Source organism: Scyliorhinus canicula, chromosome 10, assembly GCF_902713615.1.
Source record: "Scyliorhinus canicula chromosome 10, sScyCan1.1, whole genome shotgun sequence".
Taxonomy (NCBI): domain Eukaryota; kingdom Metazoa; phylum Chordata; class Chondrichthyes; order Carcharhiniformes; family Scyliorhinidae; genus Scyliorhinus; species Scyliorhinus canicula.
The window spans coordinates 7,802,798-7,946,976 of record NC_052155.1 but is presented as its reverse complement, the minus strand read 5'-3'; the positions used below and the strand labels follow the sequence as shown (position 1 = coordinate 7,946,976).

General features: G+C 49.1%; 1 protein-coding gene across 1 annotated transcript; it reads left to right on the top strand.

Moving 5' to 3' along the window:
* Nucleotides 1-45,166: 45,166 nt before the first annotated feature.
* Nucleotides 45,167-132,590, top strand: LOC119972214 (cadherin-2-like). The gene is made up of 15 exons (XM_038808581.1): nt 45,167-45,230; nt 58,478-58,707; nt 75,677-75,847; nt 76,564-76,719; nt 77,640-77,784; nt 80,909-81,081; nt 86,430-86,567; nt 92,240-92,425; nt 96,646-96,899; nt 103,963-104,105; nt 107,487-107,720; nt 109,967-110,200; nt 113,413-113,552; nt 113,676-113,840; nt 130,957-132,590. Exons 2-15 carry the CDS (start codon nt 58,627-58,629, stop codon nt 131,164-131,166), a joined length of 2,430 nt encoding a protein of 809 aa, XP_038664509.1. The 5' UTR covers nt 45,167-45,230; nt 58,478-58,626; the 3' UTR covers nt 131,167-132,590.
* Nucleotides 132,591-144,179: the final 11,589 nt, after the last annotated feature.

Genomic DNA, 144,179 nt, shown 5'->3' with positions numbered 1-144,179 from the left:
ACGGTGACTGTGGGTCTAAGTGATGCTAACTTAAACTAGAGACCTAAGCCTTGTCCGAACCAGTTGATTCTCTCAGCACGTGGTGTGAGTCCGTGCTGGGCTGGATGAGTTCTTGTTACACTGAGAGGCAGCACCCAGAATGAGCGGGAACCGTGGTGCCCTCTGCCTTTTTATAGTGTGTGTATTCTAACTGGTGATTGGCTGCGGTATTTGTACATGTTGATTGGTCCCTGTGTATGTCTGCACCCTGTGTATGTCTGCACCATGATATGTTGGTATATATTATGTCGCACACCTCGGGTGAGGGGGCGAGCTAGAGAAGGCCGGGCCTTCATCAATAACTTCAGCCACCTCGGGCAATATAAACCTGTACCCCACTGTTTGACGTTCCAATCGGTCCGGTTTGTGCGTTTGAAATTTAATAATTCCTACTAATTAATCAAATCTGCAGCCTGGTGATTACAGGCGGCTTCATAAAATGAAACTGCCTTGACACCAATATGGCGCAGAATACGGCCAACAGGGAGAACTGTGCATGGCCCAAAACGCCTTTGCATCGATCGGGAGGTACAGCCTTTCCACATTGATGCTCCGTGGGGGCGTGTAATAGCGAATTGAGGTCCGGATGCTGCTGAGTAGCTTGGACCTTCAAATTAGGAAAATTAATTAGCAGTGGCAGGGAGATTATTCAACTAGATCACGCTATTGAGCGATGTGGAGCACATTAGACAAAGCTATTAAACCAGCAAAAGCTTCATTAGAGAACACATTTTATAAATCTTCAGTGGGGCAATTAAATAACTCTGAAGGATCTTTTCCGTTTTCCCCTCCTGTCACGTGTTTTTTTTTCTCTCGCTACTTTTTCACATTTCTTGTCCACTGGGTGTGAGAGTCGAGTGCTCATTGATGCCAACAGTGTGTAAACTCCTGACTGACTCGATGATAGCAGTTGTTAAGTTAATGATGGGCCGCGTGCTGTGATATTTTGTATATTACTATTTGAAGATTTATTTTTTCTCTGTTGAAGCTCTCGCAGCAGAGGAGAATGTTCTTGGTGTGATGTGATAACTTTCTCCGCGGTTCCTTTATGCAACTTGCACAGGACTTCCACAGATCTGTTCAGCAACATGGGACAGCCTGAAGTGTTTCCAGGCCACTTATTTACTTTATTTAACATCCAAATTGAGCACAGCAAGCTCCCATAGACGGTGTCATTAGGTAAATGACCAAACAATCCTGTTTTTTTAAAAGCGATTTTTAAAAAAATGTTTAGAGTACACAATTCATTTTTTCCAATTAAGGGGCAATTTAGCGTGGCCAATTCACCTACTCTGCACATCTTTTGAGTTGTGGGGGCGAAACCCACGCAAACACTGGGAGAATGTGCAAACTCCACACGGACAGTGACCCAGAGCCGGGATCGAACCTGGGACCTCAGCGCCGTGAGGCGACAGGGCTAACCCGCTGTGCCACTGTGCTGCCCTTTTAAAGCGATGTTGATCGAGAGTTAAATAATTGCCAGGGTTGAGATGCAGACCACTCAACGTCTTGTTGGATGGCAGACCATGCTCAAGGGGTTGAATGACCCTGTTTGCTGGCAAACCTTTTGTGAAGTTTATTTTTTGGGTTTGGTACCGGTTCTGTAAGGTTTGCAAGTTTTTGAGTCTCCACTCTTGACTGTCCTCTCTAAGGTTGCCAACTCCTGGTTAGATGTATTGTCACTCCACCTCGTGTCCCCCACCGCCCTGCCACTCCTCCATTAGATTGCCAACATCCCTTTATCCCTGTATCGCACTAGTGTCTTCCCACTGTGATGAGTTTAGGAAATTGTTATATATTGAATTTTGTTGATGTAATGCTATTAAGAACCCTGGGGGGTTCAAATACATACAGGCAGGTTGTCTGCTAAAGCTGTGATTAAGGGGTCATAAAGGAGAGTAAATCATTGATTTTAACTATTTACTTTTTAAAAAAAGAAACAAATGTCTAATGGAACACTGTAGACATTGGAGGATCCCTGGGGTGTAGATAGCTAAGCAGGTCATGGCTTATCTTCGTGGGAGAAGACTGGAGAATGCCGTACACTTGAGATGCATGTGATGTAATTAATGGGAGGAGCCAGGTCCGTCTGTAGTTTTGGCAGTTTTGCCATAGGATTTTTGTCTTGACAAGATGAGGATTTTCAGGTTGTTCCTGAAAGGGTCTCTCTCCAAGGGTCTGCATAGTGACGCAAGTAACCTTGGATTGTTAACTGGCATTTGAATATTGAGTTGCTTAATTGGAATATATAGTGGCAGGTGTAGATATGGAGTTAGTTTTTTTCCACTTTTTTAAAACTTAATTATAAATCTATTAATGTGATTGATTCTGTGTTTAAATACCAGTTTGGCCAGTGTGTCCCTCCTGTGGTTTAATAGTCTTCCCTCTGTCTTACAAATTGCAAATCGTTGGGATTCACGTACGGGAGTCCTAACACCCACATTCGTGAAGAACGTGCATTTATAAAGCACCTTTCTCTAAGGTGCTTCATGGGAGTGATGATCAAACAAAATTCAACACTGAGCCATGAGAGAAACATAAGAACTAGGAGCAGGAGTCGGCCATCTGGCCCCTCGAGCCTGCTCCGCCATTCAATGAGATCATGGCTGATCTTTTGTGGACTCAGCTCCACTTCCCGGCCCGAACACCATAACCCTTAATCCCTTTATTCTTCAAAAAACTATCTATCTTTACCTTAAAAACATGTAATGGAGGAGCCTCAACTGCTTCACTGGGCAAGGAATTCCATAGATTCACAACCTTTTGGGTGAAGAAGTTCCTCCTAAACTCAGTCCTAAATCTACTTTCCCTTATTTTGAGGCTGTGCCCCCTAGTTCTGCTTTCACCCGCCAGTGGAAACAACCTGCCCGCATCTATCCTATCTATTCCCTTCATAATTTTATATGTTTCTATAAGATCCCCCCCCTCATCCTTCTAAATTCCAACGAGTACAGTCCCAGTCTACTCAACCTCTCCTCGTAATCCAACCCCTTCAGCTCTAGGATTAACCTAGTGAATCTCCTCTGCACACCCTCCAGTGCCAGTATGTCCTTTCTCAAGTAAGGAGACCAAAACTGAACACAATACTCCAGGTATGGCCTCACTAACACCTTATACAATTGCAGCATAACCTCCCTAGTCTTAAACTTCATCCCTCTAGCAATGAAGGACAAAATTCAATTTGCCGCCTTAGTCATAGAAGGCTGAGGGTAGCAGGAGGTGTTTTTCTGAATGGAAGGTTGAGACTAGTGGTGTTCCACAGGGATCTGTGCTTGGGCCTCTGTTGTTTGTGGTGTACATAAACGATTTGGAGGAAAATGTAGCCAGTCTGATTAGTAAGTCCGTGGTTGACACAGAGATTGGTGGAGTGGCAGATACATCAGGACATAGGTTGGAGTGGCAGATAGTGTTGAGGATTGTCAGAAGATACAGCAGGACATAGATAGGTTGGAGACTTGGGCAGAGAAATGGCAAATGGAGTTTAATCCGGACAAATGTGAGGTAATGCATTTTGATAGGTCTAACATAGAGGGGAAATATACCGTAAATGGCAAAACTCTTAGGAATATAGAAAGTCAGAGAGATCTGGGCGTGCAGGTCCACAGATCTTTGAAGGTGGCAACACAAGTGGACAAAGTGGTCAAGAAAGGACACGGAATGCTTACCTTCATTGGACGGTGCATAGAGTGTAAAAACTAGCAAGTTATGCTACAGTTGTATAGAACTTTGGTAAGGCCGCACTTGGAATATTGTGCTCAATTCTGGTCGCCACACTACCAGAAGGAAGTGGAGGCTTTGGAGAGGGTGCAGAGGCAGTTTACCAGGGTGTTGCCTGGTCTGAAGGGTGTTAGCTATGTGGGGAGGCGCATGGAGTTGGGACTGTTTTCATTAGAAAGATGGAGGTTGAGGGGTGACCTGAGTTTTACAGATTATGAGGGGCATGGGTAGAGTGGATGGGCAGGCACTCTTTCCCAGGGTGGAGGGGTCAGTCACCAGCGGGCATAGGTTTTAAGGTCAGTGGGGCAGAGTTTAGAGGAGATGTGCGAGGCAGGTTTTTTACGCAGAGGGTGGTGAGTTTCTGGAACGTGTTGCCTGGGGAGGTGTGGCAGCAGATACATTAACGGCGTTCAAAAGGCACCCTGACAAACACATGGATCGGATGGGTATAGAGGGATATGGCATAAGGAAGTGCTGAGGGTTTTGGCAAAGGTTGATATATGACTGGTACAGGCTTGGAGGGCCAAAGGGCCTGTTCCTGTGCTGTATTGTTCTTTGTCTATATCGAGACAAGTGACCGTGTAATGTGTTACAGATCACAGTCCAAGTTGCTGTGGCAACACACACTTTTCCATACATGCCGCAGTCTGGAGCTTGTGGATAGTGATAGTCGAGGCTCCAACAATCTGTCCGTCACCAGGCTGGCCAGGAATTTCTCCTCCTCTTGCCGCCTGTCATTGCTGCGCGTTGGAAGGATTTGCAGGTTGATACGCGCCCTGTTTGGCGCAGTATGAACTTCACCATGGGAGTCCTGGGGTGGGACTTGAACCTAGAGCTTCTGGCTCAGGAGGCGGGGTCAGGTTGCACCACATCACAAGACATCCTATTCGGACAGGTGCAGGTAGGGTCTAAGGGAGAGTCTTCAAGGAGGGGAGAATGGTGCAGGTTTTGGTGGGAATTCTAGAGCTTGAGGCCCAGGCAGCCAAAGACGCGGCTGCTGATGGTGGAGTGGTTAAAATGGCAGGTGCAGAAGAGGCCAGAATTGGAGGAGTGTGAATAGGAGTGTGGGTAGGAGTGTGCTGTAGAACTGGAGGGCGATGGTGAACACTTTTCATTGGCCAATTGAAATGATTGGAGGGCGATGGTGAACACTTTTTATTGGCCAATTGAAATGATTCTCAAACAGTAAAACAGTGCTTCCCCTGTCTCCAATTGTCTTTTACACCCAACAAGTGAAATTGTTCAAAGAAAATAAAACCGCTCGGAGAATCATTTAATGTCCTGACTGGACTTTCCTCCAGCGATGGCCCTGGGGATGAGCCCATGAGGATTGTGGGAGGGGGGGTGGTGGTGATAGTGACCTTACAGAACACCCCAGTAACTCTGATAACAAAAGCAGCTTTATATTGCCTTCCACTGGTGTAGTTAAGGGGCATTGTTTGTGTGTGTGTTTTTTTTTGTCCCGGATATAACTGAAGGGCAATTCTGTGGAAGGCTGCAAGTCCAGCCGAGCCTGGATAAATCTGCTCTGTAGGTAGCCTGTCTTGTTTATTATTACCAGCGGCTAGACTAAATTGGAAATGTTCAAGTTGCTAATCGACTGTGTAAACTGGGAACATTGTGTTGAATAGGTCCATGCCCATAGCTGTGTGTGTGTGTGTGTGTATCTATATACAATGGGTGTCCATCTATATATAATTTTATATGTACCACATGAAGTTTCTGCGTGTACACATCATGCATACACGCATACATACACTCACACGTACACTCATACATGCACAGACACACAGACACGCACAGACAGACACATGCGCACGCACGCACTCACGGTAGCACAAGTGGCTAGCACTGTGGCTTCACAGCGCCAGGGTCCCAGGTTCGATTCCCCACTGGGTCACTGTTTGTGCGGAGTCTGTGTGGGTTTCCTCCCACAGTCCAAAGACTTGCACGTTAGGTGGATTGGCCATTCTAAATTGCCCTTAGTAACCAAAAAGGTTAGGAGGGGTTATTGGGTTATGGGGATAGGGTGGAAGTGAGGGCTTAAGTGGGTTGGTGCAGACTCGGGCACTTGTTAAATAAGTTAAAAGCCCATGGTGTTAAGGGTAAGATCCTGGCATGGATAGAGGATTGGCTGACTGGCAGAAGGCAGAGAGTGGGGATAAAGGGGTCTTTTTCATGATGGCAGTCAGTGACTAGTGGTGTGCCTCAGGGGTCTGTGCTGGGACCACAACTTTTTACAATATACATTAATGATCTGGAAGTAGGTACTGAAGGCACTGTTGCTAAGTTTGCAGCTGATGCAAAGATCTGTAGAGGGACAGTATTGAGGAAGCAAGGGGGCTACAGAAGGACTTGGACAGGCTTGGAGAGTGGGCAATGACGTGGCAAATGAAATACAATGTGGAAAAGTGTGAGGTGATGCACTTTGGAAGGAGGAATTTAGGGATAGACTATTTTCTAAATGCGGAATTGCTTTGGAAAGCCAAAGCACAGAGGTATTTGGGAGTCCTTGTTCACGATTCTCTTAAGGTTAACGTGCAGGTTCAGTCAGCAGCTAGGAAGGCAAATGCAATGTTAGCATTCATGTCAAGAGGACTAGAATACAAGACCAGGGATGTACTTCCGAGGCTGTATCAGGCTCTGGTCAGACCCCATTTGGAGTATTGTGAGCAGTTTTGGGGCCCCATATCTAAGGAAGGATGTGCTGGCCTTGGAAAGGGTCCAGAGGAGGTTCACAAGAATGATCCCTGGAATGAAGAACATGCTGTATGAGGAACGGTTGAGGACTCTGGGTCTGTACTCATTGGAGTTTAGAAGGATGAGAGGGGATCTTATTGAAACGTACAAGATACTGCGAGGCCTGGATCGAGTGGATGTGGAGAGGATGTTTCCACTTGTAGGAAAAACTAGAACCAGAGGACACCATCTCAGATTAAAACGACGATCCCTTAAAACAGCTATGAGGAGGATTTTTTCAGCCAGAGGGTGATGAATCTGTGGAACCCCTTGCCGCAGAAGGCTGTGGAGGCCAATTCGCCAAGTGTCTTTAAGACAAAGATAAATAGGTTCTTGATTAATAAGGGGATCAGGGGTTATGGGAGAAGGCAGGAGAATGGGGATGAGAAAATATGATTGAATGGCGGAGCAGACTCGATGGGCCGAGTGGCCTAATTCTGCTCCTGTGTCTTGTGGGCTGACTGGCCTCCTTCTGCACTGTGTTCTATACACACAAACATACGTATGTACGTGTGTGTATATATGTATATGCTGTCTGAGACGGATACTCCACATCAGCCGGGAGGACAGTCCGTAAAGGAGCCAAGAGCATCGAGGACCTAATTGAAGGGACATCATTCTTCAAGGACCCGCCAACGACAAGAGTAGGCCTGGAAAAGGAGCACCAATAACCTCGAGTCCAAGGATCGATCCCACCTCCCGAAAACACTTGCCAAAGTGTGCGGTCGGAGTTCTGGCTCTCTGAGCGGGCTCATCAGCCACATAAGAACTCCTAACCAGTAACGCAGAGTTGCTTAGGTGGACAATGAAATGCATTAGTGAGTGATCGCCGTAGAAGATATATAGGTGCACGCGCACACACTATATCTATCTGTCCCACTTCAAACACTGCGGTGCCATGTGTGCAAGTGGGACTTTCTGATCCAATCCATTGTCTTGTATAAAAGGTTTTATAGTTGCCGTCTTTCCTGAAGTATTTTCCTTCCTTCGTTTAGTTGGGCTTTTGTGGGCAAATGGGCGAGGAGTAAGAATTCACTTGTGTTTCTCATGTAGTGATCCTTTTTCATCTGGGAGCCTCTTTAGTGGCACATGTTTTCTCTTTCATGGTAGCGATGTAATTCTTAACAGATTAAGTGGGAAAATGTGTCTCTATGGGAGTCATTGCAGATTGATTTTCTACCATTCGGCTGAGACTGGTAATAGGATTGCAGTGAAGAGGGTGGGGAAGAGCAGTTCTAAGGCTGTGCTTTAAAGAGTCGATCTCCGATTTAGTGTGTGTCGCTCGCACAGGAAACCACTCTGAATGTAAAGGTTCTGAAAGTGTTGTTTGTATGAGATTTATCTCCGTTTCGTTCTGCCGTGCTTTCGCACATGATTAACATGTCCCCTGTTTGAAATAGGTGCCGACAGAGCTGGATGTGGCAACTATGACCCCTGATTCGAGGTGTTAATGTGCGAGATTGTAAAAGTGCTTTGTTTTGTCCTGATTTTCAAGATTTGGTCTCCTTGCATAGGGTGGGGATATACTTGCTGTAATAGGAAGTGGAACAAAGAACAAAGAAAAGTACAGCACAGGAACAGGCCGTTCGGCCCTCCAAGCCTGCGCCGACCATGCTGCCCGTCCAAACTAAAATCTTCTACACTTCCGGGGTCCGTATCCCTCTATTCCCATCCTATTTATGTCTTTGTCAAGATGCCCCTTAAATGTCACTATCGTCCCTGCTTCCACCACCTCCTCCGGCAGCGAGTTCCAGGCACCCACTACCCTCTGTGTTTTAAAAAAAAACTTGCCTCGTAAATCTCCTCTAAACCTTGCCCCTCGCACCTTAAACCTGTGCCCCCGAGTAATTGACCCCTCTACCCTGGGGAAAAGCCTCTGACTATCCACTCTGTTTAGGCCCCTCATAATTTTGTAGACCTCTATCAGGTCGCCCCTCAACCTCCGTCGTTCCAGTGAGAACAAACCGAGTTTATTCAACGGCTCCTCACAGCTAATGCCCTCCATACCAGGCAACATCCTGGTAAATCTCTTCTGCACCCTCTCTAAAGCCTCCACATCCTTCTGGTAGTGTGGTGACTAGAATTGGACACTATACTCCAAGTGTGGCCTAACTAAGGTTCTATGCAGCTGCAACATGACTTGCCAATTCTTATACTCAATGCCCCGGCCAATGAAGGCAAGCATGCCATATGCCTTCTTGACTACCTTCTCCACCTGTGTTGCCCCTTTCAGTGACCTGTGGACCTGCACACCAAGATCTCTCTGACTGTCATACTCTTGAGGGTTCTACCATTCACTGTATATTCCCTACCTGCATTAGACCTTCCAAAATGCATTACCTCACATTGGTCTGGATTAAATTCCATCTACCAATTCTCTGCCCAAGTCTCCAAACGATCTAAATCCTGCTGTGTCCTCTGACAGTCCTCATCGCTATCCGCAATTCCACCAACCTTTTGTGTCATCTGCAAACTTACTAATCAGACCAGTTACGTTTTCCTCCAAATCATTTATATATACTACGAACAGCAAAGGTCCCAGCACTGATCCCTGCGGAACACCACTAGTCACAGCCCTCCAATCAGAAAAGCACCCTTCCATTGCTACTCTCTGTCTTCTATGACCTAGCCAGTTTTGTATCCATCTTGCCAGCTCATCTCTGATCCTGTGTGACTTCACCTTTTGTACCAGTCTGCCATCCTTCACAAAACCATCCTGCCTCTCGCTAATACGTCCACTTGCTTCTAAATGGGAGTAGATCCTGTCTCGAGGAATTCTCTCCAGTAATTTCCCTACCACTGATGTAAGGCTCACTGGCCTGTAGTTGCCAGGATTATCCGTGCTACACTTCTTAAACAATGGAACAACATTGGCTATTCTCCAGTTCTCCGGGACATCACCTGAAGACAGTGAGGATCCGAAGATGTCTGTCATGGCCTCAGCAATTTCCTCTCGGGCCTCCTTCAGTATTCTGGGGTAGATCCCATCAGGCCCTGGGGACTTATCCACCGTAATATTTTTCAAGACGGCCAACACCTTGGGTGCGATTCTCAGCTCCCCACGCCGGGTGGGAGAATCGCGGGAGGGCCGGGCGACTCGCGTGGCGCCCCCCGCGATTCTCCCACCCCCTTCTCGGAAGAATCACCGCTCGCCGGTTTTCCCGGCGACCGGCGATTCTTCGGCCCGGATGGGCCTAGCGGCCTGCCGTTCCCGACCGGTTCACGACGGCGGCAACCACACCTGGTCGCTGCCGTCATGAACATGGGCGCCAAAAGCTGGTTTGAAGCTTGTGGGGGGCGGAGAGGGGAGTGAGCATTACGGCCATGCTCGGGAGGGGACTGGCCCACGATCGGTGCCCACCGATTGTCGGGCCGGCATCTCAAAGCGACGCACTCTTTCCCCTCCGCCGCCCCGCAAGATCAAGCCGCCGCGTCTTGCGGGGCAGCGGAGGGAAAGATGGCAACCGCGCATGCGCGGGTTCGAGCCGTCGTGACGTCAGCCGCGCATGCGCGGGTTGGAGCCGGCCTAACTGTGCATGTGTGGCTGACGTCACATAGGCGCCGCCGTCGCGTCATTCTCGGAGCGCCGCCTTGACGCAATCGTCAAGGCCCGGCGGCCGAGATTTACGGAGCACCGCTCCTAGCCCCCCGGGTGGGGGTGAATTGGGTGCGAGGAGCGGCCTCCGAGAAACTCAGCCAAGTTCACGACGGCCTTCCCGATTTATCGCGGGAGCGGAGAATTTTGCCCCTTGTCTTTTTGGATCTCAATGTGACCCAGGCTATCTACAAACCCTTATCCAGACCAATTCCTTCTCTTTGGTGAATACTGGAACAAAGACAAACCCCTGGGATTCCAGGATTCTCTTATGGGGAAACTGGGCCTATATCTCCAGAGAGTCAAGAATGAGAGGTGGTCTCTGAAACATTTTTACAGAGCTTGACAGGGTAGTTGTGGGATAAAGTTTTGTTCCTGGCTGGTGTCTCGAGCCAGGGGACGCAGTCTCAAGACTATGGGCAGCTGAGTGAAGAAATAATTCCCCTTTTTAAAAAAAAAAAAATTTTTTTTTTTTTTTTTTTAAGAGTACCCAATTATTTTTTTCCAATTAAGGGCAATTTAGCGTGGCCAATCCACCTACTCTGCACATAGAACATACAGTGCAGAAGGAGGTCATTTGGCCCATTGAGTCTGCACCGACCCACTTAAGCCCTCACTTCCCCCCTATCCCCGTTACCCAATAACTCCATCTAACCTTTTTGGTCACTAAGGGCAATTTATCATGACCAATCCACCTAACCTGCACGTCATTGGACAGTGGGAGGAAACCGGAGCACCCGGAGGAAACCCACGCAGACACTGGGAGAACGTGCAGACTTCGCACAGACAGTGACCCAAGCCGGGAATCGAACCTGGGACCCTAGCGCTGTGAAGCAACAGTGCTAGCCACTTGTGCTACCGTGCTTGATGGCCCAAATGGCCTACTCCTGCTCCTATGTTCTTGGAGTACCCAATTCTGTTTTTAAATCCAATTAAGGGGCTATTTAACGTGGCCAAGTCACCTATCTTGCACAGATTTATGGGTTGTGGGGGGCGTGACCCACGCAGACACTGGGAGAATGTGCAAACTCTCACACGGACAGTGTCCCAGGGCCGGGATCGGACTGGGGTCCTCGGCGCGTGAGGCAGCAGTGCTAACCACTGCGCTGCCGTGCTGCCCTATGTTCTTCAAAGCTAGCTGTGCCCCCCCCCCCCCCCCCCCGATGCGCTAACAATTGCACACAAACACAAAACGGTACAAAAGGGGCTTTATTACCGTGAGATGTTATTCCCTCAACTGCAGCTGTAAAATGGCAGCTCATGGATATTTATACTGCTCCCTCTGGGCGGAGCTAGCCGGCAGGGGCTTACACTCCTCGTCTGGTGCACCAAATCCCTTTTTGTAGGGATGGAAATCTGCTATCCGTGCCTGGCCTGGCTTGCATGTGACTCCCAGACCCACAATAACGTGAGTTTGACTCTTATATACTGCTCTCTGCATTGACCTAACCACAAATCGCTCCAAAATGGCTACCAAATGTTATTGTTAGGGGCGGGTGATGAGTGCTGGCCTTCTCTTTTGAATAGTTAACAAAACTGCTCTCTCTCTTTTTGCAGCTTTCTCAAAAGTTATTTGGCTATCGGCACGGGCTGTGAAGAGAGTGGAGTGTTGTCCAGACATTGTACCGTCTTGTGTAGCTCTTTGTTAATACGATGTTGAGTTTTGACCTGGGTAGATGGACGACAGTGCGTACACATTTTATTTGCAGAGGAATATTGCAATTGTTCTGCTTGCTTGTGACCCGGTTGAGTGTCCAATATCGTGGTTAAACATTCAATCTTCCTGACGAGGAGTTTTTGGAGGGGTGGGGGGTGGTGGTGGGGGGAGGGGGAGGAGAGAGAGGGGGTTGGGAGGGAGGTGAAGGAGAGGGAGGGAGAAGATATTTGGTGGCAGCGAGCTCACTGAGGTGAAAGGGTAAAGCAAGCCAACGATGGTGGAATGATTTTGGTTGCTGTGGCAACGTGGCCTACTTGTGCTCTAAGCCATGCAATGGCTGCAGTTAATCAGTTGTGGAACTTCTGTTTTTTCTGTGGCCTTGATTGCCAGCAATTGTCGCTAGCCCATCATCGAACAGTGGGCTCCATGAGCACAGCACTAAATCTTTTTTTTCCAGAGGAGATTGCTTCCTCCAGAGGTGGGTTTGGTTAGGACTACACTCAGTAACATTCTGGATTAAAAAATTTTTTTTTTAAGAGTACCCAATGATTGTTTTTTCCAGTTAAGGGGCTATTTAGTGCGGCCAATGCACCTACCCTGCAAACTTCCCACGGACAGTGACCCAGAGCTGGGATCCAACACGGGTCTTCAGCGCTGTAGGCAACAGTGCCACCCATTTAAAAAAAAATAATCTTTATTATTTTCACAAGTAGGCTTACATTAACTTGCATGCAGTTACTGTGAAAATCCCCTAGTCGCCACACTCCGGCGCCTGTTGGGGTGCACAGAGGGAGAATTCAGGCTGCCCAATTCGCTTAAAAAGCTCGTCTTTTGGAACTTGTGGGAGGAAACTGGAGCTCCCGCAGGAAACACACGCAGACACAGGGAGAACATGGGGCAGCATGGTAGCATGGTGGTTAGCATCAATGCTTCACCGCTCCAGGGTCCCAGGTTCGGTTCCTGGCTGGGTCACTGTCTGTGCGGAGTCTGCACGTCCTCCCCGTGTGTGCGTGGGTTTCCTCCGGGTGCTCCGGTTTCCTCCCACAGTCCAAAGATGTGCGGGTTAGGTGGATTGGCCATGCTAAATTGCCCGTAGTGTAAGGTTAATGGGGGATTGTTGGGTTACGGGTATACAGGTTATGTGGGTTTAAGTAGGGTGATCATTGCTCGGCACAACATCGAGGGCCGAAGGGCCTGTTCTGTGCTGTACTGTTCTATGTTCTAACGTGCAGATTCCGCACAACTGTGACCTAAGCAGGGAATTGAACCTGGGATCCTGGAGCTCTGGAGCAACAGTACTAACCTCCGTGCCAGACCCAAGAATTCTGGTTTTAATTGCACTGATGGTAGCACAGTGGTTAGCACAGTTGCTTCATAGCTTCAGGGTCCTGGGTTCGTTTCCCGGGTCACTGCCTGTGCGGAGTCTGCACGTTCGCCCCGTGTCTGCATGGGTTTCCTCCGGGTGCTCCGGTTTCCTCCCACAGCGCAAAGACGTGCAGGTTAGGTGGATTGGCCATGCTAAATTGCCCCTTTCTGTCCAAAAAGGTGGGGTGGGGTTGTTGGGTTACGGGGATAGGGTGTAGGTGTGGGCTGGGTAGGGTTCTCTTTCCTAGAGCCGGTGCAGACTTGATGGGCCGAATAGCCTCCTTCTGCACTGTAGGTTCTATAACTTGCATAGAATATACAGTTTTGAATCAGGCCATTTGACACAACTTGTTTACACTGGTGTTTATGCTCAACGCGAGCCGCCGTCTCTCACCTCTTGTCTTGCTCCATCTACTTCTATTCCTTTTGCCAAGTTTATTCAATTCTCCCAATTCTCCCTACACTTATCTAATCGTCTGCCTCCCCTGCACCCAGTGAGGGTGAGTTCCGCATTCTAATGTGGAAACACAAAAGGCTAGATTGTTTAATGGGCAGGTACAGTTTGAACTGAAGGGAAGCCAGGCGTTCTGTTAAGCATGCGTTTTGTGTAAAATGTGGGGGGAGGAATTCCAGTCATTGTTTACCATGTAGCTGAGTCTTGGGCTAATACAGCTGCCACTTTGCACCTCCTGCACCCCCCCACCCCCCCACCGTCTCCTCAGTGCTGCTACCCCAGTGTGCTTTTGAAGTGGTGTTTGGTGTCAGTGGTTTAATGAGGTTACCTAAAGCCTGGATTGTGGAAATGCCACCCCATTGTTAGTGGACATTTCCAAACAATTGTCTGTGCATAACAACCCGTATCAGTTTCAACACCGTAATTACACTGTGGCCATTTAAATTTTTCGCCCAAGTATGTTGTTATTGTGGCAGCTTGTTATATAGTGATCCGTGCGATGCCGTTGGCTGGGTCGCCAACGACGTTGCAGAAACGCCATCGGACAGCACTCCACATCGGAAATGCAGGCAAAGGCTTGGTGAAGGAGGTAGGATTTAAGAGTGTTATGGAGGAGGAGGGCGAGAGGGAGAGTGACGGGGAAGATTGGGGAATGAGTCCAGAACTTCAGGTAGCTGAAGGCACGGATGCCAATGGTGAGGTGGTTAAAATAGGGGAGCGAGCGATGGGTCAGAACTGGAGGAATGCAGAGATCTCGTAAAGGTGGTAGGGCTGGAGGAACTTGGAGCGCGCCGGGTCGCGTGTGAAGCAGTTTCTTCGGGTGTTAATGCGGAATGATGGGTAGCTTTACACCAAGGCTCATGTGTTTTTTTTGCCATGATCAGTGAACGCGGTTATGGGGGATCAGGCAGGGGAGTGGGCCGAGATAGGAAGCCTCTTTGTGTGGATCGATACGAATGGCTGAATGGCCGCCTCCTGCACTGTAGGGGGGAGGGGGGGGGGAGGCCTGTTTTTAAAGAACAAGAGTACGCCATTCGGCCCCTCTGGCCTGTCCCGAATTCACGTCATCTACCTGCCTTGGATCGGAAAGCCTGTGTGGCACTGCGGGAATGCTGCACTGTCAGGTGTACCACCTTTCGGAGAGAGGTTTAAGCCCAGGCAGGCAGAAGAGGAGCAGCAGGAAACCGCAGCTCTGAGGTGAATGACTGTATAACTGTTTTGTAACGTTGATGAAGGGATAACTAACTATAGGCCGTGACAGTGGGAACCCTGCCCCAGGAGAGGGGGGGGGGGGGGGGGGGGGGGGGGGTTTGAACCCACTACCTGCTGACTCGAGGCATGAGTGAGACGCATTGTGTGACTGGAGTAGACAGATAAACGGGATGCTTTGACCCCTGGTGGGATTAGATCTCTGCTTCCCTTTGGAATATCATTTCTAAGTTGATTTAAAACAAAAATTGATTTCTGTGATGTGGCTGGGCCAGCATTTATTGCCCGTCCCTAACTACCCCTTTGGGAACCGCTACCTCGAGCCACTGCAATCCTTGTGGTGTAGGTACACCCATAGTGCTGTCAGAGTTCCAGGATTTCGACCTGGCGACAGTGAAGGAACGGCCGATATGTTTCCGAGGCAGGATCTCAGGAAGTTTTGAATTTTTCTTGCAGAGAATATTAGAAATAACGAGCAAGTATAGGAGTGATGATCAAATAGATTTGAAAGTGAATAGAGTGTAACCCCCTTCTTCCGCCTGCTGAACTCTTCAAGTGCGCTCCTACAAATGACTGTATTTATATTGGTGAATCACTCTCTCTTCTACTTGCCTCTCCCTGCTGCTGTGTAAACCGTGGCTTTGATTTATCTGGCAGAGTGGATTCATATCATCTGAAACTCCGCTGCCCCATTTCTTAATTGACAACCAAGTCCATTTAGTCATCACCCCCGTGCTCTCTGTTCCCAGGTGCTTCCTGGCCTGGAAATGTCTCAGTAACATTCGTTTTGTTGTTCCCCAGCCCCTCCATGACGTGACTTCCCCCTATTTCTGCGATAACCCCCCCCCCACACTCACCCCTCGTCTCTGAGATCTCTGCGCTCCTTCAATTTGAACTCTTTTGAGCATCGCTGACTTCCATCACTCCCGCCATTGCCAACCAGGCCTTCAGCTGCCTGGGCCTGAAACCCTAAAATTACCACTTCACAGTGCCAGTGTCCCAGGTTCGATTCCCCGCTGGGTCACTGTCAGTGTGGAGTCTGCACGTGCTCCCCGTGTCTGCGTGGGTTTCCTCCGGGTGCTCCGGTTTCCTCCCACAGTCCACGTGCAGGTTAGGTGGATTGGCCATGCTAAATTGCCCTTGGTGTCCAAAGAAAGGTTAGGAGGGGTTATTGGGTTACGGGGATAGGGTGGGAGTGAGGGCTTAAGTGGGTCGGTGCAGACTGGATGGGCCGAATGGCCTCCTCCTGCACTGTATGTTCTATGTGCATAAGAACAGGAGGAGGCCATTACAGCCTGTCATGCCTACGCCACCATTCAATATGATCGTGGCTAATTGGACGATTCAATCAATGCCTTTTTACATTCAATATCCCCGTAATCTGCAACGTCATTGTTAATCAGAAATCACAGAATGTCTACAGTGCAGAAGGAGGCCATGCAGCCCATCCAGTCTGCACCGCCCCTCTGAAAGAGCCCCCTACCTCGGCCCATACCCTCACCCTATCCCAGTGACTCCACCTAACCTTTGGACAGTGTAAAAAAAATTCTCCTCCTCTCGGTCCTCAGTGGCTTCTCTCTTATTTTGGAATTGTCCCCTGAATCTAGACTGCCCGACCATCCTGCATCTACCCTGTCTCTTCCTTTTCTGAAGTATTTAGTAGGTGAATGTTGTGCCTGTTTGTGGCTCGATGGAAAGCGGGCTTTGTTTAACTCCCATGTGACAAATTGCCACGAGTGATGACACAAGTTTGTTTTTATTTGGTGGGGTAGGAGAGGAACTTTTCGGAAGGGGCTCTCTCCCATGTGGTTTTTGTTCAGTTTTGAAACTGCCATCTCTTCTCTGAGCCTCTCCAATCTATTCCTTGGAGCTTATTGTGCAGCTGGAGGAAGTATTTCAAACTCCAATGGAATGTTCGACAGCGAACAAATAGCCCTGATAAGAAAATGACTGAGCGTTTCTATCTGTCTTCAATGCCATTTAACAGGAGGAGAAATAAGTACCGCTGGGGATGTGTTCACCATATCCTACTGGCTGCGCTGTCCTTCTTGGAATTTAGTATTCAATATGATTTAAATGTCTGCATTTTTGGGGGGGGGGGGGAAATCCACTAGCAGTTTCAAGTGTAAGGTTTAATTTTGACATCTTGCGCCACACCAGTGCCAGGCAATGACCATCGCCGACAAGAGGGAATCTAATCAATGCCCCTTGACATTTAGTGGCATTACCATCGCTGCCTCCCCCACTTATCAGCATCCTGAGGCGCTACCTTTGACCAGAAACTGAACCTGAAAGGCTGTGAATTCTCTGGTGAGTAACTCTCCTCCTGACCCCCCAAATCCTGTCCCACCATCTGCAAGGCACAAGTCAGGAGTGCGATGGAATATTCTCCACTTGCCTGGATGAGTGCAGCTCCAACAACACTCGAGAAGCTCGACACCATCCAGGACAAAGCAGCCCCGCTTGATTGCTCCCCATTCCACAAACATTCAAATCCTTCACCACCCACGAACAGTGGCAGCCGCGTGTACCATCTACAAGATGCATTTCAGCAACTCCCCAAGGCTCCTTAATCAGCACGTTCCAAACCCAAGTTCGCCACCATCTAGAAGGACAAGAAGCAGATACCTGGGAACCCCACCACCTGGAGGTTCCCCTCTAAGTCACTCACTATCCTGATTTGGAAATATGTCGGCAGTTCCTTCACTGCGGCTGGGTCAAAATCCAGGAACTCCCTCTCTAACAGCACTGTGGGTGCACCTGGACTACACCAGTTTCAAGAAGGTAGCTCACCCCCACCTGAAAATCTCCACATCTCTCTCTCTCTCTCGTCCTTTTAAGATGCTCCTTTTAAACCCTGCTACCTTTTTTTTTAATAAACAATTTTATTGAGGTAGTTTTTGGCTTTGTAAACAGTTACAGGACATCAACAGAAAGAAAGCAAAAAAGGCAAAAATGTGCTAACATCCATGTACTTTCAATACTTCAATTGTACCATACTGCACAAGCCCGCTCCTCTCCCACCGGTACTACCCGCTATTTTTTCCCTCCTACTCTACTAAAACCTGCTACCTTGACCAAGCTTTATCCCCCCCTGCCTGCCTTTGTATCTCCTGAGCTGGCTGTGTTGAAAATTGTTTGAGAATACACCTGCAGTAGCTCACTGGAAAGTAAGTATAGGAGTGACAGTGTTTAGGAGACGTGGTCTCCAGGAAGATGTCCACAATCAAAGTTGATGAGGATATATCAGTGATTGTTGGACACGTCGGGTTAAAATTGGGTGGAAGTGGCTGTTTTTTTTTTAAAAAAGACAAAAGCTCGGTGATTCTTTCAGTAACGCCAAGTTTGCTCGGCGTGGACGTCTCTCTGTGGGGCATTTTGCTTTGTTTCGCTTGCAGCTCGATTTGACGATTGATTTGCCGCTCACGTGGTGTGGGATTAGACTGCCTTTTATATCATGTGTCCTGGTTTACACGCGGGCAGCTGTCTTTGTTTGCTCTTGCCTCCCCCCACCCCAGTTTGGAGTTTGGTCGACCACTCGAATGGGGGCGGGGTGGGGGTGGACGTCAGCAGGAGAAGGGGAGGGATGGGGTGGGGGGGGTGGTGGAGAAAGAGAGAGCTAGAATCTGGCTGCCACCACTTGGTATGAATGGGGTTGGAATGCTAACAAAGGGGGCCGCATACTGTGCAGCCTCTTTGTGAAGATCCAGTGAAGGATTTCGCGATGTGAATAACCTTCGACCCCACCCCCCACCCCCACATCACTGTATGCAAAGTGGCAGACTGAAAGCGACATTGTTTTTCAACCCACCGACCCACTCAAGCCCAGCATTGAGGGATTCCTATTTTTAAAAGGAAAGCGTGCAAGATTCCGACTGTTCCGTCCGAGCGCGCTTCTTTCCATGTGATCTTAACGCCGTGGTGGTGTTACTATGCCGGGGGGGGGGGGGGGTGGGGGGGGTGGGGGGGGTGATGACCGGCGTAGCAAAAGCGTCCCAGACCCCAGAAAAAAAAACCCCGCTTCTGGATTAAGGGTTTCTGTTTGTGCGTTCGGATTCCTCCCTTCCTCAGTGACGCTTGTGCAGAACAAAGCCGGCAATAGGAATGGAACATGCCGGAACCACGCAGCAGATTTGGGTCCAATCCCCTTGCCAACAGCACTGGGGCAGCACAGAACCATGCGGGCTGCAGCCATTTAGAAGAAGAAGAAGAAAAAATACAGCTCGCCATCACCTTCTTGGGGGGGGGGGGGGATGGGCAATAGAAAGGTGCCGGCCTAGCCAGAGAGGCCCATGAATGAATTCAGGAAAAATCCATGAACAGAAGTTTTGGGTGCAATGTCTTCAATAATGTCTTGAATTAAATTCATTTAAAAAAAAAAAAAATTGTCCCAGGGTATGGCCCAAGAGTGACGTCGGACTAAATCTGACCCACGAGAGACTGGGACATTAATCTTGTGGGTTTTAAGGAACGTAGTAAAGGTGTGGGAGGTTGAGGGAGTGAATTCTGGAGGCGAGGGCCCAGGTAGCTGAAGGCTAACAATAGGGCGATAGGAATTGGAGGGGTGGTCAGGGACACAATTGGAAGGTTGTGGGAATGGAAGTGTTTGCAGAAACAGGGAGGACTGAGGCACCGGAATGGGAGCAGGCCATTCCCTGCCCTGGCTCTCCGCAGCGTGGGGAAAATATGGATTGTCTCCAGTAGTTCGCCATTTTGATAGAATCACTCTGAGAGAAGGAGGCCATTCAGCACATTGTGCCTCTGCTGGCTCTTGGGTAGAACATCCAAATTAGTCGGTCTGCTCGGAGACCCGGCAAGACGGAACAAGGGGCCTCACGGTAGCATGGTGGTTAGCATCAATGCTTCACAGCTCCAGTGGTCCCAGGTTCGATTCCCGGCTGGGTCACTGTCTGTGCGGAGTCTGCATGTCCTCCCCGTGTGTGCGTGGGTTTCCTCCGGGTGCTCCGGTTTCCTCCCACAGTCCAAAGATGTGCAGGTTAGGTGGATTGGCCATGATAAATTGCCCGTAGTATAAGGTTAATGGGGGGATTGTTGGGTTACGGGTATACGGGTTACGTGGGTTTAAGTAGGGTGATCATTGCTCGGCACAACATCGAGGGCCGAAGGGCCTGTTCTGTGCTGTACTGTTCTATGTTCTATGTTCTAATTTCCTCCCTCCTTGTATTTATCCAGTTCCCCGTTGAAAGTTCCTGTTGAATCTGCTTCCACCGCCCTTTCAGGCAGTGCCTTCCAGATCACAACAACTCCTCACTGTGCTCGGATTATGGGAATGTTGTCCCATCTTCCCCCTTGAGAGGGGCCCAGTGCAAAATTAAATCAAATGACCTGTCATTCCTATTGGTGATTTGGCATTAACTGCCACAACCTTATTTAACAACGGGTTACCTTTGACAAAGGGTCACCTGGACTCGAAACGTTGGCTCTTTTCTCTCCCTACAGATGCTGCCAGACCTGCTGAGATTTTCCAGCATCCGCAGTAATTTGCTTTCATAGAACCTTATTTAACTTGTCTCTTTACGTTTGACCTGTATCTTGTACTTTTTCAGGTAAAAGATCTGAAGTCCCATTTTCAAAAGTGTCCTTATTCTCTTCTCTGGTTTATAGCTTCGCTCAAGTGTCATTAATATCTGCCTCATAAGAGCGCTGGGCGCTCACCTGTCAAGTATGCATTGAGGGACATGGGGATAGTGTAGGAAGGTGGGCCTTAATTGGGTGATCAGTCAGATCCTATTGAATGGCGGGATTGTGGGGGGGGGGAAAGCTGATCCGTTCGCCAAACCTTGACAGGAGGGCAGAGGAATCTCAGGTCAGCAGGGTTTGTTTTTGAAAGTCTGACCTTTGCCCCCGCTGTGTCGATGTGGTATTGCTGTTGGGAGACAGCTGTTACAAGGCTGCCGCAAAGAAAATGTTTTTTGTTGCAAAGTGGCTGGACGCTTCTGTATCATAGCTCGTGATAGCACTCAGTTGGGTGCTTGTGCTGTCGCTGGAGGGGGAAGGGGAGGGAGGGAGGAGGAAGGGGAGGGAGGGAGGAGGAAGGGGAGGGAGGAGGAAGGGGAGGGAGGGAGGGAGGAGGAAGGGGGGGGGAGGGGGGGAGGGAGGGAGGAGGAAGGGGAGGGAGGGAGGAGGAAGGGGAGGGAGGGGGGGAGGGAGGGGAGGAAGGGGAGGGCGGAGGGAGGGAGGAGGAAGGGGAGAGAGGGAGGGAGGAGGGAGGGAGGAGGATGTTCTGGAGATTTGCCTGACTATCGGCGACGAATTTCTCCATGCCCTCAAAACAAATACAGATTTGGCAGAGAAAGAGGCCATGAAATCTATTGTGTCTCTTGGACAGTCTATCCAGTTAGGTCCCCACCCTTGCATATTCATTTCCTTATCAATTTGGTTAAATTCCTTTCTCAGAAGTCATTTCCAGTACCGTTTCTCAAAACCAGACACGTGAAAACTGGACATAGCCTTGCTTCAATTTTAATTATTTGCAAATGACTAATATAACTAGGACAACACGGCTAGGTGATGCGGTGGGCTAATTATTGGCTTTGCGCATTGGTTCTTTCCTATATTCCAAGTGGTCGGACAAGACACTGGACCCAACCCAGCTTGGCCAGATCCAAGCGGACGGCATATTTTCAAATATAGATATTATCTTCACTATTATGTTTTTTTTCTCTCTCAAAGTTGAAATTTTTTTCATTTGATTTTGTGTTGTCTCCCGTTAATGGAAATTGAGGATCCGGTTTTCTGTCTTGGTAAATCCGGTGTTGATACTGTCCCAAGGCTGCCTATTTTGAGATGCTGTGCTTGTGTCAAATAGTCTTACAGGAAACATTGGGCGGGATTCTGTGATCCTGTCGCTAAGTGTTGACGTATTCGGAAACGCCGTTGCGTTTCTCAACAGCGTCAACACGGCCTCAGGATCAGCAATTCTGGCCTCTGCAGGGGGCTAGCACGGCACTGGGGCGGATCACGCCCCCACACCCACCCACACACACACACACACACACACACACACACACACACACACACAACCCTTCCACGCCGAGTTCCTGCCGGCTGAGAGCAGGTGTGGACGGCGCCGGCGGGACTCGCCGTTTTTACTGCGGCCGCTCAGCCCGACCCGGTCTGAGAATTGGCGGGCCGGCCACGTAGAGCGGCCCTCGCCTGGCGCCGTGCCGCCGATGCCAATGCTGCCGGTTCTCTTATCGGAGACTCGCATGCCGGCGGCGTGGCATGATTTGCACTGGCCGCGGGGAATCTCTGGCCCGACCCCGGGCTGAGAGAATCCCGCCCCATGTTCGCGATTGTCAAATCTCACTACATTTGATGAAAATTCTCCTCGTCTCTCACCGATTTTTGTTTTTTTTTAAAAAATGTGGATAATTTCCCCTCTGACTGAAATGTGAGCTTCGCCTCCCCCAGGAAGGCTATTCACACAGGAGGAAACTTGGGTTTATATAAGCTGAAAGAATAACACAAAAAATGTCATGTTTTAAGACTTTACTGTAACACCAGATTAAAAGCACTCTTGACTAAACACTGCTTTTGCATGTAGGTATACTTTACAGCACAGAACACGAGGTTTCCCTTTATTTGCTATTTTCACAACAGAGAAAACACTTTTAAAATATATACTTTATCAACACTGGCCTTTGAAGATTCAATTCTCCTGGAATTTACTGATTCCTAGTCCGGAATGTGAATTGTCCCTTCAGTGTCCAGTCGGATGATTCTTGTTCACCAGTCAAGTAGCCGTCTCTTTCTCATGTCCAATATTTTAAAAATATACCTTTTATATTGCCTTCCTCGCTGGTGTTGCTTGGTGACTCTGAGCTACTGTAGGAGAGGTGGCAACCCATCCGAATTGACATCTTTTTCTAAAATTTAAAACCCACGCAGCCATGGGGAGAATGTGCAATCTCCACACAGACAGTGACCCAGGACCAGGATTGAACCCGGGACCTCAGTGCCGTAGTCGCAGTGCTAACCACTGCACCACATGCCACCCTCGAATTGACATCCTAAGCTGCATTGACCATTACAAATGGAGCTTCCTCTGGGGAGCTCTACCCTTTCGTGCTGGAGGACCTGGATTCCTTGTCTCATCATTTTGATAACCTTCATGAGGCACCCTCAATTACGACGCGAGAGCGAGGTCGGTAATCAAAAGGCTTTAATCTACAGAGAACTGAACAGCATCCGAGAGAAGTGTGCTCACCACATGGAGCCTTATCCTATATACCGTTTCCTGGGGGTGTAGCCAGAGGCGGAATCCCCCAGGGTTCCAAGCATCTTAAAGGGGCAAGGTGTTAAAGGTCAGGTACCATTTACAGCAGTTATTAATACCGTTCTTCACACTTCAGGATCATTTTGGATCTTTACTGCACCACTTCCAACACTGATATTGAATGGGCGTCAAGGAACGCAAGTTTGGAAAAGGCCAGCTGTTTAATGGCGAGGAAAATACCGCAGGTGCTGGAGATCTGAAATTAGCAACGGAAATGCTGCCAGACCTGCTGGGTTTTCCCAGCATTTTCTGTTTTATTCCATGTGTAAGCCGTGATTTTAGTTATTGACTCTAGACTTGCCTGTTACCTGCTGCCTCCCTCCGCCCCTACCTCCTGTAGGAATATTTCTACCGTTCAGCTCGAGTAATGTGAGTCTTGTAAAACCCCCAATCGAGCCGATTCAGCTGTTGTGCACCCTCCCTGCACACTTGGGTTTGTTTACTTGGGGAGTTAACAATAGGTTGTTTACCCACAGTGCAAACTGGAGAGCATTGAAGGCAAAAGCTATTGTTTGGCAAGCCTGTTTTGTTGCATTTATAATAATAATAATCTCTATTATTGTCACAAGGCAGCTTACATTAACACGGCAATGTAGTTACTGCGAAAAGCCCCTAGTCACCACATTCCGGTGTCTGTTCGGGTACACAGGGAGAATTCAGAATGTCCAATTCACCTAACCAGCACGTCTTTCGGGACTTGTGGGAAGAAATCGGAGCACCCGGAGGAAACCCACGCAGACACGGGGAGAACGTGCAGACTCCGCACCGACAGTGACCCAAGCCGGGAATTGAACCCGTGACCCTGGCGCTGTGAAGCAACAGTGCTACCGTGCCGCCCATTTAAGCCTTACGAATGCGGTGGAAAAGCAGACATTGAAAATTGAGGTTTAAAAAAAGACAAAGCATGGGCTTCTGCAGCACCGTTGTGAAGTCAGGACATCCCAAAGTGCTATTGAAGTGAAGTCACATATAAGTACCACGCGCTAACCGATTGTGCCACTGGAACACGTGGAGTCACTGTTCTACTAATAATAATAATAATCGCTTATTGTCACAAGTAGGCTTCAATGTGGCAGGCATTTTGCTAACAACAAACTCCCCTAAACACCAATGTGATATTGTTGAAAAGAAACATTTCGCCAAAGTTTTTCATCCTGCATGCATCAGGACAAATGCAAGAATACCAAATTTTAAATGACCTACTGATCTGCCAATGTTTGTTCAGCGATAAATATTGGCTCAGTACACTGGGGAGGACACCCAGGGGCTTCAGAATAGTGACTGTGGGGATCTTTGCATCCGCCCAAGCTGGCGGACAACCTTGTTTAATGTCCCATCCAAAAGACAGCATATCTGACCGTGTAGCGCTTCCTCAGGAATGCACCGGTGTCAGAAAAGTACACTGCTTTTTGCACTTTCTGGATTTGTATTATCCAAAAATTGTGTGGTGCGCTAAATGGTCAGGAGGAAAGCCTTCGATTACGGATGATATAGACGGGCTGGTCAGATGGGCAGAACAGTGGCAAATGGTTTTTATTTGTGAGAAGTGTGAGGTGATGCATTTTGGTTGGATTAACAAGGCAAGGGAATTGGCAATGGATGGTTGGACCCAAGGACGTACAGAGGATCAGAGGGAAATTGGGGTGCATGTCCATAGATTCCTGAAGACAGCAGGGCAGGGAGATTAGGTGGTGAAGAATGAATATGGGATACTTGCCTTTAATAGTTGAGGCATAGAATATGAGAGTAGGAAGGTTATGATGGAGCTGTACAAAACGCTGGTTAGGCCACCGCTTGAGTAACGTGTGCAGTTCTGGTCACCACACTATAAAGAATAAAGAAAAGTACAGCAAGGGAACGGGCCCTTCGGCCCTCCAAGCCCGCGCTGACCATGCTGCCCGTCTAAAGTAAAATCTTCTACACTTCCAGGGTCCGTATCCCTCTATTCCCATCCTATTCATGCATTTGTCAAGATTCCCCTTAAACGTCACTATCGTCCCTGCTTCCACCACCTCCTCAGTCAGCGAGTTCCAGGCACCCACTACTCTGTGTATTAAAAAAAAAACCTGCCTCGTACATCTCCTCTAAACCTTGCCCCTCGCCCCTCTGAACCTTGCCCTTCGCCCCTCTGAACCTTGCCCCTCGCCCCTCTGAACCTTGCCCCTCGCCCCTCTGAACCTTGCCCCTCGCCCCTCTGAACCTTGCCCCTCGCCCCTCTGAACCTTGCCCTCGCCCCTCTGAACCTTGCCCCTCGCCCCTCTGAACCTTGCCCCTCGCCCCTCTGAACCTTGCCCCTCGCCCCTCTGAACCTTGCCCCTCGCCCCTCTGAACCTTGCCCCTCGCCCCTCTGAACCTTGCCCCTCGCCCCTCTGAACCTTGCCCCTCGCCCCTCTGAACCTTGCCCCTCGTCCCTCTGAACCTTGCCCCTCGCCCCTCTGAACCTTGCCCCTCGCCCCTCTGAACCTTGCCCCTCGCCCCTCAGAACCTTGCCCTTCGCCCCTCAGAACCTTGCCTCTCGCCCCTCTGACCCTTGCCCCTCGCCCCTCTGACCCTTGCCCCTCGCCCCTCTGACCCTTGCCCCTCGCCCCTCTGACCCTTGCCCCTCGCCCCTCTGACCCTTGCCCCTCGCCCCTCTGAACCTTGCCCCTCGCCCCTCTGAACCTTGCCCCTCGCCCCTCTGAACCTTGCCCCTCGCCCCTCTGAACCTTGCCCCTCGCCCCTCTGAACCTTGCCCCTCGCCCCTCTGAACCTTGCCCCTCGCCCCTCTGAACCTAACACCTATGTCCCCTGGTAATTGACCCCTCTACCCTGGGAAAAAGTCTCTGACTATCCAGTTTGTCTGTGCCCCTCATAATCTTGTAGACCTGGAAGGACGTGATTGTTCTGGAGGGTGCAGAGGAGATTCACCAGGATGTTGCCTGGGCTGGAGAGTTTCGGCTATGAAGAGAGGCTGGTCAGGTGGGGGCTGTTTTCCTCGGAGCAGAGAAGACTTAGAACATAGAACATAGAACGATACAGCGTAGTACAGGCCCTTCGGCCCTCGATGTTGCACCGACATGGAAAAAATCTAAAGGCCATCTAACCTACACTATGCCCTTATCATCCATATGCTTATCCAATAAATTTTTAAATACCCTCAATGTTGGCGAGTTCACTACTGCTGCAGGTAGGGCATTCCACGGCCTCACCACTCTTTGCGTAAAAAACCCACCTCTGACCTCTGTCCTATATCTATTACCCCTCAATTTAAGGCTATGTCCCCTCGTGCTAGCCACCTCCCTCCGCGGGAGAAGGCTCTCGCTGTCCACCCTATCTAACCCTCTGATCATTTTGTATGCCTCTATTAAGTCACCTCTTAACCTTCTTCTCTCTAACGAAAACAACCTCAAGTCCATCAGCCTTTCCTCATAAGATTTTCCCTCCATACCAGGCAACATCCTGGTAAATCTCCTCTGCACCCGTTCCAAAGCTTCCACGTCCTTCCTATAATGAGGCGACCAGAACTGTACGCAATACTCCAAATGCGGCCGTACTAGAGTTTTGTACAACTGCAACATGACCTCATGGCTCCGGAACTCTACCAATAAAGGCCAACACACCATAGGCCTTCTTCACAACCCTATCAACCTGGGTGGCAACTTTCAGGGATCTATGTACATGGACACCGAGATCCCTCTGCTCATCCACACTACCAAGAATTTTACCATTAGCCAAATATTCCGCATTCCTGTTATTCTTTCCAAAGTGAATCACCTCACACTTCTCCACATTAAACTCCATTTGCCACCTCTCAGCCCAGCTCTGCAGCTTATCTATGTCCCTCTGTAACCTGCAACATCCTTCCGCACTGTCTACAACTCCACCGACTTTAGTGTCGTCTGCAAATTTACTCACCCATCCTTCTGCGCCCTCCTCTAGGTCATTTATAAAAATGACAAACAGCAACGGCCCCAGAACAGATCCTTGTGGTACGCCACTCGTAACTGAACTCCATTCTGAACATTTCCCATCAACCACCACTCTCTGTCTTCTTTCAACTAGCCAATTTCTGATCCACATCTCTAAATCACCCTCAATCCCCAGCCTCCGTATTTTCTGCAATAGCCGACCATGGGGAACCTTATCAAACGCTTTACTGAAATCCATATACACCACATCAACTGCTCTACCCTCATCTACCTGTTCAGTCACCTTCTCAAAGAAAAGGGGGGGGGGGCCTGATCGAGGTGCACAAAATTATGAGGGACATGGGGTGGATAAGAAGGAACTTTCCCCCTTTTTAGAGGAGGGGGTCAATAACCAGGGAGCATAGATTTAAGGTAAGGGGTAGGAGATTTGAGGAAAAACCTTTTCACCCGGAGGGTGGTGGGAATCTGGAAGTCCCTGTCTCAAAGTGGGTGTGGTGGAGACGGAAACCTTCAGATGAAAAGGCGTAGCATACAAGACCTGCGGAACAAGTGCTGGAAAATGGGATTAGAGTAAAAGGTAAAGTTGCCACAGTCCCAGATGATTACAGGCTGCTGTCCCTGTTGAGGTGGAGAGCTGACTGGTGATTTAACCTGAGGGACACCATACCTCGGGCGAGGGGCAAGGTTGAGGAAGCAGGGCATTGAGGAATTTGAGTTGATGGGTATCAGAGGGCTCAATCTCAGACTAAAGGGATGATCCTTTAAAACAGATGAGGAGGAATTTCTTCAGTCGGAGGGTGGCAAATCTGTGGAACTCTTTGCCATAGAAGGCTATGGAGGCCAAATCACGGAGTGTCTTTAAGGCACAGATAGATAGGTTCTTGATTAATAAGGGATCAGGGGTTATGGGGAGAAGGCAGGAGAATGGGGATGAGAAAAATATCAGCCATGATTGAATGGCGGAGCAGACTCGATGGACCGAGTGGCCTAATTCAGCTCCTATATCTAAGGAAAAATGAAATGAAAATCGCTTATTGTCACAAGTAGGCTTCAAATGAAGTTACTGTGAAAAGCCCCTAGTCGCCACATTCCGGCGCCTGTTCGGGGAGGCTGTTACGTCTTGTGGCTGGCAGAGGCACGATGGGGGAGAAAGGGGAAAAGAGGAAGAGGACTGATGGGGGGAGTGAGGGATACTTCCTCCTGAAGACTGAGGGTGACCTGTTGAGAGTTCTTCTTTGAAATTCTGACAGAATTTGATGGGGTGGATGTGGAGAAGATGCTTCTACTTGTGGAGATTAAAGTGAAAGCCATAAATAAGAGGGTGGCACAGGGACCTGGGTTCCATTCTGGCCCTGGTCTGAGGAGTTTGCCATCGGCAGGAATGTGGGGTTGTGGTTCCAGTCAGATCGGCCATGATCGTATCGAATGGCAGAGCAGGCTCCAGGTGCCGAGTGGCCGACTCCTCTTCCTAATTCACATGTACAGATCGACCATGTTATTGAATGGCGGAGCGAGTTGGAGGGGCACCTGCTCCTAATTCGTACGTTGGTAAGAAACTAAGAATTGTTGTGGGTCCAGCGGATGTGTAATTAACTATAGCAGAAGCCGTTCAAGCACTTGCCATCTGGAGAAAGTAATTACAGAGAGAGCGAGATTCATCGACTGTTTGCACTGGATTTTGTTTATTGTCATGTGTGGTTTTGAGCCAGAGTCAGCGTTTTGGAGGGCACAAAGAGGCCCTGCGACCCATCGTGTATGTACCAGCCATCACCAGCTGGGGCAGCACGGTAGCATAGTGGTTAGCACAATTGCTTCACAGCTCCAGGGTCCCAGTTCGATTCCCGGCTTGGGTCACTGTCTGTGCGGAGTCTGCACGTCCTCCCTGTGTCTGCGTGGGTTTCCCCCGGGTGCTCCGGTTTCCTCCCACAGTCCAAAGATGTGCAGGTTAGATGGATTGACCGTGATAAATTGCCCTTAGTGTCCAAAATTGCCCTTAGTATTGGGTGGGGTTACTAGGTTATGGGAATAGGGCGGGGGTGTGGGCTTGGGTAGGATGCTCTTTCCAAGAGCCGGTGCAGACTCGATGGGCCGAATGGCCGCCTTCTCTGTAAGTTTTATGATTCTACGAAACACCGAGCCCACTTTCCAGCCCTTTCAGATGACGAATCTCCATCTGCACCTTGATGGCGAGGTTCCTGCGATTGCGTTTGAAGCAGTGCAGGAGTTCCATCGCTGGTGCCATGGCCAAAATTGTTCCCTCAGCCAGTATGGTTATTGTCTCTCTCTTTTGCTGTGGGATCTTTCTGTGCACAAATCAGCTGCTGTGTTTCCTACATTTACAGCAGCGACTATATTTAAAAGGGAACTTTTGTTGGCAGCTACCCACTGTGATGTCGTGAGGTTGTGACAGGGTGCTATAGTGCAATGTGTCTGGATCTGAGCAGCACCCCCCCCCCCCCCCCCCCCCCCCCCCCCTCCACTCTCCCAAGGTTAAGGTGCCTGAATTCAAAAGCGTTTCCTCTATTTTGTATTACATCCCCCTTGAGATAAAGCCTCTCATTCCATTCTCCTCTGTTGCTCACATCTTTGTGCCCGAACACTAGCCTGTAGTGTCCAAGGACACCTAGCACCTTGACTCCTCCGTTAAGTCTGTCTCGCTCTCTCTCTCTCTCTCCCTCCCTCCCCATTCGGAAAGCATTCCTGTTTGTCTGTCTTTTATCCGAGACGATGACCTCGTCCTAGCCCAGGCTGAACTCCATCAGCCGTAGTTTTGCGCGCTCGCTCTGTCGCACTCGCTCTGTCCGTCGCTTTTGCAGCCTCTTTCTCCCAGCCACAAACCGTACTATTCCTCCTAACACGCTGTCCTCTGAAAGTACTTTTGTTCCAGACATCCGAGTCATAAATGTGAGGAAAAACCTCTTTTAACAAAGGCTTGCGAAGCAATTTGATGCAGTGCGGCGGTGAGTGATTTAAGATGAGGGCCATGTCCACATTAAGAGTGTGTCAGGTAAGTGGTTGATGGAAAAGAGAAATGGGGGCCAGAGCATGTAATGGAATAGGATTACTGCTCCCACGGAAGGCAAACAGGTTTTCATGGTATAACCTCTCCACAAAGCATTTGGAACCTTCGCTAGCATTAGAAACATCACCCACCTGCAAGCCTATTTATAAGACCATTCGGCCCAACAGGTCCATGTTGGAATGTAAATGCTGGGTAAACTCGGCACGTCTGGCAGAATCTGTGGAGAGCGAAACACCGTTAACATTAACGTGTCAAGTACATGTGATCCTTCCACGGAACATGTTGGTCCCTGTTAGCACTCCCTCCTCCCAGCACCACTGCTTCACACACTAACGTACCCGTCCATATCGGCAGTGTGCAATCTGCGGCCAGGGGCCACGTGGACCCATCTGGGTTCTGAGGGAGGCCCACCAGACATTTTGTTGCCTGTTGCCCACGTGCAGTGTTGCCACATTCCACTGATTTCCACCTGTGTAGTTTTTTCCCCCCTTCCGGTCTGGCTGAAATTAAACATTGTAAAGAGAGGGCGCTTTCCCCAGGCAGTGGGAGGTGTAGACAGTCAGTGGATGGAAGGCAGGTTCGCGTGGACTGGGCTGTGTTCACGACTCTCTGAAACAGTCTTGAGCCGAGTAGTTGCCATACCAGGCTGTGATGCAGCCGGATAGGATGCTTTCTATGCTGCATCTGGAACAATTGGTAGGATTCAATGTGGGCATGCCGAATTTCCTTAGTTTCTTGGGGAAGTATAGGCGCTGTTGTGCTTTCTTGGTCATAGCGTCGACGAGGGTGGACCAGGACAGATTGTTGGTGATGTGCACACCTAGGAGTTTGAAGCTGTCAAACATCTCCACCATGGCCCCGTTAATGCAGGCGGGTGTGTTCGATACTTTGCTTCCTAAGGTTAATGACCAGGTCCTTCATTTTGCTGACGTTGAGGGAGAGATTGTTGTCGTTGTACCACTCCACTAGCTTCTCTATCTCCCTCCTGTATTCTGATTCATCGTTGATCGAGATCCGACAAACTATGGTTGTGTCGTCGGCAAACTTGTAGATGGAGTTGGAGCCAAATTTTGCCACACAGTCCTGTGTGTGTGTGTCTAGGGAGTATGGTAGGGGGCTACATACGCAACCTTGCGGGACCCCGTTATTGAGGACAATTGTGGAGGTGGTGTTGTTTATTCTTACTGATTGTGGTCTGTGGGTCAAGAAGTTGAGGATCCAGTTGTGGAGTGAGGACCAAGTCCTCGGTTTTGGAGCTTTGATATGATCTTCGCTGGGATTAGGAAGGGTTAATGGGTTACGGGGATAGGGTGGAAGTGAGGGCTTAAGTGTGTCGGTGCAGACTCGATGGGCCGAAAGATCTCCTTCTGCACTGTATGTTCTGTGGTGTTGAAGGCAAAGCTGTAGTCAATGAATAGGCGTCTGGCGTAGGCGTCCTTGTTGTCGAGATGCTCCAGGGATGAGTGTAGGGCCAGGGAGATGGCGTCTGCTGTGGACCGGGGTGAGGTGGTGTGTGAATTGCAGTGGATCAAGGCATTCTGGGAGTATGGAGTTGGTGTTTCATGACCAACTTCTTGAAGCACATCACAATGATCGATGTCAAGGCCACCAGACGGTAGTCGGTGAAGCATGTTGCCTGGTTCTTTGACATCTCTTCAATCCTCTGAGATCTCTGCACTTTTCCCATTCTGCCTCTTGCACACCCCCAGCCAATCTGTTGCGTCGGATAGAAGCTCCAGAATTCTCTGTCTCTTGAATCATTTGCTGTACGTAAGTGTGCAGGTGCAGCCAGCAGTAAAGAAGGCAAATGTTGGTCTTCATAGCGAGATGATTTGAGTATAGAAATAGGGATGTTTTACAGCAATTGTATAGGGCATTGGTAAGGCCACAACTTGAGTATTGTGTGTACTTTTGATGTCCTTATCTGAGGAAGGATGTTCTTGCTAATGGAAGGAATGCAGCGAAGGTTTACCAGGCTGATTCCTGGGATGGCAGAATTATCATATAAAGAGAGACTAAATCGGTTAGGATTATATTCATTGGAGTTTAGAGGAGTGAGGGGGGATCTCATAGAAACTTATAAAATTCTAACTGGATCAGACAGGGTATATTCAGAAAGAATGTTCCTGATGGTGGGGGGAGTCCAGAACTTGGGGTCACAGTTTGAGGATAAGGGGTAAACCTTTTAGGACTGAGGTGAGGAGAAAGTTCTTCACCCAGAGAGTGGTGAATCTGTGGAATTCACTACCACAGAAAGTAGTTGAGGCCAAAACATTTAATTTCAAGAAGCAGTTAGATATAGCTCTTGGGCTAAAGGATATTGGGGGAGGAGGAGGCAGGATCAGGGTATGGAGCGTTATGATCAGCCATGATAATGAATGACTGAGCAGGCTCGAAGGGCTGAATGGCCTCCTGCTTCTATTTTCTATGTATTGCACTTTAGGAAGCACGAGTGCTGTATGTTTGATTTATATGATTCTTTAACATCTCTGCTCTTGGCCAAGTTTCTGGTCGCCTGTCTCAATCGTTCCTTGTTGGCTCTATGTCAAAACTTCAGTCATTCCTGGGAAATACTTTGGGGTGCTGTACCACTTTTTCAAGGCGCTATATGAACGCAAGTCGCCAGTCATATTTAGACTTTTCCATCCGCCTTCCTGTAATCTAGTTTTATTTTGATAAATCTGCGTTAATCTGGCACCGACCGTAATGCTTCTTCCACCCAGCTTCCCTTTATCACATTAAAGCTCTGATTTACAGGAATGCTCAGCAAAGAAATCTCTCGAGTTGCCAAGCCAACTTTTTCCATTCCTTCCGTACAGCTACTGAATGTCATTCCCTTTTCCTTTTTTAATTGGAACCTTCCCTCATGTTTGCATTACTGACAAGAGGCTAATGTATTGCTCAATTAAATACCTGAACTCTGCTGTGGGAAAGAGTTGAGGCCTGGTTCGTATTTGCTTGCACTTTTTCTTTTTTTTAAAAACGAGCTGACATCACTGAGATGGGCCAAATGGCCTCCGGTGCTCTGTGATTCTAAGCTGAATGTTTCTGAGCCTGCGATCAAGATTTGATCACATGAGGGGAGGTGTCAGAGGGTATTTTGTGCCCTGGAAGACCCCGTGGGGGACGATGGCGTATTGATAATGTCACTGGGTTAGCAATTCCCCAATATTTTGGGAACATGGGTTCAAAGCTCACCATGGTAGCTGGTGGGATTTGAATTCAATTAATAAAACCTGGACCAGAAAAAGCTGGCCTCAGTAATGGTGACCATGGGGGTCTTCATCAGTTAACATAGAACGATACAGCGCAGTACAGGCCCTTCGGCCCTCGATGTTGCACCGACATGGAAAAAAACTAAAGGCCATCTAACCTACACTATGCTCTTATCATCCATATGCTTATCCAATAAACTTTTAAATGCCCTCAATGTTGGCGAGTTCACTACTGTTGCAGGTAGGGCATTCCACGGCCTCACCACTCTTTGCGTAAAAAACCCACCTCTGACCTCTGTCCTATATCTATTACCCCTCAATTTAAGGCTATGTCCCCTCGTGCTAGCCACCTCCATCCGCGGGAGAAGGCTCTCGCTGTCCACCCTATCTAACCCTCTGATCATTTTGTATGCCTCTATTAGGTCACCTCTTAACCTTCTTCTCTCTAACGAAAACAACCTCAAGTCCATCAGCCTTTCCTCACAAGATTTTCCCTCCATACCAGGCAACATCCTGGTAAATCTCCTCTGCACCCGTTCCAAAGTTTCCAGTTGTCGCAAAAGCCCACCTGGTTCACTAATCCCCCTCTCGGAGGAAGGAAATCTGCTGGACTTACCTGGTCTGGCCTACGACACGTGACTTCAGACCCACAGCAATGCGGTTGACTCTTCTCTGCCCCTCTGAAATGGCCGAGGAAGCCTCTCCGTTCAAGTGCACCGAGGGCCCGCATCCCGTGAAATAATTTTCATATGTCACCTGCAAGCAGTCGATCCATTCAGAACGCGTGCGTTTCCTCCCACAGCCCAAAGATGTGCAGGTTAGGTGGATTGGTCATGTTAAATCGCCGTTGATGCCCATGACTGTTTGCAGGGATAGGATGGGGGAGTGACACTTGGCGGGGTGCTCATTTCAGAGGGTCGGGTACAGAATGCCGAACTCGCTACCACGGGGGTGGGGGGGGGGGGGGGGGGAGGCAGATGTATAAGTATTTTTAGGGAGAATTGAATAAATAAGAGGGAGAAAGGAATAGAAGGGTAAGGAGATGGGGCAAGACTAGAGGTGAGAGACAGTGGCTCGTGTGGAGCATAAACAGCAGTGGAAACAAGTTGAGCAAATGGGCCGCTTCAAAACTGTATATTCTATGCAGGTCAGTGCAATTAAATCCGGAATCTTGGGTTTGGCATTGGAGCACAGTGGTTAGCACAGTAGCTTCACAGCGCCTGGGTCCCAGGTTTGATTCCCGGCTTGGCTCACTATCTGTGCGGTGTGTGCACGTTCTCCCCGTGCCTGCGTGGGTTTCCTCCGGGTGCTCCGGTTTCCTCCCACAAGTCCCAAAAGACGTGCTGTTAGGTGGATTGGACATTCTGAATTCTCCCTCCGTGCACCCGGACAGGCGCCGGAGTGTGGCGATTTGGAGGTTTTCACATAACTTCATTGCACTGTTAATGTAAGCCTACTTGTGACAATAAAGATTATTATTATATCGACTCGATGGGCCAAATGGCCTCCTTCTGCATTTTAGGGATTCTATGATTCTCCACGATTGGAATTCTAAAATTTCCATGTTGTGGTCTATGTTCTAATGAAATAAAATGCAAGGAGGACTGGATGGATGCGATGTGTATGAAGTTGGCAGTACTGGGCCCAGCTTCGTCTGATTTGACAAGCAATGACTAATGTGACTGTGCAGCCTATTGATCCTTGAATAATTAGTGTTCAAAACAGAAAGATTTACTGGCACATTTTTAGCTTGCTATCTATTCGCATTCCCATGTCACCCACTCGCCGGTTTCTCCAAACAGACCCAAAGATCTCTGCTTTTCTGGGTCAGAATGTGGAAGTTGTAAATTGGGGAAATGCAACAGCGCCGTTTTCCAATTGAAAGTCTGTTTGAGTTTCCTCGATGTGCATGTCATTGTTCAGTGTACCACATGTTCACTGCATTGGAAGTGGTGCCGTGAAGCTTTGCTAAATGTGGTCCCTGGTATGCGGGGGGGGGATTGACCTATGATGAGAGGCTGAGTAAATTGGGCCTATGTTCTCTGGAACTTAGAGGAGTGAGAGGCCATCTTATTGAAACCTACAAGATTTTGAAGATTTTTAAGATTGTCGGCACAGTTTATTTCCACTGGTCGGAGAATTTGGAACATGGACGCACATTTCTCCGGATAAGCGGCATTTAGGACTGAGATGAGGAGAAATTTTGTTCACTAAAATGGTTGTGAATCTTTGGAATTTTCTATCCCAGACGATCATGGATGCTCCATCGTTGATGATTTTTATGGTTGGGACAGATCAATTTTTGTTGTCTCAGGATTGTGGGTGTTTTCCTTGCTGTTTCCAGGTCAGCTGTGTTCTCCCATCCTTGTGCACACTTTTTTCCTCGGAGTCTGACTCCAATTTCAGGGTGCGTGATAGATCTCCCAGAGCTAACAATCATTGGAATCCATTGATGGGCAAGATCGTCCACCAGAGGCTGGGAATTCTGTGACGAGTAACTCACCTCCTGGCTGCCCTCAAAACCTACCCACCATCTACAAGGCACATATCAGCGGTGTGATGGAACACACCCCGCTTGCCTGGATGACTGCGGCTCCAATGACACTCCAAGCTCGACACCATCCAGGACAAAGCAACCCCTGCTCGGGGAACTCCACCGTCTGCATGTTCCTCTCCCAAGTCACTCACCATCCTGACTTGGAAATATATCGGCCGTTCCTTCGCTGTCGCCGGGTGAAAATCCTGGAACTCCCTCCCTAACAGCACTGTGGGTGTACCTACACCACGTGGACTGAAGCCGCTCAGGAAGGCAGCCCACCACCTCCACCTCGAGGGCGATTTAGGGATGGGCAATAAATGCTGGCTCAGGCAGCAGTCCTCGCATCCCATCGATGAATTATAGCCAGGGTGTCGTTGGCTAGGCCAGCATTTGTTGCCCATTCCTAATTGTCCTTGGAGAAGTTGGTGGTGAGCTGCCGTCTTGAGCCGCTGCAGTCCCTGAGGTGTAGGTACACCCACAGTGCTGTTAGGAAGTTGTGTGGTGTGGGGGGGGGGGGGGGGTTGGTATAGAACTGTAAATTGTTGGTGAGCTGAATACTGACTGTCAATTGAATTAGTTAAGTTATAAAGCGGTTAATTGATCTTGGTTGAGAACCGCTAACCTTGTGCATGCACTAATTGGGTACCTGACCTGGCCAGTGTTTCCAGCATTTTCCATTCCTGTGGGTTCACAGCAATGTTGATCTGTCCCGCCAATCGATGTTGTAGATTGTTTGCAGGTTGCTCATTAGAGAGTCCTTTATTGTATCATACAGGCCAGTCATAGATTGAAGTGCTGGTTGAATAGGAGCAGGTCAAAGGCATTCAATCCTTTTTTGAGGCTGCTTCATTGTTCAGTAAGATGGCGGCTGAACTGAATCCCCCACCCCCCCCGCCCCCAATAACCCTCAACTCCCCATATAACTCAATCTTGGCCTTGAATATATTCGATAATCCAGCCTTCACTACTTCACAGAAGAGCATTCTAAACAATTGGCACATTGGTTAGCACTGCTGCCTCACAGCGCCAGGGATCCGGGCTCAATTCCGGCCTGGGGCGACTGTGCAGAGTCTGGACATTCTGCCCGTGTGTGCGTGGGTTTCCTCCGGCGGCTCCCGTTTCCTCCCACAGACCAAAGATGTGCAGGTTAGGTGGATTGGCCATGATCAATTTCTCCTTATTGTCCAAGAAGGTTAGGTGAGGTTACAGGGATAGGGTGGAGGTGTGGGCTTGGGTAGGGTGCTCTTTCCCAGGGCGGGGTGCCGACTCGCTGGGCCAAATGCCTCCTGCACTGTAAATTCTATGATCCCACCTCGTCTTAAAATGGGAGAGGCCCCTTTATTTTTGCACCGACCATGAGAAAGGGCACCCTACACAGGCCCCATCCCCGTAACACAGTAACCTCACCTAACCTTGGGACACTACCAGGCAATTTAGCCTGGCCAATCCACCTACCCTGCACATCTTCGGGTTATGGGGATGAGACCCATGCAGACACGGGGAGAATGTGCAAGCTCCACACGGACAGTGACCCTGGGACAGATCGAACAAGGGTCCTCGGCGCCCTGAGGTAGTAGTGCTAACCACTGCGCCGCCGTGCTGCCCTAATCTTTCCTCTTCAAACAACTCTGATTCAGAAAGCTGAACTAAAAAAAATGTCAACGCGTCAGCTCCGAGCTGCAAAGCTGATCTAATCGGGGAAAATATCCAGTTGGAGTGTGTTTATTAGTCTATTTATCCTGATCTTTAAGAAGTGAGAAGGGTTAAGCCATTTGACCCCGTCGAGTCTGCCCCTCCGTTCATTGAAATCATTCCATAAGATTAAATGATCGGTCGTGTTTTTTGTATTCTGCCAGAATAAGAATGAAGAACAGTACAGCACAGGAACAGGCCCTTCGGCCCTCCAATCCTGTGCCGATCATGATGCCCTTGCTGTTATTCGGTCCGTGTCCCTCTCTTTCCTCTATATTCATGTACCGTCCAGATGCCTCTGAAATGTTGCTAATGTGCCTGCATCCACCACATCCTCTGGCAGCGCGTTCTAGGCACCCACCACTCTGCGTGAAAAACTTACCCCGCACATCTCCCTTAAATTTTCCCCCTCTAAGTGCGGCCTAACCAAGGATTTATGTAGCTGCTACATGATTTCCCAACTCCTGTTCCCCTCAGCCCTGGCTGATGAAGGCAAACATGCCACATGCCTTCTTAATCACCCTGGGAGTTGTCAGGTTTATATTGTGAATCACTAAGCAAATGAGCTCTGTGTCTTGTACGGTACAGTTTCTGAATCAAACGGCAAAGATATTAGCTCTGGTCTTTGTAGTTCCCATGCCTCTGTCCTCAAAGTTATTGTATTCTCAGGTTTTGAGCAGAAAAAGCCACCGCTCACTCTCCATTGCAGTATTGAGGGAATGCTGCAACATCAAATACCACCTGCTCTCTCGGGTGGATGTATCTTGCGGAAGGGCAGGGGAATTCCCCCTGGTGCCCTTGTCGATATTTATTTATCCTTTAAACCAACACCCCTAAGGTCGGCCAACTCCACATACCAACCTTGACCTGCATCTTCTAAAAATCTTCAACAATCTCAGATTTTGAATATTATTTAAAATGTGAGGCATGTTGTCGAAGCTTTTTGACTTGCACTCATCAGGACACGTGCGAGAATGGTAAATTTCAAACAATGGCAAATTAATGCTGCAGGAGCACTGGTGCTGCTGATTGGTCAGTTTGCAAATTGATTCTAGCCGGGACATTGCCATGGGGGGGGGAGTAAAGGTCAACTAGAGGCTCTGCAAACTCCCGGGTAGTTCAAAAAAGACACTAGATTCGAACATATTGGGTGGGATTCTCCAAAAGGCCTCGCGAATTGTGCACCCCGCCCCGATGTCGGGATGTGATTGTCCGCAGAGCGGAGAATCGGTGCGGTCGGTGCGGCACCGGTTGGGAGCCACTCGATGCAGTCCCTCTGGGCCGAGCGGGCATTTGTTTTTTAAAAAGTCCCGCCGCCGTCATTCTAACCTTCTCTGAGCCGGCAGGACCTCTGTGTTGAAGGGTCGGGAGATGCGGGCCGGCTTCTGTCTCCCGGCCTCCTTTCTTCCACGCTGGCGCCTGTACTCCTGGTCCATGTTAGGTTGTGGCCGGCAACCCCCCGACACCCATTCCACGGCCGGATCAGCAGCTGGAGCGCCGTGAACCGCTACAGCGCTGTGCTGGCCCCCTGAAGGGATCCGAATTGCTGATCCTAGAGCCGTCTTGACGTCATCGAGAAACGTGACGGCGTTTCCTACGGCGTCAACACTTAGCCTCAGGATGAGAGAATCCCGGCCATGAATTATCTTTTGTGGAGAATGGGCCCCCGTGTATATTGTGTTAAGCAAGTGCAGCCACGTTATGAGCTTGAGTGATTTTTGGTTGTTAGTGTAGCTAACACTCGGGATTGTTCACCAAGTGCTGTCCAATTGCAGAATCGCATCTAACTTTTAGGTGTTTTGTTCTGGGTTTTGCAAGCGTGGGCTGCTCAAGTATGGTTTGTGCTTCTGCCTATTACCAAAATTAAACCGAAGGATCATGCTGTTTGACTCTCTTGGCAAATCATTAGTTAAATCTCAAATTTTAAATGCAGAATTGATCGAGCATCAACTGTTTCATTTGTGGAAAGAGTTCAAAGCTTCTCCCATCCTTCGTGCATAGAAGTGGTTCCTAATCTTACTCCTGAAAGGTTGGCGTGCAATGTTTCCTCATCATTTGGGGTTAGATAACCCTTTGATGGGGTGTTGTTCAGCTGGGATGTCCTCTAGCACGGTGACACGGTTTCCATAGCCATCTGGGTGAGGTGATTATACAGAGGTTGATGTGCCCGATGTCGGACTCTCAGCGATTTGGGGATGTGAGCGGGTTTAGTGACCCTCTGTGGAGTAGGTTTGTGTGGGACAGTCTGTAATTAGGGAAGGGGGAGCCAGTGACTTGCACATCCCCGGTTTTCAAAAAAAGTACAAAACAGAATTTTAAACTGCACGATTTCTTTTAATTTCACCACCCCGTCCCAAATAAAAGTCAAAATAATGTTTTTGCGCTTGTACATTTTGCTTCTGATTGGCTAATGTAAGGCAACCCAGGCAGGGAGAGGCCTCCAGGTCGGTCAGTATGTGATGGCAACACGGTAGCACAGTGGTTAGCACTGTTGCTTTACAGCACCAGGGTCCCAGGTTCGATTCCCGGCTTGGGTCACTGTCTGTGCGGAGTCTGCATGTTCCCACATCGATGCGTGGGTTTCCTCCGGGTGCTCCGGTTTCCCCCCACAAGTCCCGAAAGACATGCTTGTTAGGTGAATTGGACATTCTGAATTCTCCCTCAGTGTACCCGAACAGGCGCCGGAATGTGGCGACTAGGGGCTTTTCACAGTAACTTCATTGCAGTGTTAATGTAAGTCTACTTGTGACAATAAAGATTATTATGGTGCGCACGATGTTAAAGGTGGTGAGTTTGCAGGAAACAATTTTATGCTTTTTAGATCGGCTGACCAAAAGACACTGGGACTGTCGGGAGCTTGTCGTGTCTGTAGCTGGGGGCGTTAACTGTTATAAAAAGGGTTAATAGCTGACAAGGAAACACTTGCAGGACTCTGTGAAAACAGTCGGACGAATTGGACAGATTTTTCAAAGAGCCAGCATGGGGGCAGTGCGTGGAATGGCCTCCCTTCTGCGCTGTATCATTGTACGATTTTTAAAATCACATTTGGGGGGGGGGGGGGGGGGGGCAAAAGTGTGGAGTTGATGCAGGTGGTGGTTGGCCTTCTATTTGAAGTGATCGCTGAAACAGACCCCTGAAATTCCTCCACTAATTCCTCCACGGGTTTATCTCCATAAACTAACGGGGGCCTCTAACAAAAGAGCCGAATAGTGCAGAGTTGAAAGGTCCAGGTTGGCTGTCGCGGTAATAAATTAGCGAGAGAGAGAGAGAACCTTCACTCACCGCGTCCAGGCCACAAATTGGCAATTAGATGTTTTAATGATTCGGCTCCCAGAAATGGGCCCAGCGTTAGGGAGGAATGTGGTGAAGATGTAACGTGGGCTCGCTCGCTAAATTAAATGATTCAAATCTTTTTTTTTAAAATGCAGGATCTTTTGAGAATTTAACGCTCTGGATGCTTGTGTGTGGGGTATTGTTGAATCTCTACAGTGCGGAAGGAAGCCATGCGGCCTGTCGAGTCTGCCTACCTAGGCCCATGCCCCCTACCCCACCCTATCCCCATAACCCCACCTAACCTTTTGGGCACTAAGGGGCACTTTACCATGGACAATACAGATAACCAGCACATTTTTTGGACTGTGGGAGGAAACCGGAGCACTCGGAGGAAACCCTTGCAGACACGGGGAGAACGTGCAGACTCCGCACAGACAGTGACCCAGCGGGGAATCGAACCTAGGTCGCTGGTGCTGTGAGGCAGCAGTGCTAACCACACTCCTTTTGGAAGGGGGGGGCGCAGTCTATAGGTTTGGATGGTCATTAAGTGACCATTAGGGCTGCACGTGATGCAGTGGTTAGCACTGCTGCCTCACGGCGTTGAGGACCCTGGGTCACTGTCCGTGTGGAGTTTGCACATTCTCCCCGTGTCTGTGTGGGTTTCGTCCCCACAACCCAAAGATGTGCAGGGTAGGTGGATTGGCCACGCTAAATTGCCCCTTCATTGGAAAAAGAACAATTGGGTGCTCTGGAGACCACCGATGAATTTGGGCCTGTTTGGGCGAGAGCCGAGGATTATTTGGGGTGACTTGGCGATGTGAGACTGGAGGATTGACTCGGTGGAACTGGACTACTGTTGTGTAAACTTGTAAAACTGCTAATATCCAGTAATGTGAACCATTGAGCACCACGGCCTCCGAATTAAGGAGTTTATCATCTGCAAATGGGCTTGTTCCGTTTGATTCAGCAGAGCAGCAGAATGTGAAAGATTTGTCCATTTCTTCCCATCAATGTACAGCTCAATTGGCCGTTCAGACAGAATGCAGGGGAAATGGAATTGTGGCTGACTAATTTGTAAACAGACCGCTCTCGCAGGAAAAGAATATGAAAGCGGTTCTTGCTGGTTGTCTAATGTGTAATCGCTCCCGAAGATTTTGAGCTCGAGTTTCTTGTGAGAAAAGGTTCAGTCAGATGGTGCAGAACCCTTTTGAGTTCAAAGTGCTTATTTAACCTGCTGTCCCTTTGCGCCGCACGTGCGTACGTTTTGTTCAATCATTCATGGGATGTGGGCGTCGCTGGCTGGACCAGCATTTATTGTCCATCCCTAATTGCTCCTCGAAGGTGGTGGGGAGCTGCCACCTTCAACCGCTGCGGTTCCTGAGGTGTAGGTACACCCACTGTGCTGTTAGGGAGGGAGTTCCAGGATTTTGACCCAGTGAATGTGAAGGAATGGCCGATATATTTCTACGTCAGGCTTGGAGGGGAACTTGCAGGTGGTGCCGTTCCAATATGTTTACTGCCTTGTCGCTCTCAGTGGTAGAGGTCAGGGGTTTGGAAGGTGCTGCCTAAGGAGCCATGGCGAGTTCCTGCAGTGCATTTTGTAGATGGTGCACACGGCTGCCACTGTTCTTTGGTGGAGGGAATGAATGTTTGTGGAAGGGGTTGACAATCCATCTGGATGGTGTTGAACTTCTTGAGTGTTATTGGAGCTGCGCTCATCCAGGCAAGTGGAGAGTATTCCATCACTCTCCTGACTTTTGTGTCTTGTAGATTGTCAAGTTATACTGCAAGAGTTTCACACACTTTTTCTCTCACCCACTACTTTGATAGCGACATGGGCAAAAGTGTGACGTCCATTTATACAGTGAGTAGGAAGGTAATGGTGTGTTTGTTGGACTTTGTTGTGACACTTGCTTCAACACTGTGGGGCTTTAGTGAGATTACACCTGGAATACAGTTTGCAGTTTTCCTCTCCATATTTGGGGATGTACCTGCCCTGGAGCCGATGCAGAGAAGATTGACAAGATTGGTTCTGATAAAGGGTCGCATGATTGGTTGAGTACATTGGGCCGATCTTTTCTGTGGTTCAGAAGAATGAGAGGTGATCCCATAGAAACATGCGGGGGGGGGGTGCGATTCTCCGGGCCACGCGCCGGGCCAGAGATTTGGCGCAACCGCGCCTCGACGCCGGTGCGCGATTTTCCGAGGTGCAGAGAATCGGTGCCATATGTGCGAGCATGTTTGGCGTGGCTGCGGGCCGCTGGAATCGGCGGGGGCGAGCGGCCACGCCGATACGAGCCCCACCAGCGTCGTTCACCCCTGGTCGCTGCCGGTGGGAACGGTGGGGGGGTGGGTGGCCTGTGAGGGGTGGACGGGGCCCCTTCACCCGGGGGGAGGCGCCTCCAATGGGGCCTGGCCTGTGATTGGGGCCCATGGGTTCTCCCCGTGTCTGCGTGGGTTTCCTCCGGGTGCTCCAGTTTCCTCCCACAGTCCACGTGCAGGTTAGGTGTCCAAAGAAAGGTTAGGAGGGGTTATTGGGTTTTGGGGATAGTGTGGAGGTGTTGACCGTGGGTCACCAAGGGCAATTTATCATGGCCAATCCACCTAACCTGCACATCTTTGGACTGTGGGAGGAAACCGGAGCACCCGGAGGAAACCCACGCAGACACGGGGAGAACGTGCAAACTCCGCACAGACAGTGACCCAAGCCGGAATTGAACCTGGGAGCCTGGAGGTGTGAAGCAATTGTGCTATCCACAATGCTACCGTGCGGCCCCACTCCACTACCCCATATCCCTCCCTTCCTCAAGCATTCAAAAATCATAAGTCTGGGTGGGGTGCTCTTTCCAGGAGCCGGTGCGGACTCAATGGGCCGAATGGCCTCCTTCTGCACTGTAAATTCTATGATAATCCGGCATGTTCTTATTGAATGGCAGAGCACACGAGGGGCTGAATGGCTGACTCCTCCTATTGTGTGTGTGGGGGAGGGTGTGGGTGTTTGTGGGGGGGGGGGGGGTGCATATTGTTACCCCCAGACTTTAAAAAAAAAGAAAAATGTAAATAATTGCTATTGAAGGCATTTTCATTCTACAAGCACACCGCTTCTCTATCTCTTTTTCTCTCTTTTTCTCTCGCTCATCCCCTCTGACGCTCCTCCCCTTTCTTTAGCCCCATTGCGCTCACAATATTCTCCGCTCTCGTGTCTGGGTGTTGCGTGTTGGACGGCAATCACGTTACGGATCGTTTTACTGGGTTAAAAGTTCTATCAGTATAAGTGGGTGACAACCCCTCCCAATGGCCTTGTACACCCACAGATGATGCAAGATGGAATGTATTAGTAAACTTGGATATAAATAGATCATATGTGTCACTGTTTTAGCGAACAATCCCCACGAGCATCAACAGCTGACTTGTACCCCCCGCTGCATCTGTCTGATTTTGTGATTTAACTGTTTAATTGTTAAATTGTCTACACCAACTTTGCATTCTTTATTAAATGAAAATCGCTTATTGTCACGAGTAGGCTTCAAATGAAGTTACTGTGAAAAGCCCCTAGTCGCCACATTCCGCCACCTGTTCGGGGAGGCTGTTACAGGAATCGAACCGTGCTGCTGGCCTGCCTTGGTCTGCTTTCAAAGCCAGCGATTTAGCCCTGTGTATGTGAGTATGGAAGATTTAGGGGGTCACCTAATTCAAGTGCTGGACATGATTGAAGGGTTTGAGGGCAGCACGGTGGCCTAGTGGTTAGCACAACCGCCTCACGGCGCTGAGGTCCCAGGTTCGATCCCAGCTCTGGGTCACTGTCCGTGTGAGTTTGCACATTCTCCCCGTGTTTGCGTGGGTTTCGCCCCCACAACCCAAAAATGTGCAGAGTAGGTGGATTGGACACGCTAAATTGCCCCTTAATTGGAAAAAATAATTGGGTACTCTAAATTTATTTTTAAAAAAATGATTGAAGGGTTTGATAGGGGAGATAGAGTGAAATTATTTCTTCTGATGTGAGGGGGTCCAAAACAAGGGGGAAGGCAGGGGGAACCCCTGAAATTGGAGCCAGGCCATTCCGGGGCAATGCCAGGAAGCAAAGGGATCATAGCATTTACAGGGCCGAAGGAGGCCATTCGGCCCATTAAGCCTGCACAGGCCCTTGGAAAGAGCACCCTACCCAAGCCCACACTTTCAATCTATCCCGTAGCCCAGTAACCACAGCCAACCTTTTTGGAAACTGAGGGCAATTTATCACGGCCAATCCACCTAACCTGCACATCTTTGGACTGTGGGAGGAAACCGGAGCAACCGGAGGAAACCCACAGGGAGAACGTGCAGACTCCACACAAACAGTGACCCAAGCCGGCAATCGAACCTGTGACCCTGGAGCTGTGAAGCAACTGTGCTAGCTACTGTGCTGTTAATATAATCCTATTTGTGGCCACAATAAAGATGGCGGAAATTCAGAACTGCCCCGCAGAATCTGTGGTGATGAGAGTTGGTTAAGGCCTGCAGAAGCAAGGTGGGTAAAGAGTTGAAATCTTGATCGCCCGTGGTCTTGGATGGTAGGAGGTGGTTCAGTGGGCTGAATGCCTCCTCCTTTTGCCCGGGTGCGGATTATTGTGCACGCTCCGAGGTGCCTGCGTTTTGATGTTGTGTTTGCAATGCTGTCGTTGCTTTACGCGGCCAGCTCGCTTAGGGAGAACAAAAGCTACTGCTGCCACTTGCGTCTCTCTCTCTCTCTCTCTCTCTCTGTGTTCCACCTCCCCTCTCCCCACCCTATGATGCAGATGTCAGCGCCGAGGGATTTCTGTGCCTCCGCTCGACAAAGGAGAGCGAATGAGTCAGCAGAGCGTAGCAAAATGCCGGCGACAGCGTTTAATCCAGAATTTACTCTGTTCGCCCTTTGTCAGCAGGTTTTCTGCCCATGGCCCAAGAGAGGCCATTCGCGGTTCTCGCGCCCAATTAACGATGGCAATTACCTTCCCTTTTGTATTAAAATCAATGTTTTAAAACACTGTTGCGAATGCCAACATTCTCTCCCCACACAGTTGCGGTTGCTGGAAAATGGTGGATATTTGGGATGTTTTTCAGGGGAGTGGGTAGCAGATATCACAAATGAATGTGGTTATTAAATGGGTGGGAATTATACAGCTCGTTCTGCTGACTGCTTTGTGTCTGTGTCGGCCCACCGTTCTGTCTCCACCCTGGCGTTATTCCTCCAAAGGCCCAATTTTTATTGCTGCCGGCACCGAGAGTTTCGCAAAAGGGGTGGCCAAAAAAAAGGCGAAGGAAAGCCAGGGTTTCCCCATTTTTTTTTCAATTGTTAATTCAATCGAATTAACAAAAGCTGAGCCGATTTGCAATTTAATTAAACCCCCGCATCTACAGGAACCACAGGCTGGAGAGCTCGATTGCCAGACCAACCTGTACTTTGTCGGATGGTGCAAATGGGTATTTGTTCACATGATACGCTGTGCAACTTCAAACTTTAAACCCCTTTTTTATTAAGATCGGCCGACATCAGAAACCAGCATACATATTGTCTGCAGTCCAAAGTTGTCATATCAAGTTATACATGAGATTGCTCCAGCCACTGTCATAGACATGAAGTAATTGTGATGTACAACCTGAACATCTTAAGAATGCTTTGAAGTGGGACATTCATGCAGATTTAATGTGTTAGACTTAGCCGGACGGTATATACTCCACGTTACTGTCTCAGAGGACCATAGGCTGCTCTCTCCCCTTAAGAGGGCTGATTGGTGGTGGCTACATATAATATATATACTTACACACACACACACACACACACACACACACACACACACACACACTCTCTCTCTCTCTCTCTCTCTCTCTCTCTCTCTCTCTCTCTCTCTCCATCTCTTTTTTTCTCTTTCAACTTATTCTCTCTCGTCTGTCTCCTCCCCCCCCCTCTCTCTGTCGCCTCTCTCTCTCTCTCTCTCTCTTGTCCCCTCTCTCTCTCTCTCTCTCTTGTCCCTCTCTCTCTCTCTCTTGCCTCCTCTCTCTCTCTCTCTCTCTCTTGTCCCTCTCTCTCTCTCTCTCTCTTGTCCCTCTCTCTCTCTCTCTTTGCCTCTCTCTCTCTCTTGCCTCTCTCCTCTCTCTTGCCTCTCTCTCTCTCTCTCGCCCCCTCTCTCTCTCTCTCTCTCTCTCTCTCTCTCTCTCTCGCCCCCTCTCTCTCTCTCTCTCTCTCTCTCTCTCTCTCTCTCGCCCCTCCTCTCTCTCGCCCCCTCTCTCTCTCTCTCTCTCTCTCTCTCGCCCCCTCTCTCTCTCTCCCCTCTCTCTCTCGCCTCTCTCTCTCGCCTCTCTCTCTCTGTCGCCTCTGTTTCTCTCTCTCTCAACCTATGCTCTTTGGGGCCTATGGCGACTTTCCTTTTCAAAGCACGCCTCCGCCTGTTGCTTTGTGGCTTTGCTGTCTTTAGTTTATTGTCTCGACTGTGGTCGACCTGCAAGTAGTTTGCTGCTGCCTGTTATTCAGTGCCTCTTGCACATCTCCCCGCTTGTCCAACCATGCACCATCCGCAGATATTCCGAGCAGACCGTTTAGCGCCTCTGTAGATTTTCTCCGGGAAACGGGCAGGAGTGTGGAGCCCGTTGTCACCAGGCTAGCAATCCAGAGGCCCAGGCTGATGTTCCGGGGACATCCCACCACAGCAGCTACTGGGAGTTCTAAATTTGATTCCCAAACCTGGAGTCAGTCTGAGTAGTTGTTGTAAAATCCCATCTGACTCACTAACAGGAAATCTGCCGTCCTTACCTGGTCTGGCTTGTATCTGACTCAGCTACGTAGTCAACTTCAGTAAAGCCTTTGACAAGGTGCCTCATGGCAGACTGGCACAAGAGATGAAGCCACACTGGATCAGAGATGAGGTGGCAAGATGGATACTGTTATGGGTCAGGGTTTAGAAAACTCCAAAGTATATTATGGAGTTCACCTGACCTATAACTGTTTGTTTATTAAATTTGGCTAAGGTGAGCACAAGAGCCTGTCTTTAGGTGTTATTCTACCGAGATCATAGGCGCTTTAAATCAAAAAACAAGCTTTATTCTACCAATTTAGATAACATTTGTATAAACACACCGTCGGAATTTTTATCAACGACAAACATAGATCATGTATAACCCTTAATGAATTCCCCCTTAACTGTTCCAATTCAATAAGAAAATCCAAATGAAACCAGAAACCACTTTTCAAAGGTGTGGCCCAGCACACGGCACTCTTACTGGTAAAAGACTTGTTATTGATACGTTGGCCGGGGCATTGAGTATAAGAATTGGCAAGTCATGTTGCAGCTGCATAGAACCTTAGTTAGGCCACACTTGGAGTATAGTGTCCAATTCTAGTCACCACACTACCAGAAGGATGTGGAGGCTTTAGAGAGGGTGCAGAAGAGATTTACCAGGATGTTGCCTGGCATGGAGGTCATTAGCTACGAGGAGAGGTTGAATAAACTCGGTTTGTTCTCACTGGAACGACGGAGGTTGAGGGGCGACCTGATAGAGGTCTACAAAATTATGATGGGCACAGACAGAGTGGATCATCAGAGGCTTTTCCCCAGGGTAAAGGGGTCAATTACTACGGGGTATAGGTTTAAGGTGCGAGGGGCAAGGTTTAGAGGAGATGTATGAGGCAAGTTGTTTTTTACACAGAGGGTAGTGGGTGCCTGGAACTCGCTGCCGGAGGAGGTGGTGGAAGCAGGGACGATAGTGACATTTAAGGAGCATCTTGCCACATACATGAATAGGATGGGAATAGAGGGATACAGACCCTGGAAGAGTAGAAGAATTTAGTTTAGATGGGCAGCATGGACGGCGCAGGCTTGAAGGGCCGAGGGGCCTGTTCCTGTGCTGTACTTTTCTTTGTTCTGTTCCCCTTTTCAAACAGCAGATTTGAATTCCTTCCAGAAAGCAATTATCTCTTTTAAGTTACCAAGCAGTCTGGACACAGCTTTTAAAATGAAGATAGAGAGACACTTATTTCAACCTGTGCAGTTCAAACCAGTCCAAACACAAAGCAAAGGTAAAATCTCAGAGCCACAGCCCAACTCCACCCACACAATGACATCACTGAAGCCATGTGATAAGTCAAAAAACATTTCTTAAAATGACCCTCCCATGATACAGAACTGGCTCGAGAGGAGCAGTAGAGGGGTGTTTTTGTGAATAGAAGGTTGTGACTAGTAGTGATCTACAGGGCTGTGTGCTGCGGCCCCTGTTGTTTGTAGTGTATATAAACGATTTGGAGGAAAATGCAGCTGATCTGATTAGTAAGTTCACGGATGACACCAAGATTGGTGGAGTGGCAGATAGCGTTGAGGATTGTCATAAGATTGTCTAAAGGCAGGACATAGGTTGGAGCTTTAGGCAGAGAAATGGCAAAATGGAGTTTATCCGGACAAATGTGAGGTAATGCATTTTGGTAGGTCTAACGTAAGAGGGGAAATATACCGTAAATGGCAAAACTCTGAGGGAATATAGAAAGTCTGAGATTTGGGCGTGCAGGTAATAAAAATCTCTGAAGGTGGCAACACAAGAGGACAAGGTAGTCAAGAAAGCATACGGAATTCTTGCCTTCATTGGACGGGGCATTGAGTATTAAAACTGGCAAGTTGTGCTACAGATGTATAGACCCTTGGTATGGGTGCACTTGGAATATTGCGCACAATTCTGGTCGCCGCATTACCAGAAAGACGTGGATGCTTTGGAACGTGTGCAGAGGAGGTTTGCCAGGATGTTGCCTGGTCTGGAGGGTGTTAGCCATGTGGAGAGGCTGAGTAGACTCGGACTGTTTTCATTAGAAAGGGGTATTGGAGGGAGGTCTTCAGGGTAACCACGAAGGTGGTGCATCTGAAACTCGAACCGGGTCCCCTGGAAGCCATATTCGGGGTGGCAGATTGGCCGGGGTTGGAAGCGGGTGCGGAGGCAGGTGTCTTGGCCTTTGACTCGTTGATCGCCCAAAGGTGGATCCTGCTGAGGTGGAGGTCAGTCACTCCACCCTGAGCCCTGGGCGTGGTGGGGAGACCTGCTGGAGTTCTTAACACGCGACAAAGTGAAGTTCGAGTTGAGGGAAAGATGGAAGGGTTCTACATTTCATGGGCTTTGTTTATTATGCATTTTCAAGAATTGGATGACATCTAACATTGGGGGGAGTGGGTTGGGGAGGGGACGGTTGTACTGTATATGTTTTGGTGACTATGTATGGGGTGTTGGTGGATTCCTGATTGTTTTTCTTCTTGATGTTCGTATTTAAAATGTTGAGGGTTGTTTGGGGATTGGTGGGATGAAAGGATTGTTGGCCAGGGATTGTCATTGTATTTGTTGCCGTTGATTGTTGGTGGATGTAAGTTTGGACGAAAATGTGAAAAAGGAGGAGAATGAAAATATTTTTTTTAAAAAGAAAGACTGAGATTGAGGGGTGACCTGATAGAGGTCTACAAGATTATGAGGGGCATGGATAGAGTGGATGGGCAGTCACTCTTTCCCAGGGTGGAGGGGTTAGTCACCAGGGGGCATAGGTTTAAGGTCCGTGGGGCAAAGTTTAGAGGAGATGTGCGAGTTTTTTCAGAGGGTGGTGAGTGCCTGGAACGCGCTGCCAGGGGAAGTTGTGGAAGCAGATACACAAACGGCGTTCAAAAGGCATCTTGACAAACACATGGATAGGATGGGTATGGAGGGATACGGCACAAGGAAGTGCTGAGGGTTTTGGCCAAGGTTGGTATCATGACCAGTACAGTTTTGGAGGGCCGAAGGGCCTTTTTCTGTGTTTATCGTCACGAGAAGGAGGTTAAAGATCAGATTTGGCCTAAGTAGTGAAGACAGAGTGGGAAATTGTCACTTAATAATTACAGAATCAAAGGAGACCATTCAGCCTGTTGGGTCCATGCTGGTCCTGTGGAGCAATCCGTTCCCTCATTGACTCCCTGTTGTCCTGCAGAGAGATTGCTCTCGAATGCCCTTCCATTTTCTTTTTGAAATCATTGATTGATTGATTGGCTCTGCTTCCATCGCCTTCCTAAGTTGAGAGTTCCAGGCCACAGGCAAAATGTTCTTCCGCACATTCCTCCCCTATCTCCAGCTCTTGCCCTAAACCTTAAATTGGTGGCCCCCTCTCCCTTGTACCGTCAGCTACTGGAACCCGCTGTTTCCTCGTCTAGCTTATCCAAACCGGCCATAACCGGTCCACTCTAGCTAAATCGTCCTCCCAAGAAAACAAGCCCCCTGCTTCTCCAAACTAACCTTGTAGCTAAACCCATCTTTCCGAAAGCCTGGCGACCAGGACTGGACACGATAACTTGAAATTGGGTCAAACTAGAGCTTCATAAAGGTTCCACGTGACTTCCCTGCTTTTGTACTCGATGCCTCTACTTAATAAGCCGAGAGATCTCATTAACTTTGCGAACCAGTCTCTTGGCATGTCCTGCCAACTTCCACACCATTGCACGTGAACATCCAGGCCCCCCTCTGTTCCTGAACACGAGAGCTGTGACTGAAGTTCATATTCCCTCTCTCTATTCCTCCTGCCAAAATGAATCATTCCCACTTCCTGAAAAAGATATCCAAACTAGAATTGAGTTTTCTATTTAAGTTTGATCATAGATTGATGATGCGTGGAAGATGCAGAACCCCGTGAAGCTGCACTGTCCGCCGTGAATCATTACATTTATTTTTTGATTTAAAAAAAAAAAGTCCCAAGATTAAATCTGTATTTTCTCTCAACTCCAAATCTGTTACTTTGGACTTTAATGTAATTCAGTCACTGTAAAGCCAGCGCACTTCACACAGTGCATGGGTTGCGCAAGAGCGTGTTTATTTTTCCTTCCTTCCTTGTAAATCGAGACAAATCTGTTTATCGCAAGGCTGTTGTTCAAACCTCCTGCAAAAGCAAAATTCCGCAGATGCTGGATGTCTGAAATAAAAGCAGAAAATGCTGGAAGAATGGCGGCTCGGGCAGTATCTGTGGTCTGGGGAGAGCAACAGACCTTATCGCTTCAGGTGGGCGACCTTTCATTTATAACTGGGAAACGTTGACTCTGTTTCGTTCCCCCAGATGCTGCTAGACCTGCGAATTACTTCTAGTATTTTCTGGTTTTAGCTCCAACTTCCTTTGACATTATGTTCTGTTATGGCTGTGGTAAAGATCAACACCACAGCACGGTAGCATTGTGGATAGCACAATCGCTTCACAGCTCCAGGGTCCCAGGTTCGATTCCGGCTTGGGTCACTGTCTGTGCGGAGTCTGCACATCCTCCCCGTGTGTGCGTGGGTTTCCTCCGGGTGCTCCGGTTTCCTCCCACAGTCCAAAGATGTGCGGGTTAGGTGGATTGGCCATGATAAATTGCACTTAGTGTCCAAAATCGCCCTTCGTGTTGGGTGGGGTAACTGAGTGGTGAGGATCGGGTGGAGGTGTTGACCTTGGTAGGGGTTGGGTGCTCTTTTCAAGAGCTGGTGCAGACTCGATGGGCCGAATGGCCTCCTGCACTGTAAATTCTATGTAAACACACATCTAGTTCTTTGACTAGAAAGATAATTTATTCATAAGGTGGACGCGTGGATAAATAACCACCAAACTATAATACAAACGGTAACTAATAATTGAATTCTCCTGGAGCTATTTCTAGTGCGACTGTCCTCCAGTTTGACTTACTACCAACTGCGCCGAATTGCTCGCGTCACATGGTGGATCTCTATCGCCACCTGCTGGTCGGAGGTCGTACCGATAACTCTATACATTGATAGTGCACATTCATACCACCACACACACTCCTCGCTCACCCTCGAGCACTCTAGCTCTGCGTTGAGGCAGTCTTTCTGCATAATTTACAACAACCACTCTAGGTTCAAATTCAGGCCTCTTGTGCCTCCTCCATCCCAGCCATCTGCAATTTTCATTGATCCAGCATTTGTGGCCTTCTGTTACGGTCATGGAATTCCCTCCCTAAACCTCTCTTCAATTCTGCCCCTAAACCCCCCCCACCCCCACCCCCTCTTTTAAATTGCTCCTGGAAACCCACATCTTTGGAAAAAGCTTTTGGTCAGATAACCGAGGATCCGGTGTTTTCCCTTGGTTACGTTCCTGTGAATCTCCCAGCGATGTCCCAGTCACACAAGAGGCACTATGTGAACGGCAGCTATTTCCTGCTGATGCAGCCAAGTCGCAGCTGTAGTTATAATGGAATGTTTCACGTGGTAGTTATACCAACTTAGCGCACAGAAAGTGGACCATGAACCAGAAAAGTTGTGGGTTCGATCTTCTGTGTGCTGAGGTAGAGCCAGAAATATGTTTCCTTTATATAGCACCTTTCACAACATGATGTTCATCCGGAGTGTTGGTCAAGTGCAGGGATTCCTGCACTCGCATGCAGCAAGTGACACAGGATCAGAAGTCGGCCACTCGGCCCATCGAGTCTGCTCCGCTATTTAATGAGATCCGAGCTGATCTGATATAATTCTCAACTACACTTGCCCGAGGGCGGCGCAGTGGTTAGCACTGCTGCTTATGGCGCTGAGGATCCGGGTTCGATCCCGGCCCCGGGTCACTGACCGTGTAGAGTTTCCACATTCTCCCTGTCTCTGCGTGAGTTTCACCACCTGTTAGGGGCCAGGGTTTAGAGAACCCCAAAGTGTATCATGGAGTTCACCTGACCCACAACTTTGAATAAATTGTGGTATGGGGAGCACACGGCCCACTCTACAGGTGTGGTACAGCAGAAATGGAAAAGTATTTTTTAAAGCAAAACAGTGTTTATTCTATGAACTCAAGTTTTTGAAACATACAGTGAACATCTTAGCAATCATTAATTCAAATACAACTCCCGAAGAATACAACACTAAGTAATCCTTTAAGCTTTCCTTTTAACATCAATACAACTTAGAATACCTTTTACCAGAAGCACATCAGGTCAAAGTCACTACTGTTATTAGTTTTAAATCACCAGGATTTATTTACAGTCTTTAGATTACAGAGAGAGACTCTAATACACCTTCTGGCTGTGACTGCAGCTATCCAGCTCAAAAAACGAAACTAAAACACACCCTGCAGCAACACAGCCTAAACCGAAAGTAGAAAGCTGACAGACAGCCCAGCTCCACCCACTCTCTGACATCACTGATAAACACCCATTTCTTAAAGGTACATTTCCTAAACAACAACCATTTCTTAAAGGTGCTCTCACATGACGCACCACAACCCAAAAATCTGCAGGGTAGGTGGATTGGACATGTTAAATTCAGCCTTAATTGGAAAAGAAAATAACTGGGTACGCTAAATTTTTTTAAAACTATGCTTGTCCACCGTATCCCCATAGCCCCTTGATTTCATTACAGATTAAAAGCAAGCAGTGATTTGGTATCATTTGTTTTTCGATCCATTGGGTGAGAGATCACTAACGGCCAGGATACTCCTTTTTGAAATGGTGGTGGGGGGTGGGGAAAGAGAGAGAGAGGCGCCGGGATGTGTGGGGGGGGGGAGGGAAAGAGGAAGAGAGAGGCCGGGATGTGTGTGGGGGGGTGGGGGGAAGAGAGAGAGAGAGGCCGGGATGTGGGGGGGGGGGGGGGGAAGGTGTCTCTGTTCAACTGCTTCATCAGAAAGACGGCACTGCCGACCCAGTGCAACCTCAGTTCTGCTTTGCAATGCCAGCCTAGCTCGGGCTTGGAGTGGGCCTCGAACCCACAGCCCGCTGACTCAGAAAGTGCCGCCCACTGAGCCACAATTGCATCTCAGTGGGGAAGCAGTGATCGCTTAAATTGGTCACAAATAGCCTGTCTGGGGGGGGGGGGGGGGGGGGGAGAAATAAAATCTGTCCGGGCTTCCTGCTCCTGACACTTCCTTGTGACTTCTCGATCAGAGGGGGTGTAGGTGGATGTTTGATGGCTGGTCTGCTTTCACTTTGATGTCTTCACGGTTTAACAGTTCAGAGCAGACACCAATTTAAGGTTGCGTGTTAAGGTTGACCATTTGGGCAAGCATTGTTGGGGAGGAGGGAGGAAAAAGTAGAAGCTGTCAAGTTAAATAAATAAAAATTCCCAAAGACGTTTGACAACAGACCCTAAAGTAAAATAATAGCTTGTTGACCGATTTTGCTGGAATACGCCTGATCATGTCCTTGTAATAGCTGGTATTTATACAGCATCTTTAGTTTCTTGTAACAACAGCGGCTACACTTCAAAAGTACTTGATTGGCTGTAAGTATTTGAGAAAAGTACTAAATAAATGATTTGCTTATTTTCTTCATAATGTAGTAATACGCTCCAAGGTGCTTTGTAGGGGCATTAAAACCGTAGCACCGAGCAGCGTTGAGCTATTCAAGGGTAGTCATCCTAAAGGGGCTGGTTTAGCACACTGGGCTAAATCGCTGGCTTTTAAAGCAGGCCAGCAACACGGTTCGATTCCCGTACCAGCCTCCCCGGACAGGCGCCGGAATGTGGCGATTAGGGGCTTTTCACAGTAACTTCATTGAAGCCTACTCGTGACAATAAGCGATTTTTATTTTTCATAAAGCTTGGTCTGAGGTAATTTGCAAACAACATTGTGTGTGTGGGGGGGGGGGGGGGGGGGTGTTAGTGATGGACTGTCAGGGAGAGGGAGGGGGGGGGGGGGGGAAAGAGAGGTTTAGGGCCAGTATTCCAGATAGAGAAGGAGAGATTCGGGGACTGAAAAGCCTTCGATCACGGCGGACGAAGTTGGTTTGTTTATCATAAAAGTAGCCTTTTACCACTTGACCAGCTCTCGGTGTACAGCAGCACGGGCGTCAACAGTCTGCAGTATGTGGGCGACATTGCTTTCGCTGTGTTACTCGCAACAATCTCCGGGTTCCCCTCGATCGTTTTTGATGTGGTAAAGCAAATTATGGATTAAGTTAGGAAGATGAATGTCTTCATTGTAATCGGTGCTTGGGAAGTGGAAGGGTGTTGGCCAATTGGTTAAGTTTGTATTGTTGATTTCACATCACACACAAGGCAACTTGTTGAATATACTTATCTTTAAATTCAGCATGGGTTTTGCACCAAAATCATCAGGGAGGGCCATGAATGAAGTTTGAGAATGTAACAGAAAGAGAAGCAGCGGGATTCTCCAATAATGGGGCTATGCCAGCGTGAAAACCGGCGCCAACCACTCCGACGTCAACGGGCCCCCGAAAGTGAGGAATTCGCCACTTTCTGGGGGGCTAAGTTGACGACGGAGTGGTTCCCGCAGCTCCAGCCGGCAGCAAAGGGCCAGCGCGAGTTCGCGCATTCGCAGACCGGGCGGCGCATGCGTAAATAAGGGTTCCCTTCTCCGCGCCGGCCCCCGGGCAATATAAGAACATAAGAACTAGGAGCAGGAGTCGGCCATCTGGCCCCTCGAGCCTGCTCCGCCATTCAATGAGATCATGGCTGATCTTTTGTGGACTCAGCTCCACTTTCCAGCCCGAACACCATAACCCTTAATCCCTTTATTCTTCAAAAAACTATTGATCTTTATCTTAAAAACATTTAATGAAGGAGCCTCTACTGCTTCACTGGGCAGGGAATTCCATAGATTCACAACCCTTTGGGTGAAGAAGTTCCTCCTAAACTCAGTTCTAATGGCGGAGCCCTACAGGGCCCGGCGCAGAGGAAAGAAGGCCCCCACGGAACTAGCCCGCCCACCAATCGGTAGGCCCCGATTACGGGCCAGGCCACCGTGGGAGGTCCCCCCCCTGGGGTCAAACCCCCCCACAGGACGGTGCCCGCACACTTACCTTCCAGGTCCCGCTGTGTGTGAGGTGAGTAATTCGCACCGGCGGGACTGGGTAAAACATGTCGGCCACTCGGCCCATCGGGGCCCGGAGATTCACCGGGGAGGCAGCTGTCAACGGCCCCCCCGACCGGCGTGGCAGGAATCCTGCTCCCGCCCGAAAAACGGCGGCAGAAAATAGGGAAGCCGGCGTCGGGTCGGCGACGCGGGATTCGTGGATTCGGAGAATCCTGACCAAGGGATTTATATTGCTGGATTTCTGTTTGATTTAAGTGTTACTCATCCAGAAGAGTGGGGGACAACAATCCCTCGAAGGAAATCTGCCGTCCGTATCTGGTCTGGCTTCTGGTGTGACTCCCAACCCTCAGCAACATGGTTAACTTCTTAAATTCTCTCCGAAATGCCCTCGTCGGCCACGCCTCTCAATTGTCGGCATCTCACCACCACCAGCCGCTTGAGGGCTGTTGGAGTTGGGCAACAAAGGTTGGCCATGGCAGAGATGCCCACCTCCCGAAAACTTAGTTTAGAGCCCAGACGTTGGGCATCCTTGTGGTAGCTTACCCATGAGGCCCCTTTCACAGTCATGAAATATTTTGGAATGTTCTGTTGTACTGTAGGGAAACTCAGCAGCTGATTTTTGTCCACAGCTTGATCCCGCAAAGGGCCACTTCACAACTGACGAGATCTTCTGATGCTAGTGGTTCCAGTTAGAGGGATAGATGTTGGGCACTGGGATGAACACCCCACTTGTTTGAAGATGGCGTCTGTGGGATTATTTGCATTTGAGAGGGGAGATGGGGGACCCGACACCTCCCATTCCTCCCCCTCACTGCCATTGAACCTCCCATCGTACTTACTGTCATCATGGGTTCCATTTTCTTTACTTTCTTTCATCGAACACCAACTCCCCCACCTCCTCACATTGGGGGTCCCGTGTTGTGCCTCGTAACCGCTTAAAACTGTTATCAATCCTCTCATGACCCCGTCACATAATAATCTCTGCCCCCCCCACCCAAATCTGGCAATACGGAGAAGGCACTGTCTGAAGGAACAGTGGCAGCAGATTCAGTGGTAACTTTCAACCAGGCCATTGCGAAGGAAATGTTTGCAGAGCTATGGACAAGAGAGTTTTGCCGTAGACCCGATGGGGCGAATGGCCTCCAGTGCTGTATCGTGATCCAGTAATCTTTATTAGCGTCACACGTAGACTTGCGTTAACAGTGCAATGAAGTTACTGTGAAAAGCCCCTAGTCGCCATGCTCCGGCGCCTGTTTGGGTACACGGAGGGAGAATTCAGAATGTCCAATTCACCGAACAGAACGTCTTTCGGGACTTGTGGGAGGAAACCGGAGCACCCAGAGGAAACCCACGCAGACACGGGGAGAACGTGCAGACTCCGCACAGACAGTGACCCAAACCGGGAATCGAACTCCAGTCCCTGGTGCCGTGAAGCAACAGTGCTGACCACTGGGCTACCCATAAATAATGAGGGTCATCATTTTTTTTGCCTGAAAATAACTGCTAGTGAGCACCAATGTTTCATTTTAATACCAATAAATCGTGGTTAATGGGATTTTTTTGGACCGATTTTGCAGTTGCCCAATTGAAATATTGGTGTGGTTTTGTTTAAATTGTGTGTTTCACATGTCCACCACCCTTTTGTGTGAAATGTTTCCTAACATCTGTCCTGAACGGACTGGTTCTGATTTTAATGTCCTGTTTTCTTGTTCTGTACACATACCAGTCTCTCCCCACTAATCCATTCCATTCAAAACCCTAAACTCTTCACTCAAAAGAACCACCAATACCTCGGGTTCCTCTACTTTGACGCCTTCTCTACTGGTACTGCATAAAGGAGGCCATTCAGTCCATCATGGCCTGTGCTGGCTCTCTGAATGAGCTGTCCAAAGAGTTCCACATTGCCTTTGCTCTATGCCCATCGGCCTGGTAATGTTTTGGTCCAAGTGTTTTACAAACAGCTGTGTGAATGTGTTGGGAACTAAAAACTGCTGCACTGTTTTCTCTTCCAGTGGGGTTCAACGACTGTTACAGGAGTGTGGTGGTGCAGTATGAGACGAGTAACCCGAGCTTCAGGGTTCTACGTGATGGTGTGGTGTACGCGACAGAAAACATTCGCCTCTCTGGGAAACAGTTGAAGTTTGCGATAACCGCACACGCAATGCAGACCCAGGAACGATGGCAAACAGCTGTCAAACTGACCGTGAGACCTGACAGCAGTGCCAAGCACAGCGGACAGAAGGTACCTAGTCATTCATGTATCTGTAACCAAGCCACGTTCGTGGACCATCGTTGTCTTTTTGGGTTTGGTTCCTTCTCGGGCGCTGCGTAGCACCCAAGCCATTCGGCCCCTCCCAACCTGCTTGGCGACATCCGCTCAACCTACAGCTCATTGGAACAAGAGGGAGGCCATTCAGCCCATCGAGCCTATCACACTGTTCTGCAAGGACATGCCTGATTACTCCATTCACCTGCCTTGCCTCTACATCCTTCCATAACCTTGCTGAGCAAAACTCCCTCCGTCTCTCAGCTGTGAATACCGGCCCTTTCCTGCGATGCACACATCCCCGTGAGTGAATGACAAAAATTAGTGGAGAGAGTTCCACGTGCACCGTCCTTCCTGTGAAGAAGTCATAGAATTTTAACAGCACAGAAAGAGGTCCTTCGGCACATCATGTCTGCGCCTGTCATAAGAACTAGGAGCAGGAGTAGGCCATCTGGCCCCTCGAGCCTGCTCCGCCATTCAATGAGATCATGGCTGATCTTTTGTGGACTCAGCTCCACTTTCCGGCCCGAACACCATAACCCTTAATCCCTTTATTCTTCAAAAAAAAACTATCTATCTTTACCTTAAAAACATTTAATGAAGGAGCCTCAACTGCTTCACTGGGCAAGGAATTCCATAGATTCACAACCCTTTGGGTGAAGACGTTCCTCCTAAACTCAGTCCTAAATCTACTTCCCCTTATTTTGAGGCTATGCCCCCTAGTTCTGCTTTCACCCGCCAGTGGAAACAACCAGCCCGCATCTATCCTATCTATTCCCTTCATAATTTTATATGTCTCTATAAGATCCCCCTCATCCTTCTAAATTCCAACGAGTACAGTCCCAGTCTACTCGACCTCTCCTCGTAATCCAACCCCTTCAGCTCTGGGATTAACCTAGTGAATCTCCTCTGCACACCCTCCAGTGCCAGTACGTCCTTTCTCAGGTAAGGAGACCAAAACTGAACACAACAGTCCAGGTGTGGCCTCACTAACATCTTGTACAATTGCAACATAACCTCCCTTGTCTTAAACTCCATCCCTCTAGCAATGAAGGACAAAATTCCATTTGCTTTCTTAATCACCTGTTGCACCTGTAAATCAACTTTCTGTGACTCATGCACTAGCACACCCAGGTCTCTCTGCACAGCAGCATGCTTTAATATTTTATCGTTTAAATAATAATCCCTTTTGCTGTTATTCCTCCCAAAATGGATAACCTCACATTTGTCAACATTGTATTCCATCTGCCAGACCCTAGCCCATTCACTTAACCTATCCAAATCCCTCTGCAGACTTCCAGTATCCCCTGCACTTTTCGATTTACCACTCAACTTAGTGTCATCTGCAAACTTGGACACATTGCCCTTGGTCCCCAACTCCAAATCATCTATGTAAATTGTGAACAATTGTGGGCCCAACACGGATCCCTGAGGGACACCACTAGCTACTGATTGCCAACCAGAGAAACACCCATTAATCCCAACTCTTTGCTTTCTATTAATTAACAAATCCTCTATTCATGCTACTATTTTACCCTTAATGCCATGCATCTTTATCTTATGCAGTAACCTTTTGTGTGGCACCTTGTCAAAGGCTTTCTGGAAATCCAGATATACCACATCCATTGGCTCCCCGTTATCTACTGCACTGGTAATGTCCTCAAAAAATTCCACTAAATTAGTTAGGCACGACCTGCCCTTTATGAACCCATGCTGCGTCTGCCCAATGGGACAATTTCTATCCAGATGCCTCGCTATTTCTTCCTTGATGATAGATTCCAGCATCTTCCCTACTACCGAAGTTAATCTCACTGGCCTATAATTTCCCGCTCTCTGCCTACCTCCTTTTTTTAAACAGTGGTGTCACGTTTGCTAATTTCCAATCCACTGGGGCCACCCCAGAGTCTAGTGAATTTTGGTAAATCATCACTAGTGCATCTGCAATTTCCCTAGCCATCTCTTTTAGACCTCTGGGATGCATTCCATCAGGGCCAGGAGACTTGTCTACCTTTAGCCCCATTAGCTTGCCCATCACTACCCCCTTAGTGATAACAATCATCTCAAGATCCTCACCTGTCATAGCCTTATTTCTATCAGTCACTGGCATGTTATTTGTGTCTTCCACTGTGAAGACCGACCCAAAAAACCTGTTCAGCCCCTCAGCCATTTCCTCGTCTCCCATTATTAAAACTCCCTTTTCATCCTCTAAAGGACCAATATTTCTCTTCTCCCCCCCCCCCCCCCCCCCCGCCTCTCCACCTAGACTATTCTTGCTCTAGACTATCATACCAGTAGACCATGTTTCTCTCTCTCTCTAACCAATCAATTCCTTTCAAAATCCTAAGCGCCTCCGTCAAATCACCTTGAACCACCCAAGTTCCTCTTCCTCAACACCATTTACCGGCCTTTCCTGCATAACCCTGGAGGGTGGTTAGCCTTTAGGAATTCTCTTCTGCAGGAAGCTGGGTCATTGAATATATTGAAGTTCGATAGATTCTTGATGGACGAGGGAGTCGAGGCAGGGAAAGGCGGGAAAGTGGAATTAAGACCACAATTGGATTTGTCACGATGTTATTGAATAGTGGCACAGGCTTAAAGGGGCTGAGTGGCCCCTCCTATTTCTAATGATCCTCTGATACCGTGTACACAAGAAAAAATGCGCTTCCGAGTTTTTAAAAAAGAAATTCCAATTATTAAGAGGCAATTTAGCGTGGTCAATCCACCTAACCTGCACGTCTTTTGGCTTATGGGGATGAGACCTACACAGACATGGGGAGAATGTGCAAACTCCACACAAGGCAGTGACCCGGGGCCGGGATCAAACCCGGGTCCCCGGCACCGTGAAGCGACAGTGCCAACCACTGCGCCACCGTGCCGCCTCATTCCTGAGTTTTGTAACGTACACCAGACCCACTGGGCCGGGCAGATAGGACTCCCCGCGAGGCTCGTGGAGGACGAGCTTTCTCGCTTGAGGGGTGCAGCTCCTTCCATCAGCTGGAGATCAAACCGGAATGTTAAAAACCCAGTCCCTTCTGGGACCAATATACATAAGAGTCTTCGCTTCAATGCGGGAGAACACCCAACAGATCAGACGGCACCTGGAATGTGTTAGTGTCTTCTTAGATGACCCGTCAGTGGCTTCAAGAGATTCTTTACAACAGTGATCACAGAAAAGGGTTGTATAAATAAAAGTATTTTTCTGAACACGTTCTCTCTCTCTCTCTCTCTCTCTCTCTCTCTCTCTCTCTCTCTCTCTCTCTCTCTCTCTCTCTCTCTCTCTCTCTCTCTCTCTCTCTCTCTCTTCCCCCCCGCCCCGCCCCGCCCCCAGACACGCCTCTGATTTCTTGCCCCATTAGTACCTGCTTTTGACTTTCAACATCACATGGCGAGGTTACACTAACCAAGGGCGTTTTCCGTGGGATTTCAAAGGTTAAAGGGTGATTTGATCAGCATTTTTTAAGATGTCCAGGCGGGTGGGTAGAAACTGCTTGCACTGGTTGGGGAGTCTGTACGAATAGATGGCACAGTCTGAGAAACCAGTGCCAATCTCCCCGGTGCAGCCAGACCTACTGAAGGCTTCCAGCATCTTTTATTTTCTGAGGGTATAAGCATCTGCAGCTTTTTGATCCTTATCAACTTGTTGTCATATCGTTGATTTATTGTTATGTCTGGAAACTTGTTACATCTTCTGATAATTGTGCACAGTTGTCTGGTGTGGATAGTGTTCGAGGGAGGGAGGAGGGGGGGGGGGGGGTTCAAACTGGGGCTGTAACACAAGCAAAATACTCCAGATGCTGGAAATCTGAAAATAAAATCAAGATGCTGGATAATCTCTGCTCAGCAGCTCTGGAAGTATCTGCGGAGAGAGAAACCAGAGTTGACGTTTCGAGTCCAGTGTAACTCCTCTCGGACAGAGTTTGGTCTACCCACTGTCCAGCAGCCAATACCATGACTAACCTGAAAGAAGAATGAGTCAATCTCTGGAAGCGTTGTCTGCGACAGTGCAAAGAGAGGAGACGTTGCACCTCCTGCGATTGCGTGGGCTTGTCTGGTCGGAAGGAGATGAGGTGATAGAGGAGTGGACCAGGGTGTCGTGGAGGAGATGGTCGCTGCAGGAAATGGGGGGGGGGGGGGTGGATGTGTTGGATGATGTCGCTATTATCTAGCTGATGGAAATGGTGGACGATAATCCTTTGAATGCTGGTGGGGTGGGCACTGGGTGGGAGTGGAAGATGAGGGGAGGGGTATAGGAAATGAGTCAGATGTGGATGGGGTGAGGGGAGGAGTGTAGGAAATGGGTCAGACATGAGTAAGGGGCCTTGTCAACTATGGTGTAGGGTTATCCTCGATTTGAGGAAAAAGGCAAATGCTTTGGAAGTTCTGTTATGGAAGGTGGCATCATCAGAACGATGGGTGAGACGGAGACGGAGAAACCTGGAGATTGGAATGGAGTCCAGGCTGGAAACTGGGGTGAGGCCGTGTTCTAGAGGGTGGGGGTGATTTTATTGGACAGTGAATCATCAGACATTGAGGACTGAGAGGTCGAGGAAGGGAAGTGTGAGAGATGGACATGGGAGGGAGGGAGGGGAGGGTGAGGGTGAGGAGTGTGAAAGATGGACATGAGGGAGGCGAGGGTGAGGGAGGGAGGGGAGGGTGAGGGAGGGGAGTGTCAGAGATGGACGTGTGAGGGAGGGGAGTGTGAGGGTGAGGGAGGGGAGTGTGAGAGATGGACGTGTGAGGGAGGGGAGTGTGAGAGATGGACGTGTGAGGGAGGGGAGTGTGAGAGATGGACGTGTGAGGGAGGGGAGTGTGAGAGATGGACATGTGAGGGAGGGGAGTGTGAGAGAGGGAGGAGTGTAACCTGGAAGCAAAATTGAAGCATCTTTTTATTGGTCCGGTTGAGAGCCTGAAGTGGCATCGATGCAGTCATCGATGTATCTGAAAAAGTTTGGGGATGGGGCCCAAGTAGGACTGGAACAAAGTACAAGGAGGTAGAATCGAGAGTCCGTATCGGAAGAATTAAACTCAGTGGGGCAGGAGCAGGCTGAAACAATGGGTCTTTGAGGGCAGTCCTGTTGTGGATTTTGGGAAGGGGGTGCTGTTTTAGCCGCAGATTGATGGCATCATGAGTTTAGCCAATGGCAGAACATGGTGGGGAATCTGACCAGATTAATAATCAAATGATGGGCATGACCGAAACATAATTAAGTGTAGCTTATTGGTCAGTGTTCATTCGGTGTTTGTACAGTTAAATAGCTTTAAAGTTAATAGCTGACCGTGTAGAACGGCCGGGGGCCATTGTCTTCCCAATCTGAGCGGTTTGGAAACTATAAGGCAGGGAGGGCTGCCGACTGCTGAAGCTTCCTGAGCTAGAGGGGTGGCTGGTGTCACGAGAGTGATAGACCGGACACTGGTCAGTCTGCAGACACCCGTGTTTCAGATGGTAGGCTTCAGCAGTCAGAGAGGGGATTTAACAAAATGGTAAATATGTGGATTGCTCCCTGTGGCACGCTTTAGTGAGTGACGTATGCGGGCGAATGTGTGATTGGAGGCAGGGTGCAGGAGAGAGGTTTGGGATTTTTACGGCAATAGGACCAATTCTGGGGCCTCTACAAGCCAGGTGCGTTCAACTGTACAGAGCTGGGACCAATGTCCTCGTGGGGAGGTGAGCTGGTGCTGTTGGCTTGACACCGGGGCAACGACCAGTTGTTACAGCAATGCGACAACACGTGTAGAAAATGAAGAGGGACAAGCAGCAAAGGTAGTGCGGAAAGAGCAGGAATTCTAGTCTCGACTTGAGCAGGGTGGGGAAATGGCTCCCATGTATTCGGGAGGGCTAGGGGAAGAGCAAAGGCACTGGGGACTGCAGCTGGACAGATCGAGGGTGATGCTGTTGGGCGGAGAGGGTCGATAGACTAGAGGCTTCGAGGACCGAATCTATTTGGTTAGAGCTGTAAAACAGAAAGGGGACTGTTACATTGCTCCAGGAGCTGAGGGAGGACCAAAAGACAAATTTGTAAGCAGCAGAGCAGAACTTCAGTGATCTCAATGTAGACCAGGGAATAAAGGGCAAGGAGGGGTAAGAACCCTGAAAATGTGCGGGGCAGAATCATTGTGGAGGAAGAAGTTAGCGTAGGACAATGAGATGGTGCTAAATAGATTAGTGTCACATGTGGATTCTCGGTCACTGAGGGGGGGGGGGGGGGGGGGGAGAAAGAGAGACATTAAAAGGTGAGGAAGGCCAAAGCGCTGGCCGCAATCTTTCAATGCTCCTTAGTAAGAGGGTGTTTGCTGCTGGACTGGGGCGTGTTGTACACTGCTGTTCAACAGAAAGGGAGAGTGTTAAATCTGGTATCGGTCCAACGGCCGAGATTGGAAAACTATCAGAGACTATTGTCGAGGGCATAATTCATTCCAATTTTGAGGAGCCAGCACGGATGAAATAGGTTTTCGAAATGACCAGGGATTTTGATCGAGCAATTGACAAAACTGTTTCCTTTTGACAAATGGATCGGCAGTCAAGAGGTTTCAAAGGATTGGGGGAAACCTCTTCCGATGTTAAGACCTGGATCGCAGGCGCACGTTCCTGTCTCCCAACGGCAATGCGGACATGTCCTTGAAATACAATTATTCACAGGATGAGGGGCAAATAGGCCGGGGTGCGGCACGACAAGTGACAACTTGTCCGAAAGGCCGCAATGAGCTGAATGGCCTTCCATCAGAAGGGAAAACAGTGGAAAAGATCAGCAGGTCCCTGCCCTTCTCTGACCTTCACTTTCATCCCACTTGACACTGATGGGCAGCACGGCTTCAGGGTCCCAGGTTCGATTCCCGGCTTGGGTCACTGTCTGTGCGGAGTCTGCACGTTCTCCCCCGTGGCTGCGTGGGTTTCCTCCGGGTGCTCCGGTTTCCTCCCACTGTCCAAAGACGTGCAGGTTAGGTGGATTGGCCATGCTAAATTGCCCTTCGTGTCCATAAAAGATTAGGTGGGGTAGAGGTGTGAGCTTAATTATGGTGCCTGGGTTCTGGGGATAGGGTGGAGGTGTTGACCTTTGGTAGGGTGCTCTTTCCCAGAGCCAGTGCAGACCCGATGGGCCAAATGGCCTCTTGCACTGTAAGCTCCATGATTCTATGAGCCCCCCCCCCCCTTTCCATAGCATAAAAGCTATCTACGTTCTCTCCCGTATGCAAGACACCCCATAAAACCTTTCCCTTTGAATAATTTGTCACCTGCCCTAATATCTCATCGTGTTTCCCGTGTCAGATTTGATCTGCTAACTCTCCTGTGCCTATGAAGCACCTTGGGGCTATTTTACTTTGTTAAAGGTGCTAGATAAATGCAAGTTATTTGAAAACTAGCTCAAAGTCCCAATTTTGGGCAGGCCCAGATGGAGTTGGCAGATTATTTGCAGACCAGATTGTGGACACCACAGGCAGCCTCTCGATCCTAGCATGTGTGGGCGAGGTTGGAGTAATCAGCAAGTGTTCTTGTCTGCAACCCTATTGACGCAGGCGTTAAATAAAGACGGGATTTCTCGGATGTGCGCAAATGGAAACAATCCCTGCCAGTACCTACGTGCTGCTGCGGAGAACTGCGTTAGAACTTTGCAGCACTCTGGAACGTCATTCCGCCCAAATGGTCGTCCGCCACTGTTTACGCTTCCCTCTAGTTTCCTCCCACCCTAATTCAGCTCCGTGTCACCTGTGCCTCCAGTGGGCAGCACTCTTCTTGCCCCCTGGGGCACAAGGTTGTGGGTTCAAGTCCCACTCCAAATCTAGGCTGATACTGAGGTGAAAATATTCAGGAGAATTGGTTCTGGGGGTGAGGAACTTTGTTACCTGGGGGGGTGGATTGGCAAAGATGGGACTGTTCTCTTTCAAGATGAGCTGTTTGAGGGGTAGTTCGATACGCAGTATTCCAAGGTTAGCATTTTTGCTTCACTGCTCCAGGCTTGGGTCACTGTCTGTGCCGAGTCTGCACGTTCTCCCCGTGTCTGCGTGGGTTTCCTCCGGGTGCTCCGGTTTCCTCCCACAAGTCCCGAAAGACGTGCTGTTAGGTGAATTGGACATTCTGAATTCTCCCTCTGTGTACCCGAACAGGCGCCGGAATTGGCGACTAGGGGCTTTTCACAGTAACCTCATTGCAGTGTTAATGAAATGAAATGAAAATGGCTTATTGTCACGAGTAGGCTTCAATGAAGTTACTGTGAAAAGCCCCTAGTCGCCACATTCCGGCGCCTGTTCGGGGAGGCTGGTACGGGAATCGAACCGTGCTGCTGGCCTGCCTTGGTCTGCTTTAAAAGCCTAAGCCTACTTGTGACAATAATAAAGATTATTATTAGCAAGAAAACATAATAATTTCAGTGGGGATTCCATTAGTTAAAAGGAGCAAACTGGAACTCTGACATGAGCATAAATGTGGATTTAATTTGGGGTGGCTCGATGCCCTGTGGTTTGAGCTATTACGAATTTACATTGACCAATTCCTTTGTCTCTCCCTTTTATTTAATAAACACCAAAACTACCAGTCGTGGAATTAAAAAACTGAGCCGGGTTTTTTATTGTTTGTTTTGTGGGGGCTGGACCAGCATTTGTCCCCCATCCCTAATTGCTCTTGACCGGAGTTTCTTGCTCGGCCATTTCTCAGGGTTAGTTGAGAGCCAACCACGTTGCTGTGGGTCTGGAGTCACATGTAGGCCAGACCGGGTAAGGACGGCAGATTTCCTGCCCTAAAGGACATTAGTGAACCAGATGTGTTTTTAAAAAAAACATCGTTGAGACTAGCTTTTGTATTCCGGCTTTATGTAATACAATTTGAATTCCACCGGTTGCCGTGGTGGGAATTGAACCCATATCCCCAGAGCATTCGCCTGGACCTTCTGGATTATACAGCCAGGGGCAGTAATACAGTGGCACCAACTTCCCCCCATTTGTCTCCACAACATTTATTGATGCTTGAACAAAATGGTATAAAAAGAAATCTGGAGCCATCCTTTATTTGGGAGGATAGACTGGTCGAGACGTTGGCATCAGTGTATTTAAGAGGAAGCTGGATAAAGACAAGGAAGGAGAATGTATATATTAACAGTGATATGAAATAGGGTGGAACATGGATACCAGCATGGAACTGTTGGGCTGAATGGCCTGTTTGCGGTTGTGTGTGTTATTCTAGGCTTCCACAAAGAGGAGGGATTTGTGTTGAGAGATGAAACCAGCTTGGTGCATATGAAGGAATCGCAAATTGATAATTCGCACCACGTGACTCCTGACTGTATCTGCCTCATTCTTTGTTCATTTTAAGGATAAATCTCCTGTTCCAGTCTGGTCTTCTACTGTGGCGCTCGGTAAAAAAGCAGGGCTGTGATTGGTCTATCTTCCGCAATGGATTGAAGAGACACGAGTTTCTCCTTCGACACCGAAACTCATTGTTAAATCTAGTAAACCAGACTAGACGGCTGAGTAGGCCGCCAGCCCCTCCCCGGTATCTGTAGAAGGGTTGTATGGAGAGCGATGCATTTTCCTCCCATTATTTATGCCATTCCCCTTTTGAAAGTTCCTGCTGATTGGACCTATTTCATGGCCCTTTTCAGGCAGCGCGTTGCACATGTCTACAGTTCAGTAGGCCACGCGTACTCTCTTCTGATTTGAGCAGAGCCAAAACAGGGCAGTTGCTTTGCTTATTCTGTTGGTGCATCAGAAGGTAGTTCAAGTCCTGCTTCAGAGGGCTGAGAAAACAATAAAAAAAAAATCAAGGTTGACATAGATACAGAGAAGATAGGAGCAGGAGGAGGCCTTGTGGCCCTTCGAGCCTGCTCTGCCATTCATCACGATCATGGCTGATCATCCAACTCAATAAGCTAATCCCGCTTTCTCCCCATAACCTTTGATCCCATTCGCCCCCCAGTGCTACCTCAGTGTTCACATTTTAAGACCGTAAGACAGGGGTGGGCAAACTACGGCCCGCCAAAGTTTTTTTTGCGGCCCACCAAGATCAAGTCATTAAAAAAATTTTTTTTTTTTTTAATTATTTTTTAAAAATAAGGTTAATTGGGGGGTGGGCTGTTGGGTTACTGGTATAGGGTGGATACGTTGACTTGAGTAGGGTGATCATTGCTCGGCACAACATCGAGGGCCGAAGGGCCTGTTCTGTGCTGTACTGTTCTATGTTCTATATGAGGCGCCGAAAATCATAACCGGGTGAAGCGCCATTTTTGAAAAGTAGAGAAAAAGAGGGCTAAAGGCAGGATGCCTCCGGGGGAAGTGCTGAGGTATATGCCGTTACAACCGGGACTATTAATTAATATACTATGCGGCCCTTTAAAATTGTGAATTTCTGAATATGGCCCTTGCACGGAAAAGTTTGCCCACCCCTGCCGTAAGACATGGGAGCAGAATTAGGCCATTCCTACATATCATCAAGCCATTGGCTGTAAATCAGCCCATGGACTGCACATATTTGCATTGTTGTGTTATCCTTTCATTTTTTCTGCGGGCAAGGGTCGTGAAGGGATATCTTTGGTGCTGACACTCTATATGATCCAGCTGTTGTGAGCGGAGGATGTTTACTTGGCCGGCGATAGAATCCAAATGTTTTTTCACATGGTTTACTGGCAAAAAAGGCATTAATAGAATTGGGTAAATATTTAAAATCCTGATTGATCAACTTTATAATGGTTGTAAACTTCCGATGACTCTTTATAGCTGCAGACTTCTCATTTTTAGCTTTACTTTATAGGACATTAATGAGGCGCAGTGTCTTTAAATATTCCAGCTGTCCCGATTCAGCGCTGTACATTGTCAACTCTTCTCTCTAATGTCTGAGGCGAATTTTACTTGACTTTTTCCGTTTTAATTTCGAGGGGTTTGGGGTTTTGATCTGCTATTTTCCCAAGAACTAAAATTGAAACGTATTGACCTCAGTGTCGCCACCATTGGTCATTTAATCCCAGAGCTTTCTCCCTCTTGATCATTCTCCGACATGACCTCCCCCCTTTTGCCCAGCCTCTGTCATTGGTTGAAAGCTATTCATCTCCGACATCTTCCAGTTCTGATGTACCCTTGTTCGAGCAGGTCGTTGAGCGGCGATGTCGGGATGCAATTCTTCACCCACAAAGGGAAAGTTGAAATCTGGGATCCTCCCGTTCCCCAAAGAGGCTGTTTGAGGCTGGGGAGTCAACTGAAGATCGGAAAACTCTGTAGTTTGCTTTATAGTCAGGACTGCGGAACCACAGTGGGTAGTTGGAGTTGATATAGACCAGCCATGATCTATCTGAGTGGGAGAACAGACTCCAGCTTGCACAGCCTCCTCCTGCTCCAACATTCCGATATCCTCCGGGATGTTTGGACAGATGACCAATATCATAAATGTTTGGGCCTGGCCAAAAGCTAGCTTGAAAGATGTAGGGCTGGATTCTCCAATCCTGCGGCTAAGTGCCGGCTCGAACGGAGAATCCGCGGGAGGTTTACGTGAAAAGAATCAGTGCGAGCCCCTTGCTGATTTCTGGACCGGTGAGGGGGCTAGCACCCCAGACCGGTGAGGGGCTAGAAACTCCCACCCCCCCGGGCCAAGAATGGCCGGGTCCCAGGCCGTGCATACGCGCGGGCTGCCGACTTGCAGCAGTCGCGACGTACAACATGGCTGCCATCCGCGACCCAACAGCCCACCCCCCCACCAGTCTTCCCCGTACTCGGAGAAGCCCCCCACCCCCGGGCCAGCGGCACGGATCCGAGCGTGGGGCGGCTGGACACAGTCCGCAGCCGCCATACCGGGTTCATGATGTGTGTGGCCAGGCATGGTTCGTGCCGTCAGGAACTCGGCCCATCGGGGGCGGAGCATCGCGAGTGGGCCGGCCAATGAGGCGCCAACAGCAATGCAACTGCGTGCGGTGCGTGTCACAATGATGCCATTTCAGAGGGGGCGGAGCTTGGGACGGCGCCACTCCCGATTTCGGCATCAGAGACCATTCTCCGCCCAATTGCCGAGCACTATTTTGGCATCGGGCAACAGAGGCCCGCCCCACTGTTTTAAGGAGCACTTTTTTTGTAAAAGGAGGGTGGCAGGTTTAATGAGGGAGTTTCCAGGGCGGCACGGTGGCGCAGTGGTTAGCACTACTGCCTCACGGCACCGAGGACCCAGATTTGATCCCGGCCCCGGGTCACTGTCCATGTAGAGTTTGCACGTTTCTCACTGTACCTGCGTGGGTCTCACCCCCACACCACAAAAATATGTGCAGGGTGCGTGGATTGGCCATGCTAAATTGCCCTTTAATTGGGAAAAAAAGAATTGAATGCATTAAGTTTGGTTTTTAAAAAGGAAGGCTACTTTTGGCCTTGAAGGGACTGCAGCTGAGATTTACTGGAGATGACACCTGGTAAGGGTTAAATTACGAGGAGCGATCACTAGATTGTGTACCCGGGAATTTGGGGGTTCTGGGGGTAATTTAATCAAAGCTTTCAAGGTATAAAGGGGTAGATAGAGAGAGCTGCTTCTATTGGTGAGTCTAGAACTGGGAGATATTGTCTAAACGTTACCTGCTGGTCTTTTGGAAGTGAAATTCAGACAATCGCCTCCACACCCAAGTGCAACTTTGGAACTCTGCCTCCAGGCAGTAGAGACAGGGTCAATGAATATTTTTTAAAGTGGGAGTAGATCAATTCCTGTTAGGCAAGGGAATTGATGTTTATCGGAAGTAATGAAAAAAATGAAAATCGCTTATTGTCAGGAGTAGGCTTCAATGAAGTTACTGTGAAAAGCCCCTAGTCGCCACATTCCGGCGCCTGTTCGGGGAGGCTGTTACAGGAATCGAACCGTGCTACTGGCCTGCTTGGTCTGCTTTCAAAGCCAGCGATTTAGCCCTGTGCTAACCAGCCCCCAGTAGATGGGAATGGCCTGTTTCTCCTTTTTCGTATGTTCGTATGAAACTTGGAACCTCCTTACCCAAGGATTTAGTGTAATTGCTGTACACCGGATTATTTGATCAGTATTCAGATTAGTGTGGTTAACTAGGTCTGGACTTGTCTATTCTTTCCAACCAAATGTTTCTCTGCTTCTTTTAGTCAATTCTGCCTCAATTGAAAGGGAGAGATTCTGCAAGAATTTTTTAAGGCTAAAGGTTGTTGGCATGGGTGACGGGGGAATGACTGACACAGGAACAGCAATCTTTTTGAAAGCAATTATTTTGTTTGTTTATAGAATGTGTGCATCTCTGGAAAGGCCAACAGACTTCATGCCGTTTATAGTATCTGGTGAACCACAAGATATTTGGCCTCCACAGAAGCAGGAGCATTCAGTCTATTAAACCTGCTTCACCGTTCATGGATGATTGGACATGTAATGCCTTTTACCGACATTGCCCCCATAACCCTTTACCTTAATCGCAGAATCACACATTACACAGTACAGAAGAGGTCCTTTTGCCTATCGTGTCTGCACCATCATGTGGACCTGCCTGCCTAATCCCATTTGCCAGCAGTTGGCCCATAGCCTTGAATGTTGTGACGTGCCAAGTGCTCCTCCAGGTACTTTTTAAAGGATGTGAGGCAACCCGCTTCTACCACCCTCTCAGGCAGTGCGTTCCAGACCATCCCCCCCCCCCCCCCCCCCCCAAAAAAAACCTCCTGCCCCTCTTCTTGAACTTTGGCCCCTCGCAACTGACCCTTCAACTAAGGGGAACAGTTGCTCCCTAGCCACCCTGTCCAAATCCCTCATAATCTTGTCCACCTCGATCAGGTCGCCCCTCAGTCTTCTCTGCTCCAGTGAAAACAACCCAAGGCTCTCCAGCCTCTCTCCATAACTTCAATGTTCCATCCCAGGCAACATCCTGGTGAACCTCCCTCACACAACCTGGTCCTTCTTATAGTGTGGCGACCAGAATCGCACACAGTGCTTCAGCTATGGCCGTACCAAAATTCCACACGATGTGACCTCCCTGCTTTTGTAATCTAAGCCTCGATTGATAAAGGCAAGTGTCCCATATGCCTTTTCTCACCACCCTGTTGCCCTGCCCTCCTGCCTTCAGAGATCTATGGACTAACACACCAAGGTCCCTTTGTTCCTCAGAACTTTCTAGTGTCACCGTGTCAAGTTACTCCTTCCAAAGCTATCATCTCCCACTTTTCAGGGTTAAATTTTATCTGCCATTTAACCACCTTCCTGTAACCCTAGACTCAAACTCACTATTAACCACCCGGCCCATTTTTGTGTCATCCACAGACTTACTGACCCCCCCCCCCCCCAAAACATTGTTGTCTATGTCTTTAATATCAGCCACTGTATACGCCACTGGACATGTCTTCCAGGAACTAAAACAGTCATCTGTTATCTCCCTCATCTCCTACACTAAGCCAATTTTGAATCCACCTTATCAAGTTACCCTGTATCCCATGTGCATTTACCTTCTTTATAAGTCTCCCATGTGCGTGTTTGTCAAAAGCTTTGTTGAAAGCCATACAAGCTACATTAACTGCACCACCCTCAACTACACACACATGTCACCTCTTCAAAATGTTCAGTCAGATTTGTTGGGCATGACCTCCACTTTCTGAACTCCACTAATGTCCCTGCTGATTTGCTCCCTTGTACCTACTAAAAGCCATTCTTTTCTTTTGCGTCGTTTCCTGAATATCTCTGGTCATCCATGGTTCTCTGGGCTTGTTACTCCTTCCCATCACCCCAGATGGGACATGTTGGTCCAGAACCCTCCCCATTTGCATTTTGAATGCCCCCCACTGCTCTTCGGTAGATTTCCCCGCAAGTAACTCTTTTTGGTCTACTGTGGCCAAACCATAGAATTTACAGTGCAGAAGAGGCCATTCGGCCCATCAAGTCTGCACCGGCCCTTGGAAAGAGCACCCCGCCTAAGCCCACACTTCCTCCATATCCCCGCAATCCAATAACCCCTCCTAACCTTTTTGGTCACAAACGGCAATTTATCATGGCCAATCCACCTAACCACATCTTTGGACTGTGGGAGGAAACCGGAGCACCCGGAGGAAACCCACGCACACACTGGGAGAATGTGCAGACTCCACACAGACAGTGACCCAAGCCGGGAATCGAACCTGGGACCTTGGAGCTGTGAAGTAACAGTGTTAACAACTATGCTGCTGTGCCTCTCCTGCCTTATTTTGCTAAAATCCACTCTTCCCACAATCCAAAAACTTTTTTTTTCTTTTTTTTTTTTTGCAACCTGTCTATTTCCTTGAGCTTCAATTGTACCATGTTGTGGTTGCTACGTATCACTAAAATGCTCCCCCACTACCAACCTTGACATGTCTGGCTTCATCCCCCAGAATTAGGTGCAGCACTGCACTGTCCCATGTTGGACCCTCTATATATTGACTTAAAAGTTCCCCCTGTATACATTGTTAAGAAATACACTCCATCTAAGCCCTTAACACAGTGATTGACCCAATTAATGTTGGGGGAGTTGAAATTGCCCAATATAACTACCCTATTATTTTTACACACCTCCGTGAATTGTGCACATATATGCTCTGCAATTTCCCATTGACTATCTGGGGGTCAATAATTGTTTTATTTGTGATATAAATTTAGAGTACCCAATTTATTTTTCCAATTAAGGGGCAATTTAGCATGGCCAATCCACCTACCCTGCACATCTTTGGGTTGTGAAGGTGAAACCCACGTCAACACGGGGAGAATGTGCAAATTCCACACGGACAGTTACCCAGAGCCGGGATCGAACCTGGGACCTTGGCGCTGTGTGGCAGCAGGGCTAACCCTCTGCGCCACCGTGCTGCGCGTGGGGGTCTGTAATAAACACCTCTCACTGTGGCTGTTCCTTTATTGTTATCGTCCATCCCTGCTTCAAACATCCACACTAACTGAGCTTCCACAGCCTGTGGGATAGAGAATTCCAAAGAACAACACCCTACCAATGCCATCTCCTCTACTGACAAGATTGCCCCCTTAGTCCCTAATGGGCCCTACCCATGTGTAAAGACATTATTCCTCCTAACTTACTTCCCCTTTATTGTGAAATGACTTTGTCTTTGTCCATATATAAATGTTTTTGGAACCTACCTCTTCATTCACCTGAGGAAGGAGCAGTGCTCCGAAAGCCAGTGATTCGAAACAAACCTGTTGGACTTTAACCTGGTGTTGCAAGACTTCTTACTGTACTTTATTTTACTATCGACTTGATCCTCCCATAAATCCAAGGAGCTATTTTTATAAATGAAAATGTAAGTTAAACACAGACAGCAGCTTCTTACCAACCAGTGTGCACTCCGTTTCCTGTGGTGTCACTCTGGGATTTTATTTCAGGAGCTTCAATTGCTGGCCGTGTGCTTCAGTGATTCCGATGGGAGACAAAATATAAATTTGCCCGAACTTCCTAAACAGGCGCGCACGCACACACAAAGAACTGAAGTCAAATGAAGTTGCTTGTTGAGGGTCATATAGACTCGAAACGTAAACTCCGTTTCCCCCTCTCCACAGAATCTGCCACGCTTTTCCAGCATTTTCTGTTTTTATTTCCGATTTCCAGTATCCGTTTCTGTTGAATTATTTTGTTTCTATTAAATTAATTGAGGGACTCGGGCACAGGAGTAGACCATTCGGGTCCTCGCACCTGCTCCACCAGTCAATACGATCACGGCTGTTCTGATTGTGTGTCTCACGCTCCACAGGAATGTGGTGTTCAGGCCACGATCCGATCAGTCGTGAGTTTATTGACTGGCGGGGCAGGTAGGTGCAAGGGGACCAAGTGGCCTATTCCCACCTCTAATCTGTATGCTCCGACATAATCCTCGAATTCCTGATCTATGAAAAATCTGTCTTAACTCAGCTGTGAATATATTCGGTGACGCAGCGTCCCTGCTCTCTGGAGAAGGGAATAAGCAAATGTACCCAGCCCAATTAACATGCACTATTTGTTTTTGTTTCCCCCCCTCCCTACCTTTTCTTTGTGTGTATTTTCAGACCTGGAAGTCGACTGACGTCGTCCTACCTCAGAATATTCCAGTTATCGCATTTCCACAGCTCCCGCTACAGCACCAGGGGCAGTTGAAACGCCAGAAGAGGGACTGGGTCATTCCTCCGATCAACGTTCCCGAAAACTCCCGGGGACCTTTCCCGCAAGAATTGGTCCGGGTAAGGGCCCCCCCTTAATGAATTCGATGCACGGTTTGTAGGAACCCGTTTTGGCTGAGATGAACTGCGAGTTAGTTTTGCACCAAACTCCCGAGCGACTTTCAGAACTCTTACTGGCCACAGATGAATCATCACCTGCTTCTCCTGTTCACGAGTGATGCCCACGCAATCCCTTCAAGCTGAAAATTAATCTTGCTGCTCAAATGCGCTAATAAATGGCCCAGAAGTTTAAGTAATTATGCTTTATTTGTGTGCCAACTGGGCAGCCCTCCCGACTCCTGCGTTTGTAGGTAGTGGGTCCAGGACCACCTCCAGAGGCGTGAACCCAAATTCCAAGCTCTCTCACACTCCGTGCAACACTGGGGCAGTGCTGCGCTGCCAGAGGCCCTGTCTTTCAGTTGGGTTAAACAGGGACCCTCATTGCCCTCTACAATAGATATAAAAGATCTCCTAACGCAGCCCTGAAGAAGGGCAGGGATGTTATTGTCATTGTCGTGGCCAATGTTTGTCCCTCGTTCATGCATTGGCGTCTGTGGGATCTTACTGTGTGCAAATTAGCTGCTGTGCGTCCTATACTACAAGTGACTACACCTTGGGTAGTACCTTACTGGCTTTGGGATGTCTATGGTCTTTAAAGGTACCTTATAAACTCAAGCTCCTCCCCCCTCGCAGTAATCGCCGTCGCCAACTTATCCCTCTCCTCTCTCGATCTCCAGATTCGATCTGACCGTGATAAAAACCGTTCGTTGCGGTACAGCGTTACGGGACCGGGAGCCGATCAACCACCGACTGGAATCTTCAGCATTAGCCCAATCTCTGGCGAGCTATCTGTGACTAAACCTTTGGATCGGGAGCAGATAGCTTCGTACCATGTAAGTTTCTGAACGTTCATGAAAAGAGGCATCTGCTGCCAAAGCTTTTTTTGTCTTGCGCTTATCAGGACATACACAAGAAAACCACATCTTACCACAACAATTCACAGCCCGGGAAAAGTTTGCTGACGAGGCGACTCCGATCCTGTGGTATCATATCAACTGTTATGATCCTTTGAAATATGGCATTCTTGCATTTGTCCTGATCGAGTGCAAGATGAAAAGCTTCGACAGCATGCCACTTTTTAGCAATAGTCAAGTTCTACACCACCGAGTTTCTTATTGTGAATAAGGTACTTGGAGGTGATATTTTGCTAGATGGGGAGAAACTGTTGCCACTGACTGGAGAGGGACAGTTCCAAAATAATTGGCAAAAGAGTCGGGAGGAGCGATGGGAGCGGTGTCGTGATCTGGAACACGCTTCAACTTCCGAAAAGCAATTGGGTAAATGCTCTTGAGGAAGAGCGGAGAGGAGTCAGCCTAATCAGACAGCGCTTTCGAAGAAGTAACGCAAGGTCGATGAGCTGAATAACATCCTGCTATGGGGCAATATTTTGCCTCGTCGGAAACAATTTCTAAATTACCTGCTCAAAAAGACAAAAATTAAACAGAAAGCTGTTCGGTGCCTCCTTGTCTCCAATTTTATAACGTTTCATACATTTCGAAATTTCTTGTGCAAAGGTTTAGCATTTGATGGAATTTGCTTCAAACCCTCCCACGTTAATGTTCCTTTTAATGGTGGAAAAACGCTCTGAAGCCGCCAATGGAACAGCTACTTCCTGGGAATACGGGAAAGGATTTATTTTGCTGTACGCGAGGTTGAATGACGATATTTGTGGCCCAGTCTCTTGAGGGGGTTGCGAGCCTGAACGTTATCCCTCGCTCGTAAATGCTGTGTTGATGTGATTATTGCTTTCCAGCTGAGAGCTCATGCCGTGGACCTGAATGGGAATCAGGTGGAGAATCCGATTGACATAGTTATCAATGTCATTGATATGAACGATAACCGCCCAGAATTTCTGCATCAAGTTTGGAACGGATCTGTCCCCGAAGGATCAAAGCCAGGTAAGGTTTGCTTCGACCTTTTAGCCGCGGAAGGCGTTGATGCAGCACAACACTCTGGGCGCTGTTACTCATTTCGGTGGCTTCGTTTCACAGGCACGAACCTCTGATTTGTGCGAAAGAGGAATCTGATACGAGAGGGGCAGCACGGTAGCACAGTGAATAGCACTGTGGCTTCACAGCGCCAGAGTCCCAGGTTCGATTCCCCGCTGGGTCACTGTCTGTGCGGAGTCTGCACGTTCCCGTATCTGCGTGGGTTTCCTCCGGGTGCTCCGGTTTCCTCCCACAGTCCTCAAGTGTCCAAAAAGGTTCGGTGGGGTTACGGGGAATAGGGCGGAAGTGAGGGCTTAAGTGGGTCGGTGCAGACTCGATGGGCCGAATGGCCTCCTTCTGCACTGTATGCTCTATGTTCCATGAGAGTTACAAAGTCGTTGTGTTGCGATGCCGTCTCTCCCCTTTCGACTCAACTTAATTGTGAAAATTATTTTTCATTCTCGAGGCTCGTCTCGTGGTGTTCCAGCTGCCAGAACAGTGCCAATTTTTAAAAAAAGTTTACTCGTAGCGTTCTACAGCACAGCCCTTCGGCCCATCGTGTTTACGCCGGCCATCAAGCACGGATCTATTCTCATCCTGTTTTCCAGCCCTTAGTCTGCAGCCTTTGTAGGCTCTGACATTTCATTTGGTCGTCTAAATGCCCCATGAATGTTGAGGGCTCCTACCATCCTGTTATGACCCCAGTTGATGTAACAACCGGACAGGAAGGTCCCCTAATGGACCCCTGGTTCAAAAGACCATAACTTTCTTTGTTTTTATAAAATGGGGGAGACACGGGACCGCTAATTCGTTTTAAGAACAAGAAAAAAACATTTATTAAACATGAAAAATTGGATTATTATGCAATACCCTTTTATTTCCCAAATGGGGGTCGGTTTAGTTCAGTTGGCTGGACAGCTGATTCGGGATACAGAGAGAGGCCAGCAGTGTGGGTTCAATTCCCGTACCGGCTGAAGTTATTCATGAAAATTTTCATTTTTTTTAATTATAAATTTAGAGTACCCAATTATTTTTTCCAATGAAGGGGCAATTTAGCGTGGCCAATCCACCTAGCCTGCACATCTTTTGGGTTGTGGGGGCGAAACCCACGCAGACACGGGGAGAATGTGCAAACTCCACACAGACAGTGACCCAGGGCCGGGATTCGAACCCGGGTCCTCGGAACCGTAGGCAACAATGCTAACCACTGCGCCACCGTGCTGCCCCAACCTGAGGTGTGGTGATCCTCTGGTTCAATCACCTCCAGTCAGCTCTCCCCTTCAAAGTGTGGCGATTGCGGGTTGGACTGGGGTGAGCACAGTAAGAAGTCTTACAACACCAGGTTAAAGTCCAACAGATGATTGTGGTCAAATGCACACATTCCGCTCTGAATCCACTTTAGCCTCTGTGGATTTCTCCTTTGAATCTCCCCCAGATGATGATCACATGAGACTTTCCAAATACCACTGCCAAAAATACACTTTAAAATCTTATCTCATAATAAGGCTTTCCCTTAGCAGTTTACATTCCGAAATCCAGGCCAGATTTTCCAAATGACACTTCAAATGACATGAAAATCACTTATTGTCACGAGTAGGCTTCAAATGAAGTTACTGTGAAAAGCCCCTAGTCGCCACATTCCGGCGCCTGTTCGGGGAGGCTGTTACGGGAATCGAACCGTGCTGCTGGCCTGCCTTGGTCTGCTTTCAAAGCCAGCTCTTTAGCCCTGTTGTAAACAGCCCCTATACTTTTAAACAAAGCTTCTGCTCCACTTCTAACAGCAAATTCTTTTTTTTAATTTATAAATTTAGTGTACCCATTTCATTTTTTCCAATGAAGGGGCAATTTAGCGTGGCCGATCCACCTACCCTGCACATCTTTGGGTTGCGGGGGCGAAACCCACGCAGACACGGGGAGAATGTGCAAACTCCACACGGACAGTGACACAGAGCCAGGATCGAACCTGGGCCCTCTGCAGTGCCAACCACAGCGCCACCAAGCCACCCTGCAGATATTTCTTCTGCCAATGATGTAGCCACTTCCCTAGCTCTACCTGCCAGTCGACTTTTTAAAAGTAATGTCCAAATTTATTTCGGCCATTTCATCTGTTTTGCAACATTTTCAAAATAAATAAAGAATGCTTCCAAATCTTTTCCCTCAAATTTTGGAAGCGCTTGTACAAATTTAAACATCACCCTACCCTTCCATATGTCCCTCATAATTTTGTATACCTCGATCAGGACCCCCGCCCCCCTCCCCATACCAGCCTTCACTGTTATAAGGAAAACAACCGCAGCCTAACCAGCCTCTCTCCATAGCTGAGCACTCCAGCCCAGTCACCACTCTGGTGAATCACCTCTGCACCCTTTTTACTGCAATCACATCCTTCTGATAGTGTGGAGACCCGACCTGCACATAGTACTCCAGCTGTGGCCTAACCAGCGTTTTATACAGCTCCATCATAAACTCCCTGCTCTTATATTCTATGACTCGGCCAATAAAAGCAAGCATCCCATGTGCCTTCTCCATTCATGGGATGTGGGTATTGCTGGGAATGCCAGCACTTGTTGCCCATCCCTAATTACCCTTGAAAGGTTGACGGCGCGCCATCTGCTATGACTACGGCAGAGCGGCTTGCTGGGCCGTTTCTGAGGACAGTTGAGAGTCAACCACATTGCTGTGGGTCTGAAGTCACATGTAGGCCAGACCGGGTAAGGGTGACAGATACCCTTCCCGAAAAGGGCGTTAGTGATCTCGATGAATTTCCAGGGAAATCCAATAAAATTTTACAATCACCATTTACCAATGCAGCTCTTGTAACTTAAGGGTGGCTTAATGAGTCGAATATAAATTCTTCGGCCTTGCTAGGTTTGAATTCGAGCCTACGGCACATTCAGTTCAAGGCTGTACTTGATGTGCCTCTCGTACCTGTGTTCCGAGAGACTATGTTAAGAAATATGCTCTTGAAGAACGAATATCTGGGTCAGGAAGTGTGTTTATAAAATATGTTACCGCATGCATCAAATGTTTAAAATAAGCCTCTTGCTGTTGAAACTTCAGTTGAAGATTGGGTTTTCCTTTTGTCTTCTCCCAGGAACGTTTGTGATGACCGTAACTGCAGTTGATGCCGATGATCCGAATTCGTCGAACGGCGTTTTGAGATACAAGATCCTTTCCCAAACACCAGGCAGCCCTTCTCCGAATATGTTTACAATCAATAATGAGACTGGAGATATCATCTCAGTGGCTGCTGGCCTCGATAGAGAGGTAATGTATGCATCAGCAGAGTTTGAGTTGCTTCGCTCCGCTTACAGAATGAAGGAGTAAAAGCAGTTGCTTCACAGCTCCAGGGTCCCAGGTTCGATTCCCGGCTTGGGTCACTGTCTGGGCGGAGTCTGCACGTTCTCCCCGTGTGTGCCTGGGTTTCCTCCGGGCGCTCCGGTTTCCTCCCACAGTCCAAAGACGTGCAGGTTAGGTGGATTGGCCATGCTAAATTGCCCTTCGTATCCAAAAATTGCCCTTAGTGTTGGGTGGGGTTACTGGGTTATGGGGATAGGGTGGAGGTGCTGACCTCTGGTAGGGTGCTCTTTCCAAGAGCCGGTGCGGACTCGATGGACCGAATGGCCTCCTTCTGCGCTGTAAACGCTGTGATATTTTGAGGCGGGGCCCACCTCAAATTGTGACCGACCTTTAATCAAAATCTTTAATCAGCGGCTCGACCTTTATTCATTTAGTTAACTTGATCCTGAGGGGGATAAAACCTAGAAAGGATATTCTAAATCATTAAACCCCTGCCAGGTCTCAGCTGCAGTATTGTGACCCCAGTTTTGGCCCCGAGGTTTCGGAGCACTGGAGTCCCGCTCCGCCATTCAATAATGGCCGAACTCCTACCTCGCTAAACTTTCTCACTCTCTTTCCATTCTCCTTCATTTACTTAGTTTCTGGAAATCTATCAAACTCTCTTGATTATACGCAACAACTTAGCATTTTTTTCTCCTCCTCCTCCTCCTCCCCCGCCCCCCGACTTGTTACTCCTTCCAAAGTCACCTGACAAAGGACCAAAGCTCGTGATTCCAAATGGCCTGCTGGACATTAACCTGGTGTTATAAGATTGCTTACTGTGCCCTCCCCAGTCATAGGACGGCATCTCCTCATCATGGCTTCCAAACTGCATCACCTCACTCTCTTTTCAGGGTTCAATTCCATCTGCCACTGACCTGCCCATCTGACTAACCCGGCGATATCTTCTTGCAGCCTAAGACCTCCTTCACTATTAACCACCCTGCCAACCTTTGTGTCATCAGCATCCCTTCCCCCTCCAACACTCCTCTATACCGCTTTTATATATAACTGACAATAAGGGCACTAGCACTGGACACCAGCCTCCAGTGACACAAACGGCCTTTTACCACGACCCTTTGTCTCCTATCACTGAGCCAGTTCTGGATGCTCTGTATGCCATGTGCTTTTACCTTCACTGAATCTCTCAGGTGGGACCTGGTCAAAGGCTTTGCTGAAATCCAGTGAATGCTTAAGGTAGCAGCTGGTGTGCCAATCAAGCGGGGTTGCTTTGTCCTGGGTGGTGTTGAGCTTCTTGAGTGTTGTTGGAGCTGCACTCATCCAGGCAAGTGGGGAGTATTCCATCGCACTCCTGACTTGTATCTTGTGGATGGTGGACAGGCTTTGGGGGGTCAGGAGGTGAGTTGGATTGGCCATGATAAATTGCCCTTAGTGTCCAAAATTGCCCGCAGTGTTGGGTGGGGTTACTGGGTTATGGGGATAGGGCGGAGGTGTTGACCTTGGGTAGGGTGCTATTTCCAGGAGCCGGTGCAGACTCGATGAGCCGAATGGCCTCCTTCAACATTGTAAATTCTATGATAATCTAGGAGTTACTCGCTGCAGGATTCCCAGCCTCTGACCTGTTCTTGTGCCCCCCCCCCCCCCTCCCTAGTGGAAATAATATCTCATAGACCTGTTACACTCCGCCTCTCTGGCTTTTCCAGGCAAATATCAGTTCTGGTGTTCGCATTTTGAACCTTTGTATCTTCTCCAGTCCTTTATTAACCAGAACTGCATTGCTTCCACACCCAAGTTTGGCTTAATCAAGCTTAGAAACTAGTTTAACACATCTTCTTTTTCAATTCTATGCCCCTAGAAATGAACTCCACAAATGAGGGAGCAGTGTGAGGAAAACTGGACTATTCCCACTCTGTCTCACGGGGCGGGCAATGAGAGCAATAAATAATTAAAGGCAAAGGTTTGGTGGGGCCGGGGAAGAGGAGGATGGCCGGGGGGGGGGGGGGGGGGGGGGGGGGGGCTGGTTGTCTGTGGTTTTATTTACGTGAATCATTTAAATATTAATACTTCAGCCTTCAGTGAGAATCAATTAATTGGATCTGGAAACATTATCCCTTCCTGGAGTAAGTCAGGTCAGGCTTGCTGAATCTTTGTGTTCTCTTTCGTCTGCACGAAGGAACAATGCAGGAGTTCCCTGTAGAGGCGTATCCCCTGACGGGAGAGGGAGTTCTCATTGCCACGATGCTGAGGGGGAAACGCTGTTCCGTGCAGAATTCTTGAACTAATGTAATAAGGGTTTTGTTGGGCCCGTGTTTGCATCGCACTTCACGAATTTGCCCTTCAGACGTGAGTGCATCCAGGTTGGCGATATGTGTCCTCCGCTTGTACCAGCCTCTCTCAAAGACTGCAATGCAAATGTTGTGAATTTTGCCAAGTGTTACCTGGGGAATTCAAGTGGGAGTTGGGGGGGGGGGGGGGGGGGGGGGGTGGTGACCAGAAAGAGGGGGGGGGGGGGGGGGGGGGGGGGAAGAGAGGGGCGGTGGTGACCAGAAACCCCACGAGAGCTCAACATTAAATTTAGAGAGAACCTGTTCAGGTCTTGTATCAGGAAGCATTCCTTCACAAATACACAGCAGTGGAAATCTAGAGCTCACTGCACTCAGCAGAAAGGTTGGCGGCCAATTAGAAATCTCCTGAAGCTGTAATGGCTGATTTCTGTTGGATGAAGGTATTTGGGGGTTACCTCGCCATGGCTGGTAAATGAGGTTGAGGTACAGGCAAGCCATGCACTAATGATATGGTGGTCCAGGCTCAAGGGATTGAATGGTCTTTCCCGTTCCTACGGCCAGAGTCTAAATATATTAGCCGTGGGGGTGGGGTGCACACCGAGCAGATTGTAGACTGATTTTGGCGCAAAAGAAGTTATTTGGCGCATCATGTCCGCCCCAGTTGTCAATAGGAGCAATGGGCCAATCCCGTAGCCCTGCACATTCAGACAATATCCCAATTCCCTTTTGAATGCTTTAATTACACCGGCCTCCGCCACACTCTCCGTTCTTCCCCATTGAAGTCCGCTTTGCCCCAGTTAATTATTCTGCTCCTGGATTATTTTTCAAAGTCAACGTAAACCGCATGACGCGATGATCTCTGAAATGAAATGAAAATCGCTTATTGTCACAAGTAGGCTTCAAATGAAGTTACTGTGAAAAGGCCCTCGTCGCCACATTCCGGCGCCTGTTCGGGGAGGCTGGTATGGGAATTGAACCGTGCTGCTGGCCTGCCTTGGTCTGCTTTCAAAGCCAGCGATTTAGCCCAGTGCTGAACCGGCCCCAAGTCCCCTAAATGCTCCAGCTCACTCCTAAGAACCAACTTCGCAATGCTTCCTTCCTCGTTGGACTGGAAACATTTGCTCTCGGAAGATTTTCCCGAACGGATTAGATTATATCGACTCCATAATTCGTGCACCAGGAAACCATTAAGCGAGAGGTTATAAAGCCGGTGTGAGAGGCGGTGGTTCCTTTCCTCCTTGATGTATCCAGATGGCCTGACCTTTTTGAATTGTCCATCATCGGAAAAGTGATACTAGTTTCCCTGGGGAGGAACCTGAAACTTGGAGCTCTCCTCCATGAATACACCAAGAGGGTCAGTACGTGCATGTGGCCAAAACCTGTCAGCAGGCTGGCGATTCCTTTGATAGCAGCACCTTTGATAGCAGTCTGTGTGTTGCTGGGGGCAGGAGGTGGGGGTTAGAAAAAGACTGGCTCCTTTTTGTGGGCAGGAAATTCAGGATGTTAGTGACCTGCCTGTTACCTAGCAACCTGCACCTGAACAGGTCTCGCTGGGGAAGGAAACAGCTGTTGGATATGAACACTGAATCCTTCGGGCTTTGGGCCAAACTCACAGTCTCCAGCGTTACTGATACTGCCCCGGCCCACAATGCGTTTTGGGAGTGTTGAAATGTTTCTTAATGAACGTACAAAGGATGAAACTTTAGCCAACACCAAACAGGGGGGGGGGGGGGGGAAGAGATGGTTAAAGCTGCTGTGTTCATTGACTAGGGGGGTTGGGTTTTTTTCTGGACCCCTTTGAATTTGCGAAACATTCCATTTGGAAAAACAATGGTTTTAAATTTCTACTGATCGTATTCAACTCTCTGCAAAGGATTTATTTTTTTTTGCGATCAGAGTTTACGTACAATGCATCTGTTAAATGAGACTGGAGGCACTGGCACAGCCAGCCCAGTGTAGGAGGAGATGTTGCTGTGTCACTGTGTGTCTGTGGGAAGGTTTGACGTTTTCAGCCCTAGTTTTAGATTTCCTAAAGCCATTTAACAGTCGTGTCATTTTAATGCGATTGCATAATCCAGGTTTTATTGCCCAAGATTAAAATGAGACGAATACAAGTCTATTTGAAGAGGATTATTATGCCGTGTCTTTCAACACTCTCTTTGCCTTCACGTACCCGACCCCTCCTCCACCACCCCCCATGAACATCCAAAACAGAATCACCATCGTACCTGCAGTCATGACCCTCCCTTCCACCGCCCCTCTCCTTGTCATGACCCCCCAACATTCCTTGTCACGACCCTCCCTCTCTTCCTACCTCGTCACAACATAGAACATACAGTGCAGAAGGCGGCCATTCGGCCCATCAAGTCTACACCTATCCACTTAAGCCCTCACTTCCACACTATCCCCGTAACCCAATAACCCCTCCTAACCTTTTTGGACACTAAGGGCAATTTATCATGGCCTATCCACCTAACCTGCACGTCATTGGACTGTGGGAGGAAACCGGAGCACCCGGAGGAAATCCACACAGACACGGGGAGAACATTCAGACTCCGCGCAGTGACCCAGTGGGGAATCGAGCCTGGAACCCTGGCGCTGTGAAGTCACAATGCTATCCACTGTGCTACTGTGCTGCCCTCCTCGCTCTCGCTCTCTCCTCTTCTCCTATTCCCCCTCCCCCCCCTCCTTCCTTCCTCCCCCCCCCCCCCCCCCCCCCCCCCCCCCCCCCACAAGACTATTTATCTGCAGATATGATGGGGATGTCCATTTGGCCGGGTAGATGGCATGGACTGGTTGGGCTGAATGATCTTCTACTCTGTACATCTCGCGCGGTATTTTGCCCTCTTTTGGAAGTTGGTCAAGCTGCTGGGGTTGTCTGGCAGTATCGGGAAGTCCTGAATAATTTGGAAGGGCGAGCGATTGGCTGCGTTGGAGTTGATGAGCGTCCCGCGTGTGAGCGATTGAGAGTTAACGGTTGCACATTTTTCTCTAATTATTTTCTCTTCTCTACCCCCCCCCCCATTATAGAAAGTTCCACAGTACACGTTAATAATTCAAGCCACTGATATGGAGGGCAGTCCAACTTACGGCCTCTCTAACACTGCGACCGCCGTCATCAGAATTACCGACGTCAACGACAACCCACCAGAATTCACGACTGCAACGGTAAGCATTCCGTCGGCTTGCCTTCTGCAGAGGGTGCATTACGAGACAAATGCTTCAGCTTTTCCTCCCTCGCGTCTCCCACAGAAATAGCACGTAAATACTGGAAGGAGGGGAAATTTGTTCTTGGACAATTGGTCAAATCTTTCGAAGAGCCTGATACTGAATGTCCTCTTCTTTATCGATACCTTTAAGATCCTGAGTGGAGCGTTGCACGGCGACGTAGTGGTTAGCACTGCTGCCTCGCGACGCTGAGGTCCCAGGTTCAATCCCGGTTCTGGGTCACTGTCCGTGTGGAGTTTGCACATTCTCCCCGTGGCTGTGTGGGTTTCACCCCCACAACTCAAAGATGTGCAGGGTAGGTGGTTTGGCCACGCTAAATTGCCCCTTAATTGGGGAAAAAAATGAATTGGGTACTCTAAATTTAAAGATCCTGAGGGGGTATTGACTGGCTAGATGTCAAGAGGACTTTTCCTCTTGTCTAACCAGGGGGTCTTTCTAAAATTAATCAGGGGCCACCCATTTGAGACGGAAATGAGGAGAATTATTTTTCTCTTGAGGTTTGCAAATCTCTGGAACTCTCTTACCGAAAAGGTAGTGGAAGCAGAGTGGTTGAATAATTTTAAGGCTGAGCCAGTTAGATTCTTGATTAATGGGGTGGGGGGGGGGGGGGGGGGGGGGGGTTGAAAGGTTATCGAGGGTCGGCAGGAATATGGGGTTGAGGTTACAATCAGATTAGCAATGATCTTATTGAATGGCAGAGCAGTCTCGAGGGACCGAGTGGCCTCATTAGTATGTTCGCATTCTTCAAATCTATGCCTGGAGTCTATTGGCACTCTGGTTCCATAGTCGGAGGTCGATAAATTCATCAAAATGTCCAGGCAGGTTTTGAGGGGGCGGGTAAGTGAAAAGATTGTTCTGAAGCTTGACAAACTTTTTTTTAAAATAAATTTAGCGTACCCAATTATTTTTTCCAATTAAGGGGCAATTTAGCGTGGCCAATCCACCTACTCTGCACATCTTTTGGGTTGTTGGGGCGAAACCCACGCAGACACGGGGAGAATGTGCAAACTCCACACGGACAGTGACCCAGGGCCGGGTTTCGAACCCGGGTCCTCAGCGCCGTAGGCAACAACGCTAACCACTGTGCCACCGTGCTGCCCTGAAGCTTGACAAACTTGATAACAAGTGTGATAAACTCTGGGTTATCACCCAGCAAAGTGGAGCGTTCATTTTGCGTCGAGGACACGGGAAGGTGTCACAATTGAGACGGGCTATACAAAGCAATTGGCTAAGCATCGAAAATGCAGCTTCACCTGGCGTATTAGCACAGATACCACGGGCTCGTTTCTCGTTTCTGTTGTGCTGATGAACTTGCGTGTCCTGTGATTTTCATGTGTTCCCCCCCCCCCCCCCCCCAGCAGAGTAAACTAGAGCAAAATAGATATTCTGGAGTTTCCAAATTTGTGAGCGATAGTGGTGGTGCTGGTTTTAATTAAAAAGAACTTGCATGCCAGCGATTCCCCCGAGAAGGGGAGGCTTTTCAATCCAGCTTCACCCGAGATGCTATCTGAATGACTCTCTCTTGCCGGGGGGCTTCTGGTTTCTCTCATTTGTGAGAACTTGTTTGAAGAGTGAGGGGGGGGGGGTGGGGGGGGGGGGGGGGGGGGGGGGGGGGGGGGGGGATTGCGATCCAATGGAACGGCGATCCGGAATGCGCTGTCTGCAAGGATGGTAGAAGCAGGTTCGGAAGCAAATTTCGAACGGGAATTGGATCAATCATTTAAGGGAGTTTGGATTTGGATTTGTTTATTGTCACGGTTACCGAAGAAGTATTTTTCTGCGAGCAGCTCAACAGATCATTAAGTACATGGGAAGAAAAGAAAATACATAATAGGGCAACACAAGATATACAATGTAATGTTAGTTTTAGAATTAATTTTTAAAAATTAGAACGAGTATAAGTTAAGTAAAAAGTGGATCTGTTGGGGAGAGCTCGCAGAGAGTCTCCTCGCTCCGGCGCCATCTTGTGGGGGGAAATCATACGAGTGGATAACACTGGATGGGCAGGCACTCTTTCCTAGGGTGCAGGGGTCAGTCACTGGGGGTCGTAGATTTAAGTTCAGTGGGGCAACGTTTAGAAGAGTTGTGCGGGACAGGTTTTTTCTTTACGCGAGTGTCTGGAACATGTTGCCTGGGGAGGTTGTGGAAGCTGATACATTAACGGCCTTCATAAGGCATCTCTACAAATACAGGGATAGGATGGGTATAGAGGGATACAGCACAAGGAAGTGCTGATAGGTTTTGGCCAAAGGTTGTATCATGACTGGCACAGGCTTGGAGGGCCTGCTCCTGTACTGCATTGTTCTTTGTTCACTTTCTTTCAACGTGCCAGCACAGAAATTATGGGTTGAATGGCCTTGTATGATTCTGTCAAATAGCACTTCAGAAAAAAAGACTTGGTGCACATTCCCTTCACACTCGCAATACCAATTGTTTTGCTTCACATTTTTGTATTTATATTTGAACAAAGTATTTTGCGAGATGTTAGTTAGCATATATAGGTTTGCAGCAGTATAGTTGAACATGGCCCTTCAATCAATGACATTTCACATTGAAAACATTGTGTGTAGTGTGTCAAGCAGATGGTTATTCCATCTTTAACTTCCCAAACCTAGGGAGATGGGTGCATAGAGCTCTTGTCACTGGACTAGTAATCCAGAGGCCCAGGCTAATGCTCTGGAGACGCAGGATCAAATCCCACCATGGCAACTGGTGGAGCTTGACTTTAGAATTAGAATTAGAACAGTACAGCACAGAACAGGCCCTTCGGCCCTCAATGTTGTGCCGAGCAATGATCACCCTACTCAAGCCCACGTATCCACCCTATACCAGTAACCCAACAACCCCCATTAACATTATTTTTTTAGGACACTAAGGGCAATTTAGCCTGGCCAATCCACCTAACCCGCACATCTTTGGACTGTGGGAGGAAACCGGAGCACCCGGAGGAAACCCATGCACACACGGGGAGGACGTGCAGACTCCGCACAGACAGTGACCCAGCCGAGAATCGAACCTGGGACCCTGGAGCTGTGAAGCATTGATGCTAACCACCATGCTACCGTGCTTGGCCATTTAGTTAATTAATAATATCTGGAATTGAAAGCGAGACCATAGTCATGGTGCTTTATTATTGTAAAAACCCATCTGGTTCACTAATGCCCTTTGGGGAAGGAAATCTGCCGTCTTTACCCGATCTGGCCTACATGTGACTCCAGACCCAGAGCAATGGGGTGGACTCTTAACTTCCCTCTGGGCAGCACTGCAGCACAGTGGTTAGCACTGTTGCTTCACAGCACCAAGGGCCCGGGTTCCATTCCCGGCTTGGCTCACTGTCTGTGGGGAGTCTGCAGTTCTCCCCGTGTCTGAGTGGGTTTCCTCCGGGTGCTCCGGTTTCCTCCCACAAGTCCCGAAAGACGTGCTTGTTAGGTGGATTGGACATTCTGAATTCTCCCTCTGTGTACCCGAACAGGCGCCAGAATGTGGCGACTAGGGGCTTTTCACAGTAACTTCATTGCAGTGTTAATGTAACCCTACTTGCAACACTAATACAAATTATTATTATTAAAAAATGGCCGAGCAAGCCACTCCGTTCAAAGGGATGGACAAGAAATGCTGACCTTGTCATCAACGCCCAAAGCAAAAAATAAATTTGGGCCTGCTGGTTTGCTAAATACCTACCCAAGCCTTGAGCACTGAATGTTGGAGTCCCAGCATCTAGTGCATGGATCAATGAGACGCTGATTGTGACAGACCTTAACAGTGAGCTCAGCTTGGGCTGTACTGTCAGGCTAATATATGAGCAATATCTTGTGTATTATCTCCCTGTCTGTCCCCAGTGCTATGCACACAGGAACGCAGTGTCATCGTCTGACTCTGAACCATCATTCTCCTGACAGCATTGACGCTTTGCAAAGGATCAGATGATCATGTTTCTTTTGTGCTTGGGCGAATCGAAAGAGAGAGATTGGAAAATTCAATTTAGTTTTGAAAGATAACATGATCGCGCTGAATGGCGGAGCAGGACTTGGGGGTTACACGATCGACTTCTGCTCTTGTTTCTTTAAAGCAATGCAGCTTCAGTTCCGATAGAATAGATTTTTGGGGGGGGTGGGGGGGTGGTTAATACTGTCGGGACCCAGGTTCGATACTGCCATGGCAGATGGCGAAATTTAAATTCAATAAAAGTCTGACATCAAAGTCTTAACGATGACCATGAAGCCATTATCACAAAAGCCCATCTGGGTCGCTCCTGTTCTTTGGGGAAGGAAATCTGTCATCCTTAACCTGGTCTGGCCTACATGTGACTCCACACCCACATCAATGCCTCTGAAATGGCCCAACAAGCCACTCAGTTCAAAGCCAATTAGGGATGGGCAACAACTGCTGGCCCAGCCCAGCGATGCCCACATCAAATGGATAAAAGGAAATGTTACCTTGTTTTGAAGTGACTGCTCAGATTGGTTTTTCTTTTTTGTTGGGTGTTTGAACTGATACAATGTAATTGTTTTCCAGAGTACAAGAGAAACAGTAGCAGGAGTAGGCCACATGATCCATTGAGCCTACGCCGCCTTTCATGATCTTCAGCCTCCACTCCATTTTCCCGCCTGTTTTCACCCATATCCCATGGCTGGGATTCTCTGACCCTGCGACGGGTCGGAGAATCCCCGGGAGGCACGGGAATCACCTCTCCGGCACCAAATTTTGGGCACGTGCGGGGTTGCCGCCGCGCCGGTCGGGGACGTTGAAAGCTCCCCCCCCCCTGGTTAGCACAGTTGCTTCACAGCTCCAGGGCCCCGGGTTCGACTCCCGGCTTGGGTCACTGTCTGTGCGGAGTCTGCACGTTCTCCCCGTGTCTGCGTGGGTTTCCTCCCACAGTCCAAAGATGTGCAGGTTAGGTGGATTGGCCAGGATAAATTGCCCTTAATGACCAATAAAAGTTAGGTGGGGTTACTGGGTTACAGGGATTGTGTGGGCTTGGGTAGGGTGCTCTTTCCAAGAGCTGGTGCAGACTCGATGGGTCGATTGGCCTCAAGCACTGTAAATTCTATGTAATCCTCAGGCTTCTGGGATAGAGAATTCCAAAGATGCACAATCCTTTCAGTGAAAACATTTCTCCTCCTCTCGGTCCTCCATGATCGGGCCCCTTAACTTGAGAATGTGCCCCCATGTTCCAGGTTCCCTAATCAGCAGAAGGAATCTCTCAGCGTCCACCCGATGGAGCCCCTACAAATCCTTGTACGTTTCACGGTGATCACCAGAGAAACATTCTCTATAAACGGATTGGAAAACTTAATTTCGACAACCTATGTCGATTTACATCTAAAGCGAGCTCTGAGTACCAAATTCATTTTTTCCAATTAAGGGGCAATTTAGCGTCTTCAATCCACCTAGCCTGCACATCTTTGGGTTGTGGGGGCGAAACCCACGCAGACACGAGGAGAATGTGCAAACTCCACACGGACAGTGACCCAGAGCTGGGATCGAACCTGGGACCCCGGCGCCGTGAGGCAGCAGGGCCTACCCACTGCGCCGCCGTGCTGCGTGTGTGCGAGCTCTTTTTCATTATGTAACAGCGCAGAGGCTTAAACTGTTTAATTTTGTGTCCGCAGTTCTATGGCGAAGTGCCGGAAAACCGGATTGATATCATCATATCGAACTTGACAATAACGGATAACGATCAGCCTCACACGTCAGCCTGGAATACGATTTATAAAATAACCGGTGGAGATCCTACAGGACACTTTAGTGTGCCGACTGATCCAATCAGTAATGATGGCCTGGTCACAGTTGTCAATGTAAGTAACGTGCTTCTGTTTCAGAATTTAGCTAAAAACTCTCTTCCGCTATTGGCTAGGGTAAGAGCAGAGGAAGCCAAATCTGGAGCTTCACCACAAAATGTTTCAAAAACAAAATATCATCTCCTTTCTGCATTTTTCTCAGCCCACCGCTTATCTCTTCAGCTGCACCTCGCACTCTCCCGTTTTCCAACCTCTTAACGAACATGGTGACTACGGAGAAGAATGCATGAGATGGTTTTCCCGTTACCTTCCTCCCGTGTGCTTAAAGGGGAAGCGCACCTCCTCGTCAGAATGATTCCCCCACCTGGGAGTAGCGGTTGTCCCCCAAAGTCCTAGATCTTTCACCTTCACCATCTAGAAATGCACTGGCCATGAGCGTGAGCCCTGCACCTGGGCCAAAGATCTCAAATGACCCTACTTTAATGCTCCTCCATGTATTCTCTTGGGTGTTTTGAGGAGCAGCGTTCAGCCAAACACGGATAGAGTGCACCCTCGCTGCCAAATTAAAGGGTTGCCTCAAGACAGAGCTGGCGCTGTGCAGATTTTTTTTTTTGGTTGAAAAAAAGTGGAAAATTAGCCAAAGCTGCCAGGCCGCTATCGTGAAGTGACAACCTCTTCACTGGACAACCAGCAGGTCTAGCTATCAACCCATGACCATAGCCCATATGGGAGCTGGGTGGCAGTGGGGGTGGTCTCTCTGGGTCGATGGAAAATTCCAGAAAGGTTCTGCCGCGTGGCCTGATTGAACGGAAAAAATGAATGAAAATCGCTTATTGTCACGAGTAGGCTTCAAATGAAGTTACTGTGAAAAGCCCCTAGCCGCCACATTCCGGCACCTGTTCGGGGAGGCTGGTACGGGAATCGATCCGTGCTGCTGGCCTGCCTCGGTCTGCTTTCAAAGCCAGCGATTTAGCCCGGTGCTAAACCAGCCCCTATATGAGCCATTTAGCCCCTGCGGTACAAAAATAGCCTGGAGGCGGGACGTTGACAGACCAGTTCTCCGATCCACGGCAACCTGATGGCCTCCACTCCCACGGTTTGCAAATTCGTCCCTAAAACTTTCACAGCTGGAGGACTCCAGAGCAATATCGGAAGGTTGATAACTCTCTAGCAGTGAGACATGTCAAATTTTCCCAGAATTCATGGAGAATTCCAAAGATTCACAACCCTCTTGAGTGAAGAAATGTTTCCTCATCGCAATCCAAAATATCTGACCCCCCCCCCCACCCAACCTTAAAGCCTGTTGCCGCACAAAAGTCTTGTCAACCTCCGTTTCAAATTTTCAATTCAATTTTCCACAGCTTTTGAGAAAGAGGATTACAGATTTCCATTACCTATTGTGTGAAGCGCGTCCTGGCATCAACTCTGAACGGCCTGCCTCTAATTTAACGGTCATGTGTCCTTGTTTCAGACCCCCACCCCCCCCCCCCACCCAACCACCACCAGAGTAATGGGGTAGATAGAGAGAAACACACATTCTTTCAAATGTGTCGGGGTTCAGGCCAGAACTGTATGTAACGGGGAATATAATTTCAGATGTTTTCCATCTCCCTGAATTATGGAGCCTTTGGTACCTGATCATAGAATCCGTACAGTGCGGAAGGAGGCCGTTGGGCCCATTGAGTCTGTACCGACCCTCTGAAAGAGCACCCTACCTAGGCCCACTCCCTACCCTAACCCCCATAACCCCACCTCACTTGCACATCTTTGGACTACGGGAGGAAACCGGAGCACTCGCAGGAAACCCACATAGACATGGGGAGAAAGTGCAAACTCCACACAGCCAGTCACCCAGGCCTCTGCGTGCTCTGGTTTCCTCCCGCAAGTCCCGAAAGACGTGCTATTAGGTCATTTGGACATTCTGAATTCTCCCGCTGTGTACCCGAACAGATGTTGGAATGTGGCGACCTTCCCGTGTTTCCTTCCCGTGGTGGAATCCAGAATCCTCTCATTTTAAGACCACTGTTTTGACAGAATGTTTTCTGAAGGTTGATGGGCTGCAGAACTCTCTTCCACAAAGAGCAACGGAGGGTGGGTCATTGAATACATTTCCGGGCGTATTAGACAGACTTTTGACCGTTGCGGGCTATGGGGGGCCAAGCAGGAATATGGAATTGAGACCGAAATCATGATCTTATCGGAAAGTGAAGCAGACTCAATGGGCCGAATGGCCTACTCGTGCTCCAATTGCTTAATGCCTCTCGAGTGGTTGGAAGACTCGCTTAAAAGTCTATTATTCCCAGGATTTTGTCTTGTTTTGTCAGATTTTGGAATAATTGTTTTTTTTAAAAAATCATCTGTAATGGTACTAATTCTAAATGGAGTTGTATAATTTATATAAACGATTAAATATAAGCTGTAAAGCTGGTAATCTTTTCCAAAGTATTCAATTAGTTCAGATAATGAGTGAAATGAATACAGTGGATGCGAGTGGCGTAAGATATAATGGGCCAGATTAACTGGTCAAGGCGTCTAATTTTCTGTCTGTGGAGTCCTGCTGTGCAACAAATTAGCCGCCCATGTTTACAAGCAGAATGTATTTCACAAGTAGTTCAATGAATTTTAACCCATTTTTAGGATGTGTGTATCTCCGGTGCAGTACAGAGCACAGGTCTTTGAGCAATGTCATTTCATTTTTAAAAAAATATAAATTTAGAGTACCCAATCCATTTTTTCCAATTAAGGGGCAATTTAGCGTGGCCAGTCCACCTACCCTGCACATCTTTGGGGGGGGCGAAACCCACGCAAACACGTGGAGAATGTGCAAACGCCACACGGACAGTTACCCAGAGCCGGGATCGAACCTGGGACCTCGGCGCCGTGAGGCTGCAGGGCTAATCCACTGCGCCACCGTGCTGCCCTGCAGTGTCACATCTGTCGTCCTTTTTAAAGACAAAAAAAATAAATTAAATTTCACCAGTTGTTGGGAAAACCTTTTTTGCCATTTACCGAGCTTGTAAGATGTAACCAGCTGTAAGATGTCATGCGGTAAAGTGAACTGGGTTGAATTTCTGTAGACGGTTACAGCTTAGAAAGAGACCATTCAGCCCATCGTGCTCGTGCTAGCCCCATAACCGCCCTTTTCACCGGAGCCCTACGCTCTTTTCTCTCCCAATGATTGTCCGAGGAAGGAGCTGCGCTCCGAAAGCTAGTGGTTCGAAACAGAACCTGTTGGGCTTTAACCTGGTGTTGTAAGACTTCTTACTAGAGCTTCTGGTCAGAGGTAGCGGCATTAGGACTATGTCACAAGACATTACAACGAATTGGCCATTCTGCCCATCTGTCGCCATGCTCCCTCATTCTTAAATAGGAACAGGAAGAGGCCGTCCCCAGTTCCTGGAACCACAATTTGTTGGGTTACAGCTGATCTATATCGTAACGTCCCGTACGTTGTCATTGGTTCAGTAATCCTCAGTTACCCGTGCCAACGAGAATTCCCTCGTCCTGACCTCCCAATCCTCACCGGAGGAAATAGCGGCCGGTATTCTCTGGCCATCGGGATTCTCCTTTTCCCGCTGGCAGCGCATCCCTCCCCTGCCGTGGGGTGGCTTCGATGGTAATTCCCATACAAATTCCCATACGCCTGCTGCTCCATTCAAATAAGGCTGTGGCTGATCTGATTGGGACCTCGACCCCACATTCCTGCCGACCTCCCCTTCCCCGATATCCTTCTCGCCCCCCTCCCCCCACCCCGTTAATCATTGAGCCATCAGACCTCCTCGTGGGAGCTTGCTGTGCAGAAATTGGCAGCTGCATTACAGAGAGCTATGCAAATGCAAGACTTTTCTTTGTGTGCGCTGTGATGGGATTTCCTGCTGGCTTCTCCATCTTGATGCTCGGAATTAAATTGTTATTTCTGTAGCTCTTGTGTAGTGGCAGCGGTGCATATTTTAACGTGACTGTGCAAAGCACATTATTCACGGGGATCATGTAGGATTACGGTTACAGAGCTGATAGAAGAGATAAAGGTCAGCCGTTTAAGATGACCCACAAAATATTTGATGTGTTACTTAATTTGTTGATATTGTGATGTCAACATTCAAGGAGGTTAATTATGCCCTAGAAATGTGTTTTGTATTATTTCGCTGTCATAAGTTGAGGAATTAAAAAGGCCAAGCTGAAAAACAGTTTGGCATTGACATGCATTATTTTCAGCAGACTTTTATTTTTGCACCTTCTTAAGATGCTGCTTCTTTTCCTCCCCCCTTCTCTCGCAGCCTATTGATTATGAAACTAACAGAGCCTTTGTACTGACGGTCATTGCTGTAAATCAGGTGGCTTTGACAAAAGGCATTCAGCTTCCTCCTCAATCAACCGCCACAGTCTCCATTACCGTTATTGATGTGAACGAGAGCCCGCATTTTGTCCCAAATCCCAAACTGATTAGGCAGGAAGAGCGTCTCCCGGCAGGCAAGCTCCTCACAACCTTCACAGCTGACGACCCGGATCGATACATGCAGCAGACTCTCAGGTACGCTAACCTCCTTGTGTGGTGTTTTGCACGCGCCCGTCTTGTCGGCAGACCTTGTCCGCTTGGGCGCCCCAGCTTGGGAGCTGCTCCGACCAGGGGGATCTGGTATCACGGTATCTCGCACCTCATTTTTTAAAATAAATTTAGAGTACCCAATTCATTTTTTTTCCAATTAAGGGGCAACTTAGCGTGGCCAATCCACCTAGCCTGCTCATCTTTGGGTTGTGAAACCCACGCAGACACGGGGTGAATGTGCAAACCCCACACAGACAGTGACCCAGAGCCGGGATCGAACCTGGGACCTCGGCGCTGTGAGACTGCAGGGCTAACCCACTGCGCCACCGTGCTGCCCTCTCGCGCCTCATCTTGCTCCAACTTGCCGTAACTGGTCTGCAACCGCTGCGATGTCGGACTCCCAACCAAACCCAGTTCTGTTGTCCGCCACTTTACCCTCTCAAAGAGATCCCTGCCTTTTAAGCTCTGATCAAATGGCTGACATTTTATCTTCTGGGAGTCACTTTTTTGAGTTTTTATTGCTGGTACCTCTTCATTAATCTTCGCATCTGTATATTGAATGCTGAGCATTCCCATTACAAGGTCCATAATTTTATCCCACCATCTTTACTCGCAGACAGGGGCTGAAATTCTCCCCTACCCAGCGGGGCGGGGGGTCCCGGCGTAGCGGAGTGGCCGCACCTTTAGGGGCCAAGCCCTCACATTGAGGGGCTAGGCCAGCGCCGGAGCGGTTGGCACCACACCGACTGGCGCCAAAACCGGCAACAACGGCCTTTCGCGCCGGGGCTGGCCGAAAGGCCTTCGCCGGTTCGCGCATGCGTCGGTGTGTCAGCTGCCGCTGACGTCACCACAGGCGCATGCACGCTGGGGGATTCTCTTCCGCCTCCGCCATGGTGTGGCAGCAGCGGAAGAAAAAGAGTGCCCCCACGGCACTGGCCCGCCCGCCGTTCGGTGGGCCCCGATCGCGGGCCTGGCCACCGTGGGAGCACCCCCTAGGGTCCGATCGCCCCGCGTGCCCCCCATCCCCCACAGGACCCCGGGGGCCTGCTCGCACTGCCGATCCCGCCGGCACAGAGGTGGTTCAAACCACGGCGGCGGGAGAGGCCTCTCAGCGGCGGGACTTCGGCTCATCCGGGCCGGAGAATAACGGCAGCACAGAAACCTGTAGCCTCCCGCCGGCCCCAGCCATTCTCCGAGGTGGGCGGCGGGATTGGCGGCACGCCGACTTTTTGCGGGTGGGAGAATTCTGGACATGGCAGGGGCGGGATTCTCGGCGGCCCCGGGCGATTCTCCGACCCTGCTGGGGGTTGGACAGACCGGAAAGGGGGAGAATGTAGCTTCTTAATCAGGTTTTGCCTTGTTACCAACTCGAGGGTTATTCTTTTTGTCATAATCTTTATTGTCACAAGTAGGCTTACATTAACACTGCAATGAAGTTACTGTGGAAAGCCCCTAGTCGCCACACTCCAGCGCCTGTTTGGGTACACGGAGGGAGAATTCAGAATGAACAATTCAACTAACAGCACGTCTTTCGGGACTTGTGGGAGGAAACCGGAGCACCCGGAGGAAACCCACGCAGGCACGGGGAGAATATGCAGACTCCGCAGTGACCCAAGCCGGGAATCGAACCCGGGACCCCAGAGCTGCGGGGAAGCAACGGTGCTAACCACTGTGCTACCGTGCCGTCTATGTTGACACGCAAAATTACTTCTGGCGATCTCTGTCCTTCGCGACCCTAGCGTGTTGTTATCATTCGTTCTGAATGGACAAACGTATATGTTCCAGTGTGACATCGTTCAGCCTCCACTCGCATATTCCTTCCAACCACCACTATTTTTTTCAATTGTTTTCTTTTTGTCACTCTTGCTCAGTTCATATTCTACAGTTCCAGGCGCACCCTTCCTGAAACCCATGCCTTTTTTCCCTGTTTCCCTGAAAATATTTCTCCTTCAAGAATTTATCCAGCTACCTTCTGAGTTGCTGTTTAATCTGCTACCAATACCCTTACAGGCCGCAGGTTCCAGATCCACGTTAAATTTTGTTTCTTATTCATTCTTGTGGCATAAGGGCTGGTTTAGCTCAGTGGGCTAGACAGCTGGTTTGTGATGTGGAGCAAGGCCAGCAGCGCGGGTTCAATTCCCATACCAGCTGAGAATTCTGAATTCTCCCTCTGTGTACGTGAGCAGGCGCCGGAATGTGGCGACTAGGGGCTTTTCGCAATAACGTCATTGCAGCCGCCTTGTGACAATGAAGATTTTTTTTTGAGGCTGGCTTTCCTCTTTATTTATTGAAGGACCATTTTTCTCTCTTGTCAAATTTCTTCTTTCTGAACCTTCCCGCTGAGTTTTTTTTTAATAAATTTAGAGTACCCAATTATTTTTTCCAATTAAGGGGCAATTTAGCGTGGCCAATTCACCTTACCTGCACATCTTTTGGGTTGTGGGGGCGAAACCCACGCAGACACGGGGAGAATGTGCAAACTCCACACAGACAGTGACCCAGGGCCGGGATTCGAACCCGGGTCCTCAGCGCCGTAGGCAGCAATGCTAACCACTGTGCCACCGTGCTGCCCCTACCTTCCCGCTGAGTTATGGCTCCTCGCTGAAGCGAGATGTTTTTGATGCCCAAAGATAAGCGGCCATATTGGGGTGAGGCAAGTTGGCGTGGCCTTTGGCTGGGGAAGGTATTGCAGCTGAAACCCCCTCCGGTCTTCAAACAACCAAAAAGGCAGCCCAACACCATTCAGTGTATACACCTAATCAGGCATCTGTACAGTATACAAGAAAAGACCAGTTAATGTTTCGTGGGGAGGGGTGTAGCCCTTTGTCTGAGGGGGCGATGCAGTGTCTGAGGTGTCATCTGTTGGGTGAAGTATTAAACTGTTGCCCTGTCTGCCCTCTGGTGGATGTAAAAGATACCACTTCGCAGGAGAGCAGAGGAATTCTTCCATCTATTTTGGTCCGCATGCGTCAATCAACCAATATTGCTTCATTCATTTCAATGCTTGCTCGGCCCATCCCCAGAAGGTGATGGGTGAGCTGCCATCTTGAACCGCTGCAGTCCCTGAGGTGTAGGTACACCCACTGTGCTGTTAGGGAGTACACCCACCGTGCTCTAAGGGAGTTCCAGGATTATGCCCCAGCGTCAGTGAAGGAGCGGCCGATATATTTCCAAGTTGGGGTGGTGTGGGGCCTGGAGGGGAACCTCCAGGTGGTGGGGTTCCCACCTGTCTTGCTGCCCTTGTCCTTCCAGGTGGCAAAGGTCAGGGGTTTGGAAGGTGCTGCTGAAGGAGCCTTGGTGAGTTCCTGCAGTGCATCTTGTAGATGGTACACACGGCTGCCACTGTGTGTCGGTGTTGGAGGGAGTGAATGTTTGTGGAAGGGGGAGCAATCAAGCGGGGCTGCTGTGTCGTGGATGGTGTTGAGCTTCTTGAGTGTTGTTGGAGCTGCACTCATCCAGGCAAGTGGAGAGTATTCCATCGCACTCCTGCCTTGGGCCTTGTAGGTGGTGATTGAATCATTGAGGGGCCAGTAGGACTAAATTGAAGAAAATTGGTCTTGTAAGCAGAATCATTTTTATTCCTCCCCACCATTTTGTTTTTAGCCAGATGCCCTCGGCTGCATTTTACTCCTGGTTAAGCCATATTAACGAGTTCCTAGTGTCGATTTTTTAAAATTAACTTTCATTTGGTGCACCTGGTGTATCCTTTGAATTTTTAATGCGCCGCAGGATAATGTCGACTGCTTCGTTATGTCTTTTTATTTAAATATTTTAAAACCAGTCCACTAAGTATCCGATTTCCAGAGGAAATGATCTTGGCGTTGGAAATGTCACATTGTCCCATTTCCTCCGCAATTAAATTCTGATGGCACAGAATAAATTTTAGCCTCAAGCGGTTAAAGATTTCATGAATATTTATTCAACGTAATGGAGCCGGCGTTTCATTGCACTGAATACATTGGGGAGGACGGGTCCTTGAGATGCTGAAAAGCAGAGCCCATAGGCATGGCTGCCGATTGCAGTAGCGGGAATAGCATTATTCAGCCGCAGTTGAATTTGAGGAGGAGTTTAGTGACTGCGGCTCCAGCGCTTTAGCAGGATGGTGACGCCAAGAAGCAAAGTGGCACCCACGTTTTGTCAATGAGTGCTGCAACAAATTCTCTCCGAGGAAGGAACAAGGCTGGTTTAGCTCACTGGGCTAAATCGCTGGCTTTTAAAGCAGACCAAGGCAGGCCAGCAGCACGGTTCGATTCCCGTACCAGCCTCCCCGGACAGGCGCCGGAATGTGGCGACTAGGGGCTTTTCACAGTAACTTCATTGAAGCCGACTCGTGACCAGCGATTTTCATTTCATTCATTTTCAACATCGTGCCCCTTGACTGACCCGCCAACCACTTAACAGTAACACCCTGGAGGGAAGCTGCGATTGGGCTACAAGAATGCTGGCCTTGCCCACAGCACTTCAATCCCGTGTGTGATGTTCTTTGTCTTATTTATTTCATGACTGTTGGCGTAGTGTTCACAGAGACCACAAAATAGCTTTAACTTAAAAAAAGCTATAAATTTGTTAACACTTCTAACTTGGATTCAACACGTACGCCTAAAGAATACCCACTTAAATCTACACTCAACTACAGCTAATCACACTACCAATTTAAACTATGATCTACACTCACTTACGCTATCTGCACTCCTGACTCTCTCGCTAACTCCTGCACACACTTGAAAGTGGAGTCGCAGGTGGACAGGGTGGTGAAGAAGGCATTCAGCATGCTAGGGTTTATTGGTCAGAATATTGAATACAGGAGTTGGGACGTCTTGCTGAAGTTGTACAAGACATTGGTAAGGCCACACATGGAATACTGTGTTCAGCTCTGGTCACCCTATCATAGGAAGGATATTGTTAAACTAGAAAGAGTGCAGAAGAGATTTACTAGGATGCTACTTGATGGTCTGAGTTATAAGGATAGGCTGGGACTTTTTTCCCTGGAGCGGATGAAGGCTTAGGGGTGATCTTATAGAGATCTATAAAATAATGAGGAGCATCGATAGTCGACATCTTTTCCCAAAGGTAGAGGAGTCTAGAACTAGAGGGCATAGGTTGACGGTGAGAGGGGAGCGATACAAAAGAGACCAGAGGGTGGTGAGCATCTGGAACAGGCTGCCAGAGGCAGTGGTAGAGGCGGGTACGATTTTGTCCTTTAAAAAGCAGCTAGACAGTTACATGGGCAGGGTGGGTACAGAGGGATATGGGCCAAATGCGGGCAAGTGGGACTAGCTTAGTGATAGAAACTGGGCAGCATTGACAAGCTGGGCCGAAGGGCCTGTTTCCATATGACTCCCCAACAAGGCTTGGCATCACTGCCTTATATAGTTGTAACTAGCTCCATCTAGTGGCTACCCTTGACACTTCATTAACCCTTAAGAGTTCTGACAGTTATGATAATACCACACCAAAAGAAATACATTTTTAAAAACCTGCATCCCAAGGCAGTTCACGGGAGTATGGTCAGGCACAGAGGTCAGATGAAGAGATATTAGAACAGGTGAAAGAGAGAGGCTAGAAGAGCAGTTAACGAGGAAAGAGTTTTAGGCAGGGATCTCCACAGCTTTAGGGCCTTGGTTGTCAATGGTGAAGTGCTTGAAATGGTGGATACCCAGAGGGCTGATTGACCGGAATTGTAGGGCCGGATTATAGAAGGTGAGAATTTTAAAATTATTGTTGCTTAAGCGGGAGTCACTGTCGGTCAGTGAACGCACTTGACCGTCATCAATGCTTCCGCTTGTGGGTGAGTAAGGGGTCACCCATTTAAGGCAAGCGGGTCGTGAATTCTTGTATTCTTGTCCATTTAAGTATTTTCAAGGCTGAGAGAGGCTGATTTTTAAGGGAATCTAGAATTATGGGGATCAGGCAGGAAAGTGGAGTTAAAGGTTATCACACCAGATCAACTTAAGATCTTGCTGAATGGCGGAGGAGACCTGATGGGCCGAATGGCCTACTTCTGCTCCTGCATCCTTATGGCCTTCTGATCAGCGAAGCCTGCGCCCCCCCCCCCCCCTCAAAAAAAACTTTTCTCCGCTCGGCTGGGGAAAGCTGTTTCTAGTTAACAAAAGAAAAATGCCGTGATTATCTTGTTGTGGTTTCCTTTTATTAAAACACTGGTATGTCTAGCCCAGAAAATTCCTGGCAAGAGTCGAGCTTGCCTAAAAACAGAAAGTGCTGGCCATACAGAGTTAGTCAGGCAGCATCTGCAGAGTGAGGAGCAGGCTTAATGTTTCGGGTCGCTGACCTTTCAGACGAGTCGAGTATTGCGGAGATCAGCTTTCCAGCATCCGCGGTTTTCCGCTTTTGTTGGAAGGGTTGCCCTGTGATGAGTAGAATCCTCCCGATGCATAAATACCTCTCGTCTCCCAACCCCTCCCGTACACCTCCAAGGTACTGATTGGAAAGACAGCCTTGCGTTTGTATAGCGTTTATTGTTTTTTTTAAAGTGTAGCAAAATGTTTTGAGGCCCATCATCGGAGCGTCATCAAATAAAGATTTGACGCCGAGTCACAGCGATATTTGAACAGAAAGCCAAACCAGAGAGGTAGATCCAAACCAGAAAGCTAACCCTACAGTCAACAATGTTTGTGGGAATGCCGGGCCCCTCCCCAGCCCACAACACTGCGTTCCCATGATGATATTTTTTTTAAATGTTTTTATTTCTATGTAAAGCCTTTTGTGTGCAATAAATCTGGCTTTACTAAGAATATTTTACTAGCAGACTACAAGGAGGCAAAAAGAAAAAAAAACCCGCTCTGGACTGATGCCTAATTAGTGTTTTGTTGTAAAGTTTTATTTTTAAACAGATGTGTTGCGTCGCTAGTGAAGGGGAAGCTTACAGGGGAAGGAGCAAGGGAATGGGATCAGTTGGGCCGCTCTTTCACAGAGCTGCTACAGGCATGATGGATGGGCTGAATGGCCTTCGCTGGATGGTTCGGATGTAATAAGTAGCCCGAGGTACGATCTAAACCATTTTTTTTTTTCTCCCCCCTTCAATTTTTAGATATTCAAAACTATCGGACCCGGCAAACTGGCTCAAGATCGACCCGTTACACGGTCAAATTAGCACAATCGCAATGCTGGACCGAGAGTCCCCCTACGTAAAGAATAACATGTACAACGCAACGTTCCTGGCATCTGATAGCGGTATGTGGAGCAAGGTTTGCCTGGTTGTTGGGTTGGGAAAACAAGCTGTGTGCTAATCTCTATTTTCTAAAGGTATGCTGACCTCAGCACTTGGCAACACGGAGTATAACCGTAAAAGCTGTACTGATAAAGCGATGCAGATGTTGTTCCAATTTCACTTGAGTGTGCAATATTTGTAAACTGTGGTGAGCAACCTTGCATTTTTGAGGGAACATAACATATTTTTCTTTGTTTCACAACACTCGGTCCTTCTCTTCGCTTGTCTGAAGTTCAGCTGGTCGCAGTCACCGTAACTCTCATGAGTAGAAATAGATTTTTGCCAAACCACTGGCCTGCCTCCATTCTGCACCCCCCCCCCCACCCCCCCCATTACCCTTCCCAATGAAGTCAGTGATTAATGGCCATTCGCCAGAGGAACCTTGTCGTTAACTGGCCTCAAGATGAGCCCTCGCGGAACTAGTCTGGCGCAGAGATGCACACAAACATATGCAGTAGGGTCAGGAGGAGGCCATCCTGCCCCTCGAGCCTACTCCGCCATTCAATAAGATCGTGGCTGATCTGATTGTAACCTTCAACCCTCCTCACCCCCCCCCCCCTTGTTAATCAAGAATCTTATCTGGATCTGCCTGGAAAATATTCCGCTTCCCTGCCTCTACTACCACTCTCTGTGGAAGAGAGTTCCATGGACTTAGACCCTCTGAGCGAATAAGCTCCACACATCTCTGTCTTAAATGAGTGACCCCTTATTTTTAAGCAGCGACCCGGGGGGGGGGGAGGTAGAGGTAGTGGTAGGGACCCAAAATCGTTTTGGATGCTCCTGCTCCTGATAGGAGTTTGTGTGAGCCAGCCAGTCACGTCAACCCCGTTGGCTTGCCCCAAGCCACGGCAACTGGTGAATGACGACTGGACACTACCTCCAATCCGCCCCACGGCGTCTTCCTTATTCCGGCAACCACGTCGTATCCCGGGAGATGCGAGCATCTTGAAAAACAAAAGCAGAGCCAGAAGAGAAGGGAAGGGGCTGATGGTTGGGAGGAATCCTCTCCAACCTCCTCCGCCATGGCCTCGAGTCCGGGAGGTCACAATAACCATGTAGACATTTGAAATGATGTGCTCGCTGTCCCAGTCAGGAGCCAGTGCACCTCCCTCTCGATAGCAAGAAAGTTCCCGTTGTGTTCTCCCGACTCATGGAAATTGCACCTCAATTACTCTCGTGCCCCCGCCCTCAAAGAAAGCAATGGCCACCATGACTATCAATAGTATGCTTTGGGTTTGTGCTGACCAGCAGAGGCTCGCACTCTTGGACTCCAGAGGAATAGAACGATATTGAATCCACTGAGGAAGTGGAAATGTGAATGAAGATCGGTCATTGTCTTATTGAATAGTGGAGCAGACTAGAGATGCCATATGGTCTACTCCCATTCCCCGTTCCAGTGTTTAAGGGAGTGCGATGGGATGATCCCTACTTGTCCTGAACTGCAGTACCCCAGCTTGACATCATTCAGGAGAAAGCAATCCATTTGACGGACGCTCCATCCGCCATTTTAAACATTCACCCCCTCTGCACTGATGCACAGTCATGATGTGGAGATGCCGGCGTTGGACTGGGGTGAGCACAGTAAGAAGTCTTACAACACCAGGTTAAAGTCCAACAGGTTTGTTTCAAACAGTAGCTTTCGGAGCACTGCTCCTTCCTCAGGTGAATGAAGAGGTTTGTTCCAGAAACATAAATATAGACACATTTAAAGATGCCAGACAATGGTTAGAATGCGAGCATTTGCAGGAAATTGAATCTTTACCGATACAGAGATGGGGTAACCCCAGGTTAAAGAGGTGTGAATTGTCTCAAGCCAGGACGGTTGGTAGGATTTCGCAAGCCCAGGCCAGATGGTGGGGGGTGAATGTAATGCGACATGAATCCCAGGTCCCGGTTGAGGCCGCACTCATGTGTGCGGAACTTGGCTATAAGTTTCTGCTCGGCGATTCTGCGTTGTCGTGCGTCCTGAAGGCCGCCTTGGAGAACGCTTACCCGGAGATCAGAGGCTGAATGCCCTTGGCTGCTGAAGTGTTCCCCGACTGGAAGGGAACATTCCTGCCTGGTGATTGTCGCACGATGCCCGTTTATTCGTTGTCGCAGTGTCTGCATGGTCTCGCCAATGTACCACGCTTCGGGACATCCTTTCCTGCAGCGTAAGAGGTAGACTACATTGGTCGAGTCGCACGAGTATGTGCCGCGTACCTGGTGGGTGGTGTTCTCACGTGTAATGAAAAATGAAAATTGCTTATTGTCACGAGTAGGCTTCAATGAAGTTACTGTGAAAAGCTCCTAGTCGCCACATTCCGGCGCCTGTCAGGGGAGGCTGGTACGGGAATCGAACCGTGCTGCTGGCCTGCCTTGGTCTGCTTTCAAAGCCAGCGATTTAGCCCAGTGAGCTAAACCAGCCCCTGATGGTAACCAATGATGGTATCCGTGTCAATGATCTGGCACGTCTTGCAGAGATTGCCATGGCAGGGTTGTGTGGTTTCCTACTAAAATGGATAACCTCATTTGTCAACATTGTATTCCATCTGCCAGACCCTAGCCCATTCACTTAATCTATCCAAATCTCTCTGCAGACTTCCGGTATTCTCTGCACTTTTTACTTCTTGTATAGAATCATCTTAAGATTGGATTGGTGTTGCACACTTGTGGGGGTGGTGCACACTTGAGTATTGCTCAGAGCTCGACATAAATCTCTCTCTGCCTTCGTCTCATTTTTAAAATCTAACCCACATCGGGAAAGTTGTCTGGTTGACCAAGTTAATGAAGGGTTTAACCGTGCTCTACATTTCTTTACAGATTGGTACCGGTGCGATTGGAGACAGTGTGAGTGGGGATGGGCATTTAGACTGTGTTGTGCTGTGGGTTTATTATGGTTGGTCCTTCCCTGCACAATCTCCTTTTGAACGATGCGTTCAAGGACGAATCATTGAAAGTGATGTGGTGATTTCATGCCAGCAATTCATTTTGATGGGAGTGTAATCACATATGGTACAAGAAACATTAACACTCCTCGGGACAAAGATGGATGATTTAACTTGTCTGTGGAGTATTATTCCTCGGGTACCCGGCCATCTGGTGTGAGTCCTGCTTGTGTGATTTACTTTAACACTTGCTGAGTTATGTGAATATGGACTCCTGGATAAGAAGATGCTGCTTGATGTGTGTGCGTGTGTTCAAAAGGGTTCCTTGCAATGTTTTGGGAACGACTATTCTGTCTAACGCCAAATGGATGCCTGATGTCCCTCTGTTTTAAATTGGCCAACATCGGGAGTGTACCATTTGTAAAGGAGATTGGGTGTGCTAATAACCCCCCCCCCCCTTCCCTCTGTTTTGTACAGGTATCCCACCTGCCAGTGGGACGGGCACCCTGCAAATCCTCCTGCTCGACGTCAACGACAATGCCCCTGAGGTGTTCCCCCAAGAGGTCTCCATCTGCGAGAAGCCCGACCCCAATGCCGTTAACATCAGCGCCATCGACACAGACATCGACCCAAACACCGGGCCCTTTGCCTTTGAACTCCCCGACAGCCCAGCTGATGTGAGAAAGAACTGGAGCATAACCCGACTGAGCGGTGAGGCAAACCAAACCCTCGGCTACTTCGGTAGCAAATAACGAGCGCGCTTTCTCTGTCGGGCGGGGGGGGGAAGAGCGACTTGCATTTGCATAGCACCTTTCAGAACCACTCTCTCGCGGAGCGTTCCCAGCAGTCTAGTGTTTCAATGTCGTGCGGCAGCAATGTGACCGGCTGGTTTATTTTGTGATCTTAATCGTTTGAGGGATAAATATTGGACAGGACACCAGTGAGAACTCCCCCGCTCCACCTCTTCATTGTGGCCATGGGATCTTCCTCCAGCCACCTGAGAAAGTAGCCGGGCCTCTGTTTAAACCTCGCTCAGACTGTGTTGCTGCATTTTACTGTGTCCCTCTGTCTCCCCCTCAGACCACAGCTGGAACACTGGTGTACAGTTTTGTCTGAAAAAAAGCCGTGAGTGCGTTTAAAGATGTTCACGCAATTAATTCCGGGGATGGAGGTATTGTTTAGACCATACGACATAGGAGCAGAATTAGGCCACTCGGCCCATCGAGTCTGCTCCACCATTCAACCGTGGCTAATATTTTCTCATCCCCATTCTCCTGCCTTCTCCCCATAACCCCTGATCCCTTATTGATCAAGAACCTATCTATCTCTGTGTTAAAGCCACTCAGCCATTCGGCCTCTACAGCCTTCTGCGGCAGAGTTCCACAGATTCACCACCCTCTGGCTGAAGAAATTCCTCCTCATCTCTGTTTTAAAGGATCGTCCCTTTAGTCTGAGACTGTGTCCTCTGGTTCTAGTTTTTCCGACAAGTGGAAGCATCCTCTCCACGTCCACTCTATCCAGGCCTCCTAGTATCCTGTACGTTTGAGAGAATCATAGAATGTACAGTGCACAAGGAGGCCACTCGGCCCATCGAGTATGCACTGGCCCTTGGAAAAAGCACCCTACCTAAGCCCACACCTCCACCCTATCCTTGTAACCCAGCAACCCCACCTAACCTTTTTTGGACACTAAGGGGTAGTTTATCATGGCCAATCCACCTAACCTGCACATCTTTGGTCTGTGGGAGGAAACCGGAGCACCCGGAGGAAACCAGCGCTGGCAAAGGGAGAAGGTGCAGACTCCGCACAGACAGTGACCCAAGCCGGGAATCGAACCGGAGACCCTGGCGCTGTGAAGCAACTGTGCTAACCACTGTGCTACTGTGCTGCTCTGAGATGCCCCCTCATCCTTCTAAACTGCCAACGAGTACAGACCCAGGGGAAATGTTGAGCTGGTTGAACCTATACCCAGAATGAGTGAACTTACGGAAACGTGTTGCGACCCTGAGGGGGTTTAACAGGGTGGATACCCAGAGGATGTTTTCACGTGTGGGGTAGACTAGAACTAGGGGACCCGGTTTAAAATGAGAGGCTTCCCATTTCGGATGGAGATGATGTTTTTTTCTTACTGAGTCGCCCGAATGTGGAATTAGCTTCTGCAGAAAGCAGTGGAGGGTGACCTTATTCAAGGTCAAGTTAGGTAGGTTTTTGGTGGGCGAGGGAGTCTAGGGTTATGGGGTCAGGCAAGAAGGTGAAGTTGGGACCACAGCCAGACCTTATTGAATGACAGAGCAGGCTTGATGGGCCCGATGGCCTACTCTGCTCCCAAGTCCTTTGTTGCTATGAGTCGCAAGGTTCCAGGTTCCCATTCTGCACCAGACCTTGAGCGTAGAAGTCCACACCGACCCCCTCGCCCCAGGACTGCGCTGCCGTGTCGGATGTGCCGTCGCTCGGACCAGACATGAAGCCGAGACCCTATGTAAAAGGTGCCGGAACATTCTTTCGAAAAACAGTACTGGAATTGTGCACCGTGTCCAGGTCGATACTTAATCCCTCCATCAATATCGTTACAGTGGAGCTTCTGCTTATCCTCACCGTTACTGGGTTTGAGAGATCGCTCCAACAGTGGCGACCCTGCCTCCAGCTGCCTGGGCCCTCCGCTCCTGAGCTTCTACCATTCTCTCTCCTCCCATTCGAACTCTCCTTGAAACAGGCTCCTTTATCAGGTTTTTGGCCACCTCCTTATGATCTATGTCACGATCTATGTGATGGCACTCCTGTGAAGCACCTGACCGTGTGTAACTCTGTTAACTGTGTTACGCGAGAATGTAAAAATTGAAATAAAGTTACAATGGATAATTCGTGTCTCTCGCCCTTCCCCTGTCCCGTAATAGTTTTGTGAAAAAAGTGCATGTTTGTTGGCTTTTCTCGTAACTCCCTGCTATTTTTTAAAATTAGGCGATGATGCGCAGCTGAGCCTGAAGATCGGAATCCTCGATGATGGCATCTATGAAGTTCCGATAATGATTATGGACTCGGGGAATCCTCCCCTGTCCGCGACCTCCGTGCTGCTCGTCAAGGTCTGTCCGTGTGACGAAAATGGCGACTGCACTTCGGTTCAGGCAATCGTCGCAGCTGGCTTGGGAACTGGGGCAATCATTGCAATCCTCCTGTGCATCATCATATTGCTCAGTAAGTAGCCGGGGACCCATTGTCGTTCAGTTGTTCTCGTTTAGGTTTGGCGCTCTCCGCCTCGTCGAAGTGATGGTGTCCTTGAGAGCAGGCCGCCGGCAGTTAAATGAGGCCTGAATTGTCACCAACTGTTCATCAATATGGAGGACCCGAGCGTAGCTGTGTGGGCGGGAATTCGAATGCTGACTGTTGTGACTCGGTAATGTGGAACTGTCGGTGGAGCCTCCTCGAGTCTGTGCCGCCTTTCAATCCCACGGGGAAACTGAGGGGAGTTTGTTTCCCCCAGAGAGTGACAACGAGGTGCTTGAGGTGAATCACGTGTAGATGTATTTAAGAGGAAGCTAGATAGACGCGAGGCTGGGGGGGGGGTGCGTATTGAAGAACGTGTCAAAATGTTTGTTCAATCAAAGCATTCGGAGAAGAATCAGACAGTTATCCGAAAAGGAGGAATGTGCTGGGTTACGGGGAATGGCACTGGGTGAGTTACTTGTTCAGCGAGCCGGCACAGGCAGGCGGGGCCGAATGGCCTCCTGTGCTGTAACAATGCTGTGGGTGTTAAACAAAGAGATGGACGTTGGTTCAGGGCAGGAGTATCATCGACGTGACCGTCTGCGCTGTAACACTTGCCCAATAACGTGCAGTTAGATCGCGGGTGAGTTGCTCCCATCTACCCCTCCTTGATTCCATATCCCTTAACAACCTAACCCAACAAAAACTTAGCAACCTCAGCACGGGGGGAGTGAGTTCCTGATTTCCACTTCCCCTTTTTTGTGTGAAGAAGTACTTTATTTTTTCTTTCTTTCTTTCTTTCCTGCAATGTGGGCATCGCTGGCATTTGCTGCCCATCCCTAATTGTCCTTGAGCAGAGTCTGGGATCATGCCTGCGTCAGCCAAAACGAACTAGCCGTCTGTTCTAATCCCACTTTGATCCTGTGGTCCGTTGCCTTGCAGGTTCCAGCGCTGATGTAGATCCAGGCACCTTTCTAAATGAGTTGAGCGTTTCCGCCTCAACCACCAATTTAGGCCGTGAATTCCAGACACCCACCACCTTCTGGGTGCAGGTTTTTCCTCGTGTCCCCTCTAATCCTTCTACCAATCATCTTAAATCTGTGCCCCCTGGTAATTGACCCCACAACGAGCGGGAAACATGTCTTTTCAGTCCACCCTGTCTAGGTCCCTCATAATTTTGCAAACCTCAAATAGGTCACTCCTCCGCCTCCTCTGATTGAAAGAAAACAACTCCAGCCTATCCAATCTCTCCTCATAAACTGCAATTCTCAAGCCCTGGTAACATTCTAGTAAATCACCTCTGCGCTCCCTCCAGAGAAATGATGTCCTTCCTGCAATGTGATGACCAGAACTGTGCACAATACCCCAGCTGTGGCCTCACCAGAGTTTTATATAGTTCTAGCATTACATCCCTTCCTTTGTATTCAACACTTCGCCCAATAAAGGAACACATTCCAGATGCCTTCTTGACCACCTTGCCCATCTTCAAGGACATGCACTCCAAGGTGTCCCACTTTCTCAACCCCTCTCAATATCTTCCCTTTTATTGAATATTCCTTTGCTTTGACTGCCCTCCCCAAATGCATTCAGCGGAATTCTCTGGCGGAATCCTCCGGTTTATGACCATCTTCCCCCTGCAGCAGTGCTGCCTGACATTGACTGATAGAATCCCTACAGTGCAGAAGGAGGCCAGTCAGCCCATCGAGCATGCACCGGCCCTCTGAAGGAGCACCCTCACTTACGTCTTGTGTCCTCTCATTCTCGACCCTGCCATCAATGGGAGCGGTTTCTCCCTGCCTATCGGGGTAGCACATGTGGCTAGCACTGTGGCTTCACAGCTCCAGGGTCCCAGGTTCGATTCCCGGCTTGGTCACTGTCTGTGCAGAGTCTGCACGTTATCCCCGTGTGTGCGTGGGTTTCCTCCGGGTGCTCCAGTTTCCTCCCACAGTCCAAAAAAGTGCAGGTTAGGTGGATTGGCCATGATAAATTGCCCTTGGTGTACAAAATGGTTAGGAGGGATTATGGGGATTGGGTGGGGATAGGGTAGAAGTGAGGGCTTAAGTGGGTCGGTGCAGACTTGATGGGCCGAATGACCACTTTCTGCACTATGTTCTACCTGCTCTCTCTCTAAACCCCTCGTGGTTTTGGGCGCCTCCTATCAAATCTCCTCTTGCCCTTCTCTTCAAAAACAAAAAATCAGCTCCAACAATCGTTCCGCTGAATCTTTGTAATGGTGACCAGCAAAGTAGGCAGAATTTGAAGTGGGGTACGACTGGAACTTTACACAGCTGTACTGTAACTTGCCCCTTTTATATTCCATTCCCCGATAGATAAACACCCATTGAGCCTTTTTAATTATTTGCTATGCCTTTCCTCTAGATGAAGTTCATAGAATCCCTACAGTGCAGAAGGAGGGCATTCAGCCCATCGAGTCTGCATCGTCCCTTCGAAGTACCACCCTACCTAGGCCCAATCCCCCACCCTATTCCTGAAACTTCACCCTGAGGGGGCAATTTACCACGGCCAATCCGCCTCACCTGAACATCTTCGGATTGTGGGAGGAAACGGGAGCACCCGGAGGAAACGCACGGGGAGAACATGCAGACTCCACACAGGCAGTGACCCGAGGCTGGAATCAACCCACTGTGCCGCCCAAGCATCTTAATATTGGCTGATCACCGAGCGTAGGAAGGGCTGGTGCATGGAGACCTGGCCCTTTGGTTGCCATCCACCCTCTCCCGACTGCCTGCCGTGTGACATACAGCCCTGGCTCAGATTCCATTAGCTGTGGGTCAAAACCCAGACCACAGGTGCCATTTTGCAGATGGGGGTCAAGGACCCGTCTGCCTTCTCGACTGGTTATACAGGATCCAGCAGTGCTATTTTGAAGAAGGGCAGAGGGGTTAGCCAGGCTCCGTTGACCATTACCCCATAGCAGACGTCACCAGAGCAGATGATCTGACCACTATCGCAGCGCTGTATGTGGGAGCTTGCTGTGCACAAATTCCGACGTTACAACAGGGGCTGCAATCCAAAGTACTGCATTGGCTGTAAATCGCTTCGGGATGCCCTGAGGTTTTGAACAGGCGCTGGAGTGTGGCGACTAGGGGCTATACACAGTAACTTCATTGCAGTGTTAATGTAAGCCTACTTGTGACACCAGGAAAGATGATTACAAATGCAAGTTCTTTCTTTCCTTCTAGTCCTGGTCTTGCTGTTTGTCATCTGGATGAAGAGACGTGACAAGGAGCGCCAGGCCAAGCAGTTGCTGATCGACCCCGAGGATGACGTACGGGATAACATACTGAAATACGATGAGGAGGGAGGAGGAGAGGAGGACCAGGTGAGATGTGGCAAAGTGTTTTGTGGAGAGGTGGTGGTCGATTGAAGTACCTGCTGTTTTTTTAAAAAAGAAAACTGCGTTCTAAGGCAGCACCTGATAACGCTCTTGTGTCCTTGCCCGCAGGACTACGACCTCAGCCAGCTTCAGCAACCTGACGCCGTGGAACCCGACTCGATAAAGCCCATGGCAATCCGGCGAGTAGACGAGCGGCCAATCCACGCCGAACCTCAGTACCCACTACGCTCGGCCGCTCCGCACCCGGGGGACATCGGAGACTTCATCAATGAGGTAAAAAGGGGAAAGGACAGGGCGTTGGCTAGCAGGGACGTGTTGGGCCAAAGGGCCACCTGTTTTTGTTGGTAACCATTCTGTGGGTCTGGCGCTTCCCTGATTGAAATTGCTCTACCATTGATAAAAACTGACTTGTGAAAAAGCTTCCATAGGTACGTGAAGAAAAGAAAGATCGGTGAAGATAAATGTAGGTCCCTGGCAGTCAGAAATGGGTGAATTTATAATGGGAACCAAACAGATGGCTGACCAGCTAAATACATACATCGGTTCTGAGGACACACATAATGTACCAGAAATGTTGGGGAACACAGGGTTTCGTGAGAGGGAGGAACTAAAATATCAGTATCAATAGGGGGGTTTCATGGGGTCTATGGTCGATACATCCCCAGGGCCTGATCATCTACATCCCAGAGTACTTAAAGGAAATGGCTCTGGAAATAGTGGATGCATTGGTGGTCATCTTCCAGGATTCTTGAGACTCTGGACCAGTTCCTGCAGATTGTAGCTAATGTAACCCCACTATTTAAAAAAAAAAAGGAGATAGGGGAAAAAATAGGGAAGGGAATTATAGACCAGTCAGCCTGACATCAGTAGTGGGGGAACATAGCAGAACACTTGGCAAACAGCAGCAGGATCAATAGACCATAAGATCCAGGAGCAGAAGTAGGCCATTTGGCCCATCTGGTCTGCTCTGCCATCCAAAGCAATCATGACCGATCTGATACAATCCTCAACCCCACTTTCCCGCCTTATCCCCATAACCCTCGATTCCCTCACTGATTAACAATCTGTCTCTCTCAGCCTTCAACATACTCAATGACCCGGCCTCTACAGCTCTCTGCGGTAAAGAATTCCACAGGTTCACTGCTCTCTGAGAGAAGAAATTCCTCCTCGTCTCTTGTCTTAAATGGGCGGCCCCTTACTCTGAGATCCTGCCCTCTGGTCCTAGACTCTCCCACAAGAGGAAACATCCTCTCAGCATCGACCCTGTCAAACCCCCTGAGAATCCGACATGTCCCCTCTCATTCTTCTAAACTCCTTGGGCACAGGCTCAACCTCTCATAAGAAAATCCCTCTGTACCCAGGATCAACCTCGTGAACCTTCTCTGGTCTGCCTCCAATGCCGCCAGTATATCTTTCCTTATATAGTCCTCACGGGCAGCACGGTAGCACAGTGGTTAGCACAATTGCTTCACCGCTCCAGGGTCCAGGTTCAATTCCCGGCTTGGGTCACTGTCTGTGCGGAGTCTGCACATTCTCCCCGTCTCTGCGCGAGTTTCATGCAGTCGCTCTCCATTTAAATATTCTGCTCCTTCCACTGACCTGAAGCCAAACGTGTGCATGTGCACTCTCATTGCAGGTGCACTTCTCCATTGGGGCCCAGGGGTGTGCAGTGAGGGGATGTCTGGCTACCATTCGTTCCCTCGGTTTGTGTGACTGGTAACTGGGGTTCAGAGATGGGTGAAGGAGACATTGTTCCCGGCCCCACTATCTCAGGCCCGAGTTCTCTATGGTATAGTATGTGTAACCAGTGCTGCATTAAGGTGGCTGGTCTATATCATTAATACAGATACCATAACTGCATGGGTGGGCAATGCATCATCTGCAATTAGTGTCACCAAATCTGAGCTTGTATGGCATCAAGGAGCCCTAGCAAAACTGGAATCAATTGGGGGGTTCCTGAGGGTAGTGTCACAGGCCCAACCATCTTCAGCCGCTTCATCAATGACCTTCCTTCCATCATAAGGTCAGAAGTGGGGATGTTTTTTAAAAATAAATTTAGAGTACCCAATACATCTTTTCCAATTAAGGGGCAATTTAGCGTGGCCAATCTACCTACCCTGCACATCTTTGGGCTGTGGGGGCGAAACCCACGCAAACACGGGGAGAACATGCAAACTCCACACGGGCAGTGACCCAGAGCCGGGATCGAACCTGGGACCTCGGCGCCGTGAGGCCACAGTGCTAATGAAGTGGGGATGTTTGCTGATGACTGCACATGATGACTGCACAATGTTCACCATTCACCACTCCCCAGATTCTGAAGCAACCCATGCTCACATGCAGCAAGACCTGGACAATATTGAGTCTTGGCTTGATAAATAGCAAGTGACATTCTCACCGTTGTACAAGAGAGAATCTAACCATCGCCCTGTGACATTCAGGGCATTGCCATCACTGAATCCCTCACCCTGTGGGTTACCAGTGACCAGTCACTGAACTGGACCAGCCATATAAATACTGTGGCTACCAGGGGGGGGGGGGTCAGCGGCTGAGAATCCTACGGCGAGTAACTCACCTCCTGACTCCCCCAAAGCCTGTCCACCATCTACAAGCCACAAGTCAGGAGTGCGATGGAATACTCTCCACTTGCCTGAATGAGTGCAGCTCCAACAACAGCTCAAGAAGCTTGACAAAAGCAGTCCGCTTTGGCACCCCATCCACCATTTTGAAAATTCACTCCTTCCACCACCGACGCACAGTGGCAGCCGTGTGTACCATCTACAAGATGCCCTGCGATAACTCACCAAGGAACCTTAGGCAGCACCTTCCAAACCCACGACCACTACCATCTAGAAGGACAAGAGCAGCAGATACCTGGGAACCCCACCACCTGGAGTTTCCCCTCCAAGTCACTCACCGTCCTGACTTGGAAATATATCGACCGTTCCTTCACTGTCGCTGGGGCAACATCCTGGAACTCCCTCCCTAACAGCAGAGTGGGTGTGCCTACATCCCATGGACTGCAGCGTTTCAAGAAGGCAGCTCACCACCGCCTACTCTGGGGCAGTTAGGGATGGACAACAAATGCTGGCCTAGCCAGCGATGCCCACATCTCAAAATGAATAAATTTGAAAGGGAAACTAGATGAAGGGGAAGGGATATGGTGATGGGGTGAGAGAGGTGCAGAGTGGAGCTGAAACACTGGCACCCACCAGTTGAGTTGAATAATTTGTCTCCGTGCTGCACATTCGGCTAAATACCTCCACCAATCCCGTTTTCCCCATCAGGTTCTGAGCAGTGTGATATAACGGTTAGATTTGTTAACTTAGCGTTTGGGATTGATCGCCAATTGAGCCGTTGCAATTTTAAAAAAAAAAGAAAAAAGCCCTTTTAAATAGCTTTTGGATTTCGCAAAAGACTTGACCTTTTGAAGTTAATGAAGATTTCTTCAACCGGAGAGAGCTATTTAATAAAACACAATTCACGATGGCTTCTCTCAATGCGCACAGCTGCTTTATCGAGGGGTTCGTATGGAATAATTAGCCCTGCCTGCATTGATTCTGCATTTTAAAATGTTTACTTCACGGAATTTGAAAGGTGGTGGTGTGTGAGGGGGGGGGGGGGGGGGTGCAGGAGTGAGAGGAGGGGGGAAGTAAGGGTGGGTGTAGTAATCGGTAGTGGGGGGGGTGGGGGGGGACGATGGGTATGGGTGGGGAGACCAGTGCAACACACGCTCCTCAATCCACCACGATACCATCGAGCAGGATGAGGGCTTTTAAATAGTTTTGTTGGTTGAATTATGGATTATTTTGCGGTTTTAAGATGTCACTAATGAGTGACCCTTTCAAATTCCATTATCAAAGGTCAGTTGAAAGTAGATTTTTGTTTTAAAGATATGAGACTTGTAAATCGCTGCATCTGCTCCATCGTTATTGCTCAGATTAATTTAATTTTGAGTGGGCTATTGAATACGATGGAATCTCACCATGAAGCAGTATGTGTGTGTGTGGGGCGGTTGCTGATTTTAGAGGTGAATGTGTAATTTTCTGAATGCATTGTAAGCGAGGTGGGGGGGGGGAATTCACCAAAAGCACAATTCATCTCCTAACGCTGCTGTTTGTAATTCATTTAGCGCCCGTTCCTGTTGGGGTTAAAACCTACTGAGCATTTTGTTTATCTTTTGTTCTGTTGACGCAAGGCAGAAAGGTTCGCCGCCCTTTCTTTAGATTTAACATTCCAATTAGTGGAAGAGAATAAATGCAAAAGATTACAAATGTTTTAATTAAGTTGGGAACCGTTTGGGAAAGCGTGCCCTGTGATTAATGTTCCACTGCCTGTATGATTTTGGAGCACGGTTCCCGTTCTGGTAATTCTGTGCAGCCGTGTCCATTCCAGTGTGCCTAATTTAAGAGTACCAGCGTTTGATGACACTTCGCCTCCGCACGCAGTATTCCGTGCTTGGGGCGTTGTGTCAGAGATGGTGTTTATTTGATCCGACACTTGTATTACTTGTGTGGCACTGGGTGGAAAATATCCAATCTTCCACTTTAATTATTAAAGCAGAATAATTAATGACTGTGCATTTCCAAAGTCCTGGAAATGGGAGTGTTTGAAGAATTGAAAGGGCTAATGGCGCTGTCTCAGAACCGTGCTGAAAGATGGACAAATTATCAATGGGTGTTGGATGTATCATTTTAAATAGCAGCTGTGAGTGAATGCAATTCTGACGGCCCGTTAATGAGCAGATCATCAAAAGGGAGCTGCTTTTCGACCTTTTCCAGTTAGATGGAATATTTTGAGCAATTGAGAGGGGACAACAGAAAAAAAGTGTGGGGAAAGGAGGAACGTTTTTTTGTGGCCAAGCCTTTGCACCGTTTTGTGCCGTTCATTTATTAATAACTGGACTGAAACTTGCACAAAATGACACTTTTTTTTGTTTTAAATAAAGAATGCTCAGTGAGCGACCCAGCTAACGCTCGCTGCAAACAATGAAGCTGCCTGAAAGCACCAACACTCTTAAATTCCAAAACTATGGGCTGCCTACGTTGCACCTTTTCCAACTGAAAGCCGGGGTCATAGCCTGTTACAAATCCTGTATCTCTGGAATTTTTGGAATCTCTGGGCTGTTTAGCACACTGGGCTAAATCGCTGGCTTTGAAAGCAGACCAAGCAGGCCAGCAGCACGGTTCGATTCCCGTAACAGCCTCCCCGAACAGGCGCCGGAATGTGGCGACTAGGGGCTTTTCACAGTAACTTCATTGAAGTCTACTCGTGGCGATAAGCGATTTTCATTTCATTTCATTTCATTTTATTTTCACTGGGCCGGGACCACTGACGTTCCCACTCGGACTTTGCTGACTTTCTGCTTCGGCCTTTCCTCGGGTCTCCTCACCTTTTTTGGTTTTTGTGAGGTCGCCGTCTGAGCCCAACGTGGGCCGAGATGTCGCGACGGTTCTGAAGTGATGCTGGTTCACAAACCAGCAACATCCCGCCTCCCGACGTGCAGTCAATTCCTTTCTCCCCAGCCCTACAGAGTTCAGGACTCTCACTTTTGATCATTTGCATCTATCTAGCACCTTTATCGTAGTAACGCTTCCTCATAGAGTCGACATAATTATGAGGGGCATCGACAGAGTGGATAGTCAGAGGCTTTTCCCCAGGGTAGAGGGGTCAATTACAAGGGGGCATAGGTTTAAGGTGCGAGGGACAAGGTTTAGAGGAGATGTACGAGGCAGGTATTTTTTACACAGAGGGTAGTGGGTGCCTGGAACTCGCTACCGGAGGAGATGGTGGAAGCAGGGACGATAGTGACATTTAAGGGGCACCGTGACAAATTGGCTCGTGGGTGGGGAGGTGTGTGGGCGTGGGATCGGCACCCGAGGGAGCCAGGTCCCTGAGCGAGACTGTGTCCTGGCGGCCGTCGGGGAACTCCACGTAGGCATACTGGGGGTTTGCGTGAAGCAGGCGTACCCTGTCCACCAGGTGTTCCGCCTTGTGGAGTCGGACATGCCTACGCAGTAGGACGGGCCCTGGAGCTGCGAGCCACGTCGGGAGCGACACCCCGGATGTAGACTTCCTAGGGAAGGCAAAAACACGTTCATGGGGTGTACTGTTAGTTGCGGTGCACAGTAGTGACCGAATGGAATGGAGCGCGTCAGGGAGGACCTGCTGCCAGCGAGCGGCTGGGAGGTTCCTGGACCGTAGGGCCAGCTGGACGGCCCTCCATACCGTCCCGTTCTCCCTCTCTACCTGTCCGTTTCCCCGGGGGTTGTAGCTGGTCGTCCTGCCGGAGGCGATACCCCTGCTGAGCAGGAACTGACGCAGCTCATCGCTCATGAATGAGGATCCCCTGTCACTGTGGATGTAGGCGGGGAAACCGAACAGGGCGAATATGGAATCCAGGGCCTTGATGACGGTGACAGATGTCATATCCGGGCATGGGATGGCGAAGGGGAACCTAGAGAATTCATCAACCACACTTAGGATGTAGGTGTTGCGGTCGGTGGAGGGGAGGGGCCCTTTGAAGTCCAGGCTGAGGCGTTCAAAGGGGTGGGACGCTTTCTCCAGGCGCGCACGGTCCGGCTGGTAGAAGTGCGGCTTGCACACCGCACAGACCTGGCAGTCTCTGGTGACTGTCCGTACTTCCTCGACGGAGTAGGGCAGATTGCGGGCTTTGATAAGGTGGTACAACCGAGTGACCCCCGGATGGCAACGGCTCTCGTGCAAGGCACGGAGCTGGTTCACTTGTGCGCTGGCACATGTACCTCGGGAGAGGGCATCTGGGGGCTCGTTGAGCTTGCCGGGGCGATACAAGATCTCGTAATTATAGGTGGAGAGCTCGATTCTCCAACGCAAGATTTTATCGTTTTTGATCTTGCCCCGTTGCATGTTGTTGAACATGAAGGCAACCGACCGTTGGTCAGTGAGGAGGGTGAATCTCCTGCCGGCCAGGTAATGCCTCCAGTGCCGCACCGCTTCAACGATAGCCTGGGCCTCCTTTTCAACTGAGGAATGTCGAATTTCGGAGGTGTGGAGGGTGCGTGAAAAGAATGCCACGGGTCTGCCTGCCTGGTTTAGTGGTGGCAAGGGCAACATCTGAAGCGTCACTCTCTACTTGGAAGGGCGGTGTCTCGTCTACTGCGTGCACCCTGGCCTTGGCTATGTCTGAGCGAATACGGGCGAAGGCCTGTTGTGCCTCGGCCGCGAGGGGAAATTGCGTGGACTGGATCAGTGGGCGGGCCTTGTCCGTGTATTCTGGGACCCACTGGGCGTAGTAAGAAAAGAACCCCAGGCATCGTTTGAGAGCCTTGGGGCAGTGGGGGTGGGGAAGCTCCATGAGGGGGCACATGCGGTCGGGATCGAGCCCCAGTAGTCCGTTTTGGACTACGTAGCCGAGGATGGCTAAGCGGTCTGTGCTGAATACGCACTTACATAGAACAGTACAGCACAGAACAGGCCCTTCGGCCCTCGATGTTGTGCCGAGCAATGATCACCCTACTCAAACCCACATATCCACCCTATACCCGTAACCCAACAACCCCCCCCCCCCCCCCCCCACCTTACTTTTTAGGTTTAGGACACTACGGGCAATTTAGCATGGCCAATCCACCTAACCCGCACATCTTTGGACTGTGGGAGGAAACCGGAGCACCCGGAGGAAACCCACGCGCACACGGGGAGGACGTGCAGACTCCGCACAGACAGTGACCCAGCCGGGAACTGAACCTGGGACCCTGGAGCTGTGAAGCATTTATGCTAACTAACTAACGGTCCGATTTATGAATGGGGAGCTGGTGGTAGGCGGATTTCAGGTCAATTGTTGAGGAGACCCGGTACTGTGCAATCTGATTGACCATATCAGATATGCGAGGGAGGGGGTACGCGTCGAGCTGCGTGTACCGATTGATGGATCTGGCTGTAGTCCACGACCATCCTGTGTTTCTCCCCAGTTTTAACCATCACAACCTGGGCCCTCCTGGGACTGTTGCTGGCCTCGATAATACCCTCCCGAAGCAGCCGCTGGACTTCGGACCTGATGAAGGTCTTGTCCTGGGCGCTGTACCGCCTGCTCCTGGTGGCGACGGGTTTGCAATCTGCAGCCAGATTGGCAAAGAGAGAGGGAGGGTCAACCTTGAGGGTCGTGAGGCCGCAAATGGTGAGTGGGGGTAAGGGTCCACCGAACTTGAGGGCGAGGCTCTGGAGGTTACATTGGAAGTCCAGGCCCAGTAAAAATGTCGCACAGAGGTTGGGGAGAATGTACAGGCGGAAACGGCTGAATTCCACGCCTTGTACGGTGAGTCTGACCAGACAGAAGCCCCGGATCGGGACAGAGACGGATCCGGAGGCCAGGGAGGTCCGATGGTTGGCGGGATGGACCACGAGGGAGCAGCGCCTTGCCGTGTCCGGATGAATGAAGCTATCGGTGCTCCCGGAGTCAAGTAGGCAGTAGGTCGCGTGGCCGTTGATGAGCACCGTCGTTGAAGTGGTGGCCAGGTTGTGAGGACGGGATTGGTCGAGCATCATGGAGGCAAGTAGCGGGTGATCATCTGAAGAGTTCGAAGATTCCGATGCGTAGCGGCAGCGACCCGGGTCCCGTGATCCAGTCCCGAGGGGAGGACAAAATGGCGGCGTCCGGAGTACCTGCGGCGAAGAAAATGGCGGTGCCCATGCAGCGCACGTGGCCCCGGGAGCTGCAGACGGCGGGGCCCATTGTGCGATCGGCTGGGGAGAGGGGGCGAGGTCGGGCACGATAGAGGCAACACTGCGGGCCTGACACACCGCTGCAAAGTGGCCTTTCTTGCCACAAGATTTGCAGGTCGCGGCGCGGGCCGGGCAGCGCAGGCGGGGGTGCTTCTGCTGGCCGCAGAAGTAGCAGCGGGGACCCCCCAGGATGCGCGGTATGGCGAGCAGCGCAGGCATACTGCGCGGGAGCAGCCCCAGTCGGGGGGGGGGGGGGGGGGGGGGGGGGGGTCGGTAGCGGGGTCCACAAGGGGTAGAATGGGTGGGCCGTGCGGAAGGATGAGGGGGCGGGGTAGGATTGCACATTACGGGAAGCGCTCGTCATAGAGAGCGCTAAAGTCTTTGTCGCTGCTAGATCGAGCGCGGCCCCTTCCAGCAGTCGTTGCCGGATGGGGTCCGATGCAATACCTGTTACAAATGCATCCCGCATGAGGAGATTGGAATGTTCCGTAGCCAAGACGGCCTGGCACTCGCAGTCCCGTACTAGAGGGATAAGGGCCCGCCAGAAGTTCTCAATCGACTCACCGGTTGCTGGACGCGAGTGGCGAGTACATAGATTTTCATAGAATTTACAGTGCAGAAGGAGGCCATTCGGCCCATCGAGTCTGCACCGGCTCTTGGAAAGAGCACCCTATCCCCATAACCCAGTAACCACACCCAACACTGAGGGCAATTTAGCCTGGCCAATTCACCTAACCTGCACATCTTTGGACTGTGGGAGGAAACCGGAGGAAACAGAGTGTTCGTCGACTGGACATAATTCTCTTTGAGCAGTTCCATAGCACGGGTGTTGGTCGGCGCGTCCTGTATCAGCGAGAACACGCTGGAGCTCAGTCTGGAGTAAAGTAGTTGTACCTTCTGAGCCTCCGATGGTGTAGGGTCCGCTGAGGAGATGTAGGCTTCGAAGACAGCCAGCCAGTGGTTAAAGTCTTTCCTGGCATTCGGTGATTGCGGATCCAGCTGCAGGCGATCAGGCTTGATTCTGATGTCCATGATTTGAGAAATCTCTCAGTAATACATTGTTGCGCTAACAATTGCACGTAGAAACACAAAACGATACAAAAGGGGCTTTATTACCATGAGATGTTATTACCTCAAGTGGAGCTGTAAAATGGCAGCTCAGGAGACCTCATGGATATTTATGCTGCTCCTGTGCGCGGAGCTAGCCGGCAGGGGCTTACCGACAAACTATGCAGGGACTTACCGACAAACCTATAATAGCCGGTACTATTGTACATCGCCTAATAGAGGCACACACATATATATACAATGGTATTACCACACTCTCTCTCTGTCTCTCTCTGTCTCTCTCTCTGTCTCTCTCTCTGTCTCTCTCTCTGTCTCTCTCTCTGTCTCTCTCTCTGTCTCTCTCTCTCTCTCTCTCTCTGTCTCTCTCTCTGTCTCTCTCTCTGTCTCTGTCTCTCTCTCTCTCTCTCTCTGTCTCTCTCTCTCTCTCTGTCTCTCTATCTCTCTCTGTCTCTCTCTCTGTCTCTCTCTCTGTCTCTCTGTCTCTCTCTGTCTCTCTCTGTCTCTCTCTGTCTCTCTCTCTCTCTCTGGTCTCTCTCTCTCTCTCTGTCTCTCTCTCTGTCTCTCTCTCTGTCTCTCTCTCTGTCTCTCTCTCTGTCTCTCTCTCTGTCTTGTCTCTGTGTCTGTCTCTGTGTCTCTCTCTCTCTGTGTCTCTCTCTCTCTCCCTCTCTCTCTGTCTCTCTCTGTCTCTCTGTCTCTCTCTCTCTCTGTCTCTCTCTCTCTCTGTCTCTCTGTCTGTCTCTGTGTGTGTGTGTCTCTCTCTCTCTGTCTCTCTCTGTCTGTCTGTCTCTCTCTCTCTCTGGCTCTCTCTCTCTCTGTCTCTCTCTCTCTCTCTGTCTCTCTCTCCTCCTGTCTCTCTCTCTCTCTCTGTCTCCTCTCTCTCTCTGTCTCTCTCTCTGTCTCTCTGTCTGTCTCTCTGTCTGTCTCTGTGTGTGTGTCTCTCTCTATCTGTCTCTCTCTGTCTGTCTGTCTCCTCTCTCTCTCTGGCTCTCTCTCTGTCTCTCTCTCTCCTGTCTCTCTCTCTCTCTCTCTCTCTCTCTCTCTCTGTCTCTCTCTCTGTCTCTCTGTCTGTCTCTGTGTGTGTCTCTCTCTCTCTCTCTCTGTCTCTCTCTCTCTGTCTCTGTCTCTGTCTCTCTGTCTCTCTCTGTCTCTCTCTGTCTCTCTCTGTCTCTCTCTGTCTCTCTGTCTCTCTGTCTCTCTGTCTCTCTGTCTCTCTGTCTCTCTGTCTCTGTCTCTCTGTCTCTCTGTCTCTCTCTCTCTCTGTCTCTCTGCTCTCTCTGTCTCTCTCTCTCTGTCTCTCTGTCTCTCTGTCTCTCTTCTCTGTCTCTGTGTCTCTCTGTCTCTGTCTCTCGCTCTCTCTCGCTCTCTCTCGCTCTCTCTCTGTACAGAGGTTATCCTCTCCAGTTGCTCTGAGAACCATAGCTTTTCCGAGCTGCTTTATTCCATTTCCGCGCATCCTGCCTTTTGTTCGCACTTCATTTAGTCGGGCTGTTTAAATCGATGCTGGTGCCTTGGGTGCTTTTTAACAGCCCTTAATGTTGACTTTGATGTTGATTGTCCAGTTCAGTGTCAATATGTAACCAAACCCATCTCCGCTGTACAGAACGGGTTGGTGATTTCTTGGTATTTTAAAACGAAGCAAATGTTCCCTGAAGCAAGCCTGTGCATTATAGAATCGGAGAATTTACAGTGCAGAAAGAGGCCATTCGGCCCATCGAGTCTGCGCCAGCCCTTGGAAAGAGCACCCTATCTAAGCCCACACATCCACCCTATCCCCATAACCCAGCAACCCCATAACCACACCTAACCTTTTTTGGACACTAAGGGCAATTTACCACGGCCAATCCACCTAACCTGCACATCTTTGGACTGTGGGAGGAAACCGGAGCACCCGGAAGGAAACACACGCAGACACAGGGAGAAAGTACAGACTCCGCACAGACAGTGACCCAAGCTGGAACTGAACCTGGGACATGGGAGCTGTGAAGCAACTGTGCTAGCCACTGTGCTACCATGCTGCCGTACATTAGACATGTACACGTTACTGAGAGACTGCTAATGGGCTTGCTTCCTTTTCTGGCACCAGTGTATTGTGTGTGACTCCTCCCATGTTTTGTCTGTGAATGGACTCCGTTCCTACTTGGCCTTGTAAGGCTGCAGCGCTGGCCCACATATTATAAAAAGGATTTGGAGGCATTGGAGAAAGTTGCAGGACGAGGAGGTTAGAATTCTCGGGGACGACTGAACAGACGGTCTGTATTCCCTTGAAGAGGGAAGGACCGAGGGATGGCTTTCAGACGAGAGAACCTGGGTGTCGAACATGTTCCCATTTAGAAACGAGAGCAGAACTGGGGGCCGTCCATATAACAGCGACAACAGCTTGCATTTGGATCGGATTGGGTTTGTTTATCGTCACGTGTACCGAGGTACAGTGAAAAGTATTTTTCTGCGAGCAGCTCAACAGATCATTAAGTACATGGGAAGAAAAGGGAATAAAACAAAATACATAATGGGGCAACACAACATATACAATGTAACTACATAAGCACCGGCATCGGATGAAGCATACAGGGGTGTAGTGTTAATGAGGTCAGTCCATAAGAGGGTCGTTTAGGAGTCTGGTAACAGTGGGGAAGAATCTGTTTTTGAGTCTGTTCGTGCGTGTTCTCAGTCTCCTGTATCTCCTGCCCGATGGAAGAAGTTGGAAGAGTGAGTAAGCCGGGTGGGAGGGATCTTTGATTATGCTGCCCGCTTTCCCCAGGCAGCGGGAGATGTAGATGGAGTCAATGGATGGGAGGCAGGTTCGTGTGACCCCCCCCCCCCCCCCCCCTAGTATGAGAGGTGAGTAAAAGCTTGTTCAAAGAGATCGGTTTAAAGAAACCTCTTAAAGATCGGGAATATACAAGGCCTGAATTAAAGAAGGGCAGATATCGTTGTGGATTGGAGGAGACGGAGACCGAATTCATAGAACCCCCACAGTACAGAAGGAGGCCATTCAGCCCATTGAGTCTGCATGACCCTCCGAAAGAGCACTCTACCTCGGTCCACTCTCTCGCCTGCCCCCGTAACCCGACCTAGCCTGCACATCTCTGGAAAGGGTCAATTTATCACGGCCAATCCACCTAACCTGCACATCTCTGGAAAGGGTCAATTTATCACGGACAATCCACCTAACCTGTGCATCTCTGGAAAGGGTCAATTTATCACGGCCAATCCACCTAACCTGCGCATCTCTGGAAAGGGTCAATTTATCACGGACAATCCACCTAACCTGTGCATCTCTGGAAAGGGTCAATTTATCACGGCTAATCCACCTAACCTGTACATCTTTGGAAAGGGTCAATTTATCACGGCCAATCCACCTAACCTGTGCATCTTTGGAAAGGGTCAATTTATCACGGCCAATCCACCTAACCTGCACATCTCTGGAAAGGGTCAATTTATCACGGCCAATCCACCTAACCTGCACATCTCTGGAAAGGGTCAATTTATCACGGCCAATCCACCTAACCTGTGCATCTCTGGAAAGGGTCAATTTATCACGGCCAATCCACCTAACCTGCACATCTCTGGAAAGGGTCAATTTATCACGGCCAATCCACCTAACCTGCACATCTTTGGACTATGGGAGGAATCCTACGCAGACACTGGGCGAATGTACAAACCCCACACAGACCTGGTGCTGTGAGGCAGCAGTGCTAACCACCGTGCCACCCATGGGGAGGGGTGAGGTTATGGAGAGATTTGAAATTTAGAATTTTAAAATCTCAAAATTGAAGAGAGCCAATGTAGGACGTGGACATGGGTGGGAGTGCTCATTTGAAGGGTCAGTGTAGACTCGATGGGCCGAATGGCCTCCGTCTGCACTGTAGGGATTCCTATGAGGACAGAGGTGATAGGGGAACAAGATTTGCTGTGTCATGGGCAGCAGAGGTTTGGGTGACCATCGGCTTCGGTATTTTGGGCTTGGAGGTAGCGGATGAATGAATGAGTTTTTTTTAAAATTCATTCACGGGGCGTGGGCATTGCTGCCTGAGCCAGCATTTATTGCACTGAGTTGCAAAAGGCCATTTCAGAGGACAGTTAAGAGTCAACCCCATCACTGTGGGCCTGGAGTCACATGTAGGCCAGACCGGGTACGAACGGCAGATTTCCTTCCCTTCCGTTCGTGAACCAGATGTTTTTTTTTACCACAATCAACAATGGTTTCATTGCACATTTAAAAAAAATTGAATTCCCATTAGCCGTGGTGGGATTCGAACCCAGGTCCCCAGAGCATCACCCTGGGTCGCTGGATTATTAGTCCAGCAATACCACTACGCCGCCTCCTCGCTTCCAGCAAAATTGCAAACGGACTGGACTAATCTAAGACTGTTGATAGTGAGGAATGGAGTCAGCCTTCTTCTGATTCTGGCCTCTTGCGCACCCTCCAATTCCTTTGTCGCTCAGTTGGCAGCCATGCCCCCCAAGCTCCTTGATTTCCCCCTCTGCCTCACAACCGCCCTCTCCTTAAGAGAAGCATTTGGCCCAATAACTCTGCTTTGGTTCAGTGTCGGGTTTTTCAGTCCTGTGAAGCTATCTAAAGGAAATCCATTACCCAAATGTAAAGTACTTGTCGTCTGCCCAGAAAATTCCAGCCAGTAAAGTGTTGGGACTTTTTAAAGAGCCGAGTGTAACATGGCAAGGCAGCTGCAGCCGCTCGGACTAGACTTCACACTCGTACAATTAGGACCCTAAAATTCACATTGAATTGCTGGAGAAAATGGTGAAGCGGGTGCTTTAGTGGTCACCGAGGAATCCGGTAAGAGAATTCAGCGAAAAGGTTCATTGGCAAAGTAAGAGCACAATTGGAAGTTCCGTCCGGGACTCCGCACAACCGCAAGGCCCCTATCTGGGCCGGCTTTTATGTCCCACTGACATTGATTCTCCACCTCTCAGCAGGAGAGCTTGTACACCAAGAGGCTCCCGGGGAGATCAGAGAAGTTACAGTGCAGAAGGAGGCCATTCGGCCCATCGAGTCTGCACCGGCTCTTGGAAAGAGCACCCTACCCAAGGTCACCACCTCCACCCTATGCCCATAACCCAGTAACCCCACCCAACACTAAGGGCAATTTATCATGGCCAATCCACCTAACCCGCACATCTTTGGACTGTGGGAGGAAACCGGAGCACCCGGAGGAAACCCACGCACACGTGGGGAGGATGTGCAGACTCCGCACAGACAGCGAGCCAAGCCGGAATCGAACCTGGGACCCTGGCGCTGTGAAGCAATTGCACTATCCACAATGCTACCGTGCTGCCCTGCTATATTCTCTGACAGTCCCCTTCACTATCTGCAACTTATTACAGGTGCAACCATCACCCCTTCTCTTCACGTGGGAAGGATATCAGCATTGGGGTGCCGGGGTGATCCACAAGCCGCCTGGGATCTTGACAGGTGCCCCCCCTGTTCCACATAGCCCGCATTCTGTAACTGGAACAATCTCTATTCAACTTGACGTCATCCAGTTTCATAATTTTCACAAAAGCAGGAACTGCTGGACAATCTCAGCAGGTCTGACAGCATCTGTGGAGGGAGGAGAGAGCTGACGTTTCGAATCTGGCTGACTCTTCGGTTCAGGTTGTCGGGGCGTAGATGAGAAATGTGGAGCTTGACACAAACCAATCAGCCTCGATGTTATTGAATGGTGGAGTGGAGGGGTGACCTACTTCCGCCCCTATTTTGTATGTTACCCTGCTGCTTTCTCTTTCTCGGGCATGCTTTTGCACCTTCGGGACAGGAAGCTGTCGATGAACAAACTGAAGATTTTATCATAGAATCATAGAACATACAGTGCGGAAGGAGGCCAGTCGGCCCATCGAGTCTTCAGTGACCCACTTAAGCCCTCACTTCCACCCTATCCCCGTAACCCAATAATCCCTCCTAACATTTTTGGACACCTAAGGGCAATTTAGCATGGCCAGTCCACCTAACCTTCACGTCTTTGGACCGTGGGAGGAAACCGGAGCACCCGGAGGAAACCCACGCAGACACGGGGAGGACGTGCAGACTCCGCACAGACAGTGACCCAGCGGGGAATCGAACCTGGGATTATCTGGCGCTGTGAAGCCACAGTGCGAGCCACTTGTGCTACTGTGCTGCCCAATCAGTTAACTCAGCACAGTTTCATAAGTGCTCATTAATCAGACGTTTGTACCTATTTGCTGATTAGCAAACAAACTGAAGTGAAGTGACGATCATAGAACTTTACAGAATTGCTCATTGCTGGGTTTCAAAATAATTCGCCACGTTGGATTTATTTTGATAAATGGATAATAATCGGTGAAAAATGGTTTCTCTGCTCATAAAACACACCGACAAAATAGTCTGGGTTTTGAACGCAGTTTTGAGACCTAATTGATGAACACCATTATTTGAACATGCACTAAGACCATGCAGTTCAGCGCACGTACTCTGTTTGAATGTAATTTTTGTGGAGTAGTAGATATGCGAATTCTCTTTTGCCAATTCCAGTTAAAGTATAGAGTGCAAAAGCAATCACACAACTTCATATTGCAGATGGTTCAGGGATTGAACAAGAGAGGATGGACAGATTCACAAGTATAGTACATTAGGTTCTGTTGGAGGACGTTCAGAGGAGATAAGATATACTGTACCCACAGGCAGGTAGAGGTCCACCTCGCCCTTCTGTGTCTCTCCTGCAGAAGTTGCTGCAACTATGTCTGGCCTCATTTCCTCCCCCAATTTTTCCTGGAGATCAAGTCGTCCCCCAGGAAGATGCCCACACAGGAACCGCTTCCTTTCTCCTCACCATAAGACAAAGGAGCAACATTAGGCTACTCGGCCCATCAAGTCTGCTCCGCCATGTATAAAGAGAGGTGCTATATCAATGCAACTTTCTATCAAGGTCATCAGGGTGTCCCAAAGTCCGTTTACAGACAACGGAACATTTTCTGAAGGGCAGTCACGGTTGAAATGTCGGAAACGCGACAGCTAATTTGCGCCCAGTAAGAACCCACAAACAGCACCGTTAAAAATGGCAAGATGGGCAGCACGGTGGTGCAGTGAGTAGCATTGCTGCCTCACGGCACGGAGGTCCCAGGTTCGATCCCGGCTCTGGGTCACTGTCCGTGTGGAGTTTGCACATTCTCCCCGTGTCTGCGTGGGTTTCGCCCCCACAACCCAAAAGATGTGCAGGGTAGGGGGGATTGACTGCACTAAATCGCCCCTTCATTGGAAAAAATGAATTGGGTGCTCTAAATTTATGTTTTAAAAAAATGGTAAGATTATCTGTGTTTAAGGATAAATATTGGTCAGCACATCAGTGAGAGCCCGTCCCTTCTCTGAAGTAGTGAATTTGCATGCAAGATCACAAATTCACCCCCCTCTAAAAGACAGCACCTCTGGCAGTGCAGTGTCAGCCTCGAGACACGAGGAGAGGGACTTGAGCCCATGGCATTCTGCCTTGCTGCCAGTCGAAAGGTCAATATAAAATGCCAATTGTATGTGGTTTTATGTTTACTGCTTGAGAGTATTATCTCAAAGTCATGCCTCAATGGGTGATCACATTTTAACACCAGTTTTTATAATTGTTTCCCCCTTTTTTTTTTTTCTGGAATTCAGGGACTCAAGGCAGCAGACAACGACCCCACAGCTCCACCTTACGACTCGCTGTTGGTCTTTGACTATGAGGGCAGTGGTTCCACAGCAGGTTCTTTGAGTTCCCTCAACTCCACGAGTTCTGGCGGAGACCAAGACTACGATTATCTGAATGACTGGGGCCCACGGTTTAAGAAGCTGGCGGACATGTACGGTGGAGGCAGCGACTGCTAGGACCTTCTTTCTTTTGAGCGCAAGTGGGAATGTTGCAGACAAAGAACTTCTGACCGGTTTATTCCCAGCAACAACCAACCAACAAACACACACAAAACAAAACGGCTAGGCTTTTAACATGTTAGTCAACTGGTGCAAGTGTTGCTTGAAAAGCTATGGTATAGGCTGCGAGCTACTTGCGTGAGTGAAATTATGGGTAAACTGACACTGTTTTAAAACAAATTTACTGATAACAAGAGCTCTGTTACACTTGAATTTCAAAGTACAGAAGCACTGAGATTTTGTGCCTTTTTGTACACTTTTGTTTTGTCTCCTCAAATCATTAGGTTTTACGTTACACACTTTAACAGTACGTATGACATTTTGAAGTGATCTCTCTCAATCTCGATCTCTCTCTCGATCTCTCTCAATCTCGATCTCTCTCTCTCTCGCTCTCTCTCTCTCTCTCGATCTCTGTCTCTCTCGATCTCTCGATCTCTCGATCTCTCTCTCTCTCGATCTCTCTCTCTCTCGATCTCTCTCTCTCTCGATCTCTCTCTCTCTCGATCTCTATCTCTCTCTCTCTCGATCTCTCCCCCCTCCAACTGAACAGTGCGGAAGGAAGGATGGGGGGGGGGTGTAAAGCAGTTAGTCAATGGTGAGCTTTTCTCTTGCTTTTTAGTTTAAGTAAAACGCGAAAGACACCAAAAGTCATTTAAAAGAAGAATATGTATTGTTTTTGTTAAACGGGGAAGTCAGCAAGTTACGGATCACGGGGCTCCCAAACGCGACAGAGAGTTGAAGGATGCCGAGAATCAACGCCAGGTTATCGGCGCTTCCTGATGTGTCTGCGACGGCGACTTTTTAGTTTTTTCCATGTTGTTTAGAAGGCAGATAAGAAACGGCAGAGTTAAATTTCAGCTTCGAAAGCTGGAATTAACTTTTTTTTTGGGTTCATTTTATAAATCCGTTGTACAAAATGAAAGTGTACATAATGATCAAGAGACGTATTCGACAGACCAGTTCTAAAGACCTTCGGATCATGTGTTTGTATTTTTAAAAAAAAGAGAGAAAAATTTGGGCGATTTCAATTTTCTTCTTTTTTTTTGGCGCATGTTTTTCTTTTTTTTCTTTTCACCCTGAGGGGGGTGGGCGGGGAAAAGTATTGATGCTTTTTGAGAATGTGATGTTGACCGGTTTGAAGACTAGGTAGACCATGACGACTATTTTTCTTTTGTAATTCTTATCTAGCACAAGTGTTTTACATAATTTGTACCAAATACCAAGAGGGGTAGGATAGACACTAGTGGCACTAACTGAGACACGGCTTTCGAACAAGGAGGGGAAATTGTGTCAGGGGCTTTGGCCAAATTTTACTGTGTACCAGAATCGAAACATTACACCTCTGGCCCGGATATAAATTAAAGGCTACTTTTTGAATTTTTTACTGGGTTTTGACTTTATTCTGTTAGCACGTTGGCGGATTTGTACGTTTTATCCTCAAAAGGAAACGGCCCTGTAATTATCCGCGTTGCATAGAAATTTAGAATTAGGACAGATTCACAGCATGGAAGCTGACCATTCAGCCCATTGCATCTGTACTAGCCGCCAAATATCCATCCAGACGGATCCCACGCTGCCACTTTTGCTCCATAGGTTACATCGCATCCAAACGCCCTTTTAAAAATTGAGGGTTTCTGCCTCGTCATCCCTTCATGCAGCGAGTTCCAGGTGGCTGCCCCCTTCTGGCCCTCTGAGGGGCTGAGTTAGCACACTGGGCTAAATCACTGGCTTTGAAAGCAGACCAAGGCAGGCCAGCAGTTCGATTGCCGTACCAGCCTCCCCGAACAGGCGCCGGAATGTGGCGACCAGGGGCTTTTCACAGTAACTTCATTGAAGCCTACTCGTGACAATAAGCGATTTTCATTTCATTTTTTCATTTTCTTACCTTAAGCCTGTGCCCTCCGGTTATGGGCCCCTCAATCAAGGGCTGTAACGCCATCCTACCTGAGCTGAATTCCTTGTGACTTTACGTCCTTTCAAAACAAACCCCCCCCCCCCCCCCCCCCCCCCCCCCCAGCCTATCTAATCTTCGCTTGTCACTAATCTTCTCCAGTCCAGGCAACACCTACAGTATGTTGCGTCAAATTATGATTCACTAATGCCTGAAATACACCGATGCGTGTGTTTCTCAGGAAAGCAACCTTCTGGCAGCTCCCACGTCCTCCCCACACCTGTTTTTTCTTTCTCTTCTCTTCCCCCACCCCCTCCCAACCTGACTAAGGGTTCCAAATGGAGGATGTGGATCCCAGACTCATGAGGGTGGGAATCTGCTCCAACCGCTCGCCTTTCAGCTTGGGCCACCTGCGACCAGCATGAACGAACGAGTGCCCAGAATTCGGGGCCGTTAGACTAAACGCCGTCGACTGTGGGGGGGTGGGGGGCTGTCAAAATATGTCCAGGTTTGAGCAGTAGAAAATGATCCGGATTTCAGCCCGTGGCAGAAACAATAGCAGAGTGGGAAGCATTGCCTTATTTTGCAGGGATAATCTGCAATGTTAATTCGCAACATAGAAAGTCAAGTGCTCGACATGCTTTTTAATTAAAAAATGTAAATTTCCTGGAATGATGCATGTTTTTTTAATAAGCCACTGGCAATCTGTGTCGTGGTGCGTGTGTGCATAAACAAGACTTAAAAGTTGAAAAGTGCAATTGAGAGGGAGCGTTCATCTTCCCCCCCCCCCCCCCCCCCCCCCATGTAAGTGTTCACTTTTTGAATTGCTGCATTTTGATAGACAACGCAACTCCTTATGATTAAAGCAAAATGCAGTATTCTGCGGTTGTTGGTGTCGGCGGCAAGTCTGGCATTGTTCATCTCCAGCTGCATTGAGAATATGGCGTTAAAAGATGCCTCCTTGGACTCGGCATTTCATGTGGATGCACCTGCCAGGTGCTGTTTGGGAAGGAGCTCCAGGATTTCAACCCAGCACTTTTAATATCATTCCCTTGCTTCCCTATTTTGTGTTTTGTGTCACGAAGAAAATTATAATCCATCAAACGCTGGTGTGCGCCGTCATTGCAATAAAACTCCCTCTGTTCCAACAAGTTGGGGAGGTTGAGATTTGATGCCGTTCAATTCAACTCCTTGAAGAACGCGTGTCTGCAGCAGATATGATCTGACCGTATGACCGACCAGTCATGGGAATGATGCACCGAGTCAAGTCTTTGCTGACTCTTTTCGAAGGGCAATCCGGTTGTTCTCACTGCCTCTGCTTTTTCCCCATAATCCCTGCAAGGTTTTTTCTTCCTCTGTCAAGCATTCCCCTCTGCGAAGGTGACGATTGAACCTGTGTCCACCACCTTATTGGGCAGGGCGTTGACATCCTAACCGCTCGTTTCTCCGTGAAAGGTTTCTCGGGAGTCCATCGTGCTGGGGGAGCCCACCTGAATTGAACTAGGAGGTTTGTCGTTGATTGTGCGCAGTGTTTGTATTGAGAATAGAACAAAGAAAAGTACAGCACAGGAACAGGCCCTTCGGCCCTCCAAGCCCGTGCCGACCATGCTGCCCGTCTAAACTAAAATCTTCTACACTTTCTGGGTCCGTGTCCCTCTATTCCCATCCTATTCATGTATTTGTCAAGATGCCCCTGAAACGTCACTATCGTCCCTGCTTCCACCACCTCCTCCGGCAGCGAGTTCCAGGCACCTACTACCCTCTGTGTAAAAAAACTTGCCTCGTACATCTCCTCTAAACCTTGCCCCTCGCACCTTAAACCTATGCCCCCTAGTAATTGACCCCTCTACCCTGGGAAAAAGCCTCTGACTATCCACTCTGTCTGTGCCCCTCATAATTTTGTCGACTTCAGGTTGATTCTGACGCTGTTGCCTGATGGGGAGGGGAGGGGGATGGGGGGGGGTAACAGCTGCAGAATGGAATAAAAAATCCTTCCGCCGCCTGAATGAGAAGTTGCTGGTCTGCGAACAGACGGGAGAAGCCGGGTTTGTTCTTCAGAGCCGAGAAGACTTGAGGTTTGATGCAACTGTGTAAAAGAATAAGTTTTTAAAAAACCTTTCCAATTAAGGGACAGGTTAGCGCGGCCAATGCACCTACCCTGCGCATTGTGGGGGCGAGACCTACTCCGACACGGGGAGAACGTGCAAACTCCACATGGACAGTGACCTGGGGCCGGGATCCAACCCGGGTCCTCGGCACCACGAGGCAGCAGTGCTAACCACTGCGCCACCGTGCCGCCCTTTCCCTGAGAGTTTTTTTGATGGGACGGAACAAAGAGAAATGACTTCCAGTGTAGGGTGGAGAGCCAGGGGACACAGATTTCAGCACGGGGAACTCGGATGTTTGGACCAAGGCTGTAATGTGGGGAGAAGAGTTGCCCTGTCAGAAGCCAAACTGAGCATCAGTGTGCAGGCTATTGCTACTAGATAGCACTGTTAATGACACCTTCCTGATGGGAGAGGGGATGGAGTAGATTGTAATCTAGCCCCTTTTTGGGACTATTGCAAATCAGGCATCCTCCTTGGCTTATCTCTCCACCCCCTGCAAGGCTGAGAAAGACACGTCTCACAGACACAAGTGGATCAAAAAAACTGACCGATTTCGCACAAAAGGAGCGGGATCACCAGAGAATGGGGTGGCACGGCGGTTAGCACTGCCGCCTCCCAGCGGCAGGGACCCGGGTTCGATTCCAACCTCTGGTGTCTGTGTGGAGTTTGCACGCTCTTCCCACATCTGAGTGGGTTTCCTCCCAGATGCTCCGGTTTCATCCCACAGCCCAAAGATGTGCATTTTAAGTGGATTGGCCATGCTAAGAGGCCCCTTAGTGTCCCACGGTTGGGTGGGGATGCAGGGATTGGGCCTAGGTAGGATGCTCTTTTGAAGGGTCGGATAGACTCGATTGGCCTGCACTGAGAATATTACAGTCCTCCAGGTAACCTTTTTAGCCAGCTTACAATGGATAATATAGACCCATCAGCGTCCCCCACTCTGACCAATTAACCACCCCATTCCCAATGACAACTCCCTGACCACCAGTACGTACTCTCCCAATCCCACACACTTAAACATTTACCTTCTCCCTGGCTTCTTCAAGTGGGTGGCATTCCTGCTTTATGGCAGCTAGTGCCATTAAAATGGTTCATGTCTTCCTTACCTTTGACTTTCCTGCCCTCATTACCTTCGACTCTCCTGCCCTCCACACAAGGTCTCAGGAACCTGTTGCACTGTACTTTTCTCACCCAACCCGAGCTGGAAGGATGTGCGGTTTCATTTTAGTCACTCGTAGTGGAGTGGCAATCTGACTGTAATTACCACTCCATAGTAGTTACGGCCTTGTAGAGTTTTGCGCGATATCTCTATACCAGTTAAGAGAACTATAATTGCTGCAGCTAAACCTTACCTGTGAGAGACTGGTGTGAATCCAAAAAAATCTAAAAATTCTTACAGTATAGTTCCAACTTTTATACTGTTAAAACGTTGAATCACCGGGAACTTTGATTTGATTATTTTTTAGTTTATAGTATCCAATTCATTTTTTGCCGATTATGGAGCAATTTAGCTTGGCCAAACCACCTAGCCTGCACATTTTTGGGTTGTTGGGGCGAAACCCACGCAAACACGGGGAGAATGTGCAAACTCCACACAGACAGTGACCTGGAGCCGGAATCGAGACTGGGACCGTGGCGCCGTGAGGCTGCAGTGCTAACCCACTGCGCCACCGTGCTGCCCAGATTTGATTTATTATTGTCACATGTATTAGTATACAGTGAAAAGTATTGTTTCTAGCATGCTGTACAAACAATGCATACTGTACGTAAGGATGGAGAGACTGCAGAATATAATGTTACAGTTATAGCAAGGTGTAGAGAAAAGATCAACTTAATACGAGGTAGGTCCATTCAAAAGTCTGATGGCAGCAGGGAAGAAGCTGTTCTGGAGTCGGTTGGTACGTAACCTCAAACTTTTGTATCTTTTTCCTGACGGCAGAAAGTGGAAGAGAGTATGTCCGGGGTGGGGTCCTTAATTATGCTGGCTGCCTTTCCGAGGCAGCGGGAATTATAGATAGAGTCAATGGATGGGAGGCTGGTTTGCGTGATGGACTGGGCTACATTCACGACCTTTTGTAGTTTCCTGCGGTCTTGGGCAGAGCAGGCTCCATACCAAGCTGTGATACAACCAGAAACAATGCTTTCTATGGTACATCTGTAGAAGTTGGTGAGGGTCGTAGCTGACATGCCAAATTTCCTTAGTCTTCTGAGAAAGTAGAGTCGTTGGTGGGCTTTCTTAACTATAGCGTCGGCATGAGGTGGGGGGGGGGACCAGGACAGGTTGTTGGTGATCTGTACACCTAAAACCTTGAAGCTCTCGACCCTTTCTACTTTATTCCCATTGATGTAGACAGGGGCATGTTCTCCATTACGCTTCCTCAAGTCGATGACGATCTCCTTCGTTTTGTTGACATTGAGGGAGAGATTATTATCGTCCCACCAGTTCACCAGATTCTCTATCCCATTCCTGTACTCTGTCTCGTCGTTGTTTGAGATCCGACCCACTACGGTGGTGTCATCAGCAAATTTGAAAATCGAGTTGGAGGGGAATTTGGCCACAGTCATAGGTGTATAAGGATTATAGTAGGGTGCCAACACAGCCTTGTAGGGCACCGGTGTTGAGGATGATCGTGGAGGAGGTGGTGTTGCCTATCTTTACTGATTGTGGCCTGTGGATTAGAAAGTTCAGGATCCAGTTGCAGAGGGAGGAGCCGAGGCCAAGGCCACGGAGTTTGGAGATGTGTTTTGTGGGAATGATGGTGTTGAAGGCTGATCTGTAGTCGATAAATAGGAGTCTGACATAGGTGTCTTTGTTATCTAGGTGTTCCAGGGTAGAGTGCAGGGCCATGGAGATGGCGTCTGCTGTGGACCTGTTGCAGTGGTAGGTGAACTGTAGTGGATCAAGGCAATCTGGGAGGCTGGAGTTGATTCGTGCCATGACTAACCTTTCAAAGCACTTCATGATGATGGATGTCAGAGCCACTGGACGATAGTCATTAAGGCACGCTGCTTGGGTTTTTTTTTGGTACAGGGATGATGGTCGTCTTCTTGAAGCAGGTAGTTGTAAAGAGGTTGAAGATGTCTGCGAATACCCCTGCCAGCTGATCTGCGCAAGACCTGAGTGCCCGTCCGGGTGCCCCATCCGGGCCAGTGGCTTTCCGTGGGTTGACCTTCGAGAAGGCTGCTCTGACCTCTGCAGTGGTGACCTCAGATACAAGTTCATCCGAGGCTTCTGGGGTGGAGGGCTCGCTCTCGCTGACCTCTTGCTCAAAACGGGCATAGAATGCGTTGATCTCCTCAGGGAGGGGTGCATTGGAGCTGCCGATTTTACATACCTTCATCTTGTAGCCCGTTATGTCTTGCAGACCTTGCCATAGATGGCGGGGATCTATGTGGCTAGCCTGGGACTCGAGCTTGGTCCGGTACTGTCTTTTGGCATCTTTGATTGATTTTTTTAGATCATACCTGGCTTTCTTGAAGAGGTCAGGGTCGCCTGACTTGAACGCCTCAGACCTAGACTTCAGCAAGCAGTGGATATCCCTGTTCATCCAGGGTTCCGGTTGGGAAACACGCGGATTTGCTTCTTTGGCACACAGTCTTCTACACACTTACTAATGAAGTCAGTTACTGTAGTGGCATACTCGTACACGCTGGTCGCAGAGTTTTTAAACACTGACCAGTTCACTGACTAAGCAGTCCCGTAGGAGATCATCCGATTCCTCAGACCAACAATGCACAACTTTCTTTGACGGATTCTCCCGCTTCAGTTTTTGCTGATAAGCCGGGAGCAGGAGCACAGCTTTGTGGTCAGATTTGCCAAAGTGTGGGCAGGCGATAGAGCGGGAGGCATGTTTGATATTTGTGTAGCAGTGGTCCAGGATGTTTGGGCCTCTGGTGGAACAGGCGATGTGTTGGTGGTAACTTGGTAGTACGCTCTTGAGCTTGGCCTGATTGAAATCCCCAGCTACAATGAACAAAGCCTCGGGATGTTTTGTTTCAAGGCTATTTGTGGTGGTGAATATTTCGTCCTGCACGATTTTCACATTCGCATGCGGTGGGATGTAAACTGCTGTCAGGATAACGGAGCTGAACTCCCGCGGAAGGTAGTAGGGGCGGCATTTTAGCGTCAGGTATTCACGGTGCAGGGAGCGTAAACTCGCCAGTGTTGCTACATCTAGGCACCAGGAGGTGTTGATTAGGAGGCAGACCCCACCTCCCCTAGCCTTGCCTTAGGCCGCCATACAGTCCATTTGGTTGGCATCTTTGATGGATTTTTTTAGATCATACCTGGCTGGTGAAGCAGGAGTGAACTTTATGGGCATGTGCTGGACAACATTGTTCCTGCCAATATCTTTGGAGCAAATCGGATACTGAGAGGTGGTGATGACTTCCTTATTACACAATTATCTGTTAAGATATGAATTCCGTTCCTTGGACTGAATTGACAAGTGATTTCGGGCCATCGTTAAAAATTAAGTTTATTGGGGCGACATGGTGGCACAGTGGTTAGCACTGCTGTCTCATGGCGCTGAGGTCCCAGGTTCGATCCCGGCTCTGGGTCACTGTCCGTGTGGAGTTTGCACATTCTCCGCGTGTTTGCGTGGGTCTCACCCCCACAACCCAAAGATGTACAGGGTAGTTTGATTGACCACGCTAAATTGCCCCTTAATTGGGAAAAATGAATTGGGGACTCTTAAATTTATTTTTAAATAATGTAGGTGGCATCATGCCCAAATGAGGTGATGCCTCCGTGATTTTCAGGAATAGTTTCTGTTTCTCAGGAACTGCCTTCTGTTCGAGGAGACAATGCCTCCGGACACTGGTGTCCTTGATCACAGCATGTTTGTGAACCAGGGATGAACTCTCTTTTTATTTCATAGGCGAGTCGCTTTTTAAAAAAACCTCTAACTGCTTATTACAGCTGTATTCCTTCACAGAGGCTGTGGGGAGGGCGGGAATTGGTTAGGTTGGATTTTTCCTGTTTTTTTTTTTGTGGATCGGAGAAACCCGGGCAATTTTTCACCTGTTTCCAGGATTAGGATTCTTGGGCATCTTGTGTTCAACCTACTGACTCTCCGGGCTCCAGTCTACATTCTGTGGAAACGAGGGGGATGCGGGGTGAACTTACTTCAAAACGTCAAGAGCATAGCTGGATTTGCGTCCATTCTCCCGACTTGATTCCCTCAGTGGTCTGCGGACACCCAATGTATTCCAAGATGTAAAACCTTTAACGAGGGAAACACGGCTATTTCTGGTCACCTCATCAGTAAAGCTAATCCTGCCCACCTTTTGCTTGTTGGCGCATCAGTTTCCCAATGCCTGACTTTTCTTCCCTCATGGAAAGGGAACATCGCTGGGGCTGGGCCAGCATTTATTGTCCATCCCTAATTGCCCTGGAACTGAGTGTCTCGCTCGGCCATTTCAGAGGTCAGTTAAGAGTCAACCACATGGCTGTGGGTCTGGAGTCACATGTTGGCCAGACCAGGTAAGGACGGCAGATTTCCTTCCCGAAAGGGCATTAGTCAACCAGATGGAACCTGGGTCCTTGGCGCTGTGAAGCCGCAGTGCCATCCACCTTGCTGCCCAATATAAAAGAGTCTCAGTAATGACGACCATGACAATTATCAACAACTGGGCTTTTACAAACATGGTAGTACAGGAAGCACTATGTGGCTTCACAGCGCCAGGTTCGATTCCCTGCTGGATCACTGTGTGGAGTCTGCATGTTCTCCCTGTGTCTGCATGGGTTTCTTCCAGGTAGCACCCCCAATAACGACACGAGTAGAACGGTAAAATAAGGCTTTAATAAGCAGAGAACTAGCCTGTTACCGAGGCGGGTGCTTACTGGGTGCTGCCTACAGGGCGGCCCCTTATATACGACTCCCTGGTGGGCGGAGCTGGAGGCGGGGTCCCCCAGGGTTCCAAGCCTGGTCTTAAAGGGGCATCACCAACATGATAAGGGTACAGTAACCATTCATCACACTCCAGGGTGCTCCAGCTTTCCTCCCACAGTCCAAAGACATGCAGGTTAGGTGGATTGGCCATGCTAACTTGCCCTTTGTGACCAAAAAGGTTGGGGGGGGGGGGGGGGGGGGTTGGGTTGCGGGGATAAGGTGGAAGAGAGGGCTTAAATGGGTCGGTGCAGACACGATGGGCCGTATGGCCTCCTGTATGTTCGATATATTCCAGATTTATTGATTTAAATTCCACCAGCTGCCAAGGTGAGATTTGGAACCGACTCCCCAGAGCGTTAGCCTGGGCCTCTGGATTACTCATCCAGCCAACCACTGACCCCTAAATTGTACACAAGTGCCCATAAATAGCAACGTGATGAATGACATCATCTGGTTTCTATGGGATATGTAGAGACTCGTGAGGTTTACATGGATCAAAATGTCCCTTTGTTACCTCCAGTATTACTCAGTCCTTGAGTAACTTGTATAATGTTTACTGATCTGTCAGTTCAGATATATCCAAGAGAATCTTCTTCTCCCCCACCCCTCAATTGATTCATCACAAAGCATTCATTTTTGAAAAACTGTGCTTAGAATTGAACATGCTAATCCCACTCTCCTGGGTTAACCTGCCGGTAGCTTTGGAGCAGAAGAGGGCAGTTGTTGAGTTGAAGTATTAAACAGTGAGGAAAATGGTTTTCAGAAACTATAATGGGGGGGGGGGGGGGAGGAACAAAAGGAATGCTGTGCATTATCAAACTGACAAACCAACGTGAAAACCTTTTGCCATGTTTCTTTTTCCGTTCACTTCTACGGGGCGTGGGTGCCACTGGCTAAGGTCAGCATTTATTGCCCGTCTTTAGTCGCTCTTCAGAAGGTGGTGGTGAGCCGCATTCTTCAACCACTGCAGTCACTGAGCGGTAGGTACACCTACCGTGCTGTTAGGGCAGGGAATTATTGAGGGTCTTGCAGATGTCTTTACCGCTACATAAGGATTCAGTTAGCATTGTTTGTCACATGTGTGTTCCTGGTTGTTGTCTTTATCCTGACTCTGAAATTTTCCACAAGTGTTCGAATATACTATGTAATGTACTGTAGGAGTTTTTAAAAATCCCTGAGACCCCTTAATAGACTAGAATTGTTGTCTGCCCTAACAAATCATTGTAATTAAACCCTATTCATTAGTTCCCTCTTACAGTCCCCCCTTTTAGCCCTTAGTCTAAACCAAGGAAGCCAATTTACAGGTGCTAACAATTGTTTCCTTTACTCCCCACCACCATTGATATTGGCCAAGTATTCAGCCTAACTTTGTAACAGCATGCGCGAGGGCCATCTGCATTAGAAGGTCCTTTATTACAGGCACATGATCCATTACCTTAATACTCCAATTACTGAATCTAATAACCCATTGCCGCCACTTCTTGTGTTGATTTCTAGTCCGGAAGATGAGGAAAGCTAGGTATGTAATCAATATAATAATTTGGATTATTCATAGAATGAATTCATGGAATTTACAGTGAAGAAGGAGGCCATTCGGCCCATCGAGTCTGAACCAGCTATTGGAAAGAGCACCCTACCCAAGCCCACACCACCCTATCTCCATAACCCAGTAACCGCACTCAACCAACACGAAGGGCAATTTTGGACACTAAGGGCAATTTATCACGGCCAATCCACCTAACTTGCACACCTTTGGACTGTGGGAGGAAACCGGAGCACCCGGAGGAAACCCACGCAGCCACGGGGGAGAACGTGCAGACTCCGCACAGACAGTGACCCAAGCCGGGAATCGAACTTGGGACCCTGGAGCTGTGAAGCAATTGTGCTAACCACTGTGCTGCCGTGCTGCCCGGGATGATATGACCAGGACGATAATGTAAATCAATGGCTGTATTTGTATGTTTGAGCCCCGATTCCACAGATCCTCCCACAATGTAAAGGTAGATATATGTTCAACATCGTTTGTTTTGAGCTTTGGTTATCGTTGGGAGTGTGCAGCATGTTTTGTCGACGCGTTGAGTCTGCATCCAGATCTCAGTCAGGTACTCTGCAAGGGTGGGATTGTGTTAAGTTATCCTTTATCCTTTCCATAACGCTCATATACTTCAACCAGTTCTACTTTCTCCATCCTTGCTGGCAGCTGTGGGTGTAAACTCACTGATTGTATGGGGTATTCCCGTTGCTGCAGTCCTACAGTTCGTGTTGCTGTGCGGTGATACAATGCGGTGATTTAATGGGAAAATTGTCATTTTGGGCATGAGTGGCGATGCAGCCATGGCGATTTTACGGCCCATATTGAACAGCACTTAGTTCCAAAAATGAACCCCACACAAGCTTTCACGCCATTACCGGCAGGCTCGCCATCTGATTTACCAGATTCGTGCCTCAGCGACTCGCCGCTAATGAGGGGGAGCTGCTTTTAATCTCTCCCTCGCCACTCACTCCCCATCAACTCGCTGGCATGGCAACGCCCAGACCTGCTCATCGCTTTGGGGATGCCGCCCTGGCCAGGCTTCCCGGCCATGTGGATGCGAGACGGGACATCCTGTTCCCCTGAGGAGGTCGGAGGACCAGCAGCAGGGTCACCAATGCCACCTGGGCGGTGGTGGCAGCGGCTGTGGGTGCGGGCAGCATGATCAGGGGAACCGGCGGTCAATGTCGGAAGAAGACCAACAACTTCCACTGAGCAAGAAGGGCAGGTTACCCCCTCTCCCCTGGCATCAGTACCGCCTGCCCCTCTCAAACTCCGACCTCCACCCCCCCTTCCCACATCACTGGCCGACACCTCGTCCCCTCCCCACATCTGATCTTCATGCTTGTTCCTCAGCACCCCATGTCCCTCACCAGCATAACCCCAGGTGCGGTCCCCACACATGCCACCTGCCATACACCCCTCTGACCTATCAAGCATGCAGTTCACCATGCCCTCTCTCTCCCCGCAGGAGAAGATAGCCCATAATAAGTGGAAAAGGGCCAAGAGGAAGGGGGTGGGGCGAACACCAGCAATTTGTGCCCTCG

What these genes read in the sequence shown, in the direction of transcription:
- LOC119972214 (XM_038808581.1), top strand. Translation starts at nt 58,627, where the DNA reads ATGCAGACCCAGGAACGATGGCAAACAGCTGTCAAACTGACCGTGAGA. An exon ending in AGCAGATAGCTTCGTACCAT is followed by an intron (nt 76,720 to 77,639) that starts GTAAGTTTCTGA and finishes ATTGCTTTCCAG; the next exon opens with CTGAGAGCTCATGCCGTGGA. An exon ending in GTGCATCATCATATTGCTCA is followed by an intron (nt 110,201 to 113,412) that starts GTAAGTAGCCGG and finishes CTTTCCTTCTAG; the next exon opens with TCCTGGTCTTGCTGTTTGTC.